The 144,179-nt window shown below is 35.7% G+C and overlaps 1 protein-coding gene across 1 annotated transcript; it reads left to right on the top strand.

Annotated features, from left to right (window-relative positions):
• Window positions 1–72,305: 72,305 nt before the first annotated feature.
• On the top strand, window positions 72,306–138,399 carry CALCR (calcitonin receptor). The gene is made up of 12 exons (XM_056118378.1): window positions 72,306–72,382; window positions 83,326–83,482; window positions 89,389–89,499; window positions 92,889–93,001; window positions 95,860–95,951; window positions 106,978–107,104; window positions 121,006–121,159; window positions 126,878–126,938; window positions 127,035–127,101; window positions 128,612–128,830; window positions 131,186–131,227; window positions 137,113–138,399. Exons 1-12 carry the CDS (start codon window positions 72,332–72,334, stop codon window positions 137,380–137,382), a joined length of 1,464 nt encoding a protein of 487 aa, XP_055974353.1. The 5' UTR covers window positions 72,306–72,331; the 3' UTR covers window positions 137,383–138,399.
• Window positions 138,400–144,179: the final 5,780 nt, after the last annotated feature.

The raw sequence follows: 144,179 nt of genomic DNA, 5'->3' as shown, positions 1-144,179 counted from the left end.
GAAGTGGCAAATATAGAATTCAAACATACATATGCTCACTGCCAAGAGACTTGACTCGTTTTGCTTTTGCAGATAAATAACATTTTGATGATGGTTTTGAGATCTTTTAAAACTGTAACTATATATAAACACATATATAGAGCCATATAAATTGTATTGAATATTTGGAGCCTGTAAGTGCCAGATGGAATTAAGACTCTCCATCGGCATTTAAGTCAGCCCTTCTGAAGACTTTCAGTTCATGTCTTCAATTGAGTGGAGCTACAGAAGCTGAAGTTAAATCCATAATTTAACTCCAGGCTTTTGGGATATCCTGGAATAATCTTGACTTACACTTCTCAATAGGTGGAAATTCTAGATAGCTACATTCTGAAGTAGCAACTTCCTGCACACAAGTGAAAACGTGAAGTATGATATAATTATTCTAGAATTTTAGGCTTTTCTGTCTGGTCCTGATAATTTCTATTTAAAAGACATTAGATGAATTTATTGTAAACAGACATGAGTTGGGTATCAATCAAATACAAAGGTATATTTTTGCTTTTCTATAGCCTGCAAGTAACAGCACTTATTCCAAGGCTATACTATAGAAAGTTATCCTCTAATAATAATTTTAAATTATTATCTAGAGCAGTTGAGGAAATTTCCTCCTCTGTGAAGTGTTTTTAAGGTCAATCAGGCAGCAAGCAGGAAAGGAACATTGCACCCATGCCAAATTTAAATTTCAAATAGACTTAGCTTGAACATTAACTAACCCAAAATTGAGCATAATTATTTATTTCTAACCTTCTGTCTGACAGAATTTTTACAAACATAAGGATGCATTGTAGAAAATATTAGTGTTTACGAACATTGAGATGGAATCTCTTTAGCCCAAGATTCAAACAAGTTCATGGCACAGAGAACGTAATAATGCAAATTGCTTTAGCACCTCATTCCCTGGGACTACTACTAAAAGGTTAAAAGGTCAGGATAATATTAGAACACTTTTTCATTCTTAACATCATATAGACTGCAAAAATGGCATTAAGGCAAAATCCCAGCAAAGTGGTGAACAATTGTTGTTGCTTGAGGGCCAATTCAGGAAAGATAAGAATTTACTGGGTTGGGTTTTTTTTTTCTCAAAATGAAAATAATTGTATTGCATCCAATGAGGAAAACATATATTCTTGCAAATTAGATATATTATTTTAGTGAAGTGAAGCTCAATGTGAAACTTGGCACTTCTTCTTAGATACTGAAATATTAATATCTGGGCATTTCTTACCGAGGAGCAGCAACTCAAGTAAGCAAATAAGGAAACTGGAAGTTATAGTTTTATTCTCTCTGTACTTTGTTAAAGAGACATTCCTGTTACTTGAAATGGTGATATGTATTTTCTGTTAATGAATATTTTACTATTATTATTAATCAGGTCTCCAGTGCTTTCATTAAAGAGACAGGGGAAAAGGTGACATATTTCACCATCAGTAAGTGACACTGCTTTCATAAGAACTCAAGCTCCAGATCCCAAGCCCAGTGCTCTATTTAAAAAGCCTGAAAAAACTGTCATGAGAACCTTTGAAATTTTGTTCCCACTACCACACTTTCAAAGGACCACCAGGAGAATTAAAGACAGAAATAAGCGAGGCCAGGAGTTTCATTACATAAGAAACAGTCTGTCTTCATTTTTCCCTTTTTCCCTGATTTTTCAACACCTGCCATTCATGCAAATCACATTTTCACATTTTTCCCAGAAGCCCATTTTTCCAAAGAGAACCCCATTACTTGGGATCTTTCTATGGTCTCATCAATTCCTTTCTATATCTTCCAAATCAATTATTTTCCTTTTACCTTAAAATCCTACAAATCTTTCTTTCTAGAGGGAATGCAGTAGTGAATGAGTGGTTATTCCGCTACTGCAGGAAAATGCTTTTTATTAGCAGTAACAATTTAGAACATCATTCCTGAACCTGACACTTCCTGATATTCAGCCTTTGACCAAACTTGCCTGGGTCTTAATTTCCCAGCTCAAAGCTTTATGTTATACACATAAGCAAAAGTGTACATATTGCCTACCAACTTCCTGTAAAGCACAACCTCTGCCAACTGTTACATGCTCTATCAGCAGCCTTATCTCTGGCTGGCTGTATCACTCATCCATCTACCCCTTCCCTTCACCTTGTTCCCTTAATACCCAGGGTGAAGTAAAATGTAAACTTGCTTGGGGTTAACCTTGGTTTACAACCATTTAATGTCTTGGAGCCACACCTAAACCCATGCTCACAAAGGCTCAAATTTCTCTGTGGCTGTGTTCCAGTCTTTTGTCTTAAGCTACCACTCACTGCATCACACCGATCTTGATTCAGGGGAACAGGCCATGTGCTTCCACCTCACACCCTTCACATATGTCCTTCCCTCCTTCTGAGATGCTTTTTCACTCATTTTCACATATCCAGCTGATTCTCTTTCTTCAGAACTTGGCTTAAATTTACTACCTCAAAGAGGTGTCCCACTGTCAATGGCACTTTTCAAAAGTCTACATATGCTTCTTGGTTATTTCTTTGACAATACTTAGTACAATCTTTAGTCTCTAGTAAAATTTTATTCCTGTGAATATTTCCTTTTTTGACTATTACCTGGCTTAATAGGTAAAGTCTAAGAGACACTGGGCTCTTAATTTTCAGCATTAAATTAAATTGATTAATATTCATTTAATAAAAGGACTTATCCATTTATTCTTAGTCCTATACATATCATTACTTACTTATGTGGGAATAGACTTTGTGATATACCAACTTAGTATTCTGTTAAAAATCTTTGGGGAAATCTACCTCAAATGTTAATTGGAGTAGGTGAGCCCTTTTGTTAATTTAAAAATCCTCCCTTAAGAATTCCAGAGAGGGGGCTGGAGTGATAGCACAGCGGGTAGGGTGTTTGCCTTACACGCGGCCGATCCGGGTTCGATTCCTAGCATGCCATGTGGTCCCCTGAGCACCGCAAGGAATAATTCCTGAGTGCAAAGCCAGGAGTAACCCCTGAGCATAGCCAGGAGTGACCCAAAAAGAAAAAAAAAAGAATTCCAGAGAGTTACTGGGGTGTCTCATTCACCCACCAGTAGAAAAGTGTTTAGTAGCAAATAGAGTAAAAGTATACTCACACTTAGAAGAGTTAATTTAGTTTTCATCTATATTTAGTGGTCGAGCGTTCACCTTACAAGCAGCCAACATGGCCGACCCGAGTTCGATTACTCTGCCCCTCTCGGAGAGCCCGGCAAGCTACCGAGAGTATTCGATATGCCAGACACAGTAACAACAAAGTCTCCAATGGAGACGTTACTGGGCCCGCTCGAGCAAATTGACGATCAACGGGAGGGCCTTTATCTATATTTAGTTGATAGCTGAGAATATCACTGTCACTGTCCTCCTGTTGTTCATCAATTTGCTTGAGCGGACCCAGTAACGTCTCCATTGTGACAATTGTTACTGTGTTTGTCATATAGAATACATCATGGGTAGCTTGCCGGGCTCTCCAAGAGGGGCAGAGGAATCAAACTCTGGTTGGCCATGTTGGCTGTGCGCAAGGCAAACGCCCTATCTGCTGTGCTATCGCTCAAGTTTTAAAAAATCTAGTCTTTCTTCATAAATTATTATAACTGTATCTACTATTCCTGTTCAATCTGCAGCTTCTTTCCAAGTCCAATTGTGACTTAACTCTTAATTTCCCTATATATAAAGACAGAGTTCTCTAAATATAATACCCAAGAACTTTCCACAAGTAGTTGGTTCACATGAGATTTTAATTATTTCAGACACAGAAATAACTGAAATAAGAAAGTCATCAAAACTGCTTGTATGTGATAAATTCTCAGACACTAAAAGTTTCGGTATTAGATGAACTTGATATGTGATTTTTAGAAAATTTCAATTTTCAGTTTTTAAGTATGTTTGTTTTTAAAACTTTCAAGGAAAACAATATAATATAGATTGACTGAATTATTTCAATGGTATTAATAATGCCTGTAATAGTAGTAGCAACCAATACCTATAGACAGGTAGATTGCTCTGCCCTTTACGTGTAAAAAACACTAGCATCTCTGAACAGAGGAAGGTGAGTAATCACAGAAGACAATACAGAGAATCCAGGACAAGTTCAGAAAGCCTGAAGAGGACTGACTCCAGAGAGTAAGTAAATCCTAAAAGGAAAATGTGTTTATTATAAATTTATGTCAAAAGATTAACAGTTAACTTTTTACTAATACTATTTTAAGTGTATTTTAAGTTTTGCTTTTTACATGTCTTTCAGCAGCAGATCAATAGACTTCCGTCTCTCTTTAGAAAATTAAAAAAAATTAGTAGTTTTCTATTGTAAATATTAATGTATACAGCTGTTGTGTGATATACTATGCTAATGATATTATACTCTGCCCTTGATTTCAAGAAGGATAAAGTGTGCTTGCCATACTCACTCCTCATTCATAAAAGCAGAAACCTAATGTGTTTGCATTATTTTAAAGGTACACTTCCTACTTATAAAATGCAAAGCACAGCTGTAACAACATGTGGTTTTAGCTGAATTTAAACTATAATTTGAATACTTAGATGAAGTACCAGTCAGAAACTCATGATAATCTGTGGTTTTCAAGATGTTAAGGGGGGGTGGGGAAAGTGGTCTAAAATGGCAAGTAAAAATACTTTGGATTTTAATTAGTCTAAAAATAGTCAAGTTTCCAATTCACTCAGTTGGAGATGATAAACTTCCCAAGATCTATTTTAGAGTATGTCAACTCTTTTCCACGTGTTCTAAACGGTCTATGTGGTGACTACGTTGGCACTCTGTGTACTTGTGCAATAGGAGGGATCTGTCCGGATACCCAAAGGAAAATCTGCGTGTACTTCCATGTTCAGGCTGCTCAGCCTGTTCGCAAGTGATATTTATTTACCAACTCTATAAAGTTTTAACTTACTTGCTATATCTGAAGTTATTTTAACTCAATATTAATGTTGGCTCATTTACATTTTTATGCCTTTCCTTTGTATAGTATGCTTTAGTCTGTTTTATTCTCTCCATTATTAGTCATTTTAAGAATAATGAAAGAGAGAATGAAATACACACTTAGAGGGTATTTCCAGAATAGTTATCTAGAACCTAACAGCTTTACTTTAGATTATCCAATTTCCCTGTGAATCAAATTCATTTTTCCAGCAGTAAGTTATTATTTTAGAGGTGAGGAAGTGAATGTACCAGCAGGTGAGAAGGATTTTATCCTTCAAAATTGTATAAATGTGTAATCAAATCCAGAGGGGGAAATGTGTACATGACAAAAGGAAAAGAAATTTTGCTTTTTTAAAATCTAGTTGGAAAAGAAAATCTACTCTTTACAGTTTTGTATTAATTGGATATGATGTAATATTATCAGTACTCCAGAAAAAAATTAAAGACCCTTTGTTCCCTTTATTAATATAAAAATATTACAAAATGCTTTTAAATTACCCTCAGTGTTACAGAAAGTCCCCTTAGGACAAAAATCAACTACTAGACCTTTATCACAGAAACATCTTTAACATTTTTGAATATGAACCAATGTTCCTAACAGAACAACAGTTATCATTTGTTTTAGAGAATTCTCAAGTAAATTTGCCAATTTATCAAAAACCTAAAATTTCATAATTATTGTAGAATTGTAATATAGAAATGTGTTATATTATATAAATATAGCAATATAAAATTCATTTCAGTCCTGCCTAAATTCTTCATTGCCAGGAAGCCAAAGATCAATTTGGCTTTGGAAATTTACAAATTACGAGTTTTTTGCAAAATTTATGTTTAATATTTAAGTTTACAAACTTAAGTAAGTTATCATTCAGAGCAGACTAACTCTGGCTATAGTACGTTGAACCTAAAAAGATGAGATAAGCACGAAGTCTCTTTAATACTACTCTATTGATTTACAAATCTATATGATATTGATTTACAAATCTATATGATTTGTAAATCTGTCCTTTTTGTTGTTGCTGTTTGATATTCCTTATTTGCACTACCTATTAACATAACACCCAAAATACATTCCAGTTCTTTTCGTATTTATTATATTCTTCTTCATAAAAGATTCAATATAACACCCCCTAGTTTTAATGCATCAACTTTTATCAATAAGGTCTGTCTTGGATCATCACTTTTACAATTGCTTACACATTCTAGCGTTCATTCAGATTCTTTAATCCTTATGTTAGTTTATGTTAGTTCAGACTCTACTTGCATGCTTGAAGAATTTTTAAAAGAACACAACACTGCTTTATTGTGTTTCCTCTTTTTTTTCAGTCAGTTGTAAATCTTATAAAAATAACTCTGCATCTTCGACCCACTCCTTAGTATACTTACACATCTTATGGATAAGCACAGAACTTCAAGATCCTACTCTTTCAGCATATGGGTGAAGAAGTAAGAGATATGATTTCCACATAAACTTTTTTTGTCAGATATTGTATTGGACGAGGAAACAGAAGAAATAAGTAGTCCAGTTTTATCCTATGGTGCATATAAAAATTTTAGATTTCGATAGAAATGTATATTAAGAAAATAAGACATTCTTTATTAGGAGAGAGATTATAACAATGTATGCCAAGTTTATTTCTCCCTTGAACTCCACTGAAATTTAACCGTATGTAATCCTCTATCTTATAATAATCCTTCTCACATAGAATAAGAGGTGAAAATCCAGACAGCCAGCATGGTGAATAGCAGGCAGAAGAAATAAAAGATAAATGACTTCTTAAGCTACTCCCTGAGTTGTCCAGGCTGATAATATCTGAAAATATAGACTTGTGGGGGAGAAAAATCAAACTTGGCTGATTTTACCATTATGCATTGTTTCTAAACGTTTTAAAATTTTGAAGTATTCATCTACTTTTCTCATAAAAACACTTTATCTTATTTTCGGGGAGTGGGGGGTCCTCCCAAGCAGTGCTCAGAGACCTGGAGTATACTCCAGGTGATACACAGCCAAGTAGAGCAGATGATTCAATGCTGGGGCAACAAGTGATGCCCAAATGCTTGGGCTCAGCATTTCTATGGAACGCTTGGGCCACACTAGTGGTTCTAGGGAAAGGGCATGTGATGCCATATATCTCTGCTCAGGCAAATTCACACCTGGCTATTGAGCATTGCCTTCATGCTCATTGCAATACTTGTAAGCAGAGCTCCAAAACAGATATTGCTGAATTTTCATGTGATAACATCCATATGTTCTGCTCTTAAAATTACTCACTTAACTTATTTAAATAAGCATCAAAACTTTCCTAAAGCAATTTTCTAATGGAATTATTTTCAAATTTATTTGGGAAAATAAAGAAATAATAAGTGGAACAAGCATTTGGGGGGCACTGAAAAAATGGGTTGACTGGACTCTCTGAGACAATTTGGGGAGCCAAATGTAATTCAAAAATTGTGAATGCACACAGGAGCAGCAGGGGGACAATACACAAAATGTAGTAATGATTTCTTATTTATCAGCATTCTGATATAGGCCAATTTATGCAAAAAACATGCATCTCCCATTCAGGCACCACAGCAACCCTGCAAGAAATGCATTTTTAATCTCCATTTTGCATGTGGGAAAATGGAAAATTAAAGAAGTTAAATAAATTTGTAGGAAATACAAAACTGATCATTATTAATAATAATATTATAATAATAAGTTAAACTAACTTTTGGAGAGCATACTATGTTGGTTCCTAAATAAATTAGCCTATTTAATTCTCAATTAGTAATTACAGAAATTTCAGTTACGATAATTATTGGTATACTTTTTTGTTTCCTCCAAAAATGGAAGGCTTAAAGACTTAAAGATTGTTTTAACTAGAAGCACAGTCAGCATTTAAAGGTAAGCAGCCTAATCACAGATCCCATTGTTTGTCTTACATGACCGAAGGTGATACATCTTGCCTAAATCTGTTTGCTACATGGTTTCTCAGGGTCCCACAGTCATCAGTCTAAAACAGTGTCTCTTAAATGTGGTCTGATAACCATGCTGGTCCATAATGGAGTTTTACTGTCTGGCAGCAACATGAAAAGAATGAAGACAATGTTTAGAGTTTCTCCTACCACTAAATGTGCTTAAATTAAGGATTGCATTTTGTTCTATTGCATTTTTTTTCTTTTGTGAAGCAAAAAAAATCCCTTATTTTCATCTAATGATGATGAAAATTGATAATAATTTTTTAAATTTACTTAAAAATATAGATCTGTTGGGGCTGGAGCGATAACTCAGCAGGTAGGGCATTTGCCTTGCATGCGGCCGACCCAGGTTCAATTACCAGCATCCCATATGGTCCCCTGAGCACCGTCAGGCGTAATTCCTGAGTGCAGAGCCAGGAGTAACCCCTGTGCATTGCCGGGTGTGACCCAAAAAGCAAAAGAGAAAAAAATATATAGATATGTTAACCCTGTGCCCCCTACAGGGTCAGTGGAAAAGGAATTGTGTTTATTCATAAAATTTTAATATATATTTTCTGAAAAAGGATACTATTTTTTTAGGGAGTGAAGAGTGATACACAAAGCACACTCAGCAATTTCCCCAAGGTTAATTTGTCCTTAGTGGGTACATTGCCAGTTAGGCTTGAAAGAAATAACATAAATTAATAGAAATGGTTTTACTAGTGTAGAGATATATGTTTTAGTACATATGAAAAGTACCGAAGAATGGCTGAGTCATGCACACACAGTCTAGGAAATCATTTCACAATCAAAGTCTTATTTGATCTGCACCATACACTTCCTGTGGCACTGGTACTGTTACAGGATAATTCTTGGCTTTAGAGTACAACAGGATATACTACAACTTGGTACTGTCTGGCTCTTCTTAGCTTTAGTTTTACTTAAGTAATAAATCTTTCTATCTTAAATTATCAGTAGAGTGATAATTTGAAAAGAATTAAAATATAATAGATAAAATGTAAAATATACAGGCAATACAGCAGTCATTAACTGCTTTCTGTCATTATAATTATGGTCCTCAATTGACTGATGAAAAAACAACTCAGATTAAAGTATAAGCCAAAAAACTAAGGTAGCTCATCTAGTTATATGAGAGAGTTGGAGCTTAAAGTCAATTCTATACATATCTCAAAACTTCTTTGGGTACACCCTTACCCACACTTTATCATGAATCCCAAACATTCTTTCATTGTCCTGTACCAAAATTCTAGAAATGACAAGAACCTGAGAATCACCTTTAATTTAAATATTCCCTCATTATTCATTAAGCACAGATATTAGATGACATTTTCCATATGGATGTGTTAGATTTTTGTAGTCAAAAAAATACGATGAAACTTTAAATGTCTTATTGTGTATGCCAGTTTAGTAAACACAACTTTAAAAACATGCAAAATTGTAAAGATCAACAGATAAGATGAAATGTAAGTTCCTCCAGGAAATAAAATAAATGAAGTTTACCAGTATAATGAGAAGATAAAATTTGAAAGTGGACCCATAATTTTTATATCTATATGAGACTTCTGTGTGAGTAGTACATACCAGCAAATGTATCTCCTTAAGCCATAGGTACTGGTAGTATGGATTTTATATTTGACTCAAATTATCTTTAAGAGTGACTTCACTTTTTCTAGGTTAGAGCAGGCATTCCTTTTCAATGGAAGATAAGAAAAAGTAGGCAACCCACTAATTTCTCTATCAAAAAACTTTAATTTCATCATATCTAAGACAGAGACAAATGTTTCTGTCTTTTTAAAGAGAAAAGAGAAGTATAACACAGTTCAGTTTTCAGGGGGAAGTAAATGAGGAAGGAAACCCAATTCCTTTTCTTTTCTTTCACAGGGGTTTTCTCTTAATATAGCACACTCTAATTTAGAGTTCCATCTTTTGTTTTGAGTTCACCAGAGGTCTAGATTTTAAATAGTTACTTGTAATGTATTCGCAGACAAGAATATATTGAATATACTATTGTGAGAATGTTTATCTTGAACTTAAAGAATTAAGCAGCCTATTACATTTCATATCTTTCTGAGATTTCGAGGTGCATATTTGGACTAGGGGGCTTGTCTCATGGTGTGTCAGCTACCAGACAGGAAAGATAACAAGACTGGATGTCCAAACGGAAGTTTAAGTTAAGCAAGACAGAGGAACACCAGGAAAACTGTGAGAACGAGAGGCAGTATTCGAAAACCTCACTTGCTCAGTAGGTTACGAAAATGGCTTGAACATATTCAAATACCAAAATATTTTTTCAAAAGTTAACTACTCTAGTAAAACACTATAAATAAATATTCAAAATGTTTTATGCTTTTTTTTCAAGTACTGGAGTATCTCACCAGTAACAACACTATTACAAAAGGTGAGAAAGAGACAGAATCATAGCATTTCATTTTGGGTCTTGCAGTTTTATTTCAGGTTATGTATATATCTGAAATGAAATAATTGACTTGTCCTATAAAGAACTTATTTTGCTAAGCTCTAAAAGGGCATGGACATTCATGCATGCCCCAAGAGAGCCGAGCATGGAAGGCTCTGCTTTTTTGTGTATTTTTATTCTTAGCAGTTTCTTGTATTTTGCCATTTTTCTGTGTGTATGAGAACACAAATTATCCGCTTTCTTATAAAACTTCATGTATACTTTACATTCACTGTCCATGATCCTAATATTTTATTTTATTTTACTTCAGTACTTCTATTATGTACTTTCTCTATTTTCCAATAATACCAGAAACAGATGAATAATTAGAAAGATCTCATTTTTTTTTATTTCAGTTAAATATTGAGCAATATAATATACTAACAAAAATCATCTTTATTTAAAACTGTAGCTGTGGACATCAATATCACAAAAATTTAAAACTACCGTAACCATGTTACCTAAATGATGAGGCAATTTTTTATAGATTTTTTTAACTGTTGTGGGAATAATGAAAGAAATTACTACATCTAAATGTAAAATTTCTGGAAAGAATAATAATTTCTGAAGATAAAATTATAAGTCAACTAACAATATGTAAAAAGGATTTCCAACGTATAGAACAAAAATTTATTAACACAAGGCATGTAATTAATACCATCCAAAAATTTGCGAATATTGATTATTATTTAAGAACTCAATAGAAATATATTGATTATATTTTCTTGTTATTTTTGTTTTATGTATAAATAGTTTAAGACTTTGAGATCTTAAATACAAAGTGCCAAAGTCATCTAACAAGAAAAAGATTTGAACACAGAACTCTCTGACTATTGAGTTGATAAGCACAGGGATACAAAAGTTTCTGAAAATCAAAAGATGTATGAATATTAATCCAATTTTCCAAGGTTGGGAATAGGAGGGCAAGGTGCTAGCTTAAAGGGTTGGAGTGCAGGCCGGAGTTGCGTTTCAATCCCCAGCACCTTATCAACCACTGAGCACTGCTGAGCACCACCTTCCTGAACATCATGAGGGAGTAACCTATTAGCAACCGCTGAATTTATAAACTCGTGGAGAATGAAGAAGGAAATGGACAAGGTCTCTTTAAAGTCATTTAGCTTCACTAATGCTAAAAAAACAGAGCAAGATATACATTATTACCTGTCAAAATTTCAAATGCCTACACGGTTTGGTTTGGAATTTATATTTATTATTTACCTTGTATACCAAAATTAGTTTTTTCCTGTATATATCATTTTGTATAATATTTTAAAGATTGCAAACACTTATCAAAAAGGGAATAGTTAAATATATTATCATATATGCCGACTGTGGAATATTACTCAATTATTAAAAAGATGCTTTCCAGGGGGCTGGAATGATAGCACAGCGGGTAGGGCGTTTGCCTTGCACGTGGCTGACCCGGGTTCGATTCCCAGCATCCCATATGGTCCCCTGAGCACCGCCAGGCATAATTCTTGAGTGCAGAGCCAAGAGTAACCCCCTGTGCAACACCCGGTGTGACCCAAAAAAGCAAGAAAAAGAAAGATGCTTTCTAAATACCTCATCTGGAAATTTCCATATAGCTGATACAGAAAATGTTCAACACATATTGAACATTTTCAAGGGAAAAGGGAAAATATCAGGAGACTATTTCTAGATAGATAAATAGATGTGGTTTGTAAATTTATTTATTTTACATATGTCCACATGCCTAAAAAATATTTAGATTGGTAATCCTGAAATTGATATTTCCACATTTTACGAATTATACCCAAAAAGTGGAAGAGGTATGATGGATAAATTTGACTGGCATAACATTAGTAAAAAGTATTAAAGATAATGGAAAGTGTGCCTAAATGTATGACTTTTTAAAGACAATTAGAAAATCAATGGAAAATATTTTAAGAAAAAAATTGTTAATAAGTGGAGAATATATCAAATAAATTTCAGAACTAATGTGAAAACTATTGTTACTGAACAGCGTTTCTGAATGCAAGGCAAGTACTTTGCAATTTTTTTTTTACTCAATCAATATATTTAAGTGTCAGATATTGCCTTCAGTTTTTTTTCTGGGCCAGTGATCAGAAAATCCATCCAAATTATATTTCTTCGTTCATCTTTCATCTCCACTCTGCTATCTTAAAGCAAAAAGTTACCATGTAAAAACTAACTCGTGTATCCCAAAGTAACTTTGTGATTTAATGCCAACTACGATGAATTAAAAGAGTATCCATGACCATGACCATTACTGAACTGTTTTGGGGCGCGGTGTTCAGCTGAGGAAGTCATCTGTGAAACGTTGGCTCCCAAGTATTTGACTTTCTTAGTCACCTCACTATTACAGGTTGAGTATATGAAAATATCTCAGAGGATATGGGGTGTTTTAATTAGATTAAAAAGCTGGCAGTAAAACGTGCTCATTAATAACATAATAAATTTCCCTTGACCACCAGTCAACTGTAGACTAACTTTCTCACTGTCAAGCTATCAAGACTGATGTTTTAAAGATCTTAGTTCAAATTAGCAATTAAATTGCCATTTTATCTTTTTAATAAGCCTTTGATAAGCTCACTGCTGGGATTAATTTGTACCAATTTCCATAGTCATTTTCCTTCCTCAATAAACTATTTCACAAGTATGCAGTTCAATGCTTACCCCCTTGATAGATGTCTATTCTCTCTAAAGAGCTTGAAAGGAGACATAATTCTGAATGCTCACATTTAATTAGACCCATAAGTGACATTTTGCAGTTTAAACCTTACTCCTATTTATTTTGTATTTCTAGCCCCAGTCCTATTTCAGCCATTCCAAATGACTCCAGGAGTATGCAGTCTGTTATTTTTTCCTTCCAGTCAGTTAACAATAATGGCTCAGTCTTTCTCTTGTCCACCCACAGTCCCTAAGGCCCCTGAATTAACCATTCCTGCACTGTTTTAGAGCACGGAGGTGATGGGGTCTTGCTGAAGTTTGAGCAAATCAGAATCCCCACTGACTATCAAACTCCCAATATTCTTGCTTCTGGGTGTTTCTCCCAGTACAGTCTATTGGCACCTAAGTATTCTGGTAATGGTCTTGATCATCTGACTGGAACCTGCCTGTACTAGTTGTTAGATTGCCACACAGTTATTATGTCCTGGATATTTGACCCTCAATGTAGTAATGAAGTATAGACACTGGAGTCAGAGATTTTTGTCTTCCCCCTTCCTGTTAAAGGCAACACAGCCTGAAGCAAACAATTTAAATGCTCTATCTCAGTTTGCTCATCTATTTAAGGAAGATATTACTTTACACCTCTTGGTGTTACGATGTTAATAAAGACTAAAGCTCTAAAGTGCTAAACCTATTAACAGAATGTCTGATACAGACTAAGGAATTCAACATAATGATATGTACTTTATAAGATGACATGGACTTATAAAATGCATGACCAACCAAATGGGATAACAACTACCTCTGCTTTGAGAATTCTGCTTTGAACTGGATAGATTTAGCTCAAAGGACTTGACTCCTACTTTGCAAGGAGGAAGTTTGAATTTTGTCCCTGGTACCACATAATTCCCCAAGATTTGCTGGGAGTGACTTCTAAGCACTGCGCCATGACTAGATCCTGTGCACTGCTGAGTTAGATTTCCCCCCTCAAAACAAAAAATTCTGCAATTGGTGTTTGCCCTATCTCTGCAGATGAGACTTTTCTTTGGAATTCAGTGTTTATCTTACATTAGAAACCCTCTATAACTTTAACATACTGCTCTAAACTACCGCAAGACTTAGCATCCTTACTGTTCCCATACAAACCTCATTTAATTAGATTTAGTTATCTTATTCTTTAAAAAGATTGGTAATAAATATCAATCTCCTTTCAAAAAATGATAGTAATTTATACCTATTTCTATTTTACAGGGGGTTAGGTGTTTTAGGGGGTTTTGCTTGTTTATTTTTGTACAACACCCCAAGATGCTCCGGGGTTACACCTGGCTCTGGACTCAGGGATTAATCCAGGCATTGCTTAGGGTATCATACATTGTCGGGAATCAAACCTGGGTCAAACACATGCAAAGCAAGCGCCCTACCTGCTGTACTATACAGCCACTATTTTCTATCCTGTTTGGTCTCTTACCATGTAGGTTTTACTTCTGAGAAGCAAGTTTGCTTTACTAAAATTGTTCTTAATCTGTGCACAATAGGAACAGAACTCTTCTAGCAAACCTTGGAAACCTTTATTGCCACTGTCTAAAAAAATATATATCATGAAAAAAATATACTATCAATCAGATTATTTCTAGTAGAAATGGTATCCTTAACAAAGCACCAAAAGTACATTTTAAACAGTAACTTTTGTGACCAATTTTATTTAAAATGTGCAATTTGTCATGTGAAAAATAAGCATATCACCCAATAGCATGTAACCATTATCCAAAGCCACTGAACAAGTATTAATCTTAAGCCAAAGATTGGAGTTAATGTGCCAATTTAAGAATCTTTTATGGTTCAAACTTGAAATCAAACATCTTGACAAACTTAGGAAAAGCAAAATGATAAATAGTTTTTTCTTACATGTCTAGATGTTGTTGAGAAAGATGCTAAGGTCACGTCTAGGCCCAGTCATGGTGGAAAATTAGTATCTAATGTGCCTTTTATTATAAGATGCCATGTTTATCATACTTGCTTATTTTTGTATCACACATATATAAAGTACAGCGGGTGTGCATTTTGCACAAAAGAAGAGTACATTGATATTTGGGACCAGGAGTAGGGACAACTCTGAACATAGCACTGCTCAAAGCATTTCACATACACTTTCATTAAATTATCCATAATGTTCCTATTCATTATATGTTTTTATTAACTCTACAATAAAAGTTGGGACCATATCAGTAGCTCTTCCAATGTGAAATAGCCAGTAATGAACAAATTCCATTGGCAAAATAGTATAGAAATCTGACTCTGTGTACCTCCCAGGTGTTTGGGGGATGCGGTGGTATAAAAATAGATAAGACATTTCAATGAATATTTCTGCTGTATCAGTGTTGCAAAATTAGTACCATAGAATCCAAAGTGGCATCAAATCTTGCTGTTTATTATGAACCAGGTGTCTACCTGTGTAAGGATCCAGTTAGTTGTAACCAGTCTCATCTCAGTATCTCTGGATTCTTTTCTTGCTAACAACTTTCATGGTTCTTTAGCATGATGAACAAAAAGCTACTTCCCTTTAAGTTGTATCTGTTGATTATACTAAAATGTCTTCTGTGGCCCAAACCAATGTACTACACTGTATTTTACAAGAAGGCAATTAGCATCTGATAGTGAAGTCTTCCCACTAGGAGTGAAATTTGATACCAAGGAGGCAGCAGGAAGCCATTTAACACTTTATTTTTCTAAACTGACACTTCTCACTTCAAAAAAAGGTTACGGTATATATTTTGTTCCATAGATGAAATGATAGACTCTACTTTCATATTTTTGCTTTTACTACAGAAATAAATTCTCTGTTAATTGTATCTAATAAGAAAGAAGTTTTTTTCCCCAAGGATAATAAACATTCACTATTGAATATGGGCTGTTATATTCAACTAGAAAAAACTAATTCCTTTCTTACGGGGCAGATGTGCCATAAAGGGAATGGGAGAGGTATACTTGAGTATTCTTCTTAACTTAATTTCACAAATTCTCTTTGCTAAAACAATCTATTAATGTGTTGTAGTTCACATATAAAAAGAATGCTAATCACCAAAAGATTAACTTTGCAATCAATCAAATTATTTCTTTCAGAGAGGATAGAATAGAACAAAGAGTTAATTACAGAAATGTAGCTTAATGTAAAAGGTTAATATCAATCCTGATTCACATATACTCCAATCCATACCTCATTCTAAAGATAGGGCTGAATGAAATGGTCAATCATTTAATTCACTAAGGTCAAACATTAATCTTGGTTTAGTTGAAGTCATACACCTACTTCCATTCATTTGTATATTAATGAAGCTTAATGACTTAAAGGCAAACCCTAAAACAAGGCTGTCTTGAAAATGGCAACACATTAACAGGAGACCTGTGCTATAGTTTCAATTCTGCCAAAAGGGTTTGTGAATTTGAGTAGGATCACACTTATTGAGCAATCTTGAGACAATTTATCTTATTTAATGTTCATGTTCACTTGTGGCTGGAGCGATAGCACAGCGGGTAAGGCGTTTTCCTTGCACACGGCCGACTCGGCCAACCCAAGTTCGATTCCTCCGCCCCTCTCGGAGAGCCTGGCTAGCTACAGAGAGTATCTCACCTGCACAGCAAAGCCTGGCAAGCTACAGAGAGTATCTCACCACAAGGCAAAGCCTGGCAAGCTACCCGGGACATATTCAATATGCCAAACACAGTAACAAGTTTCACAGTGTTACTGGGCCCACTCAAGCAAATCGTTGAACAACGGGAGGACAGTGACAGTTCACTTTTAAGTTATATACTACATTTGCCTTGTAAAGTGTGGAAATTAAAATTCTGTCAGGTTAATTAACAAAGATCAAAATAACTGATCTAACAATTGGCAAAGTTAAAACTTGGCATAATCTTTTTCAGCATTAAATTCTTTTCATCATTTAACAATCAGAACTTAGTTTACTTCTTTGTAGAAGTGAGGTCTATTTAAAAAAAAAGTGAGGTCTATATGCTCTTTATAGTCTTTGATTTTAGTGTAAATATTTAAATACAACGTATTACTATTATTTCTTACTGCTGACCTTTATATTACCGACGATATTTGTGATTCCTGATCATAATTTCTTAATTTATATTATCTCTGCTGAATATCTCAGTCAGATTTACTGAATCATGAAATTTTACTTGGGTTGGCTTAACATTCATATCTTCACGATTTAATTTTGTATTTCTTGTGTCTGTAAAATAGACTTTATATTACAAAATTTATGTCTATAATCTAAAACTATAAGTTTTCTAACAATAAAGGTACTAGAAATTTCTGGGGCTGGAGCAATAGCACAGCAGATAGGGCATTTGCCTTGCACTTGGCCTACCCAGTTTCAATTCCCAGAATCCCATATGGTCCCCTGAGCACCGCCAGGGGTAATATTTGAGTGCAGAACCAGGAGTAAAAAAACACGTTATGTTATTGCATCGCCGGATGTCACCCAAAAAGCAAAAAAATAAATAAATAAAATTTAAAATGGTACTCGAAATTTCTGTCCCACTTTGAGTGCCACCCCTTCACACCTCTCATTTGAGAGTTGTCATTGTACTAAAGAATAGAGGAACAGAATTTCCCACAACCTTCGGCAAAATCTTCACCTTTGCTGCCATGTTTGACCTGTGCCTAAAGTTAAGGTTATTATTTATATGGGGATGGACTTGAAAGAGCTGTCCCCCTCAAAAAATGTTAAGTATATTGCTTTGTTGTTATTTTTTTATTGATTCTAAGCATGTGAATCATGAAAGAAAAAAATAAAAGGCTTGAGTAATACGTGGGAAAATAGGTTGGTGTCAAATGAGTTGGAAAAGTTTTGCCTATAATTATTCTTAAGCTTTATCCCTACCAGAGGCTCTTGGAGGTCTGCGTTGAAATATGCACTTGACGTTCCTGAGAGCATTTCTCAGGAGTCATATAGTCCAGTAGGTGGCAGAGTGTTAACACTCTGTTAATAGATTTTCTTATTAAAAAATTTTCTTAAACTAGGTTGAAAAATAATCTCATGAAGAACAAGTTTATATTTTTTATTTATCTTTATATTTCATATATAGAAATAAATGCACAGCACATTTATTTTTGTAAATTCATAGAGTAATTAAATTTCTTTTTGCTTTTATGTCTTATTTGGGGGTTGTTAGCTAACTCATGCCTTCTTCCTCCAAACATTTGCATTATACACTTCTAATTGTTTTACCTATATAAATAAATAGAAGTAGGTAGAGATTAAAAGTGGAGTTTTTCATATTTGAAATAGTTTAGAAATATTTGAATCTCTCAGAAATGAAGATTTTCAAAATAAGATTAGGGTTTTATGGTACTTGATATAATTGTCATGAACTTTGCAATTAAGCTATAGTAGTAGTTGAGCAAAAAAAATGAAAAGTTCACATCTACAAATAATGCAGAAAATTCAGACAAAAGTATCAATGAATTACAGTGTTTTGATTACCTCAAGCAAGGTATTTACTGTTCTGAATCCAGTTCAAATTCTCTGGACAAATTCCCTTTTCCAGTAGTCCCAGTTCCAAGATTTTGGAGTTTGGACCAAATAGAAATTTTTATGTGCACTAAATGGAAACATGAAATATGAATTAGCCAGTGTTAATTATATTGACAAACTTCTCCCCTTTATATTTTGCCTCAAAATAGAAAGCAAGGCCACCAGTATATTTTGTAGTATATGTTCTCTAATCAAATCATTATTTTGAAAAGCAAAACTAATTAAACATTTTATGCTTTTAAAAAATAAAAATGAACCTACTTCACATTTGATATGTTATTGAATTTAGCTAAAATAACAAATAAATTCTATCACTAGGTTCTGAAGGAAATCATTGCATTTAATTAGTAAATAATCTGATCTCCCCAGAAGATAAGAATTTTAATGATTAAATCAAAATTTCTTATTTTCACTGTTTAAAATAGTGCTGCTGCAGTAGATTATGGAAGTTTCAGGATAAATTTGCTTGTGAAAAGTCCCTTTTCAATATACTTGTCATTGTATTTAAACACTGTTCATAGCCTTTACATCTCAGTTGAGCGCAAAGATACAGAACTGTATTAGCATTACACTCACTTCCTACTACTAACTCTCCGTAATAAGGTCTTCATTAAGCCTTTAATCTACTGGGGATTTATCAGGCTAGATTATCTGAATAAATGATAAAAATCAATCTCTTAGTTTTTTAAATTTGATCTTATTTTCTTGATACCTAACCACAAATCTTAACCTAAACTTCTTGCCCAAAATATCCCTATTAAAAACAATAATACTAGTTTTCAAAGTAAGTATCGTCTTATTATCTAATATCAATTTACTAAGTTGAACATTTTAAATAAGCTACAAGTTGAAAATAATCAAAAAATAAATTGGAAAATTCAGTAGTTGAAATATCCTCTTCTCTGTTTTATCAGATCTGTGCTTTTCCCTCTTCATCATCCCTCATTCCATAACTATTACAAGAATCATCTAAAAAATATGTTATTGCCTTTAAGTCAAACCAGGAGATTTAAGAGTAATTTATTGTTACTCAATCCCAAACGCTGGCATAACTTTCCTGGGAAATCATTATATTTATACAGGGTGTGATTTGGTCCAATGGTTTTCAAATGCCAGTTCACAATCAGATATCAGTCTGCAGTTATAAAATGTTTGAAAACTAAACTGGCTAGTGTACTTGCACACAGGAGACAGAGCAGCAATAAATTTCATTAGAGTTCTAAAAGTAAATTTTAACTAGTCTACATTATATAAATATTTAGACAAATGAAATTGGTTAAGCAAATTGTATATTTTTATAATAACAATATTTTAAAAACTGGCAAATTCAATAAATCATACTAGTAACAAGCCCAAAATTCCATGGATATAAGTACATAAGGGGTTACATATTTTAAGTAGCTACTTAAATTTTCTATGCTTACATAAGTAGTAAGCATAAAAAAAAATACTTGCAATCACTATGTATTACCAAATGCATTATCCCAGAGTCCACTAAATCCTATTGCTTATTCTTGCAATCCAACAAAAGACTTCATCACACCATAAGTTAATAAGTTAACAACTGTGATTTAAGTCTATTTCAGTAATGTAAGGATGAAGGTAAGAAACGTCTATAAGTATTTATTTTCTTTTCTGAGTTGGGAGGAGCTCTGCTGAATCCTAGTATCAAAGTGGAGTTTCTTTTCCACATGTATTCTTCAATGGTTCTTCCAATAGCAGTAATGTTCAGGCCATAACCACAGCAAAATTTCATCAGATAATAATAGTTCTCGAGCAAATAATAGTTCAACTCAATTTTTTATTAATCACTTAAGATCCCATCTGAATAAAGAAGACAGCAGTTAAAATGGTAACTATATTGCTTCCAATGTCTTCACTGTAAACTTGAGAAAATGAAGACATAATATTGCCAAAATGAAAAACCAGACACCTGTAGAAACTTATCACTTGGAGTATCTACTTCACTTACTTTTGTCAAATACTTTTATTCATATTTTTATTTAGCCTCAACAAGATAAGAAAATTCATTGTAACATCTTTATTGCTTGAAAATAATTTTACTTAAAATTCATTATTTTCAGTAACTTGAAATTTTTGATTATTACAAAGTATACTTCTCCAGGGGAGGAGGCACAAATTTAAATTATAAGAGGAATAAAAATTGAACTTACAGAAAACTAATTTCTTCTGTACTGAATCCATCCTTATTCAGCACCTTCTTCTCAGGGAATTTGCAGTCTCTTAAGAACTTGTTCTTTTGTAGATTCTTTACACTACCTTGGAGTGAAGGGATGACAAAGAAAGAAAGCATACACAGTAGCTTATCTTGGAAAATCCAAATATGAATCCACTATAAGACTACAGTATAAGTCAGTCATGGGTACTGCCTGAGACAAATCTTGGGGATCCACTATGACAGGCTCTGATGTCAGACTACTTGAACTTGAATTCTGATCTCCACCATTTACCATTTCATAAAATTATTTTAATTAACCCTGTATAGAGGACCAGAGGGACACTATTGTGAGTAGGATGCTTGTCTTACATGCAGTTTACCTGAGTTCAATCACCAGCACCCAATAATGATCCCCTGAACCCAGTGAGGAGTGATCCCTGAATAAAGAACCAGACATAAGCCTTGAGAACCACCAGGTATGGCCCCAAAACAACAGATAATCCTGTCTATAAATCTGTTTCTTCTCTGTAAAATGGAGATCATAATAATTTTATCTATTCTTAAAATATTTTATAGTCACATATATAAAATGATAACACAAATGATTATTCAAATTAGTACACTTTTGGGAGTGAATGGATGCTATTAATAATTACTTCAAGACACAAGGACTTTTGTGGGGCATCCAGGATATATGGGATGATTTTCTAAGAAACCTCCTAACATGTCCTCTGTTCATATATTATAATGAGTCATCTATTAATAATATATTCATTATAATATTAATATTGCCAGAGGGATTGCAGAAAAATTTTCTGACCAAATAGCACTCTCTAGGATTAGTATTTTTAAACTTTGTTGATTTGAAAGAGTACTTTTGTGAAATAGGGGAAAGAGAATCTACTCAAATACATATGTTTAGAAGGGTCCTTCCCATTGTTTTAGTTATTTAATCTTGCTCTCACTATGTACTAGAGAAATGCAAGCCTGATTCCTTGTTTTTGTTCTAATGCCTGTCCTGTGTGATGACAAAATAGGGGTAATATAAGGTCATTTAGTCCTCCAGTAATTGCAGGACTAAAGTTAAACCTCAGGAAGTTGACAAATATATTTGTTTAGATTTTTAAAAAATTAAATAGTGTCAAAAGTCCAGCAAAAATAATTGGCAGTAGGAGCAAAGAAATTCCAGACTCAGAAGTCCCATGAAGTCATTTCTATACCTCTTGCCAGCATAGGGTCTTTTAAAAACATGTTCTCAGGGTCCTGGCCAGCCTAGCATCAGCTGCCTCAATGATGGAGCTTCCATCATTTCTTTGGCATAATGTCATCAAAGTCAGCAGACAAAATCTTCTGACCTGGATTTCTCAGTCTTGTATAATCCCAGTACTAATAACTACCACATTGTATTTTTACTAAACACATTTAAAATTTTTTTCTTTGTTGAAATTATGCATCTGGATATGCAGCATAACTCAGATCTTTTCATTTATATTGCATAGCTCAAGTTCTTCAAATTTTTACATTAAAATCATTTTGCCCGCCTCAGTCTAAATTTAAGAAAAAACAGCACTCAACACTTGGCAGGAAGACAGGATTTTTAATCTACATGACAAGAAAAGCAATAGCATACATGGAGGTCATATTTTACTGAAGACTCTAATAGGTTCCTTTATTCTTGATAATAACACCAGCAGGAATAGCATTTGTACAGGGCCCACAATTTGCATAGTATGCCAAGATATATTATCCTCTGGGAATTTTATTCTTTCAGTTATACCAATTTAACATTCAGCAGGTCCAACTTCATGCACAAAGCAGCCTACAGAGAAAGTTCAGGCAGTAGTGCCACACATTGTTTTTAGCCCTTCTTCAATCAGTTTAGGGACCATTCAGAACAGCTCTTGAAAAGATGAGTTCATGTTCAGCCTGGGAAAGCTGCACAGCAGCCTTTCCTGCTGCCCGGCATGAAATGAGCCATGAGCAGCATGAAATCACTGACCACAGGTGTAGAGATTCGCAGTGACATAAATATCTTTGCTGTTTAGCAGTTGGAGAAAGGCTGTGGGAAGATCTGCCACGAGCTTCTCCTGGCCAACTCTGTCTTTATGAAGAAATGGTCATTTAGACCAGTGTTTCTCAACCTTTTTCTGACCGTGGGCTCCTTCCCATCTTCTGTTCTTCCTGTGCCTAAATCCCCACTCCTCTGTGTTGTGACCCCTCTCCACTTTTTAGATTTTTCTCCTTTGGTTCCCTGGGAATAGAGCAATAGCACAGAGGGTAGGGTATTTGCCTTGCACACAGCTGACCCGGGTTCGATTCCTTTGTCCCTCTCGAAGAGCCCTGCAAGCCACCAAGAGTATCCTGCCCGCCCGGCAGAGCCTGGTAAGTTCCCCGTGATGTATTCGATATGCCAAAAACAGTAACAACAAGTCTCACAGTGGAGACGTTACTGGTGCCCGCTAGTGCAGATCAATGAAGAACAGGACAACAGTGCAACAGTGCTACAGTGTCACCCTGGGAATATCCTGGGGCCTTCAGGAAACCATATGAGAAATGCTGGTGGAGACCACACATATGAGAGTTTGATGAGTTGTATCCCAATTTCTTACTAAAAGACTCATAGAAAAGAATTAGGAAATATAAATATGAACACTAATCTCAGGATAATCTAAGGGAAAAAGCAAAAAAAAAAATCTTAAAATCCAAAGTTAGAGGAAAAATACAATGGTTAAGATGTTAGCTTTACACACAGGTGACACCAGTTCAAGCCCTGGCACTACATATGCTTTTTCAAGCACCACTAGGAATGATTCCTGAAATCAAAACCAGGAGTAAGTCCTGAACACTAGAAAATGTGGCCCCAAAACAAAACAAAACCAAAAAAAATCACAAAGCGTAAAACTGGCATATTTGAAACACATAAAATATTTATGTGCTAAAAAAAATACCATGAACAAAAATTTTAGTAACAAAGACAAAATCGTAATCTATATGATAAACCCTGAGACAACATAAAGGGTTTTTGATTGTTTCCACAATGACCTAACTTGAAATGCAAACAAGTAAAGAAAATTAAAGCAAATCTTCAAAGGTAGAAAAAGTGTAAATAAACAGTGTAAATAAACAAGAAACATTTAAAATGACTAATAATGTAAGGGTGCTGGAGCAATAGCACAGTGGGTAGGGCATTTGCCTTGCATGCTGACACTGCCAACCTGAGTTCGATTCCTCTGCTCCTCTCGGAGAGCTCGGCAAGCTACCGAGAGTATCTCACCTACACGGCAAAGCCTGGCAAGCTCCCCGTGATGTATTCAATATGCCAAACACAGTAACAACAAGTCTCACAATGGAGACGTTACTGGGCCCGCTCGAGCAAATCGATGAACAACGGGAGGACAGTGACAGTGACAGTGAATAATGTAAGGTAGGAATGTAAAATTATAAAATAGATACTTTTCTATGAACTTGGTGATTATTTTTATTGTAACATTCTAGGAAGAGGAAGGAGAGATTCCACATGAACTGGTTTTAATTTTTAACACTTCCTCCAATTTATTTGATATCATCCAATTTTAAAAACAAATTCAAAGTTACTATCTTTAAATGGCAAAAATTCATCCAACTGTGTTTATTTTCCTACTTGGCATTATTAGCTTAAATTTTGCTATAAACTAATCATGTCCCTCTTTATTCTATTTCTTGTTATGAATTCTAAAATGTCTATTAATGTAAGATACAAGTAAACTAAGATATAATCATAAATATAGTAAATTAATGAAGGTGAACACAAATATACTATCTGAAGAAATGTCTCTGGCAAAAGGTTCATTTCAAAGAAGAGTGCTACAGGGTTCAGGTGCCATTTAAAAAGAGGTTAATTTCTCTCTATTATTGTATTTCTTCCTTAACTCCACTTAATCTGGGAAAAATCTTATCTGCTTATCTTTTACGTGTACAGAAACTAAATCTGCTTTTATTTATTGACTTCCCTGATCACCTCCTTAACTAACTCCCTTCCCAACATTTATTAGCAAAGTTTACTTAAAGATGTCCTCTAAAGTTACATAGGTAAGTTAGTTTCTCTGGGCTTCTCCAATGAGATACACGTGTTACTAATAAGCTACTTATTTCTCAAAATCTGTTTGGTTTACTTATTTGTTTCCCCTCTAAAAAGCCCCGAGGTGTAGGAAAGAATTCACTTTACTTATACCACATCTTTGGACTACTTGACAAAATATTTTATAGTGATTAAAAAATTATTTAAAAAATTGGCATAAAAAATCTACCAAGACATGGAGGGATGGGTATTTGATCATTGTATAATCAAAACCCAGTAACAACAAAGTCTCCAATGGAGACGTTACTGGGCCCGCTCGAGCAAATCAAAACCCAAGCACAATAAATTGTAAATCTACCACTGTACTTCATGGTGTTTCACTAATAAAAATTTTTAAAAAATCTACCAAGACAATAAAAACTTTACAAAAGAATCTAGTGTAGTATGACCTACTACAGTATATGTATTATAAATACTTGTATTCGTAAAGACTGGAAGGTCAAATACAACAAATAGCTGTTATTAGCAATATTTACTCTGCTTCATTAAATTTTTCCCCCCAGGAGCTAGAATGATAGTAACAAGTCCTGAAAAACTAAGCAACAGTATGGAGCTTACATGCAGGTAATATCCCCATCACCACAGGTGAGCCCCTGAGTCCCAGCAGGATGATTCCTGAGTGCAGAGCTAGAAGTAAGCCATGAGCAATGTCTGGTGTGACCCCCAAACAAAAAACAAAACAAACAATTTTTTCTAATTTTTTGTAATGACATCATACCACTTTTAGAACTCAAAATAAACACTCTAGTGAATTTTAATATAATGCTTATTAGTGTGTTCCTTGAAAATTAATTAATTTCACAGAAAGCAAACATCAGAAATTCTCCTAATTCCCTGAGGTAGACATTGGGGGCTTTAAGAAATTCAGAGATCTCATTAATAATGGTTGGTCTGAAGTTAAACTCTTTAAGAAGAATGGTTAAATCCAGTCTGAGAATAAACTCAATGTTTGTATATGGGCAAACAAATGCAATGGAACTTCACTTGTAGTCTCCATACTATTTGTACGTGTTAACATATAAATCACACCCATATGATACCACCTAGCCTATAGATTGTACCAAAAGAACACAAATACTTCCGGAGTTTAACATTTAATTATAACTGCATTTGAGCCCAGCGATAGCACAGCGGGTAGGGTGTTCGCCTTACAAGCGGCCAACATGGCCGACACGAGTTCGATTCCTCCGCCCCTCTCGGAGAGCCCGGCAAGCTACCCAGAGTATTCAATATGCCAGACACAGTAACAACAAAGTCTCCAATGGAGACATTACTGGGCCCGCTCGAGCAAATCGACGATCAACGGGAGGGCCTTTACCTTTACCTTTACCTTGATTTATTTTGAGTCAATGCTGAATGCGAACAGAGCAGTGAAAATATATTCCTTTAGTTTCTGTCATTTATTTTAATTCCATTGCTCTTTTTTCTTAAAACTCATTCAGTAATCATTTTCCTGTTTCCTGTTTCATTTGTATAGCCAAAATGTGATTTACTTTGGAGTTTATATTTCAATTTGTATCACTCTACTGCTCAGAGGAGTAAATTTGCATGGCTATCATAGGTTACAAGTTATAAACTCAACACATCTGAAAATTTAAAGTCCTTAAAAGGCAACTATAGCAAGCTTTAAAGCTAAATCACTTGACATTTTTAAATTTATTTTTCATACCATTATTGAACAATTTTTATTGAATCCTTAAGGCTGACTCTAAGTGGAAAGAGAGAAATTCAAATTATCTTGATTTATAGAAGTATACAAATGTTTATATGGTTCCATTTCTGCCACATTACCTAAGTATAGTTAAGATATAACTTTTTCCTTAGACTTGTCTTAAAATTTTCACATGTTTTTAAACTATGGCAATTAGGGATAAAATAGATTGCAAATTGATTAAAGGAAAAAAACAAATGTAAATTTTAATATACATTTAAAATAAATCTTTATGGGTCCCTTTGCCTGCAATTTTCCTGCACATAAACACAAATAAAGAAACACATTCAGCTACATAAAACTGAAAATAGAAACAGTATCCCAAAGTGAACTTTTTACTGTTGATCTCAATTCAACAGGGCTGGAGTGATAGCACAGCTGGTAGTGCGGTTGCCTTACACGGGGCCAACCTGGATTTGATTCCTCCGTCCCTCTCGGAGAGCCCGGCAAGCTTCCGAGAGTATCCTGCCCTCACGGCAGAGCCTGGTGAGCTCCCTGTGGCATATTTGATATGCCAAAAACAGTAACAAGTCTCACAATGGAGACGTTACTGGTGCCCGCTTGAGCAAATCGATGAACAACGGGACGACAGTGCTACAGTGCTCAATTCAACAAAATTTTAATCACATGACACTATTTATTTAAAATTCTTAATATGGAGACTAGAGAGATAGAGTAATAATAGTTACGGTGCTTGCCCTGCTTGCAGTGAATCTTGGTTTAAATCACTGGCACCATCTCAGATACCCAAACCATCTCCAAGGATTATTCCTGAATGCAGAGCCAGAAATAGTTCCTGAGCAGCTCTTTCAATGGCCCCAAATTCCCAACTCTATACCCACAATATTGGCTCTTGTAAAATACAAGAGACATGGGAGAGGTCAGGGAATGATGAGGCAGAAGTAACTTAAGGACATTGGTAGGGGGTCTTGGACATTTTAGTGGTGGTGGCATGGTAACTGCGTGTATCAAAAGCCATAAATGTTAACACTGTTATAAACATGTGACCTAAACTATAAAAATTACACTTAAAAAATATTGAGCATTAGCACAAAATAAGTTCAATGACAGTTGCTTTTAAATTCATTTTGATATACTAATCCCATGACAAAAACCCTCTCATTATCCTTATTTTACATGTGACAAAACCAAGCCTTTCAGATACATTTAATTTACCCAGGAATACACAATGATTAATTGTTATAGCTGAGACATTATCCTACGTTAGAGGTTTGATTCCAGAGACCTGTGCCATGCTGAAATGATGCACTGGTGTATCATTAGCCTAAGAGTATGTTTTCATAGGCTTATTAAAGAGAATCATTGATTTAAGAGCACTTAATCATGCACTTAAATACAATCTTAATAAATTGTATTAAGTCCCTCACATTCCTTGAGTCACTGGACAAAGCAACTTAGATTTATATCTGTCTTCATTAGGTCTCTGTCTTTGAAAATTTATGGTAGAAATGGGAGGATTAGGATGTTCATAAGTCTTCTCTAAATATTAACAAGATCTTGAATATGAAAATCAAGATACACATGTAGAACCAGAGAAATAACACAGGGTTTGATAAAGTAGCTGACCTCAGTTTGATCCCCAGCACCACATAGTTCCTGGATAATCACCAGGTACAGTCCTGGAGGCATGCACATCATCTCTCGGAGAATTTGGACCATTGTTAGAGTAGCCTGGGTGATCCCCAACATCGCAGAACCTGAGCAGCACGACATCCTCAGGCCCAGTTGTCCAAGAATTGCTGAAAGAGTCCCCCGTGCATCCTAAACAACCCCCATACCTCCCACACACAAACACACATGCATACACACACATATATCTATGACATGTATCACACATAAATGTTCTATATATACTTTATTTATGATACATTTGCCAAGAAATAGCATAGTAAATAAATATAGGCTACTATGAACTTTAGAGTTCACAGAAAACTTGAGAAAGAAAATGGGGCTTTTATTTAAGTGAGATTTCAAAAATCCCTACTTCAGGGATTTGGATGAGTTTTTTATATATAGAAAAATAAGTTATCTAGTAGCTTATGTAAGAAAATGTACATCACATGTTGTATAGTAAATAGGTTTTGGTTCTACTAGAAGCTAAAAAACAAAACCTGGAGAGCACATGGAGCACAGATGCTTCATTTGGCACTCAAAACTCCAAAGGCAACTTTCTCAGGGTGTGGTGCAATCATCCCCATAGATTTGTGTCATTTCAAGCTTTTTAAAGTGCATACTTTCAATTAATCTTCAATTGTCTCCAATTCATATCTCAAGGAGTTGGTTGCAGGAATGCACTATTTAAAAATCCACTCATGAAGAGTTTTATTTGAATACGGCTCTTTTGGAGCAGTTTATGGGCTCTGAGACAGAGCATTTCCCAAAACAGTGCACAGAGTTTAAAACACATGTGCCTAACTGCCTGCAGAGAAACCAGAGGCTCTGTCAAATTCTCAAAAAAATAGTCTGTGATACAGAAAAGAGTTATGAATCACTGGAATACAGGAAAGATGGATAGGTATTTTAAAGATAGAGAAACAAAATGTCAGTGTTAAGGGAATCAGAACTATCTAGCCCAGGATAGAAACACTGACCTGAGGGTGGATATGAACAAACAATGATGTTAAATGAATGATAATGCGCACCAAGGGTTTGCCAACTCCTAAAGGTATAAGAAGAATAAGTATCATAAAACTGTAACAGAAGGAATTGAGACAGGAAATAAACAGCTCTTCACACTCAAAATGCTGCAAATGTACCCAGAGGGTGAGTATAAACTAGATAATCACCTGCCTGGAAAGTCAGAAATGCAGAAAGATGGATTATCCAGATCTGTTTGCTTTTTCAGTAGAAAATATAATTATAAATTCTTGGTTGTTTCTGTTTATTATTGTAACCACAATGACTGTAAAAAACAGAAATAAACCTTGTTACATTTAAGGTATTTTGAATGTTTAGGTTTATTAAAAATTAAATTTCATTTGATCTCTGCTGGAATACAAGGAGCTTAGGTTTATCAGGTTACACCCATCACAGTGCTCCCGAGTACTTCCATTCCTTTGTTTGTCTTTGTTCCATTCCTTTGTAGCCACTTTTTTGTGCTCTCTTCCCCAACCAGTTAATCAGCTTTTCCCCAATCAGAATCTGTTAATTTGTAGGGTCAGATCCTTCTAGGACACTGAACTTGTAAGTTAATATTGCCTTTCTCCTCTCCTTATGTCTTTTGAATATTTTACCTTAATGCAATGGCCTTTTTGTATAGATACAGGAAGACAATTAATATTATGCTTTGTAAATTAGGATTTAATTGGCTTTGAATATTATTCACTCCCGGGTATCTGCTTTCTCAACTTAAGTCTCAGTTGCCCTCACTTCCTAGCACCCCCAAAAGCAGGGTCCCAACGAGGGACTGGATGGAACCAGTAAGCTAAGTGCTACCCTGGCATCGAGATGGGCCAAGTCAAAGCGCCACGATTCTTAACTATAAGTTAGGAGTTTGATCATAGAGAAATGCTGTCATGATCCAAAAGTAACAGCGAGACTAGGACCCTGCTAGATATAGAAAAGACTATCTGGCCTGAGCACTGTAGTCTGAGTTCGAGATGGCCCTAGGACTAGCAGCAATTCTATAAGCTTAAAGTATTTCTTACTGTGTCCATACAAAATGATTCATATTATGTATGCTTATATGTTTGTTGGACAAGAAGAGGAGAAACACACCCAGGGGATTCCATTCTGGGTGAATCGATCTGCTAAATGAGAATCTGTCCTAGAAGCGGCTTTCCCGTATGTCCTGACTAGTTTGGATGAGGCCTAGTTTGGATGAGGCTGAACATTTCTCCCCTTCATACTGCCTTCAGTAAATAATTTCCGTATGTTGTAAGAGGCAGTTTCTTTTTTCTCACAGAAGTCTCAGGTGCTAGCCAGGCCTGATTTTTGAGATGTAGATTCCAGACTCAAGGCAGGTTAGTCTTTGGGATGCAAAGCTCAGATACTTGTCTTTGGGATGTAGATTCCAAGCTCTAGCAGACTGGTCTTTGGGATGCAAATCCAAGTGCTTGTAGCTTGTGAAAGGTTTCAGTCTTGGTTTTGTATCTTCTTTCCCGAGGCCAAAATTACTGGCCTGCAGATGTAAAGAAACAAAATATGATCTGCGGTCCCAATGTTCTTTCTGTAACTCCTTTTGATGACATCACTGTATTGCGCCCTTTAGAGGTACCATGATCTATATAAGGAGATTTTTGGGACTCGCTAGGGGAACATGTGCTTTAGAGAATCTGGGAAGACGAGGCTGAGAGAACTGAAGAGACAGGTCTGAGAGAATGGGGACAGAAGCTGAGAGAACGGGAGAGCATGCGCTTGAGAGATCCTGGCCCCTCCATGACATACATTTCTACCATGTAATAAATAAGCTGCTACTAAGACCAACGAGCCTGGCCCTCGTTTCCTTCCTTAGCCTGCTCGTTGCCATCAACCTCCCTGGAGTGGGGAAACGGCCTGAGACTACCGAACATGGGCGGTGGGAGAGATAGGCCCCTGCCATCCCTTTGCCCGTCGTTTTTTTGTGTTTACACAGATCTCTTTGAGCACAAATTCCCTGGCTAACTTTCTACTACAAAACAATATTAAAAGTTTTATATTTAAATCATATTCATTCAGAACAAAGTATATTTACTTGTCTATAAAGAAGTGTTTGGGTTCTGGTCAAAACAGTTCCATAAACTACTTAACTTTACTGGTTTAATTTAAAAAATTAAGCGTTTAATTTAACATTATGTAAGAGAACTAAAATGCTGCCGTTTTATCCAGATTTAGTAGGAAAGTTAGAGAAAGAATATAGTAAATAGGATAGGAAGATTGTATTAAGTTGATTGTAACAAGTCAGTTGTGGTGGAGCAATAGCAGAGCAGTAGGGTATTTGCCTTGTGCGCAGCCAGCCTGGCCTAGCCGGGTTCGATTCCTCTGCCATTCTTGGAGAGCCCTTCAAGCTACCGAGAGTATCTTGCCCGCATGCCAAAGCCTGGCAAGCTACCCATGACGTATTCATTATGCCAAACACAGTAACAGCAAGTCTCAAAAAAAATGGAGACATTACAGGGCCCGCTAGAGCAAATCAATGAACAATGGGAGAACAGTGATAGTGACAGTAACAAGTTGGTTATAAGATTGACATAATAACTATTTTTTATTAATTTTTGAAATGTTTTTAAATGATCAAATATAGGGTTTATTACTAAGTACTAATCTAATAACAACAGTGAAAACTTATGTAAAGTCATAAAAGCAAAATTAATTTGGAAACATAAGTTCTACTAAGTTTAAGAAAGGGATGAGACCTACAGTTACATTTTTAATATTTATGTTTTACATTAGATAAATATTAGTTGTATGACTATCAAAGAGAGAGGGGAGTGGGAAGAATGCTCAAAGAGTTAGAGCACATGCTTTGCATATGGGAAGTTTGGTTGAAACTCCAGCACTACATGAACCTAAGAACTGCTGGGAATAATTCCAAGAGATGTATGCACCACTCAATATGGCCCACAAACCAAAGAGAGAAGTGGAAAATATATAGTTTATAACTAGACTAATAAAAACCCTTATATAATATATCCACAAAGATACAGGGTTCTAGTCTCACATCTGCCATCAGTTTTTATCTGAATCTATTCTAATGAATTGTAGTTCTATGGACTAACTTAGCAAATTTGAATTTTCCCACTCATATTACATTATATTCTCCTTCCTTAAAAATTAAAGGTATTTTAAAATATATTATTGTAGAAATTTCAATTTAACATGAAACCTGGAAGAGTTTAAGAGATAAAAATCTTTCATGACTTCACAGCTAATAAATCTTTCATAAATACTTGTTTTTTTAAAAAAATATTTGTTTTACAATTATTCTTCAGTCTTAGTTTATTTAACTTATTTTCAAAAATTTCAAGCAAAAAAAATTACAAATGTATGTGATGAACGCCTCTATCTCCCTTACCCTGATTATCAGCCCATTCTATCATTTTTACTATGAAATACTTTAGTGTATATTAGCTAAAACTCAGCATCTTTTTATATAGCTGTGGTGAGTTCTAATAGATACTTAATAAGGATAAATCCACCGTCCATATTTAATTCTGTCTATAATTTTATATCAAAATTAACTCACAATGACTTCTTTTAAAAATACAAGAAAACACAGGCTAGAGCGATAGCACAGTGGGTAGGGCATTTGCCTTGCACGTGGCAGACCCAGGTTCAAATTCCAGCATCCCATATGGTCCCCTGAGCACCGCCAGGAGAAATTCCTGAGTGCAAAGCCAGGAGTGACCCCTGTGAATTGTCGGGTGTGATCCCCCCAAAAAAATACAAAAAAAAAGATTATGTTTTATATATGTATTTCTTTTTTTTAAGAGAACTGTTTTCAAGGAAAAACACATAGCATCAGGCTTATGTCTCAAGTGATAGAACCTATGCCTAGCATGTGCAAACCTTGAGTTTAATTCCTGCACCTAGGATTGCTCAAAGTGGTCTCCAACTCCATCATTACTTAGTAGGGCCCTTCTGAAAAACTAAAGATGCAAACAATAACTTTGAGTCAGGTATGAGAAGGACAAAATATTCATAGTATCTTTCTCCTTTAGACTATTCAGAATGACATCTTTTACATCATCCCTCTCTTCTGTTCAATAAAGGGATCTTTTGTTAACAAGTGGTGCTTTATTGGTCTTTCATTTTAAAATAGGAAAGAGAAATATGTTCTGTAGAGTGATGACAGTACATACCAACTATCATAAAGGTAAATGCAGGCTCCTACCAAACACATAAATATTGATTCCCAGATTTATTTCCCAAAGAAATAATATTCATGTAAAAATAAGGAAAGTAATAAATAGCATGCCTTGGGAAAAATCTTCCTAAATTTCATACTGAATTTGGGAGGAAGAGATTACAAAAGTTTGACAGTTTTTATGTTTTAAGAACTAGCACTTAGAGACTAAGTTTGGGGAGCAAAAGATCTTTTGTTCCCACTCTCTTTTAATCAGAATGAAGCCAGAGTGAAAAGAAAACATCTCTTTTAAAAGACACCCTTTCACCCTTTTATTTCAGTGTTTCTCTACAGGAGATACCCAATTTTTACCTGAGATTCAACAATGCCAAGTCTTTTTGATCTTTTGATCAATATCCTCCCTTACTAAAACCTCATCTTTGATGCTTTGCTATTATTAAGTAGCTTAATGTATTATCCTTCTTCTTGGTCTTTGCATTTTAACAGAGGCCAAAGGTCAGTATTTCCATTGAAAGCAGAAAATACAATGTGTTTAGTTTTGTTTTATTTTGTTTTTAATGGGGTTTCTGGAGAAAAGGGTGAGAGATTAATAATTTCCTGCAAAAAGTAAAGTCAAGTCGCTTAGTTAATTGGGACTGAGCTATCCACTGGGCATCTTAGAAAATATCAAAAAAAAAATGGAGGTGCCCACCAGACATTTTGCTTATTCAGAATGAAATCACTTGGGTCAGGATTGCAGACTAAGTCAGAGTGAAAGCTTCACATATACAAGGTCCTGGGTTTGTTCCCTCAAACAAAACAGAAGAAACAAAATTAAATCATGTAACTGTGTCCATGAAAAAGGAACTGTCTTTAAATTTAAACTATCAAGGTTTTTTTTCAACTGAATAAGAAAAAAATGGTAAAATCAACATCAGTTCCATCATCCAAACTGATAGTCTACTTTGTTTTTTTATTTAATTTTTTAATTTAACTTTATTTTTAAATTTTATTTTGGGTAACATACTTACAATAGCATTAATATTTATGGTATTGCTACACACAATTAGCACATCCCACTCTGTGGCCAAATACTCTTCACCAATGTTAGGAACAATTTAGTAAAGATTAGCATTTTCAGATGCCACAAGATGTATTTTTGTTTTGTTGTTTTGGTTTGGGAGCCACCGTTGGAGGTGCTTGTGGCGGCTTATTCTTGGTTCAGTGTTCAGGGTTCAGTTATAGAGGCACTGAGGGTGCTGGGGAATCAGCTATGTACAAGGCAAGGACCTATGCTATCTCTCTGGGCCTCAGAAGAAGAATTTCTAATTTATTTTTTCTCTTTATACTTGTCAGAGTCCTAGAAGACAATACCTTATCATGCACGTGTTCAGGCAAGTGGAAACCAATTCTGGCTTACCCCGCTAAATCTAATTCTTGGATTAGATTTATTACATGCCTAAAAAACATCTGGGAAAGAAATAAAACAATACACATTTCTCTTTGATTTAGTGTTGAAATTATTTGTAACTTTTAATACCACAATCTTTCTTTGAGAAGAATATTTGATAATTTGAATTTGAATACTTGAAATTAACAAAGCTAAATCATGGTAGTCAATCAAATGGGATATCTGGTTACTTTCCTCCTCTATTTAAGTATTTAAGAGTAGATTTGATTTTAATCATGAGCCAAAGAAGTTTTGTACCTGTGATGTCTGTGTATACCTAATTCACATAAAGGAAACACAGAGCACAGTTTTCTCACTGGGTTTGATAATCACTGGTCTTCTGTAAAATGCTATCAGTCAAATAGACAGATCTTTCATGTAGTTTGCCAAGCATATACACATTTACCAGGGAGGAGAAATTTATTTTCCACATCTATTCTGAATACTCATATTTTTTATACTTTTTCTGCTTGAAATATGAGCAATAAAGGTGTAGACATCTATGGAATTCTTACAAAGTCCTGAATTTGGCAAAGGAGTACTCCTACCATTTTATCCTAAGGAATGGTATCACTCAGTATAATCTATTCACCATCCCAAAATCTACCAGATGGAATGTTAGTTGGCATGATTTAATTTGTGAGTCATTTTAGTCCATAAATTAAGACAATTAGTAATGTTTTTCCATGTGTATCAATCATTGACCAAGGGTTTGGCCCATCCTGTTGACTAATTAAGCAGCGTTTTCATTACAGTCATTATCCATCTGTAAAGCATCCTATCAAAAAACTGCTTTACAGATTCTCTACTGCTTGGAGTCTTTTTACTTAACCTACTGCTTATTATTCTCCTCTGGTTAAGGAAACAGGAAGTTAGCAAACATTAACACATATAACATAAATATATAGATAGATTAGTGAGTATTTGGTGAGATTATATAAGATGGCAGCAGTCCCTTTCTGTCTTCAGTACTGTCACATCCTTGGAGCTAATCCCCTTGAACACAGAATAATGTGGCTTATAACTATTATAGAAACAGTGTTTTCAACTTCTTCATGAAGAATCTTTCACAACATTGAAAAGATGAAAAGTTTTAGTAAATGCATTTATTATTTTAGAACTTTTTTCTTTCATCCATATCAAACATCAGAAAAATCAATTATTTCATAATAACCATTTATAGATACTATCTGAGAGTGTTTAGTAGTGTTTGTACTAACAAAACTCATATAATTGTGAAGCTTGTCTTTTCTTAATCTTATTAAAAATACTTTATGTAGTATGAATGAATGTCAACTACATAATGAATTTTGTCAACTTATATCCTTAATACACTGTTCTTTGACTATAATTTAAAAATAATTATAATTTATAATTTAAGACTAAATTGGGGATATGGCTCACCATGTGTGAGGTCCTGGGTTGAATATCTAGCACACTATGACCTATCAAGCCCTTCTATTTGTAGTCCCTAGAGGTCCCCAAGTATTGTTGGGCCTTAGCATGGAACCATCAGGTCCTCACCACAGAAGGAGTTTCTCCAGGAGTGGCCCCATGCCTGCCAGCACTGTTGGGAGTGGTCCTTATAAGATTAATAAAATAATAAACATAATAAAAGAAACTTATGGGATAACTGATTATAATTTCATTATATCAAAATTTTAGATACAAATTGAATCTTTGTTAAATTTGATCATGAATCTTTGATTTGTTTAAATTATATTAATATTAGTGGATTCCCTTTTCAGTTTGTTTTTAAGCTTCCAATTAGCAATGAATTTCACAGCTGACTCTGTTAAAGTACTAAAAATATCAGAAATAATGAAAACATTAAAATAAGTTTTATAAAAATATAAGTATAAATTCTTATAAATTTTGGAATGCTATTTTTACCACATATATTCATATTCCCATGAAATTCTAAAAGGGTATATAAAAATAAACTTGGAAAAAGTAATATTTTTATACAAAGTGCCTAGATCGCAATTATCTAATTTATCTATTTTCCAAGATGGTTTATGATTTTCAGCTCTATTATATGATATATAAAGTTCCTGCATAAGTGAAAGAAGATTGCTGAAGTCATAAGATATACATAAAAAACACCATAGGTAGTGATTTAAGCTCTCTGCCAGTTTACAGACTAACAACTCAGTCAAAGTTCCCATACTCAATAATATCAACTTTTATGTTGCTAAAAGCAAATTCATTCCATAGATTTATAATTAGTGCTATCAATGATCATTCATTAAAATAAACATTTCTAATGAAATAAAAATGGGAAATTAAAGATAAAAATTAAACATGACAAAATAGCATCGCAGAATGTAAACATATTGTAATATGAATTATCATAAAAATATAACTTTCACATTTCACAATGTTCTATTAGGAGGGTTTTTATGCAACACTGCCATATGGTTTACAATGGATGTTTTTAAATTTTAACTGGCATGAGAATTTATTGGAGCACTTGTAAAAATACGGTGATCCCCACTACTTGAGTTTCTAATATTGTTTCCCATCTGGGTTGGGACTAAGAATTTGTATTCTTTTTTTTTAAGATTAAAAAAAAGCAAATGTTTTAATTTTCAGTTAAAATAGTCTCCGATGAATTTTTTTCATTTTTTATAATTTTATGTATTGGATCACCGTGAGAGCAATTACAAAGCTTTCGGGTTTAAGCCTCGGTCACACAATGAAACACCCATACCTTCACCAGTGCTCATTCTCCAACCCCAAAAACCCCAGTATACCCCCATCCCACACCCTCCCACTACCTGTGGGGCAGATGATTTCCACATTACTCTCTCTCTCTACATTGATTACACTCAATATTTCGACACCAGATCCAACATTATTATTTGAAATTTTACCCCAACTCTCAGATCTGCTGAAAAGGAAACAGTAGACAATTTGTTTTCTATAGCTGGTTATGAATAACATATGATGTCGCATGGCTACATTAGTGGGCACGCGATTTTGAAATTCCGATTCTTAACAATTAACTCTGGAGGGATTTCTGGCATAACCTGCTGGGTTTCAAGATTTGTTTCTGAGTCTCTTGGATCATGGCTGTTAAGCAGCTTGATCAAGAGTCAGAAAGTCCGTTAGTGGGTGGCGATACAGAGTCTAGTTGGGACGGGGAAGGAAGGGCCAGCTCCACCCCAATCCCATGAGGCCCCGTGTGTCTCATCACTGAGGGCCCAAACCTGACTGTCCAGTGGCTTCTGGAGGATGGTGGCCACCAAGATGCCTAGGGGGAGCAGGCAGAGGAACAGCACCCTTCCCCCCCCCCCCCCCCCGGAATGTCCAGACAACAGTAACCTACTGCAGGGTCCGGACGCATCGCTGCCAAAAGCCACTGGGTTCCGAGATTTGTTTCTGAGTCTCTGGGATCATGGCCGTTAAGCAGCTTGATCATGAGCCAGAGAGGCCGTTAGTGGACGGCGACTCAGGGTCTCATTGGGACAGGGAGGAAAGGGCTGGCTCCACCCCCATCCCATGAGGCCTGCGTGTTTCATCACTGTGGGCCCAAACCTGACTGTTTGGTGGCCTCTGGAGGATGGTGGCCACTGGGCCACCAGGGGGAACAGGCCAAGGCACAAAACCTATTCCTACCTGGGGTGGCCCAGCGCATGCAACCCACCACAGGGACTGGACACATTTCTGCGGAAAGTCGTTGGGTTTTGAGATTTGTTTCTGAGTCTCTGGGATCATGGCCGTTAAGCAGTTTGATCAGGAGCCAGAGAAGACATGCCTCCAATTATATAGCTGAGCTGGAGGTAGTTTGTGGGTACGTCTCCCACATGCCTAACTTTTGGCCGTTTACTTTCTTTGTAAACTTTGCCCCAAGTTTTGGGGTATGGCCAAAGGCACAGCAGCAATTTTGGGATATCTGGAAGTCTGAAGGTGCCATCAGACTCCTGATGCACTCACCTCACAGGTTCAGAGTGACCTGTTGGCGGCTCCATACTCCCTAAGAATTTGTATTCTTTTTATTTTCCTCTCTAGAGAAGCCCACATTCTCTCTTGTAAGCATTACATACTCTCTCTCTACCTCTCTCTCTTCCTCTTTCTCTTCCTCTCTCTTTTTCTCTGTCCTTTCTTCCTCATTCCTAAATAAACAATTTTACTTTTTTTTATAGACAGAGAGAGAGAGAGAGAGAGAATTTGTGTTTCTAACATACTTTCAAGTGTGTTAGAACTCTTTCTGGTTTAGGGTCTACACTTGGAGAACCACTGGGATAAGCACCATCCTTTCTATTAGGATTGGATTTCTATTAATAATTCTGAAAACTTCAAAATGAATTTTAAAATTCATTTTTTCAGCTTAATTTATGGAAAAGTTATGTAACTTTGAGTGTGCAATGTGTTGACTTACAAACAAAGAAGATCTAAGGAGTTAAGATTATTGACAGAATACCTAAATACCATCTAATATTATTGTTTATTTCTGGAGGTCCAGAATTTTCTTATACAGATAGTGAAGTGCTCTTCAATCAAGGAAATTAACCAACACCTGTGTAACTAATTGCCATCTGTGCTTTCTGGAATCTTGCTAATAGGAGAATATGGCAAACATCATCAATGGATTTTCAAATGTACCACTAATCTTCAGCACTTCTTATGAAAAGACAAGACCCTCTTATCGCACATATTGCACAAATCCAAACAAATCCGGTTAAACAAACTTTAATTTTATTTTCTGTGATGTGGCATTAAAGTTAAGTTAAAGAATGGGACAATTCTGGATTTATAGTTGTAAAATCTATATAGCTTCGGTGGGTAGGGGAGTAAGGTAGACAAAATAGATTCCCCCTTTGAAATTACCAAATAAACTAAGTAGTTAGGAAGGAACAAATATCTCCTTCTCAAGAAAATTCATTCTAACATGCCTATAAAATTAGGGGAATTGGGCCTTGTCTCTTCGGCTCACGTTGATGAGATGTGGACTTTCTTACATTAATGAGCATTTCCCTATTCTTTGGAAATTGCCCACACATTCCTGTTTTATGCGTATGTGAACATTCTTCTACTCTGGAGAAGTTCGTGTTCCTCTTGAGCATGTATATTTGTAAACCTTTCTCCTTCCCTCCCTTTAAAAGCCAAATAAATTTGTTTTATTTCACAAACAAGTTAGCAGAATCAGTTATATCTTAGACCAAGCAAAAAAGAATATTTTGATACACAAATCTGCAAATTCTGTCTGCCACCTGATTTCTAAGAGGATCACTTAACTTGTCAAATACAGTATTTCCCAGTTCCATAATATGGAATAATCATTTTGACCTGGCCCATAATTCTGTGAGAGTACAATTAATGGAAATGAGCTCTTTTCAGAATTTGATTTTCTAGAATATAAATAATGGTCAAAGTACTTATCACAGTATACCTTTTGCTCAATTTGGCTAACCAGTTTACTGGAAAATTCATGCTGTGAAACATGAGTGCTGATAGAGAGCATGGGGAAAAAAGCTGTTTTTCATGAAAATATGTAGAAATATTGATGAGATTTTCAGTATTATAAAACAGTATATATAGTACATCAAAACTCTTTAGGAATGAAGACCAGAGAAGACCCTCAATCTATCTTTTCCTTTCTGTTTAGTTTGTCCTTTCAGGTCCAAAAATGAGTCTGGCATGTTTCTAATTGTTTTTCCACTAAAGTATTTTGAAATTATATTATGTTTTAAAATAAAATAATCAATTTTACATTTTCAAAAATAATAATTTAAGCTTATGTTATATAATAAAATTGAAAAGTTCCATGGTAATTTCCAAAATAATATTGGAAATATACACTATTTGAAGCTCTAGTAATGCAAAAATAATTAAGAGTACAGAAGGAGACCCAAAAGCGTTTAAGCTAATGTATTAATATTGTTTTGACATTATCAGTGCTAGTAATATACAGAATTTATTTATATATAGCTCAAATTTTTGGCTAATCAGAAACATCAGAACATTTACTGAAAAGTTCTAGACTGTTTAAGGAAGAGCAACCAATATTTTTACAGCAGTAGACAATTATGGTATATTTAACTCTGGAACCTCAAATAATCTATTATAATACTATGTTCCTTTAATAAGCTTAGAACTGCACTGTAGTACTGTCCTCCCGTTGTTCATCGATTTGCTCAATTGGGCCCAGTAACGTCTCCATTGTGAGACTTGTTACTGTGTTTGGAATATTGAATACGTCATGGGTAGCTTACCAGGCTTTGCTGTGTGGGTGAGATACTCTCAGTAGCTTGCATGGCTCTCCGAGAAGGGTGGAGGATTCGAACACGGGTCGGCCCAGGTCAGCCTCATGCAAGGCAAATGCCCCACCCGCTGTGCTATTATTTCTGTAAAGTAAGTAAAATCCTGAGAGAAAAACCTGGAAAGAGTCTTTTTCATTAGTATTGCTACAAAAACTCCAAATAGTAAACTTTAACAGTACTTAAAAAAAATTATTTATCATTACTATCGTAGTCTTAAAATATTTTGCACAAGTTCTTTATGTTCCTCCCTTAAAAACCTAGACTCTAATTCTTCCCCTAAGTATTCACAGTACTTCACAATAAATGCAATGAGTAAATAGTAACAGAATAGTGTAACTTACAAAGTTAGGATAGACTCCATTTTTTTTTAACTTTTCTATTGAATCACTGTGAGATAGACCCTTAAAAGCTGTTCATGATTGGATTTAAGTCATACAGTATTCCAACACACATTCCTCCACCAATGTACATTTTCTGGCACCAGTGTCCCCAGATTCCCTTCCATCATCCCCCACCTTACTCTGGGAATATGGTGGAAACTTTTTTGTTAAATATCTGTAATCCCAAAAGAGTTTTAAGACTTTCTGTAAGACTAAGACTCGATTTCAAATTTTCTGATGACTAAAATGTCAGCAAAAAACTGAAAGTTTACTTTTCTTTAGTCAAAAATGCTCAGACCCCACCCAATCCCCAAGATCACTATCAGCAATATTTCTCTTTTAACCTTACTGTATTCTATATTCAATGATATTATGTAAAATAATCTTCAAAGACAGCAGTCAAAAATAAACTGAAATTAGGCAGGAACTTACTAAATTAATTTAGAATTATTCACATTTTGAGGCAGTGAATAACAAAACTTCATCCCCGCATTTAAAAGTGACCAGACATGCTTTTTCCAAAGATGTTTTAGTTTAATTCAGTTTTAAACCTGTAGCACTGTCCTCCCATTGTTCATCTATTTGCTCTAGCAGGCACCAGTAACATCTCCATTGTGAGATTTGTTGTTACTGTTTTTAGCATATCAAATACACCACAGGAAGCTTGCCAGGCTCTGCTGTGCGAAAATTATATATACACACATAATTTTATTTTTATTGAGTTTCCAAGCCTAACATAACTACGTGAGGTCAACTGTGTATATGAAATTTTGTGACAGGAAAAAAACAAAGTTAGGATACAAAAACTGGAAATAATTTTTTTAACACCTGAAAACAATCTTCTCAAGTAGAAATAAGATTAATAAATAAAATATATGTGCTATAAGATTACAATTTTTAAGAGATTATAATTTTGGAGCTAAAATTTTAGAGATATATACACCTAAAAGAGCAAATTAGAAAAATATTGAAGATGGTTGCATATGTAGTACTATAGTTAATTTTGTTCTTGATTTTATATATATATCTTTCATTTTCTCAATTTCTCCTTCATCATAATTGGATGTTGGTGCATAGACAACGAAGATAGAAACTGCTGGCAGTGAGCCACATCTATTCAAATGTAAATGTCTGATTCCGGTTGTTAGACATTTGAATGAATCAATGCTCATGGCCAAGTTCGTGTTGACAAGGACACTGACACCTCCAACACCTCTTTTATCACGTGTTCCAAGGAACAATTCTTCTCCAGTGTCGAAAACGGCATGATGAGATTTGTGCCTTCTTGTCTCAGTCAGACCAATGATGTCTTACTTGATCTTTTGCGCTTGTACCATCAGGTCCTCGATGGATGTATCTGATGCTAGCGTACATGCATTGAAAGTACAGATGATCATTTTTCTCTTCCTTTGTTGTGGCAGCCTAGTTCGGCCCTCCTTTCTCATCCTTCTCAACTCTGCCATATTGGTGACACCTTCAGGGTTAGGGGAATGAGACCCATTGTAATTACTGGTTTTGGCATATCTAATACACAACGGATAGCTTGCGAGGCTCTGCCATGCGGGCGAAATACTCTTGGTAGCTTGCCAGGCTCTTCAAGAGGGATAGAGGCTTTGGGGGAGGCTTCTAATCACCCTTGTAGGTGTTCCCATGGTCAAACCATATTTGAACCCTATCAAATATGGTACAGCAATTCTGGAAGACGGGTATTAAGTGTCTTATAATGTGTTGTGCAGCTGCTTTGCGGCTGTGCAGTCCAGAAAGTGTCCTGGAGCGTGGCGGCGGCTGGGTAGTGGAGGTAGTGGACAACATCCAATTATGATGAAGGAGAAATTGAGAAGTTGTATGTGGAGCTGGAGAAGTTATATAAAGAAGACCACACCTTCTACAAGATCATTGTGGGTGATTTTAATGCCAAGATAGGACCGAGAAGATCAGCCGAAGACCTCCGAAGACCACATCGGGACCCATGGCCTAGAATGGAACGAACAGGGTGAGAGACTGAGTTCATCATGTCGACCAAAACCATCCTTGGTAACTCAGTTCCAGAAGGCCGAATCTAAACGTTGGACATGGGAGTCTCCTGGTGGACGGTTCCATAACAAAATAGACCACATCATATTCAATCGATGGTTTTACCTGACCGATGTTGCTCTTGTCCCAAAATTCCAAACAGGATCGGACCACCGTCTCCTTCGTGCAAAATTCTACTTCACAGAGCGGGGAGAAAGGGCTGTAAAGTTTAAAAAGAGAATTCCCAGAACAACAACCAACTGGGAGCTCTTTGGCACTATTGCTACAACATGGGAAGATGCCATTGTTGACAATATTAACGAGGAATACTATCCACTGGTTCAGCACCTCCATGATTGTATGAGGAACGCCGAGAGAGATAGCCACAAAAAGACGCCTGTCTTTGAAAACTCTTGAGTTTATTCGCAAACATGGTTTGGGTATGCCTCAGGTAACCGCAAGTGAACGTCCGAGCTCACAAAGCAGTGCAGAGATGCGATCAAGGAATACCTCAAAGAGAGAAGAACAGAAGTGCTGGTAGATGCGGCAGAAGCCGGGAAAAGTATTCATAATGCCCGCCTGTCCTTTGCCAACTACAAGACCAAGATGACTGCCCTCCGACATCCTGATGAATCTATCACATCTTTCAGAAGGGCAATGGAGAAGATTATCCATGACTTCTACTCAGATCTCTTCAATAGCCATGTCCGCCTGCCCACATACCAAATTCCACAGGATGGATATTTCATTCCCAATGTTCTCCTTTCCGAAGTCCAATACTCCATTTCGTCAGTAAAGAAAGGAACAGCACCCAGCCCAGACAAGATCAGACCTGAACACCTGAAGAACCTGCCGCCAGTACTCATCAATATGCTGGCTCGGCTCTTCACACGTTATCTGTCTGAATGCAAGGTTCCATCCCAATGGAAAACCAGCAGGACTGTACTACTGTACAAGAAGGGAGACATCCACGATATTGGCAACTATAGCCCGATCCACCTATTGTTTGTCATCTACAAGCTGTTCACTCGAGTTATCCTGAATCGGATTGACAGAACACTAGATGAAGGACAACCGTGCGAGCAAGCCGGGTTCCACAAAGGATTCAGCACCATCGACCATATCCACATGATAAGCAAGCTCATTGAGGTTTCTCGGGAGTTCAAGATGCCGCTCTGTCTATGTTCATTGATTTAAAGAAGGCCTTTGATTCTGTTGAGACGGAAGCGGTCATCAAAGCCCTAGCCAATCAGGGCGTACAAACTCAATACATCAGGATCCTCTGTGAGCTCTATTACAGATTCACTACCAGGATCCCACCATTCTACAAAGAAGTAATCATTGATGCCAAGTGAGGGGTTCGGCAGGGTGATACCATTTCACCGAAACTCTTCAGTGCCACCCTCAATAACGTCATGCAACAACTGGAATAGGAAGGAATGGGAGTAAAGATAGATGGTCGGCAATTACTTTGCTGATGACATTGTTTTAATAACACCAAACATTAGCCAAGCGGCACAAATGCTGGCCAACTTCGACTGTGAGTGTGGAAAGGTCGGACTACTGCTGAATCTTACGAAAACAATCTTTATGAGAATCAGCCTCATTCCTGACACTCCATTTGCTCTCAATGGAACGACCATCTCCAAATGCAACAGTTGTGTGTACCTAGGTCGAGAAGTCAACATGACAAATGACCTGGCACCTGAGCCGTGCAGGAGGAAGAGAGCGGCTTGGGATGCCTTCAAGAGCATTGAAGAAATAGCTAAGAGAACAAAGAACCTCCGGCTCCAGGCACATCTCTTTGATTCCACTGTTCTTCCTGCATTAACATACGCTTCAGAGACCTGGGCCCTATGCAAACAGGATGAGAACACTATTTGGGTCTCCCAAAGAGGAGTTGAAAGATCTATGCTTGGAGTATCACGTTTCACTCAAATGAGAGAAAGAATCTGGAGTTTCGACCTCTGTTGACGATCAAGAATCAGGGACGCTGTCTCATTTGCCAAGGCGTCAAAAATAAGATGGGCTGGTCACGTAATGAGATTTAGAGACGACTGCTGGACTAAAGCTGTTACTGGCTGGATTCCACGGGATGTCAAAAGACTGTGTGGCCGCCCACCTACCAGATGGTCAGACTTCTTCAGCAAGATCATGAATGATTGGTTTGAAGCTCTTCATATTCCTAGAATGAACAGACGCCATTGGGCTACACTAGCAAATGACAGGGACAAATGTAAACGTTAATGGTGCCTGCTCGAGCAAATTGACAATTAACGGGAAGTCAAGTGATCAAGTGATCTTTCATTTTATTTAATGAGATGTTGGTACTCCTATGATTAAAATTTTTTAAGTATAGAAATAGAAAATTTAATTATAGAGTACTATAATCATAGAGTTTCAGAATTGTACATATATCCCCTAGAATAAATCTCTATAAAATTTTGTGTTGCATTATAGAAATGTCAAGGCAGTAAAATGTATATTTGTTAGATCTGGAACCCAAGAAATTTGTTAATTCAAAAGGACTTGCTCCATTATTAAAATATTATCTACTGAAATTATATATTTTATTTTTAATATTTAATTCTTGAAAACTTCTTTATTTTGACCTAAATTTTACTTTCACTGACATAATTAAAGGATTAAAATATAGGAACCTTCTCTTAGTGTAAAAGAAAACTCAAAGGAAATTTTTTTATCCTTTCTTAGTACCCTGATTGCTACTTTATTCAAAGCACTCTGTTAAGTACTAACTGGAACTCAGCAACAACAGAAGAATATGAATACTTTTCTCAAAGGTTTCCAGTCTTTTTGAAGTTATGAGACATATATCCAAGTAAGAGTTGGTGGAAAAATCAAAACCATAGTAAATACAGACTTGGTTCACTGGTTCTGCAAGCATTTAATACCTGGTAGATAATGAGAACTCAGTAACCAAAGGATAGAGTCTTTGCCATAAATACATAAAAGTTTAACAGATGAGCTAGATAAGAAAATCATTGATTACAAGGAGAAGATATTCCTTATCTATTTCATTATCTCTACTTTCTTCTTGTTCATTTTTAAGTTTTCACAAAGCACCTTTAGTGGGGTACTAAAGCAGGTCAAAATTAAGTCCTAGAAGTGAGGAAATTACTATGGGGAATGAAGTAAGCAAAGTAGTTGTAAGGTTTTAAGAAGTAAAAAGAGCAATAAAGTAAAATCTGATTAAGTTGGGGCTAGATATATAGAGCAATGGGTTGGGCATTTGTCTGCCATGGTCAAGGCAGGTTCAATCCCGGGATCACATATGATCCCTTAAATACTGCTAAGGAGTGATTGCTGATGGAGGCCGGAGTACACTCTGAGCACCACTGAGAGTTATGTTCCCTCTCCAAATTATATTTTTATTTGTATCCTGCTCATAATTTTCTTTTCTCTGTTGTTTTGAGAAATTTACCTGATAAGTTAGGAGATTGATGTTCTACAAACAAATGTGCTGATTGTTCTACAGAATATCTGGGCCTTTAAAATAACAGTCCCGATATAAAAAACACATAAGTTTTATATCTCTTCTTTTGTACTCTGAATTAACCAACATTTTATTCTCATGACATAGAAGGGTGACCATAGCAACCTTAAAAGAGGTTCACTTAGTCAGTCCTATCTAAAACTTACTAATTATTTTTAGGCCAGTCTTATTTGCAGAGACAATCTAATCTGCAGAGTGTAACAGATTATACCTATAGGATGTCAGTATAATTTCCCCAGTTTAAGTTCAAAGCAAATCAAATTGCTGATGACTTATTTTCAATGACTAAGACAAGATGGCCTTTGTGGTAGAGGTCAAGAAAAGCTTAAAAAAGTCCTTGGTCTCAAAACATATTAAAGGTCGTATATCATATAAAAAATAAGATTGAAGCTTTCTGGGCATTCATAAAAACTAGACAATGTCAAGTTCAAGAGGCCAGTGGTAGCAGCTAATAAAACTATTATTTTATAGATGGACGCATAGAACAATATTTAGATTTGTCTAAATTGACATGGGCACAGTGAATGAAAAAAATAAAAAACTAAGTATATATCAATTATATTCTTTGAATATTAATATTTATAAATCATATGATTATTTGTTCTTTGAGTTTTTTATAATTTTAGTTATAGATACTTATGACACTTTTCCTCTCTCCTTATTTCTTTAACTTGAAAGTCTTTGTTCACAGGAGTTATCATGACGTTTTATTTTTTCATCTGTAAAATGAGAATAATAGTATAACTCACCCTCCATGATTTGTGATATTAAATTAAGTATAAAGCACTTTAAAAACTGCTTATACATATAAATGTGAATACAGCAGCTATTATTATCATCATCATCAATGTTACCGTTATTGGCCAAATCCTTAATTCAAACAGTGTGAGTGTGATCCCAGTTTTTAAGGTGGTAAAGCTGTTCACAGGGTAATGGGGAGAATATGGGCAATATAATATTTTAAGTTATTCATACAAGTCGGTGTAAAAACAGAGCTATCTTAAGATTTCACTGAAGAATTTTTCTCACAATTACTAAAGATGGTGTAGATAGTATGCATACAAAAAACCTCCCTTATTTTCAATGTGTAAAACATTTTATTTGGTAATGGAAGGGAAAGGTTTACTAAGATTGTACAAAACAATCTCATCAACATTTGAATCTCTCTTAATAATCTTATTGAACAGAGATAATCACTTATTATATGAACTTTCTACCTCTCTTACTAGGTACTCTCTCTCTGTCTCTTTCTCTCTCTCTCTCCTAGAATTTCTAGAAGCTTCGAGGATTCTAGAAATTTCTAATTTCTAGAAGCTAGATTATTAAATTAGAGTTTATTCTCAAATGAAAATGTAACATACCCAAGTCAGAATTTAAAATGAGTCTATATTTTGAAAGCTTACTGCATGTTAAATACTTCATGAATTTAACATCCTTGAAATTCACATTAACACTGTAAGACAGGTATTATGATTATCAGTTTTTAAATGAGAAATGAAGCCTCAGAAAGATTGAGGTACAAACCAGGATTTATCCTAGCTAGGTAGTTGCTTGATGCCATTGTGTAAATTTAGGTATCTATTGAGAAAACAATGTAAAATGCAATTGTACCTTTAAAAATCTAAATAGAAGTATCTAGAATAAAAAATAGGAGAACTCAGATGAATGGAAATATAAAAACAGGAGATATATCTTGTAAAACGAGTTTGTTTGTGAGAAAAAAATGGGTGTGTATTGATTCAATGAAGTTCCTCAAAAATAAAAAATATTTAATTTTACTCTGAGTAGCAAATATTAGATTTTTTACTATAACAATTATTAACAAGAACAACTAATTTCATCTTTCTATATAATAAATAAGTTTTGTTTTGATTTTTTATTTCATATTCTCATTAAAGCATTTGTGAATTGTAATTATCCTTTGGAAAATAGTCGTTTCTTTTGCAGTTTGTTTTACTTAAGATCATCCCAGAAGTCCCGTGAGGAAAGGGTAAGTGAAGATTAAAGTGTGAAAATTCATTATGTTTGAGATTTGGAAGAACAAAACATTTGGTAGGAGAGCAACTCCGTGTCTAGATACAGAAATGGAATTTATCTGTGAAGAAATCCTAGGCTCTCTGGTTTGCTTAAATGTTGCCACACAGAAGTCTCTACCACCTGTCTAATTAGAAATTATTGCTATTATGATAATTATATGTGGGAAGGAATTTGGCTTTCATATTTATTTTGATATTCCCATTTATTGAAGAAAACATTATAAATGCTATTTAGAACCAGATAATTTTCTATGGACTCATGATGCACTTGCATGTATCTTAAGAGCAGAGGCAGAATAAAGAGCTTGGAGAATTTCTCAAGATCCTCTTTTAGTCCAAAATAGAATTGCTCTTTATATATTCTTTGCAGATAGTCTATGAGTCCAAGTAATTTAAACTTTCAAAAATGATAATAATCTTAAGTAGTTTAGGCTCTTAGCTGGATTTAATTAAGCAAGAATACACCTCCATGTTGATATCAACCAAATGTGGTATGTTTCCAAGTCAATTTTGAAAAAAATCAGTTATATAAATATCTAAAACTTAGTATTTTTATTAAAAATCAGTACCATCAAGCTACAGAAATGTTTTTCTAAAAGTACTGAACCACCATAAAGTACTGGGAAAATAAAAACATGTATTGAAGAGCAGGGGAAAAAAAGGTTGTGTTTAGACTGCCTCTTATTAGTGCAAGAAGATTAAAAGGTAAAGATAAAGGCCCTCCCGTTGATCATCGATTTGCTCGAGCGGGCCCAGTGACGTCTCCATTGGAGACTTTGTTGTTACTGTGTCTGGCATATCGAATACTCTCGGTAGCTTGCCGGGCTTAGAAGATTATTAGTCTTCTTGTAGAGTGCAGTTTCATATTCTATAAAGTGAAGATGTCAGTCTCCAAAGTAGGCTGCTGTGAGAATGAAGAGCAGAATACTTTGATCGCATCAAGAAAAACCACTCTAACATATTGAGATAATATTTGTTAGCAGTACTCTATAAGTACTGCCCCAGATTTTATTCCTTTACTGTTCAGAGGCAAATATTTTTAAAATTATTTAAATTTTATTTTTACATAGTTTTTCACAATATTTGATTACATTTATTATTTGAACATCAATCCCACCATCATTACACCTTCCCACAACCATATTTCAGATGTTTCCATCCCGAACCCAAAACCCTGACCCCAAATCAGAACCAAAATAATTTATTTTATATTGCTTATTATGAATAATCTGCTAAAATGATCCAAAAAAGATTTCTTAGAGGAAAATGTGTGAAGATTGTTGTATTTCACCCAGGAGTCATTAAGCCCTTCTATAAGAGATTAGTAAAATGTTAAAGGTTGAGACTTTTGTGCATATATATTCTAGAAGAGAGAGAAATATCTATTTGGTATAATCACAATATCCCTGTGTTAAAAAATCTCATAATAGAATCATAAATTCTAAGGCTGAATATGTTCTACTTGAATTTTCCGTTAAAATATGGAAAAACTCCAGAGCCAGAAGGGTATTATGGCTTATTCAAGACTCGACACTAAAATGTCCACTTAGTGACATGATCAAAAATTTACTCAAGTAATCTTCTTTAAAGATTTACTTGAACCCAAGTCCTGTTTTATTAAGGTTCATTGTTGTTGCAAGAAAATTGAACAAGTATTTCATAGTTTAAAATCAAAATGATCACTTAACCATCACAGTTCCTGTGATCCTAAATTAAGAATGGGTTCATATAGAATAACTTGAATTGTCTATGACTTTAATTAGAAGACATAGGCAGGGGTCTAGAATCATCTATGTGTAGTACATAGATACGTTGCATTATCAATAATAGCACCTATTCTAAGTCTTTATACATTTTTCTGGTCTCAGTTCTTAACAGTCTGTGTCTAGGTCCCCAAAGCAAGTGTATCAAGAGCAAAAGCAAACCATCAACCTTAAATAGTTGTGCCTAAAAAGTCATGCCAAGTCTTTTCTGTTACACTCTATTGGTCATCAATTACTAAGGAATGCCCAGATTCAAGCAGAGAAATAAAAAATCTACCCCTGTATAGAAGAGTGCCCATATAACAAATTAAGAGGATCACGAAGATTGAGATATACAAGGAACTAGCATCTTTGGGAAATAAAATCTGCCACAAGTTTGAGGTTATTTATTGGATCCTGGCACAAATTGAAAGCTATGAATCTCACGTTTTTATATCAGTGCAGTAAGAGAGTAAAAACTTCACAAGAACATATTTAAAAGCCTAAATTCAATCATGATTTAATAAAACATATATCACCTCAACATTTACGTTCTGAGTTTTTTATTTATGTCCTGACTCATTAATGCTATGTAAGTGATAGTAGTAATAGCCTTGACAAAAATACACACATCAATTTCATTGTTATTTGCCATAACATCTAGAGAATGAGAGACTTTAGTTATACAAAGGTCAGCAAGTTAGAAAATATGATAAGCTTTCTGTGTAACTTAATAAATCAAGAGTTGTAGTTGAGTAAAATACTTTGCTAAGGAAGTACATGATTAAACAGTTTTCTTATTCTTGAAGCTATAATATTTAAAAGTCAATACTAAAAAGATATATGTATTTATTAAGTAAACAGTGACAATTACATATCTTCTACAAATGAAAATCTTAGATCATATAGTGTCTCTTTCCACTTTTTGTTTCTTTTTTTTTACATAGGTGCCACATCTAGTGGTTCTCCAGGGGGCATGTGGTGCCATGGATTAAATTCCTGATCTCAGAGATGCTCAGTATGTGCTCTGCCATTTAAACTATGTCCCACAGTCCAGCTCTCATGTCATGTTTCTTATTACCTATTTAGCAGAGCACTCTCTTTTATAGTTATATTGCATCTAACACTTAAAGATCTGTTTAGGGAAAAAATCTACTATAATTACCTTACAAATTAAGGTAACAGGAGTTTTTAAATATTCATGTAGAATCAATATTTGTTAACTATCTATAATCACTGATCATAAATTTAATCTTATCATTTCTTTCTGTCAATTTCCAAAATAAATAAGTATATAATGAGGATGTATTTTTTACATTATGTGCATCCAAATATATAAATTGGTGGCAAAGATTATTCTTGAATGCCCTTGCCACTCAAAATGAAAGCATACAAATAATATCTATATTGTATTTAATTTCTTATATTATTTATTCTGAAAATTTAATCCTCTTGATTGATTCAATTTCTTCTAATGACTTTTGGGGGCAATGTATAAGTATAGTCATTTGAAATGAATTCCCAACATATTGTAATTGGTGACTACACTTTTGTATTAGGTAGAAAACTCTAAACAAATTTTTTCTATACTTGTTTATCTGATTTTGATTATAGAGATAAAAAAGAGAAAATTTAAATCTTTAGCAAATTCTATATAAAATAAAATCAGGCATAATTTAGTTCATAGTGCTTAAGCACAGGGACTAATGATCTGAGTATTGAATACCAGCTCTACCATTTTCTTGCCTTATAAACATCTCTAAGGATTGTTAAAGGAATTCATTTAGGCAGTGAAGTAAAAATCTTCATTACTGCTCTAGGCACACACCTATTATATAAACAGGTTATAACAAGGGCTCTTTACTAGACTTCCATTTCAAAATATTAAAAAACATTTAAGTAACACTGTAAAGCAGGCAATTCAACTATTTCCAGTCATGACTTTCATTTTTTTCAGACATGAGAGTTCAATGTTAATAGAAGCAGAATTAAAATTTAAATTTATAAAAGTTGAATAAAAAAATAAATTCCACTTAACACTTTAATTTGAATGTGTGTGAAATACCTACCTTCCTTGGTGAGCCTATTTACCTTTTTTTTTTACTTTTTTATTTTTTTACTTTTTATTTTTTTTAAATTTATTTATTTATTGAATCACTGTGGGGAAGGTTACAAAGCTTTCAGGTTTAAGTCACATTTATGCAAATATCAAACACATTTCCCTTTATCAATACTTATTTTTCACCACGAAGAATCCCAATGCCTGTGAGGCAGATGAATTCTAGTTAATACTCTATCTACTTTGACTACATTCATTGTTTGGACCAAAGATGCACCATTATTATTTAGACTTTACACCCCCCAAATCAGACATGCTTAAAAGGCATTGTGGAATAATTTGTTTTCTACAGCTGGTCACAAGTATCAAACAATGTCGCGAGGCCGCAAAAGCGGCTGCGCAATTTTGGATTTCTGGCATTTTACTTATTAACCCTGGAAGTATTACTGCTGAGAGTCAGATAGTTATGAGATTGGTTTCTGTGCTCTGGAGCCATGGCCAAGCCAGAGATCCGCTCATGGGGGGCAACGTGGGGGCAACTCGTGACCTCGGTAGGGCATGAGGGATGAGCCGGGAATGCCCCCCTTCCCATGAGGTTTGAGTCGCCCCATCACGACCAGCTCATACCTGGCTTTCCACAAAGCTCTCAAGTGGCTGCCATCTTTCTTTCCAGAGGGAAAAAGGCGGAAGGGAGCCTATTTACCTTTTGATATATTTCTGGGAATGTGGTATACTTAAAATATACATAAAAATATACATTTCGGGGGCTGGAGCGATAGCACAGCGGGTAGGGCGTTTGCCTTGCACGCAGCCAACATGACTGACACAGGTTAGATTCCCAGTACCCCATATGGTCCCCTGAGCACCGCCAGGAGCAATTCCTGAGTGCATGAGCCAGGAGTAACCCCTGAGCATCGCCAGGTGTGACCCAAAAAGCAAAAAATATATATATATATATATATATATATATATATACATTTCGTTTTGGTTTTATTCATTCATTCATCTATTAACAAAATCCATTGAATTTGTTTTTGGTAAAATACTCAATATATATTGGACTTCTTTATGTTGATATTTATCTGTAAATGTGTATTCCTCTTTCTTTGGGCAAAAGCCAAATGACAATAAGGGTTCTAATTATATCCAATAACTATGTTTTTATAAAATTTTCAGCAAATTTTACCATGACATAATTATAATGAACTTGATCCTAGAACTCTTTATTTCTTTTTTTGCTTTTTGGGTCACACCGGTGATACAAAAGGATTAGTCCTGGCTCTGCTCTCAGGAATTACCCCTGGCAGTGCTCGGGGGACCATATGGGATGCTGGGAAACAAACCCAAGTTGGCCGCATGCAAGGCTAACGCCCTACCCGCTGTGCTATTGCTCCAGTCCCCATCCTAGAACTCTTAAGTAAATCATAGATTCTAGGTTTTATGATTAGAACCCTGATTTTTACCAATAAAATTTGAGGGAATTATCTTCATCTTGCCTATGTGAACAAAGAAAATGCAGACTTGGGCTTGGTTTTAGTCACACACACAGAATAGAGAATAACTACTTTAAATTATTTTAATTTTCTTTTTACATTATTCTTCCTTTCCTTAAGACAAGATCCAACTTCCAGATTATCTCAAGAACCCCAATAATAAGGACTTATTTGGTCCTGCTTTACCTGATAGTGTCTCCCACCCCTTCCCTTCTGGCTCTTCACCCTTCCATCTCACAGTTCTTCGCAATTCATCTGTTAAACTAACATTTTCTCAGCCAGCTGTTAGCTGATTTATAACAGTCCATGTTCTCTTTCTACCACTTCCACAACCCACCATATTATTCTGTGTGTGCACTTATATATTCAAATGTGTGTTGTGGTCCTCTAATTACACTAAAGTTACTCTTCACTCTCTCTAGACTAATGTGGCTCTTCAGGAGTTTATGCTTTTCTGAGAATTACTCACTTCCTGGAAAAGTTTTTGCTTAGAACTAGAGAGCTGAGACTTAACTATCTTATGTCCCAACAGTAACTGGAGTGTGAAAAAATTTTAAGAAGCACATAGACAACTGTTAGGCAAAATGAGTCAACAAACAACCAAATTATCTGGATATTTGGTAGCAGATAACAATAACCATAGAGTCCTATTGATTTTCTAGTGGGTCATTTATCAACTTTCTTATGTAGTGTAGAAATTGTTGGCTTTTGTTTTGTTTTGTAGAATGATGAAAAAACACATTAAGGAACATTGACTATCAAACCTGTGACTTATTTTAAGTCAGAAGACTTAAAGTTAAACACAGTTAAGACATGTTTAATTGTGCATCCAGGAAACAGGCTTCCAGCAAAATATGGGTGAGAATCTATGAAACTGTTCTTAATAAAAACTGCTTCAGATTCTAAAGTAAATTAGAAATTTTCCAGTGAAACTCAGTCCTACTCTAGTATACTCACTCAGCAAACTGCATTATTGTAAAATCCTAAAGCTTCAGAATTATCCTCCCAAACTTCCTCGCATAGCTGTTTTGGGGGGCTTTGTTTTGCTTTTTGAGCCACAACCAGCAATGCTCAGTGGTTACTCCTGGCTAACACTCAGGAATCACTCCTGGAAGTACTCAGGGCACCATAAGGGATGCCAGAAATAGAACCTGGGTCAGTCTTGGGTTCAGCCTCCTGTAAGGCAAGTGCCCGATTCACTATACTATTACTCCAACCCAAGATTCCTCATATTTTTTCTTCCTCTTTTTTCACCTATGATCAATTATATGCCAACTTGAATTTCTAAATCACTTCCATAAGTTTCTTCCCTAGACATTTGCAAGTGTCTTATTAACTGGTCTCTTTGCTTCTATCTTGACACCTTTCAGAATTTGTATCCAAGTTATCAACATATCAAGTCAACATTCCTCCCTCTGTTTCCCTTAAAACACTTTGTAGGCTTTTCTGTGGATCTTGTTACTTAATGAAAACCTTTGAGTGGCTCAAATAATATTTTCTAGGGCTACCATAATGAAGTGCAACAGATAAAATAGCTTAAGCAATATGAATTTGCTTAAAGTTCCAGAAGCTTGAGACTAAATCAAGTTGTTATAGACTTTCTGGGACCTTTCTCCTTACCTTGCTGATGGTCATCTCCTTCCTCTGTCTTCATATATTTTCCCTCTGTGTATGACTCTGTTTTGGTCACATCATCTCACAAGGGGCCCAGATAGATTAGAATATAGCCCACTCTAATAGCCTCATTAACTAATACAATTCTGCCTATGGGTTTCGAATAGCTGACCCCAGCTCACCTGCCCAGTTGCATGTCTTACCTTAGCTCTCAGTCATTTTAAATTCATCACATTCCTTCATATCACAAGTCATTACATATTGTTTTAACAACAGAAAGCTGTCTTCCCCTCTACTTGGTTAGCTCCAACTATTCTGTCATATCTAATTTGATCTACACTCTTTCAGGAAGTTTCTCAATCTGTCCTGGAAGGTACAGCCTTATAATAGCATTTCTTAGAACTTCAAGTTCCCCTGAACAGCACTTTAAATGATTATAACTTTGTGTTTATTTTCCTAATTTCTAAAAATTCTATGTATCCTCAAGTGTCAAATTGATGAGGAACTCATTTACTTTTGCCTAATGTTTTGTTTCTCGGGTTTAGTATACTATTTGGCACAATACAGAAACTTAGCAAATACTTTTTTGTGGGAGGGCCTCCCAAGAACTTCTCAGGAGTCCAGGGGCAACTCTTGGATTCCTAGACAACAGTTGGCCAATCAAGTTGGACAGTTCAATATTTGGCCTGGCAAGGTGGTGCTGCTCGGCCCAGAGGTGGCATGCAAGGTATGAGCCCCTGACCACTGAATACCTCCCTGGTCCCAACAAATACTTTTTTGTTTGAGTAAATGAGATAAATTAAAATTTTTATTGTTCTCATTAACTAAGCAAATGAAATTAGGTTAAGGTAATGTCATACATTTTGAAGTTTCTACCCCTGGGTAAACATTCAAAGATTTCAATTGAAATCTCTAGTTATAACTCAGAACTGATAGCTGTTGACTTTATTTGATTCCCAAATGGGCAATACATTAGTTATAATTATTATTGACTTATTTTAGAAATCTTATTATCTGTTTGTTTGTCTTAGTTCATGATTCAATTTATTTTGCTATTGTTTTTTCCTATGTGATGATTTCAGCACTAACCACTGATATGTTTATTAGGGGGCGAAACCACCCACATGGAGAGTTTTAGTAACAAAGCCCTCTATTTTTGATGGTAGAAAGGAAGCTGTTCTTATTGCTCTTTCATGAAAATTTGTAAATGAAGAGTCCACAAGGAAAATAGATGAACTGTCAAAAGAGCTAATAGTCCTCAATTTACTGTCTTTTACTTTTGGGTCCATATTGTATAACTATTCAGGAATGGATGTCCTCATGATTCTTTCTGCACTTCTAAGCATTAAATTAAAATTTCTGTATTTTGTGCTTTGCTGTTCAGAGGGAGAAGTGATCTTGGTCCATAGGAAGCTAGGAGAACTTACGTATCCTAGATCCTCACTACTATTTAGAATATAGGATTAGTCTGTGAACGGTACCCCACCTACACAAACACACACACACACATACACACACACACACACAAACATGCACACAAGAAAGTCCATTCTATTTCCTCCTTTTAACCCAGAATACAGAGTATTGTTGCAATTAATTCTTTTTTATTATTATTAGTGAAACACCATGAGATACAGTTGTAGACTTACAAGTTTTTGTGCTTGGGTTTCAGTTATACAATGATCGAGTACCCATCCCACCACCAGTGCCCATTCTCCACCCCCACCAATCCCAGTATCCCTCCCACCCCCCATCCCCCACCTGACCCTGCCTCTGTGGCAGGGAACTCCCTTTTGTTCTCTCTCTCCTTTTGGGTGCTGTAGTTTGCAGAAGAGGCATTGGGTGGCAATCATGTACGGTCTATAGTCTACTTTCAGCATGCATCTCCCATCCTGGGCAGAGATTCCCAGCACCCTTTATTTGGTGCTCCCTTCTCTATCTGAGCTGACTTTACCCCTAGAGTGTGCGGCTGGCCTCGAAGTCATGGAGTGAACCTCCTGGTATTTATCACAGCTGTTCTTTGGTGTTAGTCTCTTATTTTGTTACTTTATGTTACCCAGATAAATGCAATCTTTCTGTGTCTGTCCCTCTCTTTCTGGCTCATTTCGCTTAGCATGATATTTTCCATATAGTACCACTTGTATGTAAATTTCATGACTTCATTTTTTCTAACAGCTACATAGTACTCCATTGTGTAGATGTACCAAAGTTTCTTTAACCAGTCATCTGTTCTCAGGCACTCAGGTTTTTTCCATATTCTAGCTATTGTAAAGAGTGCTGCAATGAACAAACAAGTGCAGATGTCACTTTGACTATACTTTTTTGCCTCTCCAGGGTAATATTCCCAGGAGTGGTATTGCTGGGTCAAATGGGAGCTCAATTTCTAATTTTTTGGGAATTGTCCATACTGTTTTCCAAAAGGGTTGAACCAGTCGGCATTCCCACCAGCAGTGAAGGAGGGTCCCTTTCTCACCACATCTGCGCCAACACTGGTTGCTTTTGTTCTTTTGGATGTGGGCTAGTCTCTGTGGTATAAAATGATATCTCCTTGTTGTTTTCATCTGCATCTCCCTGATGATTAATGATGTAGAGCATTATCTCGTGTGCCTTTTAGCCATTTGGATTTCTTCTTTGAGAAAGTTTCTGTTCATTTCATCACCCCACTTTTTGATGGGGTTGGATGTTTTCTCCTTGTGGAGTTCAACCAGCACTTTGTATATCCTTGATATCAGCCCCTTGTCAGATGTGTATTCAGCGAATATCCTTTCTCATTCTGTAGACTGTCTTTGTATTTTGGTCACTGTTTCTTTGGAGGTGCAGAAGCTTCTTAGTTTAAGATAGTCCCATTTGTGCTGCAATTAATTCTTAATTCTCTATTCACTATTCTCTAGTTTCATAGAATGGGGAAGTTACTGAAAATTATCATGCTTTCAATAGTTTGTCATTTTATACATCTATAGTCTTTATCTTGTCGAAATTCATACAAGTATCTACAAGCCAAATTAATACTTCAACCCATAGATCTAGACTCCACTCAAGTTATCCACTCTCATTCTACCCTACCTATTATCAACTTATATTTTTTCACTGCAGTAAGTAATGAACACTAAATGATGTCTGCTATTTAGAGCTTTTTTTGTCCCTAGTCTCTTTCATATTATATTTGTTTATTTTAAATAGTAAAATGCACATAACATAAAATTCACAAACAAAACCATTTTTGTATATACAGTTTAGTGGCACTAAGTATATTTATACTGATGTACTACTATTACCACCATCAACCTTCAGAATTTTTTTTCTTGCAAAACTGAGTCTATGTATTCATTGAGAAGTAATAGACTTTATTTCCGGTGAGATAACATTTCAATGTGGTTTTGATTTGTTTTCCCTCATTAGTGATGTAGAGCATTTTTTCACATGATCACTATCCACTTGCATATATTCTTTGGAGAAGTTTATTTTCAATGCCTTTGCCCATTTTTAATGTATTTGGGATTTTTTGGTTTTTGTTTTATTTATGTTTATCTCCCTTCCTGAGAAATGTCATGCTGAAAAGAAGATCATTTCAAGATATAACATAGATGCAATTTAGATAGAGATGCCACCAGGATCTTTTGTCAAGGATATGTCACTGATATTCTAATCAGTGAACTGTCTGAACACTTCTCTTAAGTCTTAAAACATTAATGATTGTGGAATCTATTTCAAAATAGAGATACTATTTTATTTACTTATACTGTTTGACTTTCTGCCTAAGTTGGAAGAGCAGAAATTTTGCATGAGAAAGGGAGACATTTTTGAAAATAAGAAATATTGTGAATGAAGAATTCCCAATAGGGACTAGAGATATATGGTTACTGCAATTGCTTTTCATACCTTAACCATGTTTTGATCCCTGGAATGACTTATGTTTCCTCAAGTACCAACAGGAATGATCCCTGAGCACCGAAGTAAGCCCTGAGTTTCTCTGGGTGTGCTCCTACTCCAACCATAAAAAAAAAGTTCCCATTGGAATTCTTCGAATATCAGATATTGCTAAGGTTAGATTTTATAACGGGCTGGAGCGATAGCACAGCGGTAGGGTGTTTGCCTTGCGCGTGGCCAGCCTGCTGAGCCGGGTTCAATTCCTCTGTTATTCCTCCGCCCCTCTCGTAGACCCTGGCAAGCTACTGAGAGTATCTCGCCCGCACGGCAGAGCCTAGCAAGCTCCCTGTGATGTATTCGATATGCCAAACACAGTAACAACAAGTCTCACAGTGGAGACGTTACTGGGCCCACTCGAGCAAATCAATGAACAACAGGAGGACAGTGGACAGTGGACAGATTTTATAACTATTTGTAGTCTGCTCTTTGTAGCCATGAGTTACCTTCATTTTAATCACATGTATTACACATTTAATTATTTTTTAACATTTAAATAATAATTAAATGGTAGTGTATAAGAAGAAAAGCACATGTAAAAATTAAGAGAGTTTTCTATTTTTTCCATATTAAAGGAAAATTTCTGAGAAAGCAAGAGAATAGTAAGTAAAGTGGAAGACTTAGACAATTTTCTATGTCACAGAACATATTGCATCTTTGTGTTTTGTAGGGATTTTTATGTATATATTATGACTATTCTTCACAGGATGCTTATATTTATTTTCCTTTATGGTTTAGTAATTACATCTGTGAAATATATTTTAGCACTTAATCACCATCAGGACACTCTTAAGAGAAGTAATTAGAAAGACCATCAGATATTCTTTCTTAAATATATTGTTAATTTAGAACTAACTCATTTTATTAATGCAACCTGTTATTGTATCATGAATGAAGTTTTAATTGTGGAAAATGTTCCTTGCTGAAGTGTATCCCATTGGTTTCAGTGCCTCCTTTAATTTGTGGCATATTCTTTTTTGAGGAATTGTTGTCAAACATTTTTAAGCATACTTCCAGTTCCTGGGAGATAGGTTAAAAGCATGTCCAAGCAATTAAGGTGAAAATATAACTTTCTTGACTCCCTTCTACAACTTCCTCATTCTGTCCTTCAAAACTACACCACCAAGCATTCCTATCAGCCACAGTGAATAAAATCAAAAACAAGAGTGAATTAATTTTGTCTCTGTTTTATCTCCTTCATTTCAAATATAATTACTGCATATTATAAACATTAAAAAACTCAGGAAAGCAAAAAAATTACCTGCAATCAATTCCACCTCCTGAAGAGGTTTTAGTATCTATCATTTTTGATACTTATGTTAGTATGAAAACTTATGTAATTTTCCTGCTGTGTCTGTTGTGTGTCTCATTACTCAGTTTTTCTTTCCTCGTAAAATGTTTATGCATTCCTGATACCTTGGTGATTTGGAGCTTGACATTGTGATTTGCATAAGTAGGATATGAGAGTTGGGTCTTTATTTAAGCGAAGCATGACCACTCTCTACCATGAGAATAACCTGTTATGGATCAGATCACAGGGGCTCCTTCACCGTTAGTCACAGATGAAAGTAGATACACAGACCGAATTTTTCAGTTTGCCTTTAGCTCCTAAGTAATGAGAACAAAAATAGAACATTTGTTCTTTTAAAATACTGAAATTTGAGAAATTATTTATTACAGAGCAAACCTGACCCTTGGTTTTTATTTGCTTTTGAACCATACTTGTTAAAGCTGGAAGAGAGGGCAATTTACCCTGGCTTATTGCTTTGGGTTCACTCCCAGTAGTACTTGGTGGGGGTGGGGGGCATGAGGTTTTTTAGGGATCAAAATCTGGCCTCACAATGTATGCACTCCAGTTCTTTGAACTATCTCTTCCAGACAAATAATTTAATGTTTATCCCCTGTAATGTTCTGTTTCTTTAGTGGTCAAATACAATGAGAATAGCAGTACTACATAGAAAGGCACTAGAAGGATTATGAGAGATCATTCATTGGAAGTGCCTGCTGCCTCTTAAGAACTTAAAAATGTTCTTAAAGTCCTTGTTATATGCATACATAAGTGCAATATTTACAAAATAGTATTGTACTCTGCACTCAGGTAGTAGGTCTTTTTAAGGTAATAAGGTACCATGAACATTTATCTTGGTAATTAAGTATTTATGTACACAACTTTTAAAGATTGATGAGAATTCCATAGTGGAGATGTACAAATGTTTATTTAGCAAATGAATTATTTTGAATATTTAGATTACTTCCAACCTACCACCTATCTAGTGTACAGTGGTACAATGAATATTACTATAATTACATTTGAGTCTATTTAAAGCTTAAGGAAACCACCCCCCCCCGTCACATGCTTTAGAAGTTTTAACGATTTTGACACATACTGAAGAATTATTCACATTTTATAAACTTATGCAATCAAGGAGCAATAGCACAGTGGTAGGGCATTTGCCTTGCAAGCTGCTGGCCCAGCTGAGCCACTTTTAATTCCCCTGCCCCTCTTGGAGAGCCCGGCAAGCTACCCAGAGTATCTCGCCTGCACTGCAAAGCCTGGCAAGCTACCCATGAAGTATTCGATATGCCAAACACAGTAACAACAAGTCTCACAATGGAGATGTTACTGGGCCCGCTCAAGCAAATCGATGAACAACAGGAGGACAGTACAGTACAGTACAGTAAAGTACAGTACAGTACAGTACAGTACAGTACATGCAATCAAGACAGAAAAACTTAGCTAGAAGATAGTATATATTCCATAACTAGAGCCCTTATATTTAAACTTACTGTGGCAAAATCTCATCAAGAAATTTTATTAAATGTATGACTTATGTCACTATTTCTCCAATACTTTTCTCATATTATTTTAGTCAAGAAAAATACATTCTAACTTATTCACTATGCATCTAATATTTATGTTGGTACAATGAATATATGCTGAGCAAGGTAATACCATTGATCTTAAATGGCATGCTACAGTAGTCTGTAAATCTGACACTGTTGTATAAGACTAGTAGGCACATTTTGTCAGAGTATTCAAGTATATTCCAATTTAAGGTCATCTATTGTCTTGTTTTGATAACATCTGATAATTTTTAAAATATTATTTCAGTTAAGAATGACTTTAAGTTTATTTAAATATTTAAGTCGCCTCAAATGACATGATTTCTGATTGTGATAGTTTAAATTGTAAAACAAAGAAACAGTTTCTAGCCTATGCTTTCCTTTATGCTATTATTTTATTTCCTGCTCTAGTAAGAATTGCCAGCCCACAGGGCCCTAGGTTTACTTTACCCCTGAGTACATGTGTGATATGGTGGGAAGAGTGCACTTTACATCATTATCATCCTTTTTAAGTAATGACTTTGTTATACATACAGAACTCTATGAAAAACCTTTCTCTATCCTAGAGACACAAACTATAATTTAAGTGACATTAACATTATAAACCCCCATGGCATTTAACAAAGTATTATCTGATGGCAATATACAGACACTAGCCGTGAAAATATATCTGTGTATAGTTGAAAAATCCATCTAAGTTATGCATTTAATTTTTAAATTATGCTGTTTAAGTGAATTTATTTTATATATGCATTTCTAAATTATTTCCGTGTTTCTCTTGACAGTGCTAAATTAAGCAGACTCTAAAAACAGTAGTTGGTGTGGAGCAGAAGAAATAATTTATTGGAGTCTATTTCCCACAATTTTTAGGTTTAGGGAGTCATAAAAGGGTCTATGAACATTAGCCTCACTTTAGTACTGGATTAAGAAGGTCCTTGATAATCTGGGTTATTTGGTTTCTAACTCAACTGTCCTTTTCAGTATATACCCCACATCTAACACTGATAGAAGAAAAATATAATGCTACTGGTGTGGGCCAAAAAAGTGAAAAAACAAAATTGAAGTTTTTGAGAAAATGAAAATATAATGGTTTAAATAGAAAATAAAAAGTGAAGTTATTTAATATCTGTGAAAATTTGTTTCCTTGGATTATAAAATGGGGTTAATGCTTATTTGGATTTGATATGAAGATTATATTGCACATAGAATTATCTGATTCTCAGTGTTCAGTGTATTTTAGTTTAATATATTCATGTCTATTTACCAATCAAGAATAATACATAGGTTTCTTGATAACCATTTGGTTCCACCTCTATATATTTTCAAAGAAAACTAGAACTTGTCTAGGCTAAAAACTGAAATACTAGAACATATGTATTTTACTCCTATATATAATAAAAGAAGGAAGGACTTCATTGTCTGTTACCTCCTTAACAACGGATAGTGAAATTCTTGGAAGACTTGCCCATTAACGACAATGGGGAAGTAGTGAACTTAAAGTAAACTTGTACTAGAAAGGCTATTTTTAGAACGTTTCCTTAGGGAAGAGTCACAGATCCTGTTTTTCTGGTTATTTCACTTATTCCAATTTTGTTCATTGACTTTGCATCCTTTCTAGCTCATCTTTAGTACTTCTGTTGGCTACTATTACTCTACTATAACTGAATACACTCCCCTGAGGCAGGCAGAGGACATACATAAAGTTCTCAGATATTTGAATTTTCTCTGATATTTGAAAAATATAAATGAGGATTTCCTATCAATCAAGATTTGTTACATGCCTCCAGACACTGATTTAAGTGAACCTAAGCTCTGAGATTCATAGTTATTGCTCTATTTACATCCTTCAATCAAATCTTAATCTTTTGTTTTGTTTTGTTTTGTTTTTAGAATATACCTGCAGTGTTTAGGGTGTCCTTCTGATTCTGCACTCAGAAATTACTCCTGGCTGAGTTTAAGGACCTTGGGGTACCGGGAATCATGCATATACAAGACATGTTTTTTTACCCACTATACTATTTTCCAGCCCTCAAATCATATTCTTTCAGATTTTTCTTCTTAAGTCTTACATTTATGCTATAGCTTCTTGATATACTTATCTAAAGTGAACTGATAAAATGAGATATAAATAGAAATTATTCATTAGAACTACCATCCCGTCTTTTATAAAATAGCTGGCAAAATGTTACTGCACCAAAAGCATTAAATTGTCACACTGAAATTGAGTTTGACACCATCATTTTAGATAAAAGTCCATTAGATAATAGTTTTTATTTCTTAGCTTTTTATGTCATGATGAGAAACAATTGTTATGTTATTTCTATCATGATGGCTGAAATTAAGTGATCCAGTTTATATCATGATATTGCTTAATTTCTATGTTTTAAAAGGGAATACAGATAATTAAAAGAATCTTTTAAATTTCTTACACAGTCATGAAAATAAACATATTTTCTAAATATATGTTTCACTTTCCTATGCTGAGTAGTATTCTGCTGTGTACATATAATATCTTCTTCATCCACACATTTGTTATTGCACACCCAGTTGCTTCTAGATCGTGGCTATTGGAAATAGTGCTACAAAGAACATATTTGTGCATTTATCTTTACAAGTAGTTTTTTGTATTCTAGGATTAAGACATATAGCAGTAGTTATGATTTAATTCCTTGGGAAATCTCCACGACATTTTCCATGAAGCCTGAAATAGTTTGCATTCCCACCTGAAGGGGAATGCAAATGAGGAATCCTTTTTCTCTACACCCACATCAACATGGGCTTTTTTGATATAGAAAACCATGATTGGCATGAGGTGATATCCATTTATATTGGCTTGCATTTCCCTAATAATTGTGTCGAGAACTTTTATATGACTGTTTGCTATCTATATGTCTTGTTTGGAGAAGAGTCTGTTCAAATCTTCCATTTTTTTAGTCTTTTTTCTCATTGAATTTTGTGAGTTTCTTATATGTCTTGACTACTAGACCATTGTCATTTGTAAGATACAAGAATATTTTCTCCCATTCTTTGTTTTTTCTAGCCAATGGAATTTAGATTTTAAATTATGTCAGGTTTTCTCGGTTCGTGTTTGAACCTAGCAATTTCTATCTTTCTGCTATTGATGATCTAGGACAAAAAAGGATTTGTGATATACATGGGACTATCCTCAAATTAGTTTAATTATCTAACTTTTATCATGTCTCCATATGAGTAATGGCACATCATTTTTAGACATGATTCTGAACTTTTCTCTATCTTCTCACAATTTATTAATGTTAGATACAGAACAGGATAGAGGCAATCTGCTCTATTCAATGAATATTGAAAGCTATTTTGTTAGAGTAAAAGAAAATTTTTAGTGGAACATTTTTATTCTGATTCACTTCTGTATTCTTCCTTCTATAGTGTATGTCAACGTGCTTACCAAAACAAGTTCCCAATGCAAAGAATACAAGGTTTTACAGATAAAAATGAAGCCATATTTAGATGGACATTTTATTTTATTTTTGCTTTTCCTAGAAGGACATTTTAAACTCATGATGAGAAGCAGAGGGCACTCTGTTTTGTCTACTGTGGCAACATAAATTAGATTTATGACTACATTATGCCTTGGAAACTTTGTTCTTGGAGCAATGAAGAATGATTATCTAATAGTTAATAATTAAAGAATCATCCAAACAGAAGGCATTGCTAAAGCAATAATCAGCATACCAATGGTTTTGCAGAATGTATTTACTTACTTACTTGGAATGTATCTTCAATACTATATTAAATAGAGCTCTAATTTTTAAAAAATACGACATTCTTTTATTACAATTTGAAATATATATAGATCTTTGGTAACAAAAGCCCACATCTATTTTCATATAAGCAATGCCTGACTCTTCATTTTCCTATTCTGTCTCTATATCCCCTTATGTATAGCTTTTATCATAGCTAGAACATTAGAGGTTCTTGACAAATCATCTCCGAAAGGATCCTTTGCTTCTTAGATCCTTGTTATAGCCTTGGGGTTTATATCAAGGGTAGGCAATTTTTAAGACCTCGGAATTCATTTTTTCATGGGATGGGGGTAGAGGTAAAAGAGCAGCTCTTTCCCATGGGTTCTAACCTAACTGACTCTGGTAGCATAGAAATTATCATTGAGCTGAAAGCATTTCCCAAAGAGTATTCGGGAGCTGCATTAACCATTGCTATCATAAAAAATAATCTTTGTCAAGCAGGTTTGGAAAATGGAGAGTTAAAGATGAGTTTATTTTTACTATAGGAAAAATAGACTCTTCAGTGTGCTAAAATCTATCATCAAGTATAAGTGGAACATAGAAAAGACTTAATTTCTAAACTTTTTTGGGCAATAGTAACTTAACTTAATCTATGCTCCTTCTCATGGGATTACTGAAACTCTATGGAATACACTTTTGGAAATGTTTATTTATGAGAATAAGCACATTATTTTAAGTCATTAGCCTTCTCTATTCTTTACAGAAAAATTAAAATAATGTAACTTACTTCTCAAGGAAATTTCTTCTCTTTAAATGAAATTTACTATAGTCAATTATCATCATTGAATTTGTTGTTTAGACTATTTATTCACGGAAGGAATGGTTCCCAATGACTTCCCCCCTGCAACACAGGCATGTATTTTTCTGAAGAGAGAATTAGTGATGAGTACCCAATTTTAGAGTCAGAGAAAAGCAGATTCTGTTTTCCTACCCAGTAATTGAACCACTGTTCATAATCAGTTTATTTTCATGCCATTTACTTTCAGGATTTTTGGTTCTACATTCATTTGACTTGTGTATGAGTTTCTCACAAAAGTTTTTATTTTAAAAGAGTAGTTAAAAGATGTTGTAGGAGACACAGTTAACTCAAGTGTGTTAGATTTCAAATTCAATCCAGAGCACCATACCTGCTCTCAGCACTGAGAGTGGCTGCTATATATGAAACAAAATGATATCTTGGAAACCATTTCCCTAAATAACTACTAAGAAATCTAAGGGATCAATAAGCCATATATGTGACTTAGGAGTATTATATTTAAGGGAAACATAACCAGGGTGCTTTTTGCTATCAGAAAATCAGCATAAATATGAAGGTCCTTGGTCAAAATTGAATAAATAGAGGCCAGGAAGATTTTTTTAAGTAGATTTCTGTCACTTGCATTGCATTTAGCTATGCAGATTCAAACTTCAGCACCACATAGGATCCCCTGAGAACCACCAGGAATGATCCCTAAGCAGAGAGCCAGGAGAAAACCCTGAACATCTCCAGGAGTGGCTCCAAAACCAAACCAACCCTCAGAAAAGAAAGAAACTAAATAAATAATAAAAGCAAAAGCTGAGAAGACAGAGAGATAGTATAGAGATTAAGATCCTTGCTTTTTATGCAACTGACCCAATTTGGTATTGCCACCATGTGGTCACCTGACCATTGCCAGGATAAACCCCTTAGCACAGCATCAGGAATACTTCCTAAACATACCAACAGGTATGTCTCAAAGACCAAAAAGAGGCAAAAAGAAGAAAACAGGTACAGAAATTAGAATCTCTTGATTTCATAACTAGAGTCCTTTTGGAGAGGAAAATAAAGCTTCCTGCTTTGATTTAACAAATTGACAATTCTTAGATTTTGACACCAAATCATTCTTCTTTAAGTAGTATTTCCAGACTTGTAAATATGTTCCACACTTTTTTGTAGATTTACAGGAATGAGTCAAATTTTTGTTGTTGAGAAGGCATGGGGAAGCTAATAAGAAGCACGAAAACAAATGGTGATGTTAAGCTTTGTTCTTTTTTTTTCTGAGTCATTTTCCAGGTGTACCAGGTATCTGTCTGGTCACAAATGTTTCAACAGTTCCCATTCAATGCTAGCAGTTTCTAAGTTGCATTCCTATCTTTATTTTCCTGATTTCTTCCCTTCCTACCCAAGTCCAACTCTAACTCCATAAGTCTTGTATCAAAACTGTTCTCTTTCAGATCACTTGATTCTGAACATCATAGATACTATCCTAAACCAGGTCTATTGAAAATTGCTTGCTAATCTTTTTTAAATTCCATCTGGAAACTTATTTATTCTTCTTTATATTCTTATTCAGTTAAGTAATTTGTCCCTGTTAGCTCATTTTGGGTTTCCTGCACTATCTCATTAATTCCCTTTCTTCATTCATTGCTTCTTTGCTTTGAAGAATCTTAAATAAGGTGGATCGCTTCATTCTCCATATTAATCTATTCTTCTTTGTCTTGTTTTTGACCTTGAAATTCATAAAGTTCTCTCATTCTTCATAAATCTGCTAGATATTATCTCTACCTTTATCAGAAGTTACCATAAAGGACTTAACTCCAAGAGTGTTATTCCTATAAGGCACTACTTAACCCTTGTCCTTTAAAGTTTAAGGTTTCTTTCTAGAGACAGGTTTTAAACAGTCCATCTCTACTGCAAATTTTTGCATGAGGAATTCATTATAATTCAAAAATTTAAAAAATCTGAAATTATAGGCCATTTCAATTAACAGGAAAGAACAAAATAACGTTGTTTTTTGATTAAACTCTCTCATCCCCAGTGTTCACTCATAGGTCTATTTTCATACTATTTTCTTCCACTTCAGTTCTTCGTGAACAATTGCAAAAGCTGTGTGTGGAGCTGTGAAACCACAGGGCTCCTCTTTCCAACAGCAAGATGACGATATAGCTACATTCCCCATAAGGGGGAAAAATGTTTCCCACTGCTGCTCAGGTTCTTCATTTTAATAATACTCTAAAGTCAGAACCAAGAAGCTTATACTTTATAAAATATAAAATATAGGACATAGGTAGAACAAGGCAATTAACTGCCTAATCGCCCCATATTCTCCTTCATAGAGAAGCTAGTTTCTTGCTGTGCTTAACATTCACATTTAGAATTAATGAGCAAGGATTTCGTGTCAAGAAGAGATCTGGTTTTTAATTCTGACAACTTTTAATGCTTCCCACAGATTAAATAGTAGAACTACTACTTTTATAGATAAGAAGAATATCTATAAAAATTCAGTGTGTATATGTGATTTTCTCCCACTAAAACAGGCTCACATTTAAAAAAAGCATGTCAATTTCACATGAACATATTGCACATGACTTAGCATTCAAACAGGACATAAGTCTCATCTAATATACTCAAATAGTATTATTCCCAATTAAAGAAGAGTATCCAAAAGTTTCTTATATTTCTCTTTCCTAAATTTCTTCATTATTTATCTTTATACCGAAGTTACAAATCTAGAAGACAACTTTTAAGTTTTCCTTCTTTATTTCTTGCCATGATTATGTTGCTACTTGTCACAGCTATAGAGTTCTGTACTACATTCCTAACCAAGGGTTTTATGATTTAACTAAAAATTATAACACTGAGAAATAATAATTAGTAGGAAGCATATTACTCTAAGGGGGAGTAGGGTGGGACACTGTAACAATAATGAGGGAAGCAGACACTTTGGTGGAGAGTGTGATGTTAGAATGTTTTAGCATGAAACCCTGCCATTAGCAATTCTGTAAATCAGTGTCCAAATAATTTTTTAAAGTACCAAAAGGAAAAATAAAAAAATTATAACACTGACTTCCCAGATAGTTAATATGATGGGTAAGTTGATTCTCTTTGATATTCATCACTTCATGTGGTCCCTTGTGCCCAGCTGGGCAGTAGTTCTCTGGGGCACAGAGCCAGCAGTAAGCCTGAGCACAGCAAGGTATGGCCCCCCAAATGAAAAAAAGGAAACAAAAATTATAGCACTGAATGAAGATATTGTTATGCTTAATTTGTTGTAGAAAATGGTTTGGAGGGATTAGGACTTGAAGTATGAAAAAACAGATTTAAAGCTATCACCTTGGTACTAATAGGTAAAGGTAAAGGTAAAGGCCCTCCCGTTGATCGTCGATTTGCTCGAGCAGGCCCAGTAACGTCTCCATTGGAGACTTTGTTGTTACTGTGTCTGGCATATCGAATACTGAATACTCTCGATTAGCTTGCCGGGCTCTCCAAGAGGGGCGGAGGAATCGAACTCGGGTCGGCCATGTTGGCCGCTTGTAAGGCGAACGCCCTACCCGCTGTGCTATCGCTCCAGCCCCTTGGTACTAATAAGGAAGATAATCAGTAAGGCAGAGGAGAGGGGTGCACACAGTCAAAACTATAGCAAAAACAGAATCCAAACCTAAAGGTAAGAGGTTGAGATGGAGAAGTCAGTGACAACATGGGTAATCCCCAGGTTCTCATTCTGACAAGTCATGAATAATTATGCAAGTCATTAACATGAGAATTCCAGAGAATTCCAGGAATTAGCACTGGAAGATAATGTATTCAGAACAGTTAAGTGTGGTGTTGAGTTTATAGAGCTGTAAAAATTAGAGTTTCGTGCTTCCTTTAATTCAGTAGACCACAGTCACCATAATATTAGTAATTATCATCATGGAGCAATAGCACAGAGGGTAGGGCGTTTACCTTGAATGAGGCCAATCCAGTCTGCCCAGGTTTGATTCCTCCAATCGGGAGAGCCCGGCAAGATACCCAGAGTATCTCGCCTGCTCGGCAAAGCCAGGCAAGCTACCCGTGACATATTTGATATGCCAAACACAGGAACAGCAAGTCTCACAATGGGACGTTACTGGGTCCGCTCGAGCAAATCAATGAACAACGGGAGGACAGAGCATCATGTCTAAGTGATTGTGTGAGTGCCAGAAAACTGTTGATAGCTTTAATATGATTTATCTGAAAGGAGTTTAGTATCAAGTAAGGTTTTTTTTGATGTATAATATTTGATGACAATATCACACACATAGAAGTGCAAATAGACTTTGAGTAATACATTTTTTATGGCGGTCACCAAAAAATGTATTTTGTTAGCCACTTCAAACTTGAAGAAAAATTTGCAGGAAAGGAAAATACTTAAGCTTCTGAAGGAAACTTACTTAAAATTGATCTTAAATTATATAGAAAGTATAAATATTCTTATTTTAATAATCAGAGATTGTTCAAATGAGGTAACTTCTTAGTGACTTTGTCTTTGAAATTTTTAGCAATTCTATTGATACTATTTAATTAAAATCCAGAGTTTGCTTTTATTTCCATGATTTATTTTGGTATTGATACATAAAGTGATAATAACTTCATAACAGGGGGGACATTAGGCAACAGCTGATTAACAATATTTTCTGTTTTAAAGGAAGGACAATAGACTGTGCAACTTCAAATGCTTTACAACAAACAAAATGTTCTCATTTGCATGTGTACTTTGTTTAGAATGTCTTGGGAAACAAATAGATAGTACTAGTACTGCCCTAAAGGTGTTTGCCTTGCACAAGCTGATCCCAGTTCAATAACCCAGCATCCCATGTGGTCCCCTGAATCCCTCCAGGAATGATCTCCATGTGCAGAACCAGGAGTAAGCCCTGCACACCAACAAAGGAAGAAGAATGTCTTGAGACACGGACTCTCATCAATTAAATTAGATCAAAAACAAGATTATACCCAGTAGTAAATCATTATTGATTAATCAGTATAGATTACCAAATGCACTGCATTGATATTAATGTGATAGTTAACTATTCTTTGCTGTATTTCTCTAGGTTTTAGATCTACTTCAAAAACCAAAAATGAAGCTCACAATTACCCGTTGGTGCTTGACTCTATTCATCTTTCTAAATGTAAGTAAACTTACGATAAACTATACTAATAGAAACTGTTGAAATGGAAAGAACTTATTTTAAGTATTATTGAATGAATATTTTCAAGAGTAGGTATTGTTAGCCAGAAATCAAACATAGTTTCTTTAAAATGATGATTTTCTTAATATTGTGTTAACAAAAGACTGCATCTACATTTTCACTAATTTAGTGTTACATTTTATCCAGAAATGTGAGCTTTGTTTATTCATAGAATATTGGCTTTGATTTAAGATATTATTTTTATCTTAATATTCTCTTGAAATTTCAATATTATCTTGAAAATTAATGTTGAACTTAAAAATACTCTTGGGTAAAACGTTTTTGTGTGATATATGTAAATATGAACCACAGTTGTGAATTGCTATTTTTTTAAACATATGAATTCTTTCAGTCTGGTTGATTTGAAATGTATTTCAAATAATCATTAAGATTTTTCACATTCAAATAATCTTTAAGTCTTAAAATATCACTGTCATTTCATTTATTCAATCTCAAGTCACATTCAAGTTACATAATTTAATATTGTTTCACTACTAAATGATTTAGTAATTAGTCATAACTATAAGTGTGACTAGAAATACTAGCAGTGCCTCTTCTTTTGTGCTAACCCATATAAGTTTTAATAGCACATAAGAAAAATGAATCAATTTTACATAAATAAATTGGAATATTTTTGATACTTATCCTCTCTACCATAACACAACTATTTTGGCCTATGAATTATAAATGGAAGTAAAAGTCACTCTGATACTTTTATATTATCCGAAACAAAGCTTGCCTCTGTTTTAGAGCCAGGATTTCAAGTGGTCATCAATGCGTAGTTATAATTAATACTACAGGTCTTTATAAGCTATCTCTTTTTACATTATTCAAGAGAAAATATTGCACAGGCCATACATGTGAATTTAAGTTGTGAGATAATGGTGACCAAACTGAGATCTCTGGCATGTAAAGCATCTCCTAGCCTTTGAGCTCACTCTTAGGATCTTAGAGAGAATTTGAGTTTTTGAGGGGCCAGAGATATTACAGGTGGGTAGGACATAAATCTAGCACATTGCTGACTCAGGTCTGGTCCCCACTATCGCAGATGGTCCCCCAATCCCACCAGGGATGATCCCTGAATACAGAGCCAAGAGTAATCCTGAGCACTCCTGGGAAAGGCCAAAAACAAATAAACTATAAAAAGAGTCTCATTTGTCATTTTATGCAACAGTACTTTATGGGAATGATTTTTAATGTAATACTTTTGTACCTACTTAACTATAGTTTGTTATGTAAAAACTACATATGTAAAAACTACACAATATTTTAATCTCAGAAAAAGTGCTGTGTAAACCTGTATTTGGAAATGCTGGTATATTCATGCCATTAGAAATACAATTTTCAAAACACTATAAAAATATTTTGTAAACTATTAGAATATATGTCTTTTTTGTAAATTCCTAGTCTAATGTTACATTCTGTAGATGTAGAAAAAATTGCATGTTTTATCTATAAACCAATAGTTTTGTTACAAATCAAATCAAATATGTACAATAAATAATGATTATTTTTTAATAATTTTATTTCATGAAATTGAACACTGATAGAATAAACACTCATAGATATTAATAAGATATCTGGTTATTATAATAAGATTAACAAGATAGTCTATGAATTATTTACTTTTTTATTACAAAGACTACAGAAAATTTGTGGTGTGCACAAACCATAGAGTAGGCTCCTTTTATTCAAAGCTTCTACTTAAAACTTTAAAATTCAAAGGTTGAAAATAAATGATGTAACTAACCAAGAACAACAAAACAAATACTTTATGTTTTGTGGCCACCTATTGACTAGTAAATATAAATATATAGAACACTTCATGGGGCTGGAGCAATAGTACAGCTGGTAGGGTGTTTGCCTTGCACGCAGCTGACCCAAGTTCGATTCCCAGCATCCCATATGGTACCCTGAGCACCACCAGGAGTAATTCCTGAGTGCAAATACAGGAATAACCCCAGAGCTTCTCAGGGTGTGACCCAAAAGCAATATATATATATATATATATATATATATATATATATATATATTGGAGCGATAGCACAGTGGTAGGGCGTTTGCCTAACAAGCAGCCAACATGGCCAACCCGAGTTCGATTCCTCCGCTCCTCTTGGAGATCCCGGCAAACTACCAAGAGTATCTCGCCCACAAGGCAGAGCCTGGCAAGCTACCCGTGAAGTATTCGATATGCCAAACACAGTAACAAGTCTCATGATGGAGACATTACTGGGCCCGCTCGAGCAAATCAATGAACAACAGGAGGACCATGACCATGAGAATATATATATATGTATATATATATATATATATATATATATATATATATATAACTTCAAAGGTTTTATCCTATCAAGGGAAACAAACAGAAATTGGCCTCTCAGTTTGTTTAGATTAGTATTTGACTTGGAGAATTTTTCCATGAAATATTTTGAGTGCATGAATTTTCTCATAAAATATTTTCTGTCTTACAATGTCTTACAATGTATTCAATATGCCAAACACAGTAACAAGTCTCAAATGAATGCAATCTTTCTATGCCTAGCCCTCTCTTTCTGACTCATTTCACTTAGCATGATACTTTTCATGCAGTACCACTTGTATGTAAATTTCATGACTTCATCTTTTCAAACAGCTACATAGTACTCCACTGTGTAGATGTAGCAAAGTTTCTTTAACCAGTCATCTGTACTCTGGAACTCAGACTTTTTCCAGATTCTGGCTATTGTAAACAGTGCTGCAATGAACAAACAAGTGCAGATGTCACTTCGACTACACTTTTTTTGCCTCTCTGGGATATATTCCCAGAAGTGGCATTGCTGGCTCAAATGGGAGCTCAATTTCTAATTTTTTTGAGAATCGCCCATACTGTTTTTCAAAAAGGGCTGAACCAGTTGGCATTCCCACCAGCAGTGAAGGAGGGTCCCTTTTTCGCCACATCCACACCAATACAGGTTGCTTTTGTTCTTTTGGATGTGGGCCAGTCTCTGAGGTATGAGATGGTATCTCATTGTTGTTTTGATCTGCATCTCCCTGATGATTAATGATGTAGAGGATTTTCTCGTGTGCCTTTTTGCCATTCGGATTTCTTCTTTGAGAAAGTTTCCATTTGCTTCATTGCTTCATTTTTTATGGGATTGGATGGTTTCTTCTTGTGGAGTTCAACCAGTACTTTGTATATCCTTGATATCAACCCCTTGTCAGATGGGTATTGGGTGAATATCTTTTCCCATTCTGTAGACTGTCTTTGTATTTTGGTCACTGTTTCTTTGGAGGTGCAGAAGCTTCTTAGTTTGAGATAGTCCTATTTGTCTACCTCTGTTTTCACTTGCTTGGCCAGTGGTGTGACATCTTTGAAGATACCATTAGCTTCAATGTCATGGAGGGTTTTTCCAACTTTGTCTTCAATGTACCTATGGATTCTTGTCTGATGTTCAGGTCTTTAATCTATTTTGATCTTACTTTTGTACATGTTGTTAGGCAGAGATCTGAGCCCATTTTTTTGCATTTAGCTGTCCAATTTTGCCAGCACAATTTGTTAAAGAGGCTTTCCCTTTGCTAGTATTTTGTTGAGAAGCATCACATTCGTATTCATCAGGGATATCGGCCTGTACTTTTCTTTTCTTGTGGTATCTTTGTTTCCTATTTGTATAAGAGAGATATGGGCTTCATAGAAACTGTTTGAGAGAGTTTCTGTTTCTTCAATTTCCTGGAAAATCTTGAGAAGATCTGGCAGTAGATCCTCTTTAAATATTTGGAAAAATTGCTAGTAATCCATCTGGACCTAGGATTTTGTTTCTGGGAAGACTTTTGATTACAATTTTAATTTCCTTGATGTTAATAGGTCTATTCAGCTACTCTAGATCTTCTTGATTCAGCCTTGGGAGATTACAGGAATCCAGGAATCTATCCATTTCTTTTAGGTGCTCTTGTTTCATGGCATACAGACTTTCCAAGTAGTCTCTGATGATCTTTTGAATTTATGTGGTTTCTGTTGTGATATACCCTTTCTCATTTCTGATTCAGTTTATTAGGGTTCTCTCTCTCTTTCTTTTTGAGTGCTGCTAGTGGTTTATCTATCTTGTTTATTTTCTCAAAGAACCAGATCTTGGTTTGATTGATCTTTTGAATTGCTTTTTGGTTTCCACGTCATTGATTTCTGCTCTAAGTTTTATGATCTCTTTCCTTCTGCCTGATTTGGGCTCCTTCTGTTGATCCTTTTCTAAGAACTTGAGCTGTGAAGTCAAGTTGTTTATGTGGGCCCTTTCTTCCTTCCTAAGAAATGCTTGCAGAGCTATGAATTTTCCCCTTAACAAAGATTTAGCTGCATCCCATAATTTCTGGTATCTCGTGTCTACATTCTCATTTGCTTCCAGTATCTTTGGATTTCGTCCTTGACTTTCTTCCTGACCCACTCATTGTTCAACATTAAGTTGTTTAATTTCCAGGTGTTTTATTTGATTCTCAGTGTTTGTGTGTGATTCACTTCTATTCTCAGTGCATGGTGCTCTGAAAAGATTGTTGATACTATTTTTATCTTCCTGATTCTATTGAGGTATGTCTTGTATCCTAGCACATGGTCTATTTGGAAAATGTTCCGTGTGCACTGGAGAAGAACGTGTATTCTTTCTTTTGGGGGTGTAAAGCCCTGTCTAGGTTTATAGGCCCTTTCTCTTCTATTTCTTCTTTCAAAGCCAATGTTTCCTTGCTGAGTTTTGTTCTTGTTGATCTATCCAGAGTAATAAGACGATGTTGAAATCTCCAGCTACTATTTTGTTGCTAGTAATGTCCTCCTTAAAATCTGTTAGCAGTTGTTTTAAATATTTATCTGTTCCCTCATTAGGTGTCAATAAATTTAAGAGTGTAATTTCTTCCTGTTGTATGTATCCCTCGATGAATAGAAATAGCCTTCTCTGTCCCTTCTAATCTTTTTCAACCTTAAATTAATGTTATCAGATACTAGTATGGCCAACCCAGCTTTTTTGAGGGAGCTGTTTGCTTGCAGGATTGTTTTCCATCCTCTCACTTTGAGTCTGTGTTTGCTCTGAGTGTTGAGATGAGTTTCTTGTAGGCAGCAGAATGTTGGGTTCTGTCTCTGAATTCATTTTGCCACTCTGTATCTCTTGAGTGGTGAATTTAGACCATTGATGTTGAGAGAGATTATTGTTATGGGGTTTTGTGTCATCTTTCTGTAAGGGTCTATTGTGCTTGTAGGGTTTGTCTTGTCCTATAGTAGTCCCTTTAGCCCTTCTTTTAGGTTTGGTTTTGAATCCATGAAGTTCCTGAGCTGCTGTTTATCCAGAAAATAGTGTACTGTTCCTTCGAGTTTGAGTGAGAGTTTAGTCAGATAGAGTGTTCTTGGTGAAGCGTTCATTTCAGCGAGTTTTTTTACTATATCCCACCATTGCCTTCAGGCTTGGAGGGTTTCCTCTGATAGGTCTACTGTGAATCTAAGGGGTGCTCCTTTGTATGTGATTTCCTTTTTTGACCTTGCTGCTTGCAGTATTGTGTCTCTATCCACGACATTGATCATTCTAACTGTGATATGTCTTGGAGTGTTTTTGCTAGGGTCTCTTTTAGCTGGCACCCTTTGGGCTCCTTGAATCTGAATGGCTTCATTGTCCAGCTCTGGGAATTTTTCAGCAATGATTTGTTTAACCGTGTCTTTTTCATTGGGATTGTTTCCCGGACCTTCCGGTACTCCAGTGATTCTAATGTTGTTCCTCTTGAAATCATCTCCTAGGACTGATTCGCCCTAGAGCCATTTTGAGGTCTCTTGCCATTGTTTGTTGTTGCCTGTTGGCTTGGTGCAGCTGATCTTCCAGCTCACTGATTCTGTCTTCAGCTGTGATCATTTTACTGTTGAGGGCACAGACTGAGTTTTTTATTTTATCTGCAGAGTCTTTTATTCGTGACATTTCTGTGTGTAGCTTTCCAATTTCTGCTCTCATTTCTTCCCGTAATTTCTTGATTGTTTCAGTCATGTTACTGGATATCTGTCTGACTGTTTCGTTGAGTTCATTGAACATCTTCATTACTTCTTATCTAATTATTTCTCAGAGAGGTCCTTTAGGTGAGGAGCACCTACTCAGGCTTCTGGACTCTTTTCACCATCCTCCCGACCTGGTGGGGATTTGCATTGTTTCTTCATGTTGGTGTGAAGGTATGGGAACTGAGATGTTACCCTAGATTTCTTGGTATGACAACTATCTGCGGCCACATGAGCGTTGGCTGGCCAAAAATTAGGCCCCGCCCACTTCTACAGAAGCCGCGCCCACTTCTTGAGTGGCCACGCCCACACAGGTACCTCGTTGCAGGGCGGGATACCAGCTGGGAGGGGAAGAAGACTGGCACAGCATTGGGAACGAACAGAAGAGGCTCAGGGATGTCGGGCCTCCCAGAGTCCTAGCCACAAATGTTTCTTAACTGAAAGAATCGCTGATATTATAACTGCCGACTACAACTATTGTGGCAGCTTTACTAAGTCTCCTGGGCTGGAGCAATGGCACAGCAGTGGGGCATTTGCCTTGCGTGCAGGCAGCCTGGCTGAGCCGGGTTTGATTCTTCCACCCCTCTTGGAGAGGCCCGGTAAGCTACCGAAAGTATCTCGCCCACATGGCAATGCCTGGCAAGCTACTTGTGACATATTCATTATGCCAAACAAAGTAACAAGTCTCACGATGGAGATGTTACTGGGCCTGCTCGAGCAAATCGATGAACAACAGGAGGACAGTGCCACAGTGCAGTGCTAGCAGTCTCCTATATGTGGTGCCATTTACTTGAACTCTTAGGAGTGACATCACAGATATGACAATTAAACAGCTACTTAGGAGAACATTGAGGTTTGGGGTTTTTTTTTTTACATTTTGGGTCACACCTGGCAATGCACAGGGGTTGTTACTGGCTCTGCACTCAGGAATTAGTCCTGGCGGTGCTCAGGGGACCATATTGGATGCTGGGAATCGAACCTGGGTCGGCCGCGTGCAAGGTAAATAGGTAAATGCTCTCCCCGCTGTGCTATAGCTACAGCACCTGTTTTTTTTTTAAAAAAAAAACTGAGTGAGATGAAACATGCAAAACTTAGAACACTGGTCTTTTCAGAATGCAATATGCCCTTAGTGTCACATTTCTATCTTCATGTACAGAACAAACTTCATGTGCATATCTCCATCCCCAAGTAGAATAAATGTAAGAAAATAAGCAAAGTATTTTTTTTAATCTTTCAAAGAACAAAGTTTGTCACTTTATTGCTGAAAATTGTAACATTTCAAAAGCAATTTATATCTGTATAAAATCACCAACAAAACTTAAATGTCGAATTTTATGAAACTTGTATGTTCTGTTTTAAGCAGTAGTAATCTGATATTTTGAATGTTATATAAATTAGTTTTATATTGTCTTTATAACTCTATATTTACCTTTCTCTTGTGTAAATTATGTCCTAGTGTTAGTCTTATATTCATAAAAATGTCTGTGAAACATTCAGCAACCACAGGAAAAATTCTATCATCCACCATCCAAGAGGAACCAGATGAGGGAAGGATGAAGATTATTGTGGCTCTTCTAACAACAGAGATTCTAATTTTTCATTTTTTCAGTGTTGAAACAATCTCTGTTGAACCAGACTGAAATTAAGTTCACTGGAGTTTGTTTCAATATTGTAAGAATGTTAATAAATACTACTGTCATCTGAATGAACTGCACCTACTCTTTCAGATGGTCGTATCTCCACTATTGCCAATATTATAACTGCATGAAACTGAATAATTCTGTAATGTAAAATGCATGTCTAGGGTTTTCCTCTTGCTATCATGTACATACTGCTTTCCTAGCACTTCTGTAAATTTTCAACCAGAGTTGGAACATTTACTAATGAGATTTCCTTTTACATCAAAAACAAAATTCAGATTGTTGCTTCTGGAAATTATGCCGAGTTTAAGTAAAATAATCCCTAATGCCTAGACACTTGTTGCAGAAAGTAGTCCCTCTTGTAAGCACAGAAAAAAAATTATATTCCATCTTCTCTCTTGACTTGAAAATTAAACAATTGCTCAGAGAAATACATGTAAATTCTCATATTAGATTGCCAAGTATCCAAAATAGATGCATAAAATTAAGCAATAATTAACATCTTTTATTGAAAAGACTTCATATTTTAAAGATCATTGTTACATGATCATTAGTTAAATTATTAAAACAGGATCCACAATGATAGTACAGAAGTGAAGGCACTTGTCTTCCAGGCTGCTGCACAGGCAGCAATGGTTCAAATCCTGGCACCACTTACAGTATGGACTCTGAATACATAGCCAGATGTGGGCCCTAAGCACTGCAGAGTATACCTCCATATATACAGATATGTATATATACATACAAACACATACATACTCATATACATTTATACAAATGTGGGCTAATAGAATCCAGCATGGAATCTTAACATGATACTGCTTTAAACATTTTTTTTACCTTCAAACACAGTTTAATTCCTTATTAGGTATATAACTATTTAGTGGTTCTTTTTTGCCGCCACAATTTCAAGTGCCAGAAAATATTTTATAGTGTTGGTCTTTCTTTCTAGATTATAAGCTCCATGAGGGCAGGGCGTAAACTTGTTTTATTCAGGATCGTATCTTCAGCAGCTAGCACAATGTTGACTCACAAATCCTATGAACAGTCACTGAAAATTAAGAATTGAGGGTTAAGGATCATCTAATAACAAAATTATGCCTGACTGAATTACTTAAGGATTTGCATATTTTCAGTTCTGTGCATATGCATTTTAGTAAGTTATTTTTCTTCTGTCATCATTTTCAGAAGCATTAAAAGTGGAAATCGTGGAAATATACTAATATTTAAAGAGTAGTACCAACTATATTCAAAATGTGTCAATCTATTACCATGACAGTAATAAGTATTTGTTCTTTCTATTAGCAAGCAATTTATTTTGATGGTTTGTTGACACACCCAAAACACGTCCCAAAGAGAATTTGTCATCTTTGCTTAGTATAGCAATTTTCCACTTTTTCCTTACACAGGCATTTATTTTTCTACAGCATTTTAGGCTAAATTATTATTGTTCTATCCTGATATTCAAATATGCTTTTGTGTTCTTGTTACTTGAAAATTTGTGAGAGCCGCTCCTCCTTTTCTATCACAGGGGGCATTGGACCAAGACTTCAGCTTCATGCTTAGCCTCCACTTAAAATAATCTCTGGGCATCTGATGGCAGCCATATAAATTTTCCTAACACTCTCAATTAACAACCTTCAATGGTTAAAAAACTTCAAACAACTTTTTGCTGTATTATGTTGTTTTAATAATAGTAGCTAATATGAATTAAGCCTTTCATGTTCTAGACAATTTTTATTTCTCTTTCTTTACACATGATTCTGTATTGCCAGATATTGCTTTATTCCATGTTTTATTAATCCTTAAATAGAATCTCCCCTGAGTATGATGGCTTCCTTATAGTAGCTCACAAATGGAATCCCAGCCTATAGACTTTTATGCACTCTTTTCCCTCCAAAAAGAAAGTCTTTCTGCTGTTCTTTATGTATGCATATCCTTAAAGTTAAATTTCAATTCTATTCTGTATATGTACTTGTCCCTGACTATTATTGCTCCATGCTTTCACTCAACTCTGAAATTTTATTGTATTATGCTCTGTATTAGTTTAGCATTTAGTGCTATGCTCTCACATAGGGCAGGGTGTTTTGTTTACACAGTGACCGACACTGGAAAACAGTGAGGCTCTCTTACTAATGGCCGGGGGTATGCAGATCAATTAATTAATGATTAATTTACCTGCATTCCACACTGCCTTAGAGACTGTGGGGAATATAAAAACCTACAAATTATGTCTGATATCAATATATTTTGAGAAATTTCCATTTTAGAATAATTTAGACATAATAAGGATGATTTAAAATATATTTCTACAGATGTTATAGAAAATAAGGAGCACAAGCTATAGCTTCCAAAATCTTGAAAAAATCTCTACAGATTAAAAGCAGATTAAAAGATCACTAAAGACATCATAGACAGAGAATAAATTGATTTTTGTATCAATCAAACATAGAAAAATCTCAACTAGTAATCTTTTCACACATGCGCACGCACACATACATACCAACTCAGATAAATTGGGTTTGTGATGGTGCTGCGACTTAACCAAGACCAACAGCTGCAACTGCATGTACCAAAATGCAAATGTCTAAGGAAAAGATGTTTAGAAATTTACATTGATCTTCAGCAGTGAAATGAATTACCATGCCTAGGTCATCTGCTGATGAAATCAAATTAAGAGATTATAGCCAATTACCCAAAGCGGAATATTTCAGAAAAGCAATTTTGTCCCCCATGGAACAAATGTGGTAAAATTTATGAATGTTCTCAGTCTAAGATCAAATAAAAATCAGCTAAAAATTTTAATTAACATTTTATTGTTACATCAATATCTATTTGTAACAGTATGTGTTGTGGTTTTTCATAGTTTCAAAGAATGATAATTTGATTTTTGTGATTTTTAGAGTTCAGTTTATTTGCTTTACTTAACTTTTCAGTGATAAAATTTAAACAATCATATATTAAAGAGTTAAATTAATATGTTTGGGTACTATGTGAATGTAATGAATGTAATAGGAAATTCGTAGGTAGAATTTATTGATTGTACATTTATTCTTTAGTTAAAAAGCAGAATATTCAACATAGAATGATAATTGTTGCTTATAAAAGTAAATGTTTTTAATTTATGCAGACATAAATAAATATAAAAATGCATTTTACAAGTGTGTAATACATATTAATATAATAAAATTTAATTGATTATTTATATGAAATAAGTTATTTTTTATAAGTAACTGGTTCTCTTTTTAATACAGCACCCAACCCCAATTCTTCCTTACTCTGAAAATGAGACCGTTACTCCCACAATGGAGCCTGATATGTTTGTCTATATTCTGGGACGAAAGAAGATGATGGATGCACAGTACAAATGCTATGACCGAATGGAACAGTTGCCCCCGTACCAAGGAGATGGTAAAAAGAATTCATCTGCATATATGTTTCATACATCATTCAAGGCTAATTTTATTCCAATAGTACAAATGCATTTACTAATTTTTTTTATTAATTTATTTATTTATTGAATCACCATGGGAAAGGTTACAAAGCTTTCAGGTTTAGGTCTCAGTCATGCAAATATCAAGCACATTTCCCTTTGCCAAAACTTATTTTTTACCATGAAGAACCCCAATAAAACCCCACCCCCCACCCCTCCCAGTCCCTGTGGGGCAGATGAATTCTAGTTAACACTCTATCTGCTTTGATTAGATTCATTGTTTCAATAAAAGATTCACCACTATTATTTAGAGTTTACCCCCCCCCCCCCCCGAATCAGACATGCTGACAAAGCATTGTGAAGTGATTTGCTGTCTACAGCTGGGTTCAAGAATTATATGTTGGTTTTGGATTTCTGCTATTTTACTTATTGACCCTGGAAGTATTTCTACTGAAAGTCAGATAGTTAAGAAATTGGTTTCTGTGTTCTGGAGTCGTGGCCATGCTGGAGAGCCGCTCGTGGGGGGCAACTGGTGGCCTCAGTAGGGCGTGAAGGGCGGACCGAAACGCCCCCCTTCCCATGAGGTTTTAGTCGCCCCCAGTCCCCCGGCTCATACCTGCTGTCCACAAGGCTCCCATGCGGCCGCCATCTTTCTTTCCAGAGAGGAGAAGGCGACTGGGGCAACACCCTTTCCCCTCCGGACAGACCTGATGGCCTGGATTAACGCATAGTCCGTTCACTTTTCTGCTCCAAGCTGCCGGGTTCTGCATTAAGTCCTTGTGCTTCTGGGGCCGTGGCCGTGCTGGAGAGGCGCTCATGGGGGGCAACTGGTGACCTCGGTAGGGCATGAAGGACGGACCAAAACGCCCCCCTTCCCATGAGGTTTTAGTCGCCCCCACACCCCCGGCTCATACCTGCTGTCCACAAGGCTCCCATGTGGCCACCATCTTTCTTTCCAGAGGGAGGAGGGCGGAAGGGAGCAACACCCTTTCCCCTCCGGACAGACATGATGGCCTGGTTTAACGCATAGTCCTTTCACTTTTCTGCTCCAAGCTGCTGGGTTCTGCATTAAGTCCTTGTGCTTCTGGGACTGTGGCCGTGCTGGAGAGCCGCTCGTGGGGGGCAACTGGTGACCTCGGTAGGGCGTGCAGGACGGACTGGAACGCCCCCCTTCCCATGAGATTTTAGTCGCCCCCACACCCCCGGCTCATACCTGCTGTCCACAAGGCTCCCATGTGGCCGCCATCTTTCTTTCCAGAGGGAGGAGGGCGGAAGGGAGCAACACCCTTTCCCCTCCAGGCAGACCTGATGGCCTGGATTAACGCATAGTCCGTTCACTTTTCTGCTCCAAGCTGTCGGGTTCTGCATTAAGTCCTTGTGCTTCTGGGGCCGTGGCCGTGCTGGAGAGCCGCTCGTGGGGGGCAACTGGCGACCTCGGTAGGGCGTGAAGGACGGACCGGAACGCCCCCCTTCCCATGAGGTTTTAGTCACCCCCGCTCCCCCGGCTCATACCTGCTGTCCACAAGGCTCCCATGCAGCCGTCATCCTTCTTTCCAGAGAAGAGAGGGCGAATGGGGCAACACCCTTTCTCCTCCAGCAGACTTGATGGCCTGGATTAACGCATGGTCCGTTCACTTTTCTGCTCCAAGCTGCCGAGTTCTGCATTAAGTCCTTGTGCTCCTGGGGCTGTGGCCGTGCTGGAGAGCCGCTCGTGGGGGGCAACTGGTGACCTCGGTAGGGCGTGAAGGACGGACCAGAACGCCCCCCTTCCCATGAGGTTTTAGTCGCCCCCACACCCCCGGCTCATACCTGCTGTCCACAAGGCTCCCATGTGGCTGCCATCTTTCTTTCCAGAGAGGAGAAGGTGACTGGGGCAACACCCTTTCCCCTCCGGACAGACCTGATGGCCTGGATTAACGCATAGTCCGTTCACTTTTCTACTCCAAGCTGTCGGGTTCTGCATTAAGTCCTTGTGCTTCTGGGGCCGTGGCCGTGCTGGAGAGCCGCTCGTGGGGGGCAACTGGCGACCTCGGAAGGGCGTGAAGGACGGACCGGAACGCCCCCCTTCCCATGAGGTTTTAGTCGCCCCCGCTCCCCCGGCTCATACCTGCTGTCCACAAGGCTCCCATGCAGCCGTCATCCTTCTTTCCAGAGAAGAGAGGGCGAATGGGACAACACCCTTTCTCCTCCAGCAGACTTGATGGCCTGGATTAACGTATAGCCCGTTCACTTTTCTGCTCCAAGCTGCTGAGTTATGCATTAAGTCCTTGTGTTTCTGGGGCTGTGGCCGTGCTCCAAGCTTAACTATGTTTTTCAGAGAGAAACGTTGGGTGGTTTACTTCCCATGGATCACTTTGTATATAGAGAGATGTCGCGCGGCCGCATGAGCGGCCGCGTGGTTTTGAGGAAAAGTCCAAGTTCCCGCATACTCGAGCTGTGCTTGTAGAGGCTTCTGGTCACCGGGGTTCCATCTGGGGGAGGCGGGATGCGGTACCTACCCCATCTGGGGCTTCCCGATGATCTCGGCTCTTTTTGGAACCTGTTTTTTATTTATTTTTTTTCCCTTCGGGATCTGTGGATCCCGCCCTCCATGTTGTCCTTCTCTTTGGCTGAATGCTGTAAATATGGCGCTGGGGGGCGGGCTGTGGGAGTGACTTCCGGAATCTGAGGTTACCTGGGAGTTGTAGTCCCGGCAGATTTGAGGAAAAGTCCAAGTTCCCGCATACTCGAGCTGTAGTTGTAGAGGCTTCTGGTCACCGGGGTTCCATCTGGGGGAGGCGGGATGTGGTACCTACCCCATCTGGGGCTTCCCGATGATCTCGGCTCTTTTTGGAACCTTTTTTTATTTTTTTTTTTCCTTCGGGATCTGTGGATCCCGCCCTCCATGTTGTCCTTCTCTTTGGCTGAATGCTGTAAATATGGCGCTGGGGGGCGGGCTGTGGGCGTAACTTCCGGAATCTGAGGTTACCTGGGAGTTGTAGTCCCGGCAGATTTGAGGAAAAGTCCAAGTTCCCGCATACTCGAGCTGTGGTTGTGGAGGCTTCTGGTCACCGGGGTTCCATCTAGGGGAGGCGGGATGCAGTACCTACCCCATCTGGGGCTTCCCAATGATCTCGGCTCTTTTTGGAACCTGTTTTTTATTTATTTTTTTTTTCCTTCGGGATCTGTGGATCCCGCCCTCCATGTTGTCCTTCTCTTTGGCCTGCATTTACTAATTTTTATTTAGTTCCATCAGTGTTCTTCATACCATGGCATGTTTGTGTATTTTATGCAATGGACACACCTAGTTTTTTCTCTCAAATGCACCTGACTACTTTTGGCTAACATCTACTCTTTTGACAAACCTGCTACAGTCATTTAATAATCACACCTGGCAAGCAGGAACAATACAGGACTAAATAAGGAAGAATTAAAAAATGGCAGGAAGGAAATTGTAAAATGGTGGGCAGAGAATTTGCCTGGGGTGAAACCTGTCAAAACTCTGCCTTCTTTAGATTAATTAAACAGTATCTTCTTTAACACCAATTTGACACTAATAATTCTATTCCTTCTTTTCTACCACCAGTTCTCAGAAGAATTAGGAAAATGTATCACATTTGAAAGAGGCAAACACTTACCTCATACCTTCTCTCTGCTACTGCCCAAATATTCTTAAGACCTAACAAGTCTCTTAGGTGTAGAGAACCCAAAAGAAAACAAAGGGAAAAATTTGAAAGCCAATATGCTATATTCATCTCAACTTTCTACTTTGCCTCATAAATCATTTAGAAGACCCCACAAGATCTTAGACATAATTATATTTCATTTATTTATTTATTTATTGCTTTTTTATCACACCCAGCTATGCTTAGTGATTCACTCAGGAATCACTCCTGGCGGTGCTTGGGGGACAATATGGGATGCCGGGGATTAAACCCAGGTCAGTCATGTGCAAGGCAAGCACCTACCTGCTATACTATCACTCTGGCCCGAACATAATTATATTTAAAAAAATAGTGCTTGGTAGTAGTAGAAAATTAGCTAAATACAATTTATTACAGCACATGGTTTGTCTTCTAATAGTTAAAAGTTTAAATTTATAATTTTGTTTAGAATTTTCCTTTAGACAAAAATATCAAGCTAATTTAAAAATAAAATCATTTCCATGTCTGCAGTAATATTAGTATTTTTGTTTTGTTTTGGGGTGTCAAACATGGTAGTACTCAGGACTCTGTGCTCAGGGATAGCTCCTAGCAGTGCTTAGGAACCATACGTGCTGCAAGGGGTTGAGCCAAGTTGGCCACATGCAAGTACTTTCTCTCTGGGCCCCGGTATAAAAACTTTTTAAAAATACTGAAAGGGTATTTTATACAACCCTGTACACACACACATACACACACATACACACACACTCACAAAGGCATTCTCCTTCAGTATAAGTTATCTTAGAAGATTGAATGTTTTGCTCTGATGATTATTTGAGCTATTTCTTTAATTGAAAACTGTCTTTAAACCATAGGTGCCTTCTTTGAAATATTGTTATAGTGGTAAATATTCATGTTTTAGGCTAGATTTAATATTTTAAATTTAAGAATCACTTAAAGTCAATGTTGATGAGATGAGTACGTAAAACGATCAAACTGACCATTATTTGACTGGTAACAAAGCATAATTGTAAACTATAAGACTTTTCAAAAATGCTACTAATTGGCTACAAATACATTTCAAAAAAAAGGAAAATAAAACCTCAGGGCAATTGCATCATCCTTGGTTTAAAAATAAAAAAATACCCAGAAAATTCTTTGAAAATTAATAATTTATAAAAATACATAAGTTTCACAGCTATATAGGTTAAGAAAAGTATTTAACTTAAGGATGACATTGCACATAGTCACAAGAGTTGTCTTAAAGGAATTCTGGAGATATTTTTAAAAGAATCATTCCATGCAGATGACATGAACTTTGGGGAAACAAATGAAGGAAAATCATACTAAAATGTAAATTCCAGGGCCAGAGAAAGAGTACAGGGAGTATGGCACTTACCATGGTTTGATTCCTGGCACAAACATTGCCAGGAGTGATCCCTAAATACAGATACAGAAGTAAGCCCTGAGCCTTGCTGGGTGTGGCCACAAAACCAAATAAATAGTTAAATACAAATATATATAAAATTTAAATTACATTATAAATTTAAATTCTATGTTTCTCTAGCTACTATTGTTTTTATTATTTTCATATCAAAATCGAAAAATCCCAGAATACTGCTTTTTTATCTATATATTTTATTTTTATAAAGTTGTTCACAACAGGGGCTGGAGCCATAGTATAGTGGGTAGGACACTTGCCTTGCATGCAGCCGACGCAGGTTCAATTCCCAGCATCCCATATGGTCCTCTGAGCATCCCCAGGAGTAATTTCCTGAGTGCAAAGCCTGGAGTAACCCTTGTGCATCGCCGGGTGTGACCCAAAAAACAAACAAACAAACAAACAAAAATTGTTCACAAAAATTTATTACAGATAATACTCAAACACCAATCCCACCACCGTGCACCTTTCCACCACCATAAGAGGAAAATATGTGAAGATTGTTGTATTTCATCCTGGAGCCATTTAAGCCCTTATATAAGAGATTACAAGCATGTATATTAAAACCAAACAAATGTGTGTTACTTTTGGTACCTCAGTGGGCTAGGGTATAAGAGGTTTTTGCTCCAGGACATTCTGTGTTGCTCTCTTCTGGGAGCTTTATTTCATAGTCTCTGGAAACTCAAACCCCCCCCCCCCACCCCCTCCAGAGTTGCCCCAGTGAAGACAGCCTGGGCAGGGTCAGGACATTCTAGAAAACTGCTTAACGATAGAGCTTCCTGAAAATCTTGACAAACACAACTTTCTTTCTAATGTTTAGGTCCATTTTGCAATCGTACCTGGGATGGATGGACATGCTGGGATGACACACCGGCAGGAGTGCTAGCCTTTCAACACTGTCCAGATTATTTTCCAGACTTTGATCCAACAGGTGAAAGATAATTTTTCATTTTGTATGTCTCTATGATATTTTTAGAACTTCCATTGTTTTAAGAAGGTCTAATATGAAATATATCTACCTAGGTATACTCTACATGTTTTTCAAATTCTGAAGCATATTCTCTCATTCAGTATCGCAACTAATGGAACAAGTTAAAGCATTTTATCAGCGAAAGGGAAACTAGAGTCCTGACGGAGAATCTGAATTATCAGATCCATGATGAAAAAAGCATTTTGAAAAGATGAATGTTTGTTTTTTGCTTAAGAAATTATGGAAAATTTTATCTTGCCTTATTTTCCAAAGAATATTTGCTAAGAGTTGTTCCCACATTTCAGACCCAATGAGCCCATCTGATACCTGTGCTCACTGAATATGACTAACAAGAAATTATTTCTCACCGATGATAGCACCACATGGGAAACTCATCAACACAGTTTCTGAAATCCAAATTTAGGAAAAGAGATCAGTTTATCCTTGATGATCTGTTTGGGAGAGATCTTTTGAGCTTTCTTTAAACATGAAGATCTTCTTTGTCTCTAAAATAAAACTTTCATGGGGTAAAATACAGATCATAAAAATGGATGGGATTAGATTAGGCTATTTTTTAAACCAACAGATATGAACCACTTGTGAAAATTCTTATTTTTAGGAGAACGTTGGAATGTAAAAAGGAAAGGAGCTTTACCCTGGTCATCAGTACACTGCTATAAATTCTAAACTTTAACTACAGGTTATTTGAGAATAATTCTTCAGGCCATTATTGACTCTTCCAATAAATGACACTTCATTCATCTTGATTTGACAAATATATTAGAGTTAAATTGATTGACACACAAAAATATTATCTTGTTATTGAGGCTACAAAACCAGTTCCAATGTAGCAATGCACTTTTGCCAAGGTAGATATAATAATTTACTATCATTTACTAAAAGGTAAGTTTTGGATCAGCCAAACAAGAATTTTCAGGCATAGATTCAGTCTCATTTTTAGATAGCCATTTATTTGGGAAAAAATTCACTTCAAAAATAAAGCATATCTTTAAAATACCTATATTCAACAAATGTGATGTCTTGATGATACATAAAGTGACTTACAGAAATGACACATTTCATTTTAAGCTAAGTGCTTCTTTATATCATCACAAAAGAGTGGGTAATAGTACTGAGATTCAAAAGAAACTGACAACCTGATGTAAAAAGCAAAATTTATCAAGAAGTTATTTAAGGACCATTTATTGGAGTTAAAAACTCAATCAACATTAATGACACAGAGCAGATGGTCAACATATGGCTAGAAGAATGATTCCCAACTTTGACACCCTTCAAATTTCATGTGCTTTTTAAAAATGTTTATTTCTCACACTCTATATATCAATCAAATATTAATCACTGTGGACAGGGTCTGTGAATCTCTGTAAAGCGGCTTTCATATGAATCTAGACTGAGACAGGTGGATATTGTCCTCTTCACGGGTTAGGCCACCAAGTATTTAAGTAGGAATTGTCAATATTAGCATATGCAGATAGGCTCCAGGCTGACAAAAGACAATGTGGATAAATGGGGATGTTTGTTTTTCAAAGGGAAAACTCATATATTACATATACTTTCTTCAAATTTTGAAATATTTGCCAAGTGATTCTTGATCACTACAGTCATTATAAGCAGGAAATGCCTAGACACAAACTTTAGTCAAGACAAAACAAAATGGGAGCTGGAGCAATAGTACAATGGACAGGTCACTCACCTTACAGGTTTGATCCCTGGCTAGCATATATTGTCCTAGGACCCTCACCAGAAGTGATCCTTGAGCTAATCCTGGGATCCAGGACTAAATTCTGAGCATTAATGGGTGTGATCTACGGAAAATTTTTAAAAAAAGACAAAACCAAGCAGCATTTCCTATAGTCCTCACAACTGGAATGGACTTCATCACAACTGGGATGGATTTCATCACTAGGATCACCGTCCTTCTCATATAGTATATTTTCACATGTGTAGCTACACAATTTATTAAAATCAATTATAGCCATTTGATAAAATAAAAGTTACTTTATGACAATATCATTAAGACAAAATGCTGGGGCTGGAGCGATATAGCACAGCAGGTAGGGCATTTGCCTTGCACATGGCTGGCCCGGGCTCAATTCCCAGCATCCCATATGGTCCCCCAAGCATTACCAGGAGTAATTCCTGAGTGCAGAGCAAGGAGTAACCCCTGAGCATTGCCAGGTGTGACTCAAAAAACAAAACAAAACAAAAAAAGACAAAATACTGCAGTTCAAACAACATTTTAATGCCAAATAAACTGATAATAGTCATAATTGGCAAACAAAATGCACGCATTTATTGACAACTTTTTAATGTCAGTTTTGAAAACATTATGAGTTCTCCAATAGTGATTCTTTAGATTTTGCTGAAAGATTGTCTCCCCAAATTTATAACAAAATTATTTTCTGTGTAATTTTGTAACAGATTTCCATTAAGCATTAATTCTGTTCAGCTGATTGAACAGCCTTTGCTTTTCCGTTGTTCTGTTTTTGAACTATTTTTGACATCATTGTAAATTTGCATTTATTTCATCCATTTTAAATAATTTACATACAAACAAATCTACAATTTTAGTTAAAATCTTGTGTAATTTGGTGCTGAGTCAAATAGCTAAAAATAATTAAATTTATCTAAGACTATCATAGCAGGGCTGGAGTGATAGCACAGCGGGTAGGGCGTTCGCCTTACAAGCGGCCAACATGGCCGACCCGAGTTCGATTCCTCCGCCCCTCTCGGAGAGCCCAGCAAGCTACCGAGAGTATTCGATATGCCAGACACAGTAACAGTAACAACCATAAAATTAAAGGACATTTTATACTAGTGCTTAGCATATTGATTAACCCAAGTTAGTGATAATTATTCTATATATAAAATCTCAATGATGTTTCATATAAATAAGTCTTGTTAATACAAATTGTTTCCATAATTCTTTAAAACAGTGGCAGTGTTTTCCAAATTTTAGTATGTTATTCTGATCTTCAGTGTATAATTCTGTTATACCTACTCTTAAAAAAATCATTTGTAAGAGGATTATTCAAAAGTATGAAAACTTTTTACTTTAATTATGATGAAAATGCTTCAAGAAGCTATCAAAAGTTAGACTGTTAGGATTACAAAATATTTTTGGATTGCTATAGGTTTCTTTGAGTCACTGCAGAGATAATGCATTAAAGAGATACTTTGAAAAACTAGAGCAAATCTGGAAAATGTAAATTTTAATTGATTTTTACAGTACTAGTTCATTATCAGTAAAAAGGAACATAACTCATAGCCTCTGTTTTCTCATATGTACAATGCAATAGCAATGTAAACACTATTATGTTTCATAACAGAAACAGTTACAAAATACTGTGATGAAAATGGGGATTGGTATAAGCATCCGGAGAATAATCGCACCTGGTCCAACTACAGTATGTGCAATGCTTTTACTCCTGAGAAGCTACAGGTAGGTTCTATTGAAATGTTCAGTATTGGCAAGAATGGTATTGTTTACACACATAAATCATGCTATAACAGTAAAATACCTGCTACCAAGAAGCCAACCTATTTTTATAAGAGGAAATCATATCATAAACTTTAAGATCTGTAGACTTTATGAAGTGACATTAAAGGAAAAAAAGTTTTACTTTTTATTCAATATGTCAAAAACAGTAACAACAGGTCTCACAATAGAAACGTTACTGGTGCCCCCTTGAGCAAATCAATGAAGAACGGGGAGGACAGTGCTATAGTGCTACTTTTTGGTTGGTATTCAGTGTTGATGAGAAGGTTCCATCAGCATATGTAATCAGTTTGTTTATACCAGGGCAGGAATTACCTTGGACCAGATGATGAGATCCCCTATTCTGCCAGATACTAGGTAGCATTTCCAGGTATTCCGGGTCTTCTTTTGGAAGAGTTCCAAAACCACTGTTTTTTTCATAAGTCACAATTCAGTAGTTGCCCCACTCCCTACTCCACAATGTCCATGACAGTTTTACTTACTACCAGACCTTGAGGAAGTTTTGACTGGGGTCTTCTCATCAATCCATGAATATTATTTTCAGGGTAAGTCCATAGTGATTAGTTGGAACTCTGGATTATTAGCTGTTAAATATTTTTATACTATCTCCATTGGGCTTGGGTGACAGCACAGCGGGTACAGAGTTTGCCTTGCATGCAGCTGATCTGAGTTTGATTCTTCCATCCCTCTCGGAGTTCCTGGCAAGCTACCAAAAGTATCTCACCCACACAGCAGAGCTGGCAAGCTCCCGTGGAGTATTGATATGCCAAAAACAGTAACAATAAGTCTTACAACGGAGATGTTACTGGTGCCCGCTCAAGCAAATCGATGAACAAATGAAGGGCAGTGTTACAGTGCTCCATTCTGAAACTTTTAAATTAACTGGATGGGGGAGCATCTCTCTTCAAATGTATCAGAAACAGGTGGGGAACAGGAGGTGGAGAATCTCCAAATCTACAGTTTCTGCCCAGAGAGAAAGAATTGGTCAGTGTAGATTCTCTGAGAAAGAATTGGTCAGTGTAGATTCTCTGAGAAAGAATTGGTCAGTGTAGATTCTCTGAGAAAGAATTGGTCAGTGTAGATTCATGGAGGCATCTCAAAAAAAAAAAAAAAAAGCCTGGTGGCTGCAACAGAAATCTACTATCTCTTTCAAAGATAGCACAGTTTGTTAAATAATCACTGTTGGAAGCTAAAAATCAGTATTTTATACATCAGTATTTTGTTTCTGTAGAGAAACTTTAAGGGTAGGAAAATTTCTTTTTATTAAAGCAAAACAAACAGCAAGCAAACAACTTGCAAGATTAATAGATTTCTTAGTAACTAGTTAGCCAAAGGTCACCTCATTACAAGAGAGGGCCAAGGGCACTAAGCCCTCTGACTCTTCCTAAGTTGCTTAATCACCTCTGAGAAACAAATGTCCCATTCTAATGAAGAACTATTTACTTAATAAGGTCTGATTGTAGTCACATCTCACTAAATAAGGAAATTCCTGAATAAGTACTAATAATTTTTCAAGGGAAAACTGTAATAATTACTTTAATTGTGAACAGTACACACACATCCAAAAAAGCAATGTCCAGTGTTGCCCTTTTTCACTTTCTCACACACTCTAAGAAGAAAACAAATAATTTTAAGAACAAATGTCTCTCTCAACACTGAATATAGCCATTGAAATTCTTTCCACAAATCTTTCATCTAATACAGGCATGAACAAAATTTGAAGAAATCAAACAAGCATTTAATAAAGCACACACTTTTCATTCTTGTGCATGACACAAGAATGTAACTAAATTATGAGCAGTTGGTTTCATTTTACACATTATTGAGACAACTATTTAAGAAAAATAAATATGTTTAAAGCAATATTCTGAAAGCACTGAATGAAATTAAATTTTCTTAAAAAATAAAACATGCAAAACTGAAAATACTGATGGAGGATAGGGACATACATATATCTACAAATTAAAAATAAAAGCTAATGGCAAGATATTTGTTTGATAAATTATAAGGAAGAGATTTATAAAATGCCTCTCTAAACTTTGCCATTTATTCACGCTAGCCACGATTCATGATTCATCCAACTAATGAAAATTATATATTTTGTGCAGTTTAATTTGTAAAGCATTAAGTATAAACCACAATTTACAATCTATAAATAATAGCAAATTAATTTCTCAATAGCCATTGATCTATGTTCTGTCTCCATATATTTTTTGTTTTGTATATTTTATATAAATGAGATTATACAATATGTGGTATTCTGTTACTGGCTTCTTTAGCATAGCGTTCTTAAGGTTTAACCATGTTTTACCATGCATGACTTCTCTATTTCTCTTATTGGTTGAATAGTATTCTGTTCTGAATAAACTGTATTTATCCATTAATAGATGTTGTGTTGTTCCCATTTTTAAACTTTTATAAATAATACCTCTACAAAGAGTTGCACGGGGTTTTGTGTGAATATCTTTTTAATTTGGGCGGTCTTTTTTCCTTTATATCTATCTTACTAGAAGGTATTCAATTTTTTAAGAACTAAACCATATTGTTGCTAATCCACTCAAGTGCTGTCCTAGGTCACTATGTAATTTAATATTTCCTTTCTTTTGCATTCTTTGTCTTAGCTTCTTTAACTAAAATTTAGATAATTGTTTTTCAACATTCTCCTCTTATCATATTTTTATTTTATTCTTCTAAATAGTGATTTGTAATGATATTTTAAAAATATAAATAATTTTCTGTATTCTATAATTATTCTTTCACCAATTTTTAACTACCTTTTGTTATTATTATGGCTTTTCCAGAATGCATACAATTTGTACTACTTGGCTATTGTGGGTCATTCTATGTCAATATTCGCACTAGTGATTTCGCTGGCAATTTTCGTGATTTTCAAGTAAGTATACTCATAGTGTCTTTTCATTATTTTATCTCATTATCTACCATAACATCTACATAATAATAGTAAACTAATAATAGTAAACTCTGCAAGAGTGTTTGGATGGGGGAAGGGATGAGGAGGTTATCTGCAAATCAAGAGGTACTTGGAAGTCATGAAACAAAACTAAAAATAAAATAAAATATGCTTTTAAATTCTATCATTAAAGAAAATAGGATGAATTCATATACTTTTAAATGCAATATGACTGTTTTTTTCCCAAACAGAAAGTTACTAATTAAATAACTGTACTGCATTTGCATATGTATTACACTGCCCTAATATGTAAATACTCTATTTACCCCGGTTAGAATTCTGTTAAATATTGAAGAGAGGGTCGACTTTCTTCTTTCACCCACACTGCAAAATTTGGAAGCCATGACCAGAAGTTCAAATCCATCCTGCTTAAATACTATCTATGTAAACAAATTGATTTGACCACAAAAGTTGACTTTCTGAGGTGATTTTATTGCTTTAGTTAATACTTTTCTTGGAGTCAGAGTAATAATATAGTGAAAAGGGCACTTGCCTTGCATGTGGCTGACCCGGGTTTGATCACTGGCACCCCTCCCACCAAGCACATCAGTAGTGATTCTTTGAATGCAGAGCCAGGAGTAAGCCATGAGCATGACTGAGGTGATCCAAAACAAAACCAAACCAAAAAAAGAAAAAAACCTTTCTCTTAATTGTATAAGTATTATACAAATGATGGGGAAATGGAGGGAAGGGAAACCCTACTTTTTAGAAACATACTACAAGTAATCCTCCACATTTAATGATGTGATATGTAATTAAATATACAGTGATTCATATATAATTTTTTAATTTGATTTTATCAAAAGTTTACTATGATAATACTAAAGATTAGATCAGAATTGCCTTTAACATTCTTATACAACCACTATTATTTTTATTTGATCCTTTTTAATCTATGGTATAATTTTGTTATAAATTTACTTTAAATTTGATAGAAATAAGTGATGTAGTGTCTTTTTATCATTTTCTTAAATTGTAAAAGTTCTTTGGGTAGCATTTGGAACCATACCCAATGGTGCTCAGGAAACTATTTCTGGTGCTTAGGAGTGAACCTGAGCAGTGCTTAGAATCATATCTGGTGTCAGAGATCCAATCAGGATCTGTAACATGTGAGGCAAGCATCTTACCTTCTGCACTATCTCTCCAGCCAAAAAGATACAAGTATAGCCATTTTGATTAAATATTCTCCTCCTCCTCAACTGTGCTTTTCCAAAACAGGAGAATAGAATCAACAATCTTCCATGTAAACCAGAATTCCAGGGGAATCTTAGTCCCTTCCTTAGATGCCTTATAGACATTTTCCTTAACTTTTTTCCAAATCTTGGTTTCTAGAGTCCATCCAGGAACCATGGGTTTACTTCATAAACTACTTTAAGGCAGGACCAGAGCTGGTCTCTGGAAATGTAGAGTTTTGGGTTCCCTGTCTTGTGGGAGAGACACTCAATCAAATTTATAAACGTCTTCGCCTGTTCAGTATGACTCGAGAAACTATGAAAGATCTTGGGAAGGCCCAGAATCTGTCCCATCTTAGTGGAAGATTGCTGGTAGAATTCTAATTCCCAGAAAACTAAAAATCCTACTCACTTTCTAGAGTGGGGATGCACCGAACGCTATTCTTACCTTTAATTGGTAGCTCGAGCCCAATTTATTCATTATTCATTAGTTCATTTCACAGCTGCTCTTTTTTTTATGCTTTTTGCGTCACACCTGGCAATGCACTAGGGCTTTTAATTGGTAACTCTTGGCTTTGCATTCAGGAATTACTCCTAGCGGTGCTTGGGGGATCATATGGGAAGCTGGGAATTGAACCAGGGTCAGCCGCATGCAAGGCAAATACCCTATCCTCTGTGCTATTGCTCCAACCCCTCACAGCTGCTCTTGACCACAGTAAATAAATACATGATCAAGCTGCCATACAATTTTGATGACAATGTCTATCACTAACAAATTATTCTTTAATTTTTATACAATCAGAAGAAAATTAAAAGTCCAAAATTTGTAATATTGCAACAAGCAAATGTATCCATTAATTTAAAAATAAAATATGTAAAGAGGATATTTAGTTGTTTTTTGAGGAGGTATGAAAGTCAAATCAGCAACAAGAACAAAAATGTAAAACTGATTTTTCTGCTTCTATCTATATGAAACCATGGAATATCAGGTTTTTTTAAGTGCAGCATATGGGCAAAGAAAAATATTCTCAACTCTACTTAGTCTCAAAATAAAATTAATCGTCTCAACTCTTCAAAGATGTGGTGACAGAAGATCTAGGAAATAAGTAGTTTTTGTCCTATTCTCTTTCAATTCCAAGAACCTACCAAAGAGAAACTACCATTTTGGGACAAAATCTGTCTTATTGATTCATCATCTGAATAGAATGACATACATCAAAATAGTAGGTTCTCCTGTTACTTTGGATATTGGTTGTGACAACATCGCACTGAGATGCTAAATAGTCATACATGAAGGAAATCATGCTTAATGCTTATACTTGTTATTTTCCTTATCTTTAACTTACCTGACGTTAAGAAAATAAAGTCTGCTTTCTGAAATTGTGAATACATTTCTTAGGTCTGGGGATGTGACTCAGTGGTAGAGCACACACCTTGTATTATGTAAGGCCCTATATTCAATTCCAGTACTAACAAAAAAATTAAATTAAATAAAGCAAAAGAAAGATAAAGTATGTTTCTGATTATTCAAATTATTTCTTTGCATTCATGTTTCAAAAAATATTAAAAGTGATTGTGAAATAAAATGAAGTTCTTTGCAAGGTTGAACAATCAGTTCTATAAAATTTTCATTAAAATAAAATGATATTCAAAATCTTAGTGAACTAATACAATCTGACTTCAATTTCACAAAAAAGAAAAGAAAATTGTTTCATACAAACATGTGTAAAGATAACCTTATGTTATCTTAATAGAAAAAGTGATTCCCAGATAGCACTGTAGCACTGTCCTCCCATTCATCAATTTGCTTGAGCGGGCCCAATAACGTCTCCATCATGAGACTTGTTTTACTGTGTTTGGCATATCAAGTACCTCACGGGTAGCTTGCCAGGCTTTGCCTTGCGGGGGAGGAACTCTCAGTAGCTTGCTGGGCTCTCTGAGAGGAGCAGAGAAATCAAAGTCGGGTTGGCCGTGTGGGCCCTGTGCAAGGCAAATGCCCTACCCGCTGTGCTATCGCTCCAGCCCCATAGGAAAAGTGAGTATTAATAAATAAAGGTAGGCTTTGGTCTGTATCTCTTGTAGATTGCTCACTTGCCTAAATTTCAGCACATGCTTTAGAGATACAGATTCCCTACTTGGGGAAGGGAGGGAGTGGGGAAGAGGGACTCTATGCATGCCACCCAGGGCATGGCAGTTTTTCCTTCAATCAATGTGTGTTGTAGACAGTTTGTTAGAGAAGATACTAAAAAGATCTGGATGGTTTATATCCATGCTTATCTTTGGAATCATGTAATTAATAGCATTAACCATCACCTGGACTGCTTTTGAATCGCCCTCCACCAGGGCATCCAAATGGTCCATTTTGTTGAAAACTGGCATAAGAATGCTAGTCCATCATGACACAGTAACAACAAATTGATGCTAAGATTGTCACTCAAATAGCAGATTTACAAGCCATGTTTTTCTAGGTGATGAAATAAAAAACAGACAAACTAGAGCTCATTTAAAATGTGATTGGAATTTTGCCCACTTATGTTTTATTCCCCAAACTTATAATGAAACACAGCAGTCATGGGAGTTAATTCAAAAACATTTGCTTAATCAGAGAAATATTTCTTAGGATACACAACATTTGTCACTTGAAGTCTTTGATATTTTCTCTCATAAATAGAAGTTCTTTGTATAACTGAAACCCAAGCATAAACATTTGTAAGTCTACAACTGTACCTCATAGTGTTTCACTAATAAATTTTTTAAAAATGTTCTTTTTGGCAGTGATCTACTTGAAAGCTTGGCTGATGCTCAATCAGTAGTCTCAATCCATTAAAATATTTCTCATCCCTCAAAAAATAAATAAATAAATAAATAAATAAAATGATATTATACACACTCTAGCCCACTTCAGAGACTTAATGCTCCCATTAATAATCATCACCTTGCAATCTCACTCTAAATTTGAAATGATCCTTTCAGACCTATAAAATTAGAGTAACCCTGCAGGTGTTCCTCTCAAGCCAGCAGGCTAACATGGTCTACAAAGGAATTTAAAGTTGTTGAGTGCATGGGAGCCTATAGAACTGCTTATACTTGGCTGTAAATTCTGAGATATTACTCAGAATAAAATCATTAAGGAATGCCTCTAATTTTAATAAGATTTTACTCTGAAAATGCAGGAGTAGGTAGAGGTTTAGTTAGCTCCTTTACTTAGAATAAAGAATAATCATGCTCTCTGTGGTATCATGGAAACAGATATAGAATTGAATATAGATATATAAAGTCTTTCTTATATTAAAGGAAGAAAATTGAGCCTCTGTAACCTCTTTAAGATAGATACAAAAGAAGTTCTGTGCTTTAAATGATATGAAAGGCAATACTGAATATCTTAGATCTATAAAGTAGTATGGTTAAAATAGCATTCAGGATGATTTATAAGTTACTTCTCATTGTCCAGTTCAAGACTGAAAACAATCACTTCAGAATTAAAAGATTTTAGGAACTTTTCAGGAAAAATATTTAGTGGCAATAACATGTAAAGAGATTAAATAGAAATATAAAATTAGTTTAGTGAGACTTTCTCACTACTACATACCAACTAGGAAATGTCAACAAAAGTTAAGATGAGGATGCCCTTAGGGAAAACAGGTTTGGGAAAGTCCTATAGTGGACAATTTTTTTTTATGATTATGGAGCAATATCACAGTGGGTAAGGCATTTGCCTTGCATGCGGCCGACCCAGGTTCGATTCCTCCATCCCTCTTGAAGAGCCTGGCAAGCTACTGAGAGTATCCCGCCCACATGGCAGAGCTTGACAAGCTCCCCATGGAAAATTTGATGTGCCAAAAACAGTAACAACAAGTCTCACAATGGAGACTTACTGGTGCCCACTCGAGCAAATCAATAAACAATGGGAGGACAGTGCTACAGTGCTATTCTTAATCATTTTAAGCAAGCTCTCAAAAAATTTAACTTGTCCTATCAGTTTCATTTAGGATTTATCAATTTGCATTTCTGGGAAAAATACTAAATTCTGAGACATGTTTTCTGTATTTATATTAAAACACAAATAGAATATTTGCTACTATTTGTTTTTAACTTAATACCTTACTTATTAATATTTTGAATATTAATTTTTAATTCTCTTAACTGAAAATTAAACAAGAGAGAGATTAGACAATGAGGAATGTCTTTATTGCATTATACTATGTACGTTACAGTACACTGACCATGTTGGCAAAAAGAAAAAAGAGGATCCTAATACCAGAGATAGAGTACACATGTGTGAGGCCCTGGGTTTGCTCTTTGGTATATCAAAAATACAAAAACTAAAAGAGGCTTTTCACTGGGAAGTGCACAAAAGTTTCTAGTTTCATTGTCACTAACTCGTTATTTCTCATTATATTCTGTCATAGCTATATAGTGCATAGAAAAATAACTCCTTGAGAGAGAGAGAAAGTGGGTGCCATGGATATGGGGGAGAGGGGGTATGGGGTGTTGGGGGAGAACTGGGACATTGTTGGTGGGAAATGTACACTGGTGAAAGGACCTGTGTTGGAACATTATAGGATTGAAACCCAATCATGTGCAACTTTGTAACTTGCATCTCACTTTGGTTCAATTAAAAATATATACCCATTGCCTCTTTTGCAAACCACAACACCCAATAGGAGAGAGAGAACAAAAGGGAATGCCCTGCCACAGAGGCAGGGTGGGAGGGGGAGATGGGGTGTGGGAGGGATACTGGGATCTGTGGTGGTGGAAAATGGGCACTGGTGGAGGGATGGGTATTTGATCATTGTATAATTGAAACCCAAGCACAAAAATTTGTAAGTCTACAACTGTACCTCATGGTGTCTCACTAATAATATACATATATATATGTATATACTTTAAAAAAGAAAAATAATTTCTTGGGACTGGAGCAATAGCACAGCAGGTAGGGTTTTTGCCTTGCATGCTGCCGACAGAATTCAATTCCCAGCATCCCATATGGTCCCCCGAGCAACACCAAGAGTAATTCCTGAGTGCATGAGCCAGAAGTAATACCTGTGCATTGCCAGGTATGACCCAAAAAGCAAAACACCAAGCAAACAAACTCTTTATCTGCTTTAGTAAGCACTATATGGAAAGGTAGAGGTTGGGCAACACCCAATGGTGTTTAGGAACTATTCCTGGCTCTATGCTCAGGACAGACCCCTAGCAGTGTTCAAGGGAAAATTCATAGTACCAGGGATTAATCAAGGACAGCTGCATGCAACAACATGTTACTTCTTGTACTATTTCTCTATAATAACCTATAATAACATTTCTGGCTTCTATTCCTCCAAATACATTATTAGAATAGATCAGTGACACCAAATATGGTCTTCTTTATCCAAACCTACCACAGACACAACAGGATCATGAAAAATAGCTGTCAGTTATATACTGGTCAATGATTCACTTGGAACACTAGAACTAGGAAAAGAAAACAGAAAAATGATTAAGAGAGAGTTCATTAAAGATATTTTGTACTAATTCTAAAGATATAAAGTCTCTTGTCAGAAAAAAAATATTAAATTTTTTTCTAGGAGTTCTAATACATTTGATGTCCTTTCTCTTTCTCCACTGAAAACAAGGCTTAATACCTAGGAAAAAGAAATGTTGGCATTAAACTGGCAGATATTACTTTGTACCAATAATACAAAATATTCCAGATGTGGGGGCTGGAGCAATAGCACAGCCGGAAGGGCGTTTGCCTTGCACGCAGCCAACCTAGGTTCGATTCCCAGCATCCCATATGGTCCTCTGGGCACCGCCAGGAGTAATTCCTGAGTGCATGAACCAGGAGTAACTCCTGTGCATTGCTGGCTGTGACCCAAAAAGAAAAAAAAAAAATTTTTCCAGATGTGTATTTTTCTATGCACTTTATTTTTCATAATAAAGTTTACTTATTCTATTAGTTCTTAATTTCCTTTTAAACTTTGTGATCATAGTACACAATCTTATAAAGGAGTTAATGCTGATATTCCTTGTCAATAACATAAAATTGATTTATGTGATCTACAAAAAGCAAGGCAGATATCAACATTTTCTCACACAACTACAGATTCCCCTAAAGAATATGCATGCATTTATAGGCTGAAAAGAATTTAAAATAAAAATTTTCAATATTTACACCAGGTAAACTAAGTTTACAAATGTAATATTTAGTGTCAAATTTCAATTTGACATCTTGAGATTCACATTCAATTAAATCATTATCTTGTTCTCGCATTGAATCATACCTTCATTGAGTCAAGACAGAAGTACATTATGTCTTACTTTCCCACTCTTAAAAAATCTGAAGTTTTCTTAGTGTTCCTTTTCACCCAAAAAGTAAGCAATATCCTGCTTCTCTAATAACTATTTCCATAAAACAAGAATAAACTAGAGCTAAAAGGTTTGTGCCATTTCGATTTTAGTTCTGACAGAAAATATTAGCTTCCTTCACGTTCATGCAAGCACCATGATATTTGCATTTAGAACAATGAAACTCATAATTACTTGTGTTGAATCAGATTATATTCTTTAGCATCCTACTCTTCTATTTAGAACAATTATCATGATTAAAATTAATAAACAATCATATGCAATAAAAAGCTCCCAGGTATCTCTAGCATTTATAAAAATGATCTGAATCAATATGGGTACACAGTGATATATGTTGGATTACTGAATAATTCTAATAAATTTAATCTGCCTATAACTTAATTCAAATCTCAGTGTAAATGTCATCAAGCACATGTAATAAAATTTTTAAAACTTAATAAGCAGAAATCATATTGAAACCTTTAAGAGATAAAAATACATATTATATTATGTTACTTATATACTTTCTGTGAAGCCTAACAGTTATTTAGTTTTAAATCATTACTTTTTTGTATATATAGTATTGTACTGTATATATGTGTTATCTAATACTGAAGAACAGGAAGATGTCTAATATTAGTTAATACTTAAGGATTTGGCAAATGTTTGATATGATGAAGTTTAAGTTATGAGATCATCTAGCATTTAATGTAATACTCTGATATCCTTGGAAACTGTTCAGTTGTCATAGATCAAAGAAGAAAACTGTTCAACATAAGGATTTTTAATACAAAAAATAAATGACAGCAATGTGTTGAAACAGTTCTAGGCTTCTGTAACAAAATCCTTCAGCATTTCCATTTTAGTTAGAGAAAGGGAAAAGATAGCAGACAAAAGCAAGCAAATAATTCAGGAAGAGCCAATTTTAAAAGAAAAATATAGTATATAAGGACTAGAGAGTAGTCTGGAAGTGTAGGAAGTATATGTATTCAGAATGGTTCTGGTTTACAGGAAATTGAACATTAACCAGCCTTTTATGCAAATTACATATTATTGAATTCCACCCAATCAAAAGAAAATCAGCCACAGGAATAGCAACACTGCATGATGCATTTGTCCTTAGTTCTAGAAAGTGTCATCTGTCATTCTTTTAAGCCAGGCTGAGACCAGTCATAAGACTTCAGATATTTGCCTCTTGAGGAGAAGAATGATAAAATGCTACTATTACTATATGAAAACAAATTGCAGGTCAGAGGTTTAACGGTACTAAATGCAGTTGTTGCAATATGAAAGAGTTTATGCAGTATATTATGGATATAATATTTCACGTATTTTTTTTCTTTAAAAATTTTAAATTGGGGACCAGAAGTTACAGTGGTTAGGCACTTGCCTTGCATGTAACCAACCCAGGTTCTATCTCCAGAACCTCTTATGCTCCTTGAGAACAAAGCCAGGAATAAGACCATTTCTGGGTAAAGGTAAAGGTAAAGGCCCTCCCGTTGATCGTCGATTTGCTCGAGCGGGCCCAGTAACGTCTCCATTGGAGACTTTGTTGTTACTGTGTCTGGCATATGAATACTCTCGGTAGCTTGCCGGGCTCTCCGAGAGGGGCGGAGGAATCGAACTCGGGTCGGCCATGTTGGCCGCTTGTAAGGCGAACGCCCTACCCGCTGTGCTATCGCTCCAGCCCACCATTTCTGGGTATGGCCCCCAAACCCAAAAATGTATAAATAAGTAAAATCTTTTTTCTGCAACATCCTTATATAGTACTATTACAAAATCAATTGTTTATCTTTAAAACTTGTTTGCTGCTAAATAAAGTAGCACAAACTAACCTCTATATCTGTGTATATGTCCACACATTCCTGGATATAAAGTTTTCCTGTTCAGTACGTTGAAAATTTAAAACTATCATATATTAGCAATTCACTAATGCTTGGATTCCTGAAAAGAGGGGAAATGTAGTTTCAATTAAAAAAGTATGTCCTAATACATCCACTCATTTCTCAAATGTAAAACTAAACAATTGTCATCTGTGATAGTTCATCATCATTTTTATTTTCAAAATTCCTGGAATTCTAACTTATTCCATAAAATCTTTCAGAAAAGAATTATTATGATTGGTTACTGACATTATTAACTAGTTGTTTTAAGGTTTTACATGGTGAATAACTATACTAGATGTTTTTGTCTGAGTAAAATATGGAAGCATATTTTTATTCACTTAGTATAATCATTCCAATTTTTGTTATAGCTATCCTGCTGACTAGTTGTAAATAAAGGGAAATGGGATCTTCCAACTGATGTTTATTTATGTGAACATTCACACACACATACACATACACAAAAAGTCAAATTTTATGAAGTGAAGGAAAAAGAGATGGAATATCCAACATATTGCTTAGTACACAAGAGTCGTGAATGGCTATGCCAACAATCGGTAGCATTGGCTAGGTTTTATCATATCCAAACCATAATATGCTTCATAGTGAGATAAAATTTTTGCCTTTAAAATTCTCTGCCTGTGTCTGAGCTTCACCAGGAGGACATGGAAAAGAGGAACCACCAAGTTATTTTAACATGAATTCAAGAAATAATATTTTAATGACGTTCTTTAGCAACAGATGAGATAACACATATAAATAAGTGAGACTGGTCCTATCTTGAAGAAAATGGGGAAAGAGAAGCATGATGGGAGACTTTTCAAAGTCTCTGTGTAATGGGTCAAGGACATGGATTCAGGCTTTTGTCACAAGATAGTCTTGGTTCTTTCTTCATGTCCCTTTATTCAACCTACTATACAATTTCTACCTGGTTACAAAAAAGACTGATTCACTTTTCATCTGAAACACTCTTACAAACACACAAAATGAGTTCTGTTAAGAGAACTCCTGTTAAGAGTCCTCCATGCTTAATTTCACATTTTTTATATTTAAGTAATTACATTGCACTGTCCTCCCGTTGTTCATTGATTTGCACGAGCAGGCCCAGTGAGACTTGTTGTTATTGTGTTTGGCAAATTGAATACATCACGGGTAGCTTGCCAGGGTTTGCCGTGTGGGTGAGATATTCTCGGTAGCTTGCCCTGCTCTCTGAGAGTGGCGGAGAAATCGAACCCGGGTCAGCCAGCTTGGCCAGGTCAACCACGTGCAAGGCAAATGCCCTACCCGCTGGGCTATCGCTCGAGCCCAAGTAATTACATCTTTCAGATATAGTATAAAGTCACCCTGGGAACTAAAAACTATGAAAACCAAGATTAGTAAACTGCTCTTTAAAATTAGTCAGAAAACTAATAACGCTTTCTAAGAATAGGACCAGTCTCACTAATTTTTATGTGTTATCTTATGTGTTGCTAAAGGAAGTCATTAAAATATTTTTCCAGCTACTTCAACCCTTTAGCATTTTTTAACTGATCCATTTTTGTTTTGTTTTATTTTGTTTTTAACCAGGAACCTTAGCTGCCAAAGAGTGACTCTGCACAAGAACATGTTTCTAACCTACATTCTGAATTCCATGATTATTATCATCCACCTCGTCGAAGTAGTACCTAATGGAGAACTTGTGAGAGAGGATCCGGTAAGCACTACTTGACTTGCCTTAAATGCTACTTTTAGGCTATAATACAGCTAAAAGTGAACCTGGTATAATTTTTCTTAAGTTTCTGATTCTATACATAATCATATTACATCTTAGAGATGAGTTCTGCATTAAATGTTATATGTTATAGTATAGGGCTGGAATTAGCTCAAACATTTAAATATGAATCTAACAGATTATGAGTTTTTTTACTATCAATTGTCCAAAATAAATTTACTAAGCACATTTGTAAACATAGATGATACCAATGTACTAAAACAGTTTTTTCTAGTGTCGTAGGGTATCACTAATGAGTTGAAAAGTGCACCTAGACATTCATTACTTCAGTATTCTGCCACCAAGACCAGTCACTTCAGAATGCATAGGCATGCATTTACTCATGTAAATATTTCTATGTTCTATATCTATACTATGTGAGAAGGGTTTAAATATCTCAAGTTCCTTCACTCTTATCTCCCAGTCAATGCTGGTGGCTTGCATTTCCTAAGTCCAGTGGAAATCCCAATGGAAATGCAAAGATCCGTTCTTGACATAGAGCAGTTGGAACAATTGGAACAAAATTAAAAAATTGTTTCAAAGCACAAAAAGAACCCATTGAGAACACAATAAATGGCCAAAGGATATTTTCATGTCTGTTTCTCTGTTTAACTGTGTTATGCAAGCATCTGTAGATAGCCTCATCTTTCAAAACTGGCATTTGACAACTCTGCCAACCCAATGACAAAAAAATGCGTGAAATCTGCCCAGAGCATGCATCCTGCGTGACAGTGCCATAACATGGGAAAGCAGCTTAATTTGGCTTCTAATGGACCCACAGTGCTAATAATTTTTGCAGTGTAAATATATCCAGAAAGATACTGTGATCCATTTTTTAGGCCATGGCATCTGTTTCTTGAGACAAACTCATGTTCGGCTGCAGAATGTTAGCTTACCTTGATAAGAATTCTCTTTCAATATCAAATCCAACAAAAAGTCATTTCATTTTATTTAATTTTCACAATACTCTGTGGCAGGGTGTATATTGTTCCCAGTTTTGGTTGAGTAAGCTGAAACTCAGTGAAGTCAGTTTTCCTCTGGAAATATGTAGAGTTAGAGATGGAACTTGAACCTGTCTTACACAAAAGGAAACTCTTGTATCTGTGCCACATAGTGTTCTTGACTGTTGTAATTTGTTTCCTTACAAAGATGTGAATTTAAAGATATTGTCTTAGCTATTCCAAACTAATAATTGTTCATAGTTTTTCATGCACAGTGCATTTGAATTTTAATCTTTCTTAATGTTTATTCTTTAAACACACAGTGTTAGAGCACTATAGTCACCATATCCCTTTGCACCCTCCTCTGCCCCACTTACCTCCCTCTGTCTCAACCTCAATTACTTAGTAAACACAATAGCATCAAGATTTGGAGAGTTACACTCTACATTTTGGTTACTAAAATTGAGTTGAAAAGAGATGTAAAAGCAATTAACTGACCAACTCTCTGTGGAGAAGACTGCTTTGACTTTCCATTTTTCATAAAGTGTTGAAAATCTGAGAAAATTACTCTATACATAGGAGGAAATGACACTTTGTCCATTAAATAATCAACCCACCACTCTGAAGCAATGCTCGGTCAAATTATGAAATATTATAAATTGTTAAATATGTTCTCTCCCATCTCTCCTGGGGTAGCAGAATCTCACACACTCTGACTCTTACAATAAAGGAGCATCTATCCACTGTGAGATGATAGCAGACCAGAAATTATTTAATTATAGAAGCAATTTCTTCTTATCTATCAAATGAAAATGATATCATTGTCACTGTCACTGTCACTGTCCTCTAGCTGTTCATTGATTTGCTCGAGTGGACGCAGTAACGTCTCCATTGTGAGACTTGTTGTTAATGTGTTTGGCATATAGAATACATCATGGGTAGCTTGCCAGGCTTTGCCGTGTGGGCAAGATACTCTTGGTAGCTTGCTGGGCTCTCCGAGAGGAGCAGAGGAATCAAATTTGGGTCAGCCATGTCAGCTGCGTGCAAAGCAAACACCCTACCCACTGTGCTATCACTCCAGCCCTTAAGATTTGTTATTATTAAAGATAAATAATAGAAAATCTTACTTACAGATTTTCTCAGATTCCTAGGGAAGCATAACACTTTTCAAATTTCCCTTAAAGCAGAGGCTGGAGCTATTGTATAGCTGGTAGGGCATTTGTCTTGCACGCAGCTGACCCAGGTTTGATCCCTGACATCCCATATGGTCTCCAAGTAAATCCTGAGTACAGAGCCAAAAGCAAACCCAAAGCATTACTGGGTGTCATTCCCTCAACAACAAATTCCCCAAAGTATAATCTTGCAAATATAATATCACTGTCACTGTCACTGACCTCCCGTTGTTCATCAATTTACTCGAGCGGGCCTAGTAGCGTCTCCATTGTGACAATTGTTATTGTGTTTGGCATATCAAATACATCACGGGTAGCTTGCCAGGCTCTGCCGAGCAGGCGAGATACTGTTGGTAGCTTGCCAGGCTCTCCAAGAAGGGCGGAGGAATCGAACTCGGGTCGGCCATATTGGTCGCTTGCAAGGGAAACACCCTACCTGCTGTGCTATCGCTTCAGCCCACAAATATAACATTAATATTTCAAATATTACATTATATTTATTATATATTATAATATATAACATATATTCTGTATTATAATATAATAAAATTAAATATTGCAAATATAATATTGCAAATATACTACTCTCAGAGCTACCGTGAATCCTTTCATAGTGGCTAATTCCCTGGTTTCTGTACTTGGATTTTCCAACCAACCTAGTCTAGTCATTGCTCTTAACTGTCTTGTCAATTATTGTCACTGGCTCTTTTAACTTCCATAGGATACAGTACAGGTAAAGATGCCTGTGCACTGCTCTAGGCTGCCTCCTACCCAAAAAATTCACCCAGTTCTGCCTTGCAACTTCATTATCACCTAGCAATTTATGAAAGCCATAAGCAGGTACCTGGAATCTGGATTAGCCACTGTGTAATTTATTTGATGGGAAATATGAGTGTAGGGGAGCCAAAGATATTATTAGGGGAGCCAGAGAAATTTCTTCTGTATGGAAGAGAGTCTCTCTCTCACAAACATTTGGCACTTAAATAATGTAACTTCAATTATGGGGATGAAACTTAATTTTATGGCATGATTAGCAGCTGGTTATACCAATCAGTGCATGTTTAATCTAATATATATGATGCTTTTAACAAGAACAAGCTTCCTAGGGGAAAACCATAAAATGCTTGAAATGTAAAATTTCAACTAATTATCGAGTGCTTATGAACTCTCAAAATTCAAATTAATTCTTAAACCTGAACTAAATTCTCATCACTTGGGACAAGGATCTATTTATAACTCTCTTAATAATTTCTAAGATTGTGTCAAATATCATATTGAAACAGATTCCAATTTTTTCAACCATAAATGTGGAGTTCAGTCATTTGTTTACCATTTACCTATTTCAGAAGTCACTTCTGTGTGTGTGTGTGTGAGAGAGAGAGAGAGAGAGAGAGAGAGGGAGATTATAAAGCAAAGGAGAAAAATAACTGAATATTTGATATATCTGAGATGAAAGCTTTCTTTCCTCTAAAATTAGAGAAAATGAGAATACATAATCAGTAACAAGTCTTGTTTCATATATGCAAGAGTCTGTTTCTTTCATAAAGTTAAATACATAAATGAGCTTTCTCACTGAATGAGTATAAGTAATATAGGCTTAAAATTAACAGCTATAATGGCAAAAACAAAATTTGTAAATTATAAAGCATATACTTTGACCCAAAGTGGTGACAAAATCCTCGGTTATTTGATTTTTTGATTTAAACTTTTTCTATGTACTTTATCTATTTAAACACAAACATTGCTTTCAATGAAACTGTGTTAAATCTACCCTCCAAATACAGGACTGCCCTCTTATGGTCAACACAATAGTTTAAGAAAGAACAGAAGAAATTCAAATAGACATGAATTATGTTATCTGTCCTTGAAATTACTTAAATTGAACATTTTCCCCGTTTAAAAGTACCTATGTTCCTTTCCCATCAATGTGGTCAGTCTCCCTGTTGGAGGTTTGTGGTTAGGTAGATTATCTCTATTTAAAACAATAGTGAGAATCTTATCCCATTTTTAAAAATGTTAAACTCAAAATAACTTTTAGAATAAATAAGGACTGAATGCAACCCCCATTTAATGAATTATATGAAAAATTCCTCATTGTCATTTGTGTCATTTGAACATTTCATTTTCATAATATTTAAAATTTCATTTTCTCGCTCTATCTGCTTATTTGATGATCTTCACGTAGAAAGTCAGAAGGCAAAATTAAAGTATTGTTCTTGCTGCATGTTAAGGAAATTGGCAGTATACTTGTCATTTTCTAGAAAGAAATGTCTTTATGAACTTATTTTTTTAATCTGGGCCTGGAAGGGAAGATACAGGGAAATTAGTTTCAACTGGGAATGTGAGCATTTTGCAACTCAAAAGTCAAAACAATCAAGCCACATTTTTTATAGCCTCTTATATATAACTAAACTCTAATGAGTCCCAATTAATGAAACACAAGTGAATTTTCTTAAGTCTCATTTGTTCAAGATAATCAAACTAGCAGACTAGACTATTTCAGGACTTCGCTCCAGTTCCAGGAAATGGATGTTGAGAAATAAAATAATGGAGACAGTTATAACCCAGGCTGGGAATTGGATTTTGTTGCCCAACTCATGGAGGTAGTATAAGAAAGGATACATAAACATGAGGGAAAACTGGAGACAACACTTTTAGAGGTGAGAGCTCATACAGGCAGATAATAGAGGATCAAAATTATTTATTTTGGTAGACTTTACGGAAAAAAATTTATTGGAAATGAAAAGGTATGATGGTTTTGAAGGATGATGTGGCAAAATAATGCCAAGGTGTGGTAATAGAATAAATTATCCTACCTATTCTAATTATTTACTCTATTTGATCTACTAACATATTGAGATCAATAAAATCACCTTTTAATTAAGTCCACAGTACCGGAAAGTAAAGAGAATTTTTTATTCCTTTGTAGTTTTATTACTAACCACTTTCCCAGTAGAGATTTGAAGAGTCTATTTCTAAAATGATCATAAACATCAAACCACTCTCCAGTTTCTCTCATCTGCACTTTGGGACAGGAAATCAGTAAGTCACAAATGACATCTGACAAGGTTTACATAGAAAGTCTTCATCTTAACATTTATAACTGTTTTCCCCTGCTCTGAGAAGCTTGGCATGGATTTAGTGTAGAAATTTGTATAGATTATTTTCTATTCTCGAAAAATTTCTGGTTAGTATGTTAGAAATTTTGACTTACTGCTTAGCTGTATTGCTCCAGAAACTATCTTTCTTCTAATTAAATTATAGAATCTTAAATCTTAATTCTTCTACTAATTTAAACATTGTGCTATAATCTTGAGCAAATTATATTACCTCATTTTGTCTAACTATCCTCACGTGTAAAATTTGGTTAATAACAGTCTTATGTTGTCCATCTTCATTTATGTTATACAGTATAGAGACAAAGGAATGTATACTCTCAGAGTATTTTTCAAATACTGCTTAAATATAAAGGAGACAAAGTATAAACTTTTTATGTTTTATGTTTACCTTTTTGCTGAATAATTCCATACTATTTCCATTGCCAATTACTTAATAGTCTTTCAATATATTTAGCTCAGATGGGTAATTCATGAGTTGTGTGTATGTATGTGAAAATCTCCATCTTCAAGAGAGAGAAGCTGGAAAAATTATTAGTCCAGTCTAGTGGTCTAATAATTATTAGTCAGTCTCTTATCTATTAGTCTAATTATTAGTCAGTCTATTATCTATTTCGCCCATTTTCCCTTATTAACCAGAACAATTTCTGTTCCAAAGCATTTCCCACTCCCTTTATAAGCAGGGAAGATCATGTAGATGCAACCTCCATTCCTCCAGAAGTATGTGCTCATATGACACAGACTTACACATGGCTTAGAAACCAATAGACAGTTTTGGCTAGTGCACTGTTGATATATTTATATATTGGCCTTACTCCATGGAACATTCATGAATTAACAAAAATGTGGTTTCCAAAGTCTTACTAGACTCCAGGAAAATTGACTAGAATATATGAATTGTTTGTGGTTTTAATCAATATAAGACTACTCTAACCCATAAACATTATCTTCTTATTTTATCCAATGAGTTATTGCTATGTCTGTTGCAAGGCTCTCATTCAGAGGGTCTGCACTATTCTATGACCTGAATACTTTAGAACTTTAGGGGAAATTACAATAGTGCTACTTCAGAGAAGTATTTTGTCTCATTCAATTTCTTCTAGTGTTTCCAGGGAAACATGCAAAACAAGCCCCAGAGGTAATAATAGAAGAATTTTATACTTTCTGAGGTAATATGTTTTCTTTTGGGGAAGAGTAATGTGAAGTAGCACTATTGTAATTCTTCATGAAGTTCTAAAGTTCTAAAGAGAAGTTTCCCCCACGACAAAAAAAAAAAGTAATTAAAAGTTACTCCTGGGAAGATAAAGAGAACTTAAGAGTTTATAAAGTCATTTGGGAATCATTTTTAAATATTTTGGTAAAAAATCAACACTATTATGACTGAAGCAAAATAAAAATCAGTCTGAAAAGCAGACTATTATAGGCAGAAAAACAGTAGGGCAAAATCTTTCATTGACATGGGGATAATTTGGAGTATGAGAATCAGGTATGATGGTCCTGAAATAAATGTGACATATTCCAGATAAGTAGTTTCATATCTCCTCATAAATTCTAATATAAACAAATACATTCTCCAAAATCATTTTAATTCTTCCATTGAGTACCATATGTAATCATACACATGTAAATATATGTTCCTGAACAAGGATTCAGATGACACACAGGTTTGGAAAAACTTTGACTATTTACCTAGGCATCTCTCTACTGGGAACTAACTCAGTTTCTTGCTTTGAAAGAGCTTCCAGGATAATAAACAGTAAGTGATGACTTAAAAAAGAAAAAAAACAAAAAAAAACCCCAGTGAAAAAAATTACACCATCAGCTTTTTGTTAAATCTTTTTTGAAATTATGTAAAGCTGATACTATTTAGAATTAAAGAAAAGCAACATAAAAGATGATAAAAGTGAATTTTAAAACAAAATAATTTATCTTTCTTTGATTCTATTTTAAAATATTCAGGTATTTTATCCTGCCATGACATGTCTCAAATCATAATTCACAACTTTAAAATAATTTAGGGAAATAAAGAACATCTTAACATTTCTCATCTTATCAAATCTTGTATACCTTGTCTTGGGATTATAACTGGGTTCAATAATTGTTATAATGAATAACATATAAACCCACACTTCTAATGATGTTTTAGAAAATGGAAATATGCAATTTGTTTGTTTGTTTTTTAGTTTTGGGGGTTACACCCAAGGATGCTCAGGATTCACTCCTTGCTCTGAACTCAAGAATTACTCCTGTCATTTCTCAGGGGAACATATGGGATGCTGGGGCTTGAACCAGGTCCGCACAAGCAAAGCAAACTCCCTATCCCCTGTACCATCGATCGAGCCCCATAATCTTTTTTTTAAGCAAAAAGCTTAATTCTAAAAACTTCTGATTACAATACTTTAAGTTATCCTGACTCATTTATAATTTAATTTAACAAAGTATCCTGAAATAGAGTTTCTTTCTCCTTAGACTAATAAAGTAGAACCATTTTCAGTGTGCAAGAGAATGTTTTCTTTAGAGTTTCTGTTTTCTGAGAAGCTGCTGTTTGGGGCAGGAGGTGAAAGAAGGGAGTTTATTAGTCAGATAAAATGTGCTTTTTCCCACTTCATTGATATGCTAAGGAAACAGCATAAAAGGCATATACTTAAACAGGTCTCATGTAAAGATGGTTTTTGTGGAAAAATATTTCAATTGCATGCATAAATAGTATTTCAGTTGAGAACATCCATCATAATGTCACATGTAATTGAATTCAGCTGATAAGTAAGTCTTGTATCTCTTCCTTATGAGAAAAAAAACTGATTATGGATTTTACATGTAATAATTTCAAGGGTCTTGAAATCATCAAGTTCTAGATGATTTTCATGCAGCGTAAATAATTGAAAAAGGTGAACTGTTGTTGCAGAGTGGAAAGCAAAATTAAAACACCAACTCTATAGGCAACTCTATTTTAAATATATTTGTTGAAACATTATCTCAAAATTGGAGTTATATTAGAATTAACCACAAACCCTGAAGGCAGGGATTTTTTCAGATAAAAGAATTCATATGCCCAGTTTGAGGACCACTGTGCAAAGAGAAGCAACTCTTTACCGAGGTTGTAGGTATAATTGACTGGGTACAACTGACTTTATCTTCTGCAGACAACCTTGCTTAAAATTTAGGAAACAGGACAGAGATTCCACATATCACCTTCCCCCCCCCCCACAACACCCGTCCTTTCTCCTTGCAGTTGGCATCCTACCCAGCTGTTTTAGCTTTCTATTAATGTTAGCACCCTGACCTATTCATCTTTGCAGACATTCATAAGTACTGCAGAACTATGAGAAGAAAAAAATAAAAAAAACACTAGAAATTGTCAGATTTGGGTTAAACAGCTCTGCTTGTACACTGTTTAAAAAATCTATAATTTAGAATTTTATTTTTTTCTTCCAGTTTGTCTTTCTTTTCTTTTTTATTTTTATTTATTATTTATTTTTTAACGAATCACTGTACTTACAAGCTTTCATGCTTACATTTCAGTCATTTTTTAATGAATCACTGTGAGGTACAGTTAGACTTACAAATTTTCGTGCTTACATTTCAGTCATACAATGATCGAGTACCCATCCCTCCTCCAGTGCCTGTTCTCCACCACCAATGTTCCCAGTATCCCTCTCACCACCCTGCACCCCCCCTCCCCGCTTCTGTGGCAGGCACATTTCCTTTTACTCTCTCTCTCCCTTTAACTTTAACTGAACAACATTGTAAACACTGAATAAAATCACATTCATTTACATTTAATAAGCATCTCCCTGATAGGAATATTATGGGGCTTAAGTTTTAAGGGTAGAGGTGGGGAAAATAGCCAAGAGAGAGCTAAGGAGGCACATGTTTAATAGAAATTAACAGTTAACTCAAAATGTAATCTAAATGGTCACTCAGTGAAATTTAACACTAAGAATAAAAGTAACTCAGCAACCTTTAACCAATGAAGACCACAAATCTCTATTAAGAGTTTTATTTTTTAAGTACCTTTATCTTTAAGTAAAATATCTAGAATATTGACACTTCTTTCCTTGCACAAGTAAATATAACTGTATTCTTCCCTTAATACTGAAATTCACTTTTGACGAAACATCTTTAGAAGCTTGAGGAAGATGGGTAATAATCAGAGGTAACTCTGAATCTACAGCAAAATTTATTTCTGCCTTAGAATAAGAATTGGCATAAACATAAAGTTTTAGTACAGAAAAAATTTATAAAATTTAATACTATGTAGATTATTTTGAATTAAGTTTTCAATATTTGGAGTTAATTATATGTGTAAAATGTAAGAATTGAGTTTAACTAACTTTCTAAATATACGTATGATAGCTCCAGTAACTAACAAGGGGAAAAGCATATACTTTGTATGCCCTTCATTTCATTTTGTTCAATACAATTTGCATGAATTTGTGAAGTAAATTTATAGTATGTCACTTTTTCCCTATTTTTTTGCTAGAATTTAGTCTGCAATTCTGCTCTCAAATAATGCAAAAATTGGAGCGAGGACAGAATTTTTCACTGGGCTCATTAATATTTTCAGCTCTTCCAGAATCCGCTAATCCATTTCTTGTTAAATTCACTCAAATTGAATGTAATTGTTTAATACTAATAAAACAAACTGCATTCATTCAATTAATTTTCTTTGATTTAAGTGTCAGGGTTTTCTCTGTCACTGAGCAAAGAACTTTTAGTAACATTAAAATTAGTTATATAAGTTACTTTTTTAAAAACTGTGCATGATTTCATTTATTTCTTCTTCTCGCCATCAGGAAGTACTTTCCTTAATTGCTCGATTTGCTCGAGCGGGCCCAGTAACGTCTCCATTGGAGACTTTGTTGTTACTGTGTTTGGCATATCGAATACTCTTGGTAGCTTGCCGGGCTCTCCGAGAGGGGCGGAGGAATCGAACTCGGGTTGGCCATGTTGGCCGCGTGTAAGGCAAACGCCCTACCCGCTGTGCTATCGCTCCAGCCCTGCCAACACTAAATTCTATCTATGCAACACTTAAGGCTGGAGCAATAGCACAGCGGGTAGGGCGTTCGTCTTGCATATGGTTGACACGGCCGGCCTGAGTTCGATTCCTCCACCCCTCTTGGAGAGCCCGGCAAGCTACCGAGAGTATCTTGCCCGCACCACAAAGCCTGGCAAGACTACCCATGATATATTTGGTATGCCAAACACAGTAACAACAAAGTCTCACAATGAAGACGTTACTGGGCCCGCTCGAGCAAATCGATGAACAACGGGAGGACACTGACAGTGACATGCAATACGAAAACTCTACCCCAGGAATAAATATAAGAGCACAAAATTCCTACTTGAAACAACTACCATCATGAAAAATCAATACTTATTGCTTGTTTTTTTTTCCTATTTTGGATCACACCCAGGGGTGCTCATGACTTATTCCTCACTCTTTGCTCAGCGGTGACTCCAGGAGGGGCACAGAGGACCATATGAGGTGTCAAGTATTAAATCCAGGTTGCCCGCATGCAAGGCAAACATCATACCCACCACACTATCATTTGGGTGCAAACTTAAAGTTTTTTAATAACAAAATAAGCCTTTAAATCTTAATTCTAGAAGCAAAGGTCTTAATAAATATGTATTTGTTATTTTTAAATTTTCCTTTGCCTAATTTAAAGTGAAAAATTTCAAAAAATTGTTCTTAGTATCTATCCTGTGTCTAACCATATAGAATTAATAGAAGCACAGAACATTTGCCTGATACACCCTCATGGTCACTCACAGACAGGTGCAGAGCTACAAAATTTTAATCATTTCACATACAATTACTCAATCTCAGCTGAAATTGAAGCAGCGCTAGTCTTTATTTAGGCTCTCATACTATAAATTTGTTCTCTTCCTGATATATTTAGTGGTAACTTTCATATATATTTAATTTTATGCTGGTTATTCCACTGTTTGATATGGTTCTCAAAGAACTGAAGATAGAAATCAATGATAAAGTTTGTACTTTGAATTTGTGAGGTTCTGGGTACCATCTCTAGCAACACAACACACACACACCACACCACACACACACATACACAAACATAGTATTATCCCCACCTACTTACATTTCCTTTCTTTATTTAGATTTCTTATGTACAAGATCAAGGTTTGTATATAACAGCTTTCACTTTGTTTGATCCCCAAGCATCATGCTGGAGTGCTGTCTAAAGTTCCTAAATGATTTAGAAAAAAAGGGATGCATATACCTTATAGAAAATAGCTGATGAACTAGATCTATTTAATTTAGGTGTAATTTAGTGCCATCGACCATGAGTTTATTGTCAATAAATCAATAATACACATTAAAATGTGTCTTTTAAAGGAAATGGAAAATGAAGCTGCAAAGTGATTGATTTATGAAAATACTGTGATCAGAGTCAGGTAGAAGCTAACCCCTTCTATTTAATAGGAGCAATGGCTCATTATTTCCTAATTCAGTTTTTGTAGCAACTTTACGAAACATAATTACTATTAATATTGATCATTGACTATATGTAAAATTTGAAGCCAAAGTTGCTCTGAATTACACAAAGCCAATCTTTATACACAACCATCTTCTTTTCCCACTTCCTGTGCCTTCTTCCTACACTGTCAGATACCACAGCATCTATTTAGAACTCTGGATGCAAATGGATTATGGCTTTTAAGATAAAAGAGTCTCCAAACTAAATTCAGTACCAAAGAATATTTTATATTTTACCTTTATGTTTTGGTGTCATGTAGATGGAGGTACTATTAGCTCAGCAAATGCGAAGTAACATTATATTGAAACAAATACTCCCAATAAGAGAAGGTAATCAGATGGAAAAGAAATATTTAGTGCCTTCCAAAACCAAACAAAAATTACCTTTAGAATAGGTGATATTTTGGTTATCTGTACTACTGTTCCTTGCTCAGAATTCAGAGGTTGATTTAAGTATCTTCCATTTCATGGACCCAGATAATTATTTCTTATGTTCAATGAATCTGAAAAGAAATCAGCACATCTAATCCCCTATAAATTAATAGCTATTGTTACAGAGTAGAAATGCACATTTCTGGGTCTGAGAGATAGGACAGATGTTCAGTCACTTGCCTTGCAAGCAGCTAACCCAAGTTCAATTCTGACATCATATGTTCTCCTGAACACTGCTAGCAGCAACTCAGAAGCATAGAACTGGGAGTGGGCCCCGAGCATTACTAAATGGACGTCAAACTTCCAAAATCAAAACCAGAAAAACTATAAATGTGTATTCCTGAAGTTTCTGTAGTACCGAAAACTACTACATGGCTGCCTTGATTTATAAGCACAGAAAGTCTGAAATTTAGTCAGATTCAAAACATTAGAGGCCAAGATTATGTAAAGCAAATCATGTGAAAAACAATTATGCCAGTGATTTTTCCCTAATACCTGAGTTCTTGAATGCTATTATTGTCACTGTCATTCACATCATTGCTGTTGCTATGGTTAGAGGCAGTAAAACCAAATAAATTCCCTAGATTAGGGACCTCAACTGGGTACATTTTATTCCCCATAAGATATATAGTAATGTCCAGAAATATTTTTTTATTTTCATATGGTGAAGAGTTACTATTGGCATCAATTGGGTAGAGATCAGGAATACTGCTAAAGATGTATCAACTTTCCATGCATGTGATAATACATGTTATATGTATTTATGTGGATGTGCAAAGCCAATCTGATATCACCAAAGAGGGCTGGAGCGATAGCACAGCGGGTAGGGCGTTCGCCTTACAAGCGGCCAACATGGCTGACCCGAGTATGATTCCTCCGCCCCTCTCGGAGAGCCCGGCAAGCTACCGAGAGTATTCGATATGCCAAACACAGTAACAACAAAGTCTCCAATGGAGACGTTACTGGGCCCGCTCGAGCAAATCGACGATCAACGGGAGGGCCTTTACCTTTACCTTACCTTTACCTTATGAATTTTATATATCTACACTGAGTACTAAGCTCAATGTAGTACTCATTGATTAGGGATATGTCATCCTAACCTCTGTAGACAAAAACACTTGAATCCCAATGTAGAAACCATACTCCTATGTAAAAATAAAATCACTCTCATAAGTTGAACTTAGCATAGCTCCTAACTCCAGTAAGGAATTTATCACCTGGTTCTCTTTTCTTTATTGTCAAACATAGATCACCAACTGAGCTGTGAAAAGCATTAACAACTTCTGTTGTCTTTTTTTTTTTTGCCTCATTGGTCTTAGAAAAAGGGACCATAAAAGTCGTATGACAAATCTGTGCTTGCTGTCGATTATTATGCATTTCAAACACATTGCAAGAAAATGAACCTGTATAGTCTATCTTTACAATTCATTAGAAAGTAATAGGAAAAAAACAGTTCAGGAACTAGTTTTCCATTGCCTGGTTGGCTGTTTGCTTTTAATACCAATGATATACACTCTATCACTCTGGTTTTGTCTATAGAGGGTGACACGCATTGACAGATGCTTAGGGAAATTGCCTTGCAATATGAAAGTAGATATTTTATTTTCACTTAAACTACCTCACTGCCTTATTTTTGCTGATGTCTTCCACTGAGTATCTTTATATTTCTTTCCAACAGTTGAGCTGCAAAATTCTGCATTTCTTCCACCAGTACATGATGTCCTGCAACTATTTCTGGATGCTCTGTGAAGGGATCTATCTTCACACACTGATTGTGGTGGCTGTGTTCACTGATAAACAATATATGCGGTGGTATTATCTCCTGGGATGGGGTATGTATTTTTACCAGCTGAGTTTTAAGTCATAATTACTACCAATTATATGTTTACAGTCTTCTTTCTAGTCCTGGCCAGTGGCCCATTTAGGAATGATGAGTACACATGCTGACAGGAGTTCAATTTCCAGAAGAATTTAGTAAAAGTCATTACTACAATCAAAGGATCAATAGAGGAAATGAGGAATATGATTCTGTGAGAGTATCTACAGGAAACAAACCCAGCTATCACATAAAATAAAATCATGACCTCATTGAGAGACTAGATTCTCTTCTGTTTTGTCACCTGTTAAGAGAAAAGAATTTCACATTTTGAATTCAGTACCTCTTCCATCTTCTTGAAGAACATTTCTTTCTCCAGTCAATCAGTCGGAATCTTCCAGGGAAAGGTCTGGAAGTGGAGTCCAGCTGACTGGTAGCTATGAGTATGTAAATTTCTTAAAGAGTCTACTTGACATCAGAGCCCTTGACTATAGCTTTGAAAAGCCTCTGGTTAGATTGTTCAAGCTATAGCTTCTCTGACTAAATTCAAGTGCTAAGGTCCATGATGACTCAAAAATACAGACTCATCAGTGGGAGGAAAACAGTAGACAGGTAGGATAAACTCTGAAACAAAAACATAAGCTTCTCCTTATCTAAAAAAAAAAAAAAGTGCCGCAATAATATTTCGTACCAGATGAAAACACTGTGGGTCATGTCACACCAGTTATAAAGTCAAGGATAGTAACTTACTATCCACAGTTAAAACTTATTATAAACTGGCAAGATGACTATGATTGCCTTCAACTAAGCAAGAGTTTTAATGCAGTATTTTGGAGAAGATTTTAAATTGGAGAAATAAAGACTGTAAGTTTGCTCTTACCTATGACATTGAGCAGAAGTGAAAGTAGGGTGGAAAGAACAATTATTACTTCTTTCATACAGATGCATTGTTAATTTGTTATAAAATATTTGTCATGACCATAAACAAGCTAAGTCATTTGCTTAAAATAACAAACAATTAAAATAAATAAACAAATTCAAATGAAAAAGTAATATTCAGCCATGTAAAAATAATCTAATAAAAATATTCATTAAAATTTATTTATCAGAGAATGTTTAAAATATAACAGACTTGTATTAAAATGTAACTCTAAAAAACATTTCATTTTATAAGATAAATATAGACCCTCAAAATTTAAAGAGGACTTTCACCTTCATGGATTCATGTTTGGAAAGACGGGTAATCAACCAATATAGTTCTAAACTATAATTTTTAAATGCCAGAGAAATGTTGACTAAACTTAATATTAAATGATACAGTATTCTAAGAAACACTAAGAAAAATAGACATAGCTGCATATAGAGATCTGAGAATGTGTCATCTGTGTTTTCATGAATATATTCTAATAAACATGGTTCTATAAGAACCTAAAATAAATAAATTACAAAGTCACTAATCTCTCAAGCTGGAAAAAAAATTGAGGGAAAGCAGTGATGGCATTTTAAAACAATAGCCTTCCATAGAAGTTTTATCTTAGCCCACTGTCAAGCATTATCTTTGACTGAGAGAACAACAAGTAGAAGTACAACCAAAGTAACTTTTCAAAATATTGTCTCCCGAGTTCGATTACTCCGCCCCTCTCAGAGAGCCCGGCAAGCTACCAAGAGTATCTTGCCCACACGTTAAAACCTGGCAAGCTACCGTGTTGTATTCGATATGCCAAACACAGTAACAACAAGTCTCACAATCGAGACATTACTGGGCCCAATTGAGCAAATCGATGAACAACGGGAGGACAGTGACAGTGTCTCAATAGAAACCTTAAAATATATAATAGAACAGAGAAGAAGTTTCTATCTAATATATTACCCTTTTGAGATATGGCATAGAATTATAATATGTTATTAATTTTATAATGTTAAGAAATACAGTGAGACCTATACTATGAAAAGAGTCTATTCTTTGAAAAGTGTGGTAGCAAAAAACTCAAAAGATTTGGCTAAAGAATACACAACTTAAGACCTAATCTTTCTGGTAATGTACATTTTATACATTCATTTCTGCTGCTATTAGTATCGCCTACCTCAGGATCTGAAACTTTTCAAATAATTATTTTCATAATTTAAAATATTTATGATTAATTAAATTAATCACTTTATAAATCTTATGAATTTCACCACCTGCATGAATAGTTTCTGGTGGTAGTTTCTTCCCAAGAGAAAATGAAGAACGCTTCTTTCAATGGTTACTCACTTCCCAAGTCTGCACACATTTACTTACTGGTCAATTTTTCTTATACTTAAATAGCTTCAAGTACTGAAGTTTAGTTCTTAGGGAAAAAATCATTTATTTTAAAATCATCTTCAGATTGATTCTTCACCTTCCTAGTTCTCCCCTTGTTATAGATCAAACAGAAAATCTCCCCTATGGATATTTAGAGTGAACAAATAGAATTTATTTAGTCCTACTCAAAAAAGGACTAAATAAATTCTATCTAGGGAGAGAGGATTATTTACCCTCACCATTCTTACAAGGAGATCAGCATTGTTATGGCCTTTGAGGCAGGAGGGAGAAAGGAAGAAGAAAGGAAAACACAAACTGCATGATAAAACGTGTCATGACTAGAAGGTGTAGAGAGCCTTAGAGAGCCTTAGGGATGAATGAATATATGTTCTTTTTTCCATTCTATATTTAAAAGCACATTTTCATTTAAACGAATGATGAGGTGGGAGTGAAATCTCTACAAGCCTCTCTTACTGTCAAATCCTAAAGTACTATTTCAAAACAAATCCAAAGAACGAATTATTGTTTCTAAACCCAAGTGGAAAGAATAATAAGTTAGAACTATTGTGAGTAAAACGCAATTATATTTTTGTGTAAATAGGCACACTCAAAATTCTCTCAAGTCAAACATTTAATCCACATTTCTACTGAATTATATTCTTCATGGGTTTAGAAGTTAAGGTTTTTCTTAGGTGAACATGCAATACTTTTTGCCTATAATTCACATAAAATAAATAGGTGTAGGTTAGTTCTACTTCATTTCTGAGAAACATTTCTTAATTTATTTATAATTTTTTTACTCTAAAAATGCTCAACCAAGTAAAAAAATGTCTATTGGCAATGGGGACATCTGAGAAAAAAATAATCTTTTTTTTCTTTACATAATTCACAACTTGACCCTAGATAACATTTTTCAAAAAAATGTATTTTTGAAGGTATAATATGGGTATTTATATATAATGAATAATACTGTATGGCATGTTTGAAATTTCTTAAGGAGAGCAGATGTTAAATTTCTATTCAAAAATGAGGGGGGAAAAGTGTTAACTATGCCAAATAATGGAAATTTACTAGAGTTATCCTGGTGATGATTTCCACAATACATACAAGCATAAACCATTGTCATGCAGTACACCTGAAACTAATATCTGTTAAATGTATTTTGTACTTTAATTTTTTAAAAAATGTGCCCTGACTGAATGCACTGCCAATAACTACATCCATCATTCTTTTTGTAAGTTCAATACTGTCCTGTTGTTTTGCCTTGTTTTGCCAACAGTTCAATTAGATCAGAGAATCTTATACAAAGCTGTTCTAATAATGGTTCTATAGCCAAAAATGTATGGAGAGTAGGAAAAACACTAGCTATTCAAAGTGTTTTTTTTAAAAGAAAGCAGCATTTAAACAGTGATATAAACATGAAGAAACACAAAGTAAAAAAAAAAAAAAATTAGAAAAAGTTGTGTGAAATGCTTTCTAAAATATTAGATAACTATGCTCCACTATTCTGAGTAACTTCCGTGCACAGTCTCTCCAATAAGACATGCTATTTCACACACAACAAAATGCTTTCTGGCATCGGTAGTTCTTATCATCATCAATGTATATGGTCATTATAATAATACATACAATTTTCCTGCATGCTGGGCAATTTCTGAAAGACTTTTAATTACCTGGATGCTCTCAACTGAACTGCTGATACAATATAATATTCTGAGAGCATCTCTACCTGGTTTCACCAAAGGTGATCTGTAAAAATATTAGAGAAATTTGACAGATGTGTATTCAAAAAATGAATTTGAGGCCCGCGGCTCTCTCTTGCCGCCTGCGTTCGATGGTCATGAGTCGCTTCTCCCATTCGGGACGGCAGATTGCAACTGGCGGATGAAGGAGGAAATGAGGGCCAGACTGGTTGGTATCAATTACAGTTTATTCCAATCTCATCTCCATTCTCTCCTGATTTTCTTTCCCCCAATTCTCCTTTATTCCACCTCTTTCATTCTCCATGATTCTCCCCCTTGCCCACTCTTTTTTTTCTCCTCCTCCATCTGCCCCCTTACCACCTTAGTTATCTCCAAAGTAAATCATGAGGGGAGTTGGGTAGAAATTACACCTAAGTGTGGTTATACAATCAATGGATGTAAGGTTCCTCCCTCAGGGGAAGCTTCTTCCAGGACAAACTATCTTTCAGCAAGATGACCCTCCTAAGGGTGAAATACCATCTATGGGTACATTTCTCCTTTCCTTAGTCCAATAACCATTTAAACATTCATCTTAATTCTACTTCTTAATATTAGTCATGTTGTATGAACATAGTAAGAGATACATTAAGCTTATACGATGGCTCTCCTAGGGACATTTCACTATAGGTCTCAGACTACAGTGCTCAGGCCAGATTAGTCTTTCCTAACCTTAACAGGGTCCTAATCCAGTTGTTTTTTTTTTGGATCATGACAGAATTTGTCCATGACCATGCTCTTAACTTAAAGTTTAATATTACTGCACTTTGCCTGGCCCATTTCAATGCCGGGGTAGCTCACAACTTGCCCTGGGTCCATCCTTTATCAGGACCCTGCTTTGGGGGTGCTAGGGAATAAGGGCAACTGAGGCTCTTTGAGGACACCCAACTTTTGCACTATCCATGCCAAGCATGTCACCATTATACCCAAGGACATCCAGCTGGCATGCTACATCTGCAGAGAGAGGGCATAAAGTTTATGATGCTAAAATCTCAGGGCTGGGACAAATGGAGACGCTACTGGCACCCGCTCAAGCAAATTGATGATTAACGAGATGACAGTGACAGAGCAGTGCTACAGAGGCTTAAGTCAAGAAAACACATGCCCAGGAGTGAATATTATTCAGAATCAATTGACTCCCATGTTACAAAAGCATAATATTAACTGTCTTCCTGTGTCTATACAAAAAGGACATTGCTCTGGAGTAACTCAAGCAAAGGATATAAGGAAAAGAGAAAAGCAATAATCCCCTTAAAAATACAAATCCAATGTCCTAGAAGGATCTGACCTTACAAGTTAACAGAGTCTGATTAGAGATAGAGGTGATAGACTGGGTGGGGAAGCAGAGCACAGAGAAAGTTTATAGATAAACACAGAGGAATGGGAGTGCCTCGGGAGCACTGTGATGGGTGTAACCCAATACACTTAAGCTCTCTGTGGCAAGGCAGAAAGGATATACCAATGTTATCCTAAAATGTTTAGAACTATGTTACAATAAACAAAGGAATGGGGGTGCCTCAGGAGTATTGTGATGGGTATTAGTAAATCTAAGCTCCCCGTGGCAAGGGAGAAAGGACATACCAATGTTATCCTACAGACAGAAATATTAAATTTGCTTCTGGTTTTTGAAGCAAGTTGCCATTGCCTTTGCAGCCATAGTTTCAATTTATTCCAAGAAAGTAGGTCTAATTTATATTTTTTATATTTTTAGGGTTCCCATTGGTGCCAACCACTATCCATGCTGTTACTCGGGCGCTGTACTTCAATGACAAGTAAGTATTATGGCTACTCAGGTTACATATTTGATTTGTAGGTCAAATTCATTTGTATTGATGTGTTTGCCCTCCACACACACTCCTCTTTTTCAGCTGCTGGCTGAGTGTGGAAACACATCTGCTTTACATTATTCATGGCCCAGTCATGGCAGCCTTGGTGGTAAGAATTGCATTGTAAACTTATCAATGGTTTTTTCTTTGTGGGAGCTTCTGTGAAGATAGTTAAATGTGGCACATGTGTTATAACCTTGGAATGAAGCTAACTTAATGACAATATATAAAAAGAAAATTGTGATTTGATATTCTTCACATTTAAAAAAATATTTTTACTTAGTGCAATTGTGTAGGTTTTAGATTTATTTCTCAAAAACAAACATTTCTTTAAAACAGTTCAAGAACTAAATTCTCTTATTTGAAGTTAAATACCAAGATGCCAAATAATGATTGAAAGGGTATTGCTTAATTGTGAATCAAGGAATTCTTGTCATCATTCCTCTAGGCCCAATTTACAATGAAAAAATATGATATCTCATACAGTGCTTCATTTACATGTAGCTGAAATTATTGGTTACTTGAGATGGGGAAAATCTCTTTCCTTGTGTGAGTTGGGTGGTTATTATGATAGTATACATACTTACCTAGACATCTCTAATGTGAATTTTAAAATCTCTATTTTGTTACAATTCAATGGAGGTATTTAAAGAAAACATGTAATTTAAGGGCTGTAGAGATAGTACTGGGCTGGAGTGATAGCACAGCAGGTAGGGTGTTTGCCTTGCACGCAGCCCACCTGGCCAACCCAAGTTCAATTCCTTCGCCCCTCTCGGAGAGCCCAGCAAGCTACCTAGAGTATTTCGCCTGCATGGCAAAGCCTGGCAAGCTACCCAGGTATTCGATATGCCAAACACAGTAACAACAAGTCTCACAATGGAGACATTACTGGGCCCACTTGAGCAAATAGATGAACAAGGGGAGGATAGTGCTAGTGCTAGAGATAGTATTGCAGATAAGGCTCTTACCTTGTATGCAACCCACCTGGGTTCGATCTCTGGCAACCTCAAGCCCTCCAGAAGTGAATCTGAGTATGAAGTCAGGAGTGAGGTCTTAGTACAGTTGGGTATGGTCCAAAAACAAAACAAAACAAAAAAAGTAATTTGAGAATTTTGGGTGAGCTGTAGAAACTTTCAGATACACGTTTTTCTAGTCCTTATTTTCCTTTCAGTTAAGATTTGCTGGTTGAGGGAAATATGCATAATAAAAAGACATGAAGACAAGACTTAAAATTGCCCCTTATGGTACCCTTTTTAAAAAAATATAAAAGTCAAAGTAAATAATAAACACACCTTTGTTCAAGTTGAGCTGAATATGTTTCATGTATAGAGAAAATATTTCAAATATAGATTGGGGGTAGTGGAGAATAATGGGGGTAGTGGAGAACAATGGGGTTAGTAGAGAATAATAAGGCCTGAAAGCAATCTTTGATTATACATACTGATTTTCATTGTCTCAATATGTGTTTATTTTAATAATTCTATTATTAAATTATATGACTGTTTTGACAATCTATCACATCATATGTTGGTAATATCTGTTCTCCACCTTAGATAAATCAGACTTAAGAAAAGTGAGCATATGTAAATGATACTAACCTGGAGATCATAACTTTATAGGTCAACTTCTTCTTTTTGCTCAATATTGTCCGGGTGCTCGTGAAAAAACTGAGACGAACCCAGGAGGCGGAATCACAGTTGTACCTGAAGGCAGTGAGGGCCACTCTGATCCTGGTGCCCCTGCTGGGAGTTCAGTTTGTTGTCTTTCCCTGGAGACCTTCCAACAAGGTCCTTGGGGTCATATATGACTACGTGATGCACTCTCTCATCCACTTCCAGGTAAGGGTGCCAGTGGTGTCTATTTAACTATTTGCTCAGCCAAATAATGCAGACTAAACAGTTTTCTGAGACTTGTCAACAATTAAAAGAACTTTTAGAAGATATGCAGCCTAGAGGAATATGGCTCAGTCTTCTCTATTGCCTACTTCCCAATTTTTTTAAATCTTAAAACTGAAGGAGGAAATTTAACTTTGTGAATTTATCTTAAAGGATGAGTATTTTTGAGGTACTGACCAATCAAACAGTGCTGATAACAAAGCCTCTACCCGTAGTCCTTCCAAACTTTCCCCTTCCTTCTCTAGTATCTCGAGGGTTACATTTGTTTTTGCTTTGTTGAAGGGCAACATAAATAATGCCAATCAGTTTCCAAACCTGAGTTACTATCCACATAATCACTATTGTTGTAAAAACAGAAGTAAAAAAAAAAGATTCTTGTGTTAGTATAAACTATCTCTGTTGAATCCTGAGCAGAAAGCTGTACTTCTCTTAAATAGGAACTCAGTTTTCCATTTCTTAATTTCACTGCCTTCAAGTGAGGTCCAGGATCTAGAATTATCATTTCAGCCATTTGTTTGATTTTAGGAAAACCCTAGACATCATATAAATTAATATTCTCATATTTTCTAATCAAAAATGATAGTGACCATTTATTACCACTTAAATTGGTAGGGGAGTATGATATGCTTATGGCACAGATAAGGAAATTGAGTCTCTTGGTTAGTGGCAAAGTCAAAAAATCTAACTATAAGCCTATGATCTAAATTCATATAGTTTATAGCCTCCATGTCAACAGACACATTAAACAGAACCAGATTCTTTGAGGTAATTTCTTACTTTTGCTTTTTCATTCCTCCTAGGGACTTTCAGTTGGCTATGCCCAAACATATTTATCCTCACCATTCAGGTTAACTTCCAAACCATCCTTTTGTAATACTCTATTGCATTTACTCTATTGCATAAAGTGTAATGAATTTGCACAGTCAGCAGACCTCCTATCCCTTCTGTCAAAGGGATATCAGAAATGCACCTAGACATTTCTATAATATTAAATGACAAGTCTTCATGTGGGAGAGAATGGAGAATGCTCTGTGAGCCTCCCAGGCTCCCATAACTGTCTTTCATATAGAAGAGAAGAATGTTCCTGCTATTATTCACTCTGCCTCAGATCCAAAGTCTCATTATAGGCATAGTCCTAGGTATTTTGAAACCAGGTGGAGAGTTGAGTGTTCTCAGGTAGAAATGAGTCTACCACACTTTCTTAGACCAAACTTTTGCTAACTTGATGATATATTTCAATGTGGCATTATTTTCTGCTGTTGGGACTGAATGCTAAGAAGAAAGTCAATATTAAGCCAGATATAACAGGGATTTTTATAAAGTTATTCATGCTATTGTTATGAATTTCTATAGATAATTAGATGAGATTGGATGTAGGAATCTTCTGAGTAGTAACCAGAACTCAGAGGTTATTAAATCCATGTCCATAGTTGAGAGACTGGTTCTGATGATGAAACTAACCAGCCAAGGATAGTTTGTCCTGAGAACACAGGGCACAGTCTGCCCACAGCCATATACCATAACAGTCACACTTGTGAAAGATTGCTCTAGTAAATTCATATCTAAATTTAAAAAACAATAAATACAAAAATTTCCTAAGTTGATTTGGGGGCAAGAGATGCCAAAGATTCAACCCAGGTATACTTGATGTAAAGCATGTGCCCTACCACTGAACTCCAAACTTATTCCTTAAAATTTGTTTTCAAACCTACTATAATCAGCATGTTCAGATAATCAGATAAAATTTCAGATTATAATCATCATATTCAGATAATCAGATAAAATTTGTTTTCAAACCTACTATAATCAGCATATTCATATCCATGTTAGGATTGGAGAGATAGTACAGCAGGCAGGGCACTTTCCTTACACATGACTGACCTGAGTTTGATCCCTGGTAACCCATATAAACTACTGAGTCCTGCAAGGAGTAATCTCTGAGCACAGAGCCAGGAAGTAGCCTGGGTGCTCGGGGCCAAACCACGCCCTTCCAAAAAATAATTGTGACAATGACAATATATTGGTTACATTGACCAAAGATGTTCTTTAAGCCAAGCAGTAAGTGTCTTAGAAAAAGAAAAAGTACATTTCTAATGGAGTATTTTTGTAGTAAAGCATGAATATAAGTGGTAGTAATTGTTTTTCATGAAACCATGACATACTGTTTTATGTTTGGGTAGTTTTATGAAAAATTTGTTTTATGAAACATTTCTCTCTGGATAGTCTCTTAATATTGACTAACAAACAATAAAATTCACACAAAAATAACTTCAACTTGATTTTCTCTCCTCCATTAAGGGATTCTTTGTTGCGATAATCTACTGTTTCTACAACAACGAGGTAAGTTTTCATTTAATATACTACCATTCACTGACTTTTTAAAAAGCCAACACTTTTACTATTCTGAAGGGTGTCTGTAGACATTTTCAGTTGCTCTCATTTCTGCAGTTGACTTCACAAGACATCATCAAGCAAACTCATAATTTTATGTCCACTGCTACTCAAAATGAATGTTATCAATGTTTCTATAGAATATTTGTGGGTATTATCCAAGCAAGCAGCTAAGTTCTGATTTCCTTACATTGCACCTCTAATTGGCCAATACCCAAGGGGCAAATAGTGATAGCTATTGTGGATTTCCATATACATAAAAGTTATGTCCTATTTACTTGGATATTGGAATGTCACAATCATAGTTGTAGAACCAAAGCTAGAGTTCGGACTTCTTGCTCCCAATTAAATTAAAACTTATTATATTGTTCTACATTATGTCTGTTTTCTCCCTGAAACCTTGTATACTCCCTAAAGTTTAATTTACTTTGTATAAAAATATTTTTGATCATTCTGTTTGTTTGTAGTTTTGTTTTGTTTTGGCCTCAGGAATTGAAAATGGGGCCTCACATATGCCAACATCCAAGCACTGAGTTACCTCCCCAACCTTTTTCTGGTCATTTTAAGTTAACTCTTACTAAGAATGATTTTATAACAATTCAAATCACATCATGTTAAGAAATCAACATATTATTTTCTATGAAACATTAAAGAAACATCTTAGAAACATTTTCTAACCATTAAAAAATTTATTTTCTAACCATTACATTTATTTTCTCTTCCTTATGACTCTGGGTAAACTATGGTTAGTGAATACCTATAATATTTTGCTTCTTTGTGTCATATCACTTTTTTCCAACTCCAACATTGCAAGATTATGTTGCTTTTGTTCCCCCTTTTCATTGATATATCTTATTCCTTCCTTCATCCATTCATCTATCAATCCATTTCTTCATTCAAGAAAACTATATTGTGCACTCACTATCGCTATTGCTAAAGGCTGGCTAGACACCCATGGCAACCAAATGAAAAGACTTCTTTCTATTGCTAATTGTAAAAGTGCCTCTTTCCAGGGCCAGAATAGTAGTACAGTGAGTACAAAGCTTTCATTTTCAATATTTTTCCTTAACTGTGGTATTTTCCTTGAAGTGTCAAGTGCAGAAAACTAACTCAGATATTCTCCTTATAGTTGAGTATTTCTAGCTTATTTCAGTACATTATCTATTCTTTTTTAAATAAAGAAAGTATCTACATTTTAAATAAGATACTGCTTCTGGGGAAGGTACAAGTGTGACATATCTGCTTTTTTTAAATAAAGAAAATATTTCTGTTTTAATTAAGATTCCATTACTGGAGAATGTCCAAATGTGACATGTCTAATAACACTGAAGCTATGTACTGTATCAAAAATAATATCACAGTGGCCTGAATGTTAGACACCTGGGTATCAGCTGGCCTCTGTGAATGTATTGTTAGGCATTCAGGCCTGAGGGAAGTTCTTTCCAGATGCACTTGAAATAGAATTGTGATGGGAATTTGGATTTTGTTTGGCTGAATATGTTTAACAGAAATCCTGGGGCTAATTATCGGTTATACAATGAAAGATGGAGGTTTACTTTGTACATATTATCCATATGTATCACTTATTTCTACATAAGATAGTCAGTGATAGACTAGATGTAGGGAAGGAACATGGAGAATTATGCTAACAGGAATCAGGGGGGTCATCCAGAAAGCAAGCTTCAACTATAAATACTTTCTACAACAGAACCTCCAAGTTATGTGGACATGGACCTTCAAACATTTCAGCAAACTATTAAGTATTTACCCATAAAAAGATTAATATATGGAACCCAGAAAGATGTATAACACTTGCCTTGCACATAGCTGACAGAAGTTCAATCCCTGGCACCACCAGCAGTGACTGATCCCTGAGTACATAGCCAGGAGTAAGCCCTGAGTACCACCAGTGGTCCCCCCATACCCTCTCCCAATATGCACCCCAAAAATTTAAATATAGGTATTAAAAAATATCATATTTTTTCAAGAAGTACCTTAGAAGTTAGGAAAAAATACTAACAAAGTGTATTTTCTTCCCTTTTCCTGTTTCTTGCTATTACTGTGAGTTGTGGACAAAATAATTTGTAGGTCAAAATAGTATCATCAGAAGAGCCGATTTAAGAGTTCAAATATTATAACTTAATGTTGCTTTGCAGTGTCCATTCAATCTTTTTCTAATGACTTACAATAGTCTCTTTCTGGATAATATTTAGTTCTTATAAAGCCTTTGTCCAGGACCTAAAGAGATAGTACAGGGGTTGAGGCACTTACCTTCCATGCAACCACCCTCATTTCAGTCCCTAACACTGCAAAGTAGTTCCCCAGCATTAACATTGATCAATCAGGAGTTGAGCCCCTGAGCACTGCTGAGTATGACCAAAAAACCTTCCAAAAGAGGAAAACTAAAATCATTGTCCATAGACTTATCTGGTTACTGCATTATGTTAGTACCTCCCATAGAGTGTATGGTTCATTCTCTTCTTTCAGAAATTCTCTGAGTCTAGCCTATTTGACTACACCCTTTCCTGATTCATCAGATCTCTCTCTCAAGTCACCTGAGAAATCCAGGAAACTCTACTCCTTCCTTTACACTATTGTGTCTGTCTCCAGTACATTTCCTCTACACTATGACTCTGTCTCTATTACATGGAATAGTCTTTACAATCCCACTGCTTAGGCATCATGTTGAACTTAGTGACAAGTCAAATGGAGTATTCTGTACAGAACTATTAATTTACAAAGCTATTAATTTAGAGTCAAAGCGATCATGTATACCTTACTTCCCCTTCCCGTTTTCCTAGGTTTTCCCAGCATGACATGGAAATATAAGGTTATTTGAGTACCTATATCTCTTTATCACCTTTTTCTCTCACAATTGGAAGGGGACTTACCACTCCCTCTTCCTCTCTGTAAGGGACTCTCCTTGGTCATGATCTCCATATTATGGCTTTAAGCAAATTATATTTTCAAAGCATTAAGCTTCACTGTATATATCTAAAAATAAATAGCACTCTATTTCAAATATTTTCCTACATCCAATTAGATGTGGTTTTCAAAATTATTATCTTTCTGAGGACTCAGGAAATTCAGTTTGTGCTTCAAAACCAAGCGACAAATATTACTTTTTCTAGACCAGTATTCTCAGTCTCTACTGCAAATCAGAATTGCCTTGTAAAGTTTGTTCAATAGAAATGGTCAGTTCCCTATTATTTTGTAAACAATCACTATTTTCAATTCAGAAGTACTAACCTTCTTACAAATAATATTTATTTTCATCTTTTAAAACAAGAAATTTTGTATAAACATAGGGGAAAGCTAACAAAGAGAACTTAGAAAAACACAGTCATGTTCAACATGAAGTTCTCAATTACTTCAAACTAAAGAAAATTTAGACTAAAGACTGGAAGAGATATTGCGTATATATCCTCCAAAAGTATAAAAAAAATCAGCAACAACTTTGTAAATAATATTCAGAAGTGCCCTTTAACATCCAATTAATAAGGCATAACAGGGACCAAACTTCAAAATATTTTCTTGGAAAGACATTTAAAGTATCAGTAACAAGAAATCTCACAATGGAGACGTTACTGGGCCCGCTGGAGAAAATCGATGAACAATGGGAAGACAGTGACAGTGACAGTGATTAATTACATGGGTCTGGAGCAGGTAGGGCGTTTGCCTTGCACGCAGCCAACATGGCCAAACCAAGTTTGATTCCTCTGCCCCTCTTGGAGAGCCCGGTAAGGTAACGAGAGTATCTCGCCTGCATGGCAAAGCCTGGCAAGCTACCCGTGACGTATTCTATATGCCAAAAACAGTAATAACAAGTCTCACAATTTGTTGTGAAACGTTACTAGTGCCTGCTCTAGCAAATCAATGAACAACCGGAGGACAGTGCTACATTAATTACATTAGAAACCCCAAGTGAATTGAGAATAAGACAATTTTTAAAATCAAGTTTTGTTAAATTCATATTGTAACAGGTGTGTTGACTTGTGGTAGCACAAACTGAGTCTTAAAAAGACCTTAGAATCTCTTTTTTATAGGCACAAAACTTCCTGTTTAGCAATACAACTGCAGGTGCATATAAGAACTTAGCAAGAAACAAAGGCATTCAAACATGAAGATTCCAACCTGATTTTCTCTTTTTTCCATGTATTTATTGATTTTAATTTTTACAAATGTAGAAACTGGAGCAAAAATATACCTACTTTATACAGCTGGTTAATAATAGAGCCAGGTGTAATAATTATGTCTTCAGACTAGAACTCTATTTTTTAAAGTTGGCAATAAATAAATGGATATAATCAGGGGAACATGCAAAGTGATTTGTGCCATTTGCCTTTATAACAAATGATGAATTTATATAATTGAGAACTTTGTATGCTATACTTATCCATAACACTGGCAACTCCTAATATTTTTTATGCTTTGGGGGAATAACAAAAGTCTTCCATTTTTACCTCAAACCAATTCAATGCCTCTATTCTTGTGATCAAAGCTGCACTAAGCTCAACCTGTGATATTGTAGGAGATAATTACTCTTATTAAACTGTAATTATTGATGTGTCTTTTACATGCTGCTAAGAGTCTATTCTTACATGTGTGGTTTCAAAATCAAAGGAGATTGCCATTTCCACACAAAAGGAGAAGTTATAATTTTGAAAATCAGAAAAAACTGTGACTATTTCTGCAATGATAATTTTATAAATTAAAATATTCTTCAAATCTTTTTAGCTTCACTTTGGGCTGGGTATTTTATTTCTATGAATGATATTTCAATGAGATTATTTTGAAAATACAGGTGAGGTAAAATAAAGACTTTTTCTCCTATTAGACACATTCATAAATTCATTGTAAATTTATAACTCTCTACTTTGGGTACCTTTGAATATCTGCAAGAATTTAAGCTGTAAGGACAATGTTATTTCAGAGATGCTAAGCCCCTGGAAACTATTCCTTTTGTTTAGAGACATTGCTTTTCCAACAATACACTGAACACCTATATTTCATAATACATCTTCATTGCATTTGATAGTTCCTAGATTAAAAGCCTGGCACTTAAGGACCCATGTTTAATAGAAACAAATAAAGCTCATCATCTCTTGGCTAGTCCCAACAGGAAAATAATTGTAAAGCAATCCAAATGCAAAGTCTGAAAGAGACAGGAAAGCAAATTATTTTACTATATTATAAGAGTGTTAATAGAGTAATTCCATTGTACAACAAAATGAAAAATTTTCCTCCTCTTTGCTCTGAATGATTATTTCAATCAGAATAGGCTTTCGCAGATAGCTTCTGCTTCAGGTTTGATATCTCTTGTTTCTACTAAAATCAGTCTAGTTGCTTTAGAATTCTGTAGCTATCCCTACTGCACACAGAGATTGCAAAGCCAAATTCCCATGAGCAAACAGGGAAGCACAGTGCTTGGAGAGTTGTGGGAATTCTGAATCAAAGGTTTGATGGAGAATCCAAACTACTTGTGGATCTTCAATAAACACTTGCACTTGAAAACGCATTGCCTGGGATGATCTCATTAAGAGTGCTTCCTTTCCTGTTTTCCAAAATTCCAACCCTGCTTTGCCAGAACCTTAGCCCAGAAAAGCTGATAACTCTGTCAACGAAATCAAGCAATTACCTCCATCTGCAACCTGTGAAGTGTTCTTTGAAGATGGTACACTACATTACAAGCTATATGCTTAAGAGTCATTTTGATCAGAATTGTAATCCAATCTCCTTTGACAAATCTGATAAGCTCCAAAACTTGTACTCACGAACCTGACTCTAGCATTTCTGACAATTTTTTATAAACAAAACTCTCTTTTCTCTTCCAGGTCCAAACCACCTTGAAGCGCCAATGGGCCAAATTCCAAGCCCAATGGGGTTATCTCTGGGGGGACGACAGCCCTAGGAGCTACCCAATCCACACTTCAGCCTCGGCTGCAGCCCGAGCTGCGGCCCGAGCTGCGGCCAATGCTGCAGCAGAGGGAGGGGATATCCCTGTTTACATCTGCCACCATGAGCCAAAGAACCAGTCTATCAACCTAGGCGAAGTGGCTGAGGCCATGGCATTGGAAGTCATTGAGCAAGAGTCATCTGCTTGAATGTGAGAGCAATTACACATTGTGATCACTGAGCCGTCATTTCCTGGAAGAAGACAGACCATGCGTTTAAAGTGATTCCAATCCTTCCAGGAGCTGATCATACCATTTGTGAAGAATTATTATGAAAATTTGTCCATAGTAAATTTGAAGAAAGATATCATTGGTACTATTGCTGTGGGAGATAGTCTAGGAATGGAGTCTCCCACTGCCACACTTGTGAACTCCATCTTTCATCCAGTACTGAGACGCTGATGTCATAGAAATGCAAGCAAAGTGTCCGAGAGAAACACAAATTAATTTAGTTCAGATACAGGGTGCTCCTTGTTAATCTTGAGCCATTTTTACCTTTGAAAAATTAAAATTGCTGTCAATATTTTTTTTTAACTCTAGAATTTGAATTAGGATATTTCTGTATTGGGCTATGCATCTGATTTCTAATTTTTTTTAATCGTAAAATTCTGATGTTAACAGATGTTTTACCATCCACACAACATGGGTGAATTACATGACCTCTGCAAGGAAAATTAGTTTTCTAATATAGAGATGATTAAGTAGGTAGAAGAAAGAACTGCCTTTGGCAGAAAGATGTAATGCTTTGAATGAAAAAGACGATTTGCTTTGAAATATTAGTTGGACCAATTTATTCTTTGGTTGTGTGTTTGACTTGGCTGTGAATAATCCTGTGCATTGGGCAGGTCCTAAGTGCTCTAAGGAACTTGTTCATGTTGAAAGTGCTTTGATCACTGACATAAATTCATTTGGAGGTCACAAAGAATTCATCACTAAATTTTTCACAAAACTGCCAAAAATACAATTCCTACAGGAGAATACTCTTCAAGAGAGTTTTCTACTTTCCAAAGCTCCAGGATTTATAAAACAAATCACTCCAAGGTTTATAAAGCAAATTACCTCTTGCCCTTGGGTGCTATCTAACAGTAAAAGATAAATTTGTTTAAGACTGGTAATTAAAAGACTCCATATAAGTCCATTAACTGCTTTTCACCTAGCTTCCAAGCTTAACAACTTAGTCTATTCTAGGAATATTCTATAGAGCTAATAAGAAATCAGTTTGTAGTTGACCTCTTGTTTGCTGCTATTAGCAAAATAGGAATAAGATATATATATATATTTAACTGCTCCAAGTTTGACCATATATCAATTTACTTAAAAGAGTTCTTCATTAAAATTGAATTTAGTATTCCCACATCTTTTTTTACTTATACAGTATAAAATTTTTTTTAAATCCCTGAATAAACCAGTACCATTATTGGCACCTGAAGTTAATTTGAGAATTAGCAACAGAAATCAGTTAACAGTATTTAATTTGTATACTAAATGAGGAGGTACAGTGAAAATCTCCAAATCTCAAGTCTCATCTATGTCACATTGTACCCCTGCCTTTATTAAGTGATTTAGTTTGAGAAAGAAAAATAAGTGATTTGTTATGGCTACATATTTAGTGCACCCAAAGAAAATTATATTTGTTCAGAGAAAAATGCATTTTGGATACTAAAGTAGATTGAGTCTCCTTTACTGAGTGTAAGGGAAGTTTTGAAAGAAGGTATTTTTCCAATCACAGTATTTATGTAGTGCTGTTTCTATTTTTGTTTACAAACATGGAAAACAGAGTATTCTGGGCAGCTCTATACAAATGTGATAATGTACTGCCAAAATATTTTAGATGTTACTGTGCTAATATAGTAGGGGCTGAAATAAATAAAATGGCTTGCTATAGAATTGCACATAGTACTAAAATTATGTGAAATGCTTATGCTATATATGTATAAATAAATACAGAGTATGTTATGAGCAAAAAGATGTATATTTGTGTATTTTTTTAAATATACTTTCCATCTTTTCATCCATTCACCTTGTCTCTAGTTCATTCCATGTTCTCTTTTCCATTTTGGTCATGGGCTGCTAACATTCCTTCTTGTTTGAAAAGCCAAAGGAAGAACGGTCATTCAAATGTTTAGGTTAGAAAATCATATAAGATGCATCTAGATTGTCATCTTTGTCAATATCACCATTTTTAATCTTCAATTTGGTCACACATTTTATGGCATGGTTCTCATATCCTTAATAATGCAAAAACCACACACAAGTATCAATTTTATTTCTACATTTGAGGAGCACAACTAAGAAAGTAAGGACAAGGAAGTATTTTTTTTCCTTTTTTATTAATCTGAGACTAGGCTTGAACTGTCCAATATCACATCAGGTTATTAAAATGGTTAAAATCACTAATTTAGCACAGCAGGAAAAGCATTTGCACGTGGCTGACATGGCCAATCCAGGTTTGATTCTTCTGCCCCTCTCGGAGAATAGCAAGCTACTGAGTGTATCTCGCCTGCACAGCAAAGCCTGGCGAGCTACTTGTGACATATTTAATATGCCAAAAACAGTAATAACAAGTTCCACAATTTGTTGTGAGACATCACTGGTGCCTGCTCAAGCAAATCGATGAACAATGGGAGGATAGTGGGACAGTGCTACAGTGCTACTTTAAATCAGCAACAAAAAACGAATAAAGGGGAGCTAATTAAATATCAGGCTGGAGCAATAGCACAGCGGGTAGGGTGTTTGCCTTACACACGGTCAACCTGGGTTCGATTCCTCCATTCCTCTCAGAGAGCCCGGCAAGCTACCAAGAATATCCCGCCCATATGGGAGAGTCTGGCAAGCTACCCGTGGTGTACTCTATATGCCAAAAACAGTAACAAGTCTCATAATGGAGACGTTACTGGTGCCTGCTCGAGCAAATTGATGAACAACAGGAGGACAGTGCTACAGTGCAGTTAAATATCAGTAGGATCAAAAGCCACAGTTGGAAAGATTTTGAGATCAGGAAAGCATGGAATGGGAAAAAATGAGGATGACTGATTGCCCATATATATTTTTTTAATTTATTTTTATTAGTGAAGCACCATGAGGTACAGTTGTAGATTTACAAATCTTTGTGCCTGAGTTTCGGTCCTACAATGATCAAATACCCATCCCTCCACCAGTGCCCATTTTCCCCCGCCCCTCCTCCCACCCTGCCTCTGTGGCAGGGCATTCCCCTTTGTTCTCTCTCTCCTTTTGGGTGTTGTGGTCTGCAAAAGAGGCATTGAGTGGCAATCATGTTCAGTCCATAGTCTACTTTCAACATGCATTTCCACTCCTGGGAGGATCCTCCAAACACCTTTCATTTGGTGTTCCCTTCTCTATCTGAACTGCCCTTTCCCCTAGAATATCCGGCTGGCCTCTAAGTTATGGAGTAATCCTCCTGGTGTTGATCTCAGCTATTCTTAGGTATTGATCTCATATTTTGTTGCTTTATATCCCCCAGATGAATGCAATTTTTCTATGTCTATCCCTCTCTTTCTGACTCATTTCGCTTAGCATGATACTTTCCATATTGTACCACTTGTATGTAAATTTCATGACTTCATCTTTTCTAACAGCTACGTAGTACTCCATTGTGTAAATGTACCAAAGTTTCATTAACCAGTCATCTGTTCTTGGGCACTCAGGTTTCTCCCAGTTTCTGGCTATTGTAAACAGTGCTGCAATGAACAAACAAGTGCAGATGTCACTTCGACTACACATTTTTGCCTCTCTGGGGTATATTCCCAGGAGTGGTATCGCTGGGTCAAATGGGAGCTCAATTTCTAATTTTTTGAGAAACGTCCATACTGTTTTCCAAAAGGGCTGAACTAGTCTACATTCCCACCAACAGTGAAGGAGTGTCCCTTTCTCGCCACATCCGCGCCAGCATCGGTTGCTTTGGTTGCTTTTGTTCTTTTGAATGTGGGCCAGTCTCTGAGGTGTGAGATGGTATCTCATTGTGGTTTTGATCTGCATCTCCCTGATGATTAATGATGTAGAGCATTTTCTCATGTGCTTTTTTGCCATTCGGATTTCTTCTTTGAGAAAGTTTCTGTTCATTTCATTGCCCCATTTTTTGATGGGGTTGGATGTTTTCTTCTTGTGGAGTTCCACCATCATCTAATCTTTGATAAAGGTGCAAGAAATGTGAAGTGGAGTAAGGAAAGCCTCTTTAACAAATTGTGCTGGCATCACTGGACAGCTACATGTAAAAAAGTGGGCTCAAATCTGTCCCTAACACCAAGTACAAAGGTAAGATCAAAATGGATTAAAGACCTCAACATCAGACCAGAAACCATAAGGTACATTGAAGACAAAGTTGGCAAAACCCTCCATGACATTGAAGCTAATGGTATCTTCAAAGATGCCACGCCACTGGCCGAGCAAGTGAAAACAGAGATAGATAAATGGGACTATCTTAAACTAAGAAGCTTCTGCACCTCCAAAGAAACAGTGACCAAAATACAAAGACAGTCTACAGAATGGGAAAGAATATTCGCCGAATACACATCTGACAAGGGGTTGATAACAAGGATATACAAAATACTGGTGGAACTCCACAAGAAGAAAACGCCCATATATTTTTGAGCCCTACTACCAAGTGCTCCAAAATAAATCCTTGTATTACAAAGTATTCCTAGGACCCAAGAGATAGTACAGTAGGTAAGGCACTTGACTTGCATGTGTCTGACTCAATTTGATCCCCAACGCCACATATGAACACCTCCTTGAGCACCTCCAGGAGTTCTCTGAGCACAGAGCCAGGAGTAATTACTGAGTACTCCAGGGTATGGCCCAATTCCCACACGCCTAGAAAGTATTCCTTCCCAAACAAGAAGGAAATATCAGAAAGGAAGTAATAGAAGTTGTCAGAAGTGACAGAACATCATGATGCTCCAACTCCTCTTAGTTGTTCATTCATTATCATTCATTCAAAATGTATTTCATACACTGTTCATTTAGCTTTGCAACAAATATTTATTAATGGTTTTCATGAAAACATATTTATTTATTTATGCAGTGATGATAGCTGCTCTCCTTGTTGATGGTAAAAAGTTATAATCTGGGCGAGGTGATAATACAGCAGTGTGTCCCAATTGGGTTGAATTCCTGGTACCACGTGGTCCTCCCTAGTATTCCCAGGTCCATGGGCACATGGCTCTGGAGACCCCCAGCACCACTGGGGTGGCATGGTTTTCCCTGGGCCTGAGAAACATTGCATTGTTGAGCCCCTGCATTAAACTCTTGGCCCAGTTGGTTGGACGTCACTTGTGGGCTCCCAGACGTTCTGAGTAGCACACGAGAGCCACCCCTACAAACAACAACAACAACAAAAATATGCTAAGTGGACCATTATCTTGAAACCAGAACCACTCATCTCATTGAGATAGAAAAACAAAATGACACATGTAAATTCAAGACAAATGTATGCATGGGCTTTCTTCCACATTGGCGCTAAGTAGGATAACTTGACTGAAAAGAACCAAACCATCAGAACAAGGTCTCTACATAAAATGTTTAGGGAAGACTCCTTTTCTTGGGATCACTTGATCACTTGATCACTTGACTTCCCGTTAATCGTCGATTTGCTCGAGCGGGCGCCAGTAACGTCTCCATTTGTCCCTGTTGCATGCTAGTGTAGCGCAGTGGCGTCTGTTCGTTCTAGGAACACGAAGAGCCTCAAACCGATCATTCACGGTCTTGATGAAGAAGTCTGACCACCTGGTAGGTGGATGGCCACGCGGTCTTTTGACATCCCGTGGAATCCAGTTGGTAACAGCTCTAGTCCAGCAGTCGTCTCTAAATCTCATTACGTGACCAGCCCATCTGATTTTTGATGCCTTGGCAAACGAGACAGAGTCCCTGATTCTTGATTGTCGATGGAGGTTGGAACTCCGGACTCTTTCTCTCACTTGAGTGAAACATGATATTCCAAGCATAGCTCTTTCAATTCCTTTTTGGGTGACCCGAATAGCGTTCTCACCCTGTTTGCGTAGGGCCCAGGTCTCTGAGGTGTATGTTAATGTGGGAAGAACAGTGGAATCAAAGAGATGTGCCCGGAGCCAGAGGTTCTTCCTCCTCTTAGCTATTTCTTCGATGCTCTTGAAGGCATTCCAAGTCGCTCTTTTCCTCCTGCACAGCTCAGGTGCCGGGTCTTTTGTCATGTTGACTTCTCGACCTAGGTACACATAGCTGTTGCGTTCAGAGATGGTCGTTCCATTGAGAGTGAATGGAGCGTCAGGAACGAGGCTGTTTCTCATAAACATTGTCTTCGTAAGATTCAGCTGTAGTCCGGCCTTTCCACACTCACGGTTGATTTTCTTGGGAACAATGGCTAAATTACTGATTATTCCATTGGTTATATTATAGTTCAGTGATTTATTTTAGGAGATAGTATTTCAGTTATGAATAGGGGAGAGCAGAAGCATGTTTAAAAACAGCCTTGTAAACTCAAAAGGAAACTCAATCTGTGATTTTTTTACAAGAAAAGACTAGATGACCCATGCTTAGATTACGTTTTTGTAAAATTTATTTTACTGAATCTATTAAGGTAAAATATCTGAGGACTGGGGTAAGATACATATAGAATCTTACTAAAAACCATAAAGCAAAATGATAATACTAGGCAGTTGAGGAAAGTAGGGAAATCTCGACTAAAATTCAAAACTAACTATATTTCTTATAATTTTGCTCTTCTAAACAAGAAATTAGCATCTTTTTAATTTCTCTAAATAATATGAAGAAAATAAAACACAATCATGTGTTTTCTAGCATAAACCAGAAGATATTTTCTAAAATCTTCCTTCACATGGATAAACAAGCATCTCCAAAGTATTTCAGAGGTTTTTATCATTATTATAAGCACTTTCCAGGCCATCTTTTAGATCACCAATCAGTGTTCATTTCACTTATAGAAACAGTGCTTT

The sequence above is a fragment of the Sorex fumeus genome, unplaced genomic scaffold, assembly GCF_029834395.1.
Source record: "Sorex fumeus unplaced genomic scaffold, SorFum_2.1 ptg000037l, whole genome shotgun sequence".
Classification (NCBI taxonomy): Eukaryota; Metazoa; Chordata; class Mammalia; order Eulipotyphla; family Soricidae; genus Sorex; species Sorex fumeus.
Note: the sequence above shows the minus strand (reverse complement) of the source record. Positions and strands in the feature narration are given on the sequence as shown.

Coding starts and splice junctions, on each gene's coding strand:
- CALCR (XM_056118378.1), top strand. CDS start 72,332: ATGAAGCTCACAATTACCCGTTGGTGCTTGACTCTATTCATCTTTCTA. Junction 127,102..128,611: donor CAGTCATGGCAGCCTTGGTG/GTAAGAATTGCA, acceptor ATAACTTTATAG/GTCAACTTCTTCTTTTTGCT. Junction 128,831..131,185: donor ACTCTCTCATCCACTTCCAG/GTAAGGGTGCCA, acceptor TCCTCCATTAAG/GGATTCTTTGTTGCGATAAT.